General features: G+C 37.8%; 2 protein-coding genes across 2 annotated transcripts; both read right to left on the bottom strand.

Annotated features, from left to right (window-relative positions):
• Nucleotides 1-21,200: 21,200 nt before the first annotated feature.
• Nucleotides 21,201-82,951, bottom strand: LOC145980642 (sodium-coupled monocarboxylate transporter 1-like). Its single transcript, XM_083113677.1, has 15 exons — nt 82,878-82,951; nt 75,321-75,522; nt 73,259-73,418; nt 71,195-71,260; nt 70,176-70,227; nt 69,318-69,385; nt 68,232-68,386; nt 64,479-64,619; nt 62,584-62,692; nt 60,136-60,245; nt 58,961-59,138; nt 56,367-56,453; nt 49,868-50,034; nt 48,659-48,881; nt 21,201-21,599 (listed from the first exon to the last, which is right to left on the bottom strand). The coding sequence occupies exons 2-15, from the start codon at nt 75,518-75,520 to the stop codon at nt 21,510-21,512; spliced, it is 1,806 nt and encodes a 601-aa protein (XP_082969803.1). The 5' UTR covers nt 75,521-75,522; nt 82,878-82,951; the 3' UTR covers nt 21,201-21,509.
• On the bottom strand, nt 78,094-78,717 carry LOC145980586 (uncharacterized). Its single transcript, XM_083113622.1, has one exon. The coding sequence runs from the start codon at nt 78,715-78,717 to the stop codon at nt 78,094-78,096; it is 624 nt and encodes a 207-aa protein (XP_082969748.1).
• Nucleotides 82,952-101,158: the final 18,207 nt, after the last annotated feature.

Here is a 101,158-nt window from a genome sequence, read left to right as displayed (position 1 = left end):
TATATGTGTTTCAGACGGATATGAGTCACGGATGATTTATACAGCCGGGGTACTTGAAGTTAATGCGTTTTCAGGACACGTTTTGGCTATTCTACGCCATTTGATGGCGTCAGGCAAGGTTTCCAAGCGTCGATGACGTCATGTGGCGACGGTGCTGGATTATATTAGCTATAATTAAGGATCTGGATTTATCCGAATTCAACCGGTCCCGATACGATCGGAGGTAGAAGATATTATAACACAATATATGGCGTTATCCTATGTTCGCTTTAAAGGCGAAGAAATTGAACGATGTAGCCTATATGAAAACGAAGTATACGGACAGAATGCATGTTATTAATAATAATTGCTCTTAAAAAAAGAAGGGAAGAATACCGCAAGAACCTGTTACGAGGTTGCATTCATCGTCACCCCAAACAGCGAGCGATCATTGACGCGCGAGGGGAAGAAAGGCTCTCCATTGTTATGTTCCCCCTACGGGAGTTGAATGGAAGTCAGGTGCCGCCAATATTTTTACACGCGTGTATTGATTTTCTTTGAGGTTCCATTTTTATTTTGCAGAAGTAATTTACGCGTTTTTTTCTTCCGCCTTTCGTAACATTGCAAAGACTATTTGACCTAAAGCGTAAGGAATTTGGCTGAACTAGGAACAATCAGTTCCAGTATCTACAGGTTAAAGTGGATGCGATCCACTACTTGCCCTTATTTCTAGGTTGCGAACCACGGACCCTTTGATTATTGACTTATAAACATCAGGATTCACGTAAAATTGACGAGATTTTTTACTGTTAGGGCCAATATTTCGCATTTTTTTGTGTATTTTTACTCAGAAAACGCTATTTGAACGATTCAAGCAAGAGTTTGCATGGCAATTTAGACACACAATCTGTGTTTCTTCAAATTTAGCTGAAGTTTAGGTTTATTTTTTACTCTAATATCACAATTTCATCTATTCAGGCAACATTTTTTATTAAATTTTGGACTCGCAGACATTTTTCAACTTTTAACTTGCTATTTTAAAAGTTTATTTCCATTTTTTACTCAAATAACACAATTTCATCTATTCTGGCAGGTGTGTTTATTGCAGTTTAGACTTGCAAAGATAATTTTTTCAACTTCTTTTATTAATTTTTCTATTTATTGCCTTTTGTATCTTATATTTTTTAATTTTTAACTTTGAGTTTTGTTCTTTATTTAAAGATTTCTTTAATCACTAAGGAAGAAGTACTTTTAGGTAAAACTGTACCCACAAACTTTATTGTTACTATTTTTATTATTGTTGTTTTTGTTTGATGTAGTTCTTGAATCTTGTTGTTGTTGTTGTTAGGGTTTATTGACTTCCACTACGCTATTTTTGGTTTGCTTCGTAGGAAAGTTTGTTTATTTTAGAGTTTCCTCGGTATTTTCTTACTGTTAGGGTAGGTAAAGTTTCCTAAATATATGAGTAGGGTTCCCTATAGTCTTGTTCTTGCATGTTTTTCATATGATGTGATCACCACAACTCTCCAAGTGCTTTTACTGCATGTTTCCATTTTATTGAGGCTTAGTGATTCCTAGAGCCACTTTATGCATGAGAGAAAGCTTGAAAATTTAGATCTCAGATAACCGTCAACCTTATGTCAGAGTATTTTCGAGTATATTTTAGACTTATTATGGGCCGCTAGAATATCACGGCTTGCTTAATTTTTAAGTATGTTGGGCAGTTATTGTATTTTTGCTTTTGCTTTCTAGATAAACTGTACGAAATGTTTAATATTTGTACTTTTTTGCACTTATAAGAGGCCAAACTTTTACTGTAACTAAAATTATTATGTGCCTAAGGACTGAAACTCCTTAATAACTGAACGTTTATTAATATTCTTTCTTTCTTCCCTTAAATATAACAATTTAACAATATAATGACTAATCACAGGACAAGTCGATGTTAGCAGATGACTACGTGGCTCTTAAGTCCACCTGCCAAACTTTTCTTACCATGCTATTTACTCTTATAGTCTTTTATTCTGGGTACGTTTCAAGTATTACTGACTTTTTTTGAGTGTTTGATTAATACCAGTTTTTTTTGTATCTGTTATACTGTATTATTCGAGGATTTTTATTCTACAATCACTATATGTCCCTGAGGACTAAATTCCACTGACTGAAACTTAAAGCTTAGGCTCTACAGCATGTTGAATGGTTAATCACTGGTCAATATGAATTTTACAGAGCCTTGTAGCAGGCATAGGAACACACGCCAGAGAGCCTTATTAGCGTGCAAGAAGCACATTCAGGGAGTACTACGAGGAAACGAAGTTGATTTTTTTTTGAGTGCTTTACCAGTTACACAGCCAATATTTGCTATTTCAAGTAACTACATGTACCAGAACATTTTACAACCCAACACTAACTAGACTTCAATTTATACTATATTAGGTGCTAAATGTAGCAAGAACACTGATTGTACATACTTTTGAGAATCCAACTATATCAGGATTTTTCTATGCTAGTATATTTTTATTGATTACTAACTTTAACAGACCAATCAGGAAGACGACAAAATTCACTAAACATAATACTATAGTGTAGGTGATTGCATGAAAAGTAGAAATTATAACAACCACAAGATTTCGATTTTTGCTTTTGTGACTAATCGCGACGCTGAGAATGAATGGATGGCCAAAAATTTTAAGGACTGGATGTATTTTACCACTACAGACGCCTATGTAGAAACACTAGAGTACTGTTAGCTTTCAAAATTGAGGTTATACTGTACTGTTTCTTAAATATTTTGTGTTTGGCACGCTTAACAAGTTACACTTATATCCATTTCAGGACAAATATTGCTAAAACTCTCAAATTTACTGTGTACAAGTTGATATTTCTGCTATCAGAGGAATTAACAACACTATTTTACAAACAAAAGGTATTGTTTGCACTTTATTTACTTCAATCAGAGACTAATATTTTACAGTAATTGAATCATTCAGCCCTAGTCAGTACTTTACTGCATCAGAAAGTTTGTTATTAATCTAATAAGTATGCTATTTTGTGCTATTCTAAGGCAAACATTGTTTAATTTACTGGTTATAATGCAAAGTTTTACACAATTTTCGATATATTCACTACCTTGGAACCAAACAATTGTACTTATTTAGTGCATTTCATTTATATTTCTTGTAATTAACTTATGTTTCTTATATTTAACAAACTAAACTAATTACTTTGTCATGTTAAAAAACTTATTTTTTACTATTTTCTATCAGCTTCTATATTGCTGTTTTTATCAATTTATGTAAGACCACACTCTAGTAAATACACATATATTCTCTTTTATACACACACACACGCACACACATTTACACACTTATACGAACATGCAGCTGACGTTTTTCAATATTTTGCTATGAAGTTTGCACCGTCGCTATTCAAACAAGGGCAGGCAATGTAGTATTTATGAGTATTAGTAATCCCAAAGTGCTGTTTTTTGGTGTCCAAGTTCTGATGAGAGTCTGCTATGTGCCTTTTTCATGGGCTTGCATGTGAAGTGTATGCATATTGAGCATTATTGAGTGTGTATGCTTCCAAGTTTTGCTGTTATTTTCCTATAATTCTGCGAGACTGTAGAGAGTTCTCTCTTTTCAAGCAGTTTTCTTTCATTGATTGGATACTTTTTGGGAACTTAGCAGTTTTTTTATGTTATGAAGCAGATTGTTGTAAAATATTTTGCATGGTCTTTTGAGATATTGAGTGTCTGCTGTAATGGTAGTAAGTATCTTACCTTCTTGTGTTGTTGTTCTTGTGTAACTTTCCTATTTTCGGTCAAGTTGCAGTACTTAGAATAATCGCTATTGTCTTATTGATCTATGAAGCTCCTTTGAATAATCATTTGCATGATGCACTATACTCCACGCTGTACTTTGTTCTGAGAGCTTTCTTTATAAGCCTTAGTATTCTGGTAGTACAGTATTTTTATCGTAGAGGTAAATTAGTTCGTGAAAATATGTATTTTTCTGATTAACTATAGTCGCTTAGTTGTTCTAGAAGATATAAGTAGTTACTGCTGATGTTGTTAATTTCCTATTCGCAGGTGCTATGTATGATGTAGCTTATTTGGGTTGGCTGTCCCTTTTATTTCTATGTTGATGAGTTTCTCCATAAGCATGCCGTGTTTTACTCTATTCTATGCCTTGTTGCTGCTTGTTGTCTGAGGTATGTTGATGCTTGATATCTGAGTTAGCTTGTTTGACTTCCTATTATTTTTGCTATGGTTACGGCTATTGATGTCCCTTTCTGAATTCCATGTTGGTTTCTGTTCATCCTTGTTGCTGCTTATTATCTGAGTTAGCTTGTTTGACTACCTATTATTTTTGCTATGGCTGTGGCAATTGATGTCCCTTTCTGAATTCCATGTTGATTTCTGTTTATCCTTGTTGCTGCTTGTTATCTGAGTTAACTTGTTTGACTTCAGTGCTATTCTTTTTTAACTTTATTGTTGATTGCTTTTTTGTTTATTTCCTTATTTGTTTTTATTTGTTTACTGAATCTATTTGTTTTGTGTCTTGCAATATTATTTACTATAGTAACAGAATTATTTTTAAAAATTGATATTTATCAAGAAGCTTGTATATTTTTTGTTCAGTATTTGTCAAAGTTTAACTTATTTTGACTGCTATCTTAAGCTATTTTGAATTTTAATATATAAATTCATGAAAATTTACTGTAATTTTATATCAACTAACATATTTATTTTAACATCAATAACAAAATTGTACAAAAGTTCAAATAGCAGAAGAATTGTACTCTTAAATTATCAACTTTGAAAGAATTGTACTCTTAAAATATTAACTTTGAAAAAATTGCATTTTTAAAACTTTAACTTTGAAAAAATTGTACTTTTAAAACATTAACTTTGAAAAAATTGTACTATTAAATTATTAACTTTGAAAAAATTGTACTTTTAAAACATTAACTTTGAAAAAATTGTACTCTTAAATTATTAACTGAAAAAATAGTACTTTTAAAACATTTACTTAAAAGTAATCTTGTTACTATAGTAAATAATATTACAAGACACAAAACAAATAGATTCAGTAAACAAATAAAAACAAATAAGGAAATAAACAAAATAGCAAAATAATATACAAAAGGCAATAAATAGAAAAATTAATAAAAGAAGTTGAAAAAATTATCTTTGCAAGTCTAAACTGCAATAAACACACCTGCCAGAATAGATGAAATTGTGTTATTTGAGTAAAAAATGGAAATAAACTTTTAAAATAGCAAGTTAAAAGTTGAAAAATGTCTTTGCGAGTCCAAAATTTAATAAAAAATGTTGCCTGAATAGATGAAATTGTGATATTAGAGTAAAAAATAAACCTAAACTTCAGCTAAATTTGAAGAAACACAGATTGTGTGTCTAAATTGCCATGCAAACTCTTGCTTGAATCGTTCAAATAGCGTTTTCTGAGTAAAAATACACAAAAAAATGCGAAATATTGGCCCTAACAGTAAAAAATCTCGTCAATTTTACGTGAATCCTGATGTTTATAAGTCAATAATCAAAGGGTCCGTGGTTCGCAACCTAGAAATAAGGGCAAGTTGTGGATCGCATCCACTTTAACCTGTAGATACTGGAACTGATTGTTCCTAGTTCAGCCAAATTCCTTACGCTTTAGGTCAAATAGTCTTTGCAATGTTACGAAAGGCGGAAGAAAAAAACGCGTAAATTACTTCTGCAAAATAAAATTGGAACCTCAAAGAAAATCAATACACGCGTGTAAAAATATTGGCGGCACCTGACTTCCATTCAACTCCCGTAGGGGGAACATAACAATGGAGAGCCTTTCTTCCCCTCGCGCGTCAATGATCGCTCGCTGTTTGGGGTGACGATGAATGCAACCTCGTAACAGGTTCTTGCGGTATTCTTCCCTTCTTTTTTTAAGAGCAATTATTATTAATAACATGCATTCTGTCCGTATACTTCGTTTTCATATAGGCTACATCGTTCAATTTCTTCGCCTTTAAAGCGAACATAGGATAACGCCATATATTGTGTTATAATATCTTCTACCTCCGATCGTATCGGGACCGGTTGAATTCGGATAAATCCAGATTCTTAATTATAGCTAATATAATCCAGCACCGTCGCCACATGACGTCATCGGCGCCTGGAAACCTTGCCTGACGCCATCAAATGGCTTAGAATAGCCAAAACGTGTCCTGAAAACGCATTAACTTCAAGTACCTCGACTGTATAAATCATCCGTGACTCATATCCGTCTGAAACACATATATAAAGTACAACAATAGTGTTAGGTTAGGGTAAAAACGGAATACATTGTGACAGTCAGATTTACCGTCGACCTGCCTCGTTATTATTATTATTCAAATCCATAGCAGTGAAAAAATGTGCTTAATCAAGTTGTTGAGTGTCTTTAATTGTATGTATATATATATTTGATGCACCAAGCCAACGGGTGGAAGGAGAAATTAGCGTGTCTGAAAGGCGAACGCCAGAAAGGTCACGTTATGCGTCTAAAGCTTAGGAAATTCGACCGTAATGACAACCATTTAAATATCTCGGTTTCCAGCGGTCAGATTTATGTGAAACTTTTACCAGCGCAGCAGCATGTGTGCCAGGACGGATGTGTGGAGTTTCGTCGCGATCAAGCAAGAATTGCGGATGCCAGATGGAATTGGTTGTAATCGATCTGTTTATGGGCACAGATTGTAGTGGAGCTCTGGTCGCCGGCGAGGCGGAAGCTTAATCCGTAGGAACCAAACTTCGAGCACGACCCTGTCCAGGTTAGGAGACAATGGAGTGAAGTGGAATGACCTCTCCGGAAGCGTCCCTTCAACGACCACAGAGCGTCCTTTTTCGAAATCCGGATAAAACGAAGGACATGCTTTTTCGACTCACAGTTTTACCGCGATTCTTGTAGCGAGAGCACCTCCGTGCCACCTCTCCGTATACCGTGGACTTTGTTGTGTTTCGCGAACACCAGTGTGTGATAGGCAGTAAGTCTATACGAGTGCGCTTACCTCAACCGCTGGAGGAAGTTGATGCGAGACTGTGTTTCCGTGATAATCTTACGCCGTTTATAGTTTTTGTGAAACGAGGAACATCAAAAATTATGGCGGGCTAGAGGAAGAAGAGAGGAGAGGGCGTCACCCTCGATTCGCCCGATGCCAGACAAGACCAACACCCATGCCTACAACATGCCAAGAAACGACGAGCTAAGCCGCCTGATGCTTACCAGCCGCCACGGAGAGAGAGAGAGATTACGAACGCTGCCCTGTTGACGTCCCGACGCGCTGACGATGCCTACCAGCCGCCACGGAGAGAGAGAGAGAGAGATGTCGAACGCTGCCATGTTGACGTCCCGACGCTTGAGATCGTCCGACGGTGATGGAGAAGAAGGCCGACGAGCCAAGAACGACCGCCCACCGCCAAGATGCGACGTCCGAATCGCGTCTGACCGTGGAGATTAGAGGAAGAGACGCCGAGGAACCCGATGTAGGAACGCTCTTCGCATTTTCATCGTCGCGACCGAGGAAGAATAGGAAAACCTTTCGTGTGAATATTAAGTGATTTCAAACGCCCATGAAGACGCCAGGATGCACCGTGAAACCTGAGAGTTGGTAATGTATTCATCTGTATGAATGTCAACACGTACCGGCTCGATTGATATTGTAATGATGCGATCATTACTGGATCCTTTTTATGTTATAAATTGTGTATGGCTATGTATTCCTGTACTTTTGGGTTCTTGGCCGTTGGGGGAGCGGTAAGTTTCCAGTAACGGTTTAGGTCATTAGCGGGGCCTATAAATAGGAAGGGCAGAGGAGCAGTCGGCCTCAGATGTTTGGCGGAGTACAGCAATGTAAGAGGTATCTTGTTCTCTAAGGGGAGAGGCTGGGCGAACTTTCTTTCCTTACTATGTGAACCGACGGCGGGGATGTTAACTTTCTTTCTTTTAATACACACACTTGCTCTTTTCACATTATTCCAATAGTTTATTTCATGTGGGAAACCGGGTACACAGCACACATACCTTCAGCCACCTTTTTTGGTACTGAGGGTTATATTTTTTTTTACTCGTGGAGCCAGTGGCTACGCGAGTCTACACACTCTCTTCGGGAAGGGGGGACAGGGTACACAGAAATGTAGATTTTGCGAATAACGGCCAAGAATTAACTTCTGTAATTATATTATGAATAAACCTATATATATCTAAAAGGAAATGGGCGTTAAGCTATAATTTGAAGAAGTACGTGTCTATTGCCTAAACTAGCATCCACAGAACTTCAGGTACTGCAAGTTTTGAACCTCGGGACAAGGATTCAAAAATGTATGGTTGTGTATATTGTGTATGTTGCTGAGAATCAGCTTAAAAGCACAAACTATACCGTTACATACTGGGGGCTCAGAGTCAGGGATATTTTTTTGTGAGAAGTACTGAAGGCATATGTTATTGCGAAGTGGAAAGAAAGTAATAGAAGACAAAATGGCAATTCAAATAGACAGGGAGCTCATTAGCAAGTTGCTAGGCAATGCGAACTTGGAAGGAAGGCCTGAGGAAGATATTGTTGAGGAACTTGAGAGACTTTCTCTAAACCGTACGCAAGGAACTTCGGCAAGGACGGGCGAGGAGAAAATGAGCAAAATCTTGGAAAAAAGCAACATTAACATTCCGATCTTTAAGGGAAACGTCGGCGATGTAAGTCCACACGATTATTTGTATGAATTACGCAATTATCAGGAAATCATGGAAATTGGGGATACTTTTCTCTTAGATAGAATCTTGCCGCTTTCGTTGAAGGAAATCGCTGCAGATTGGTTCAGATTTTCGAGACCATTCGGCACGTTTAGGGAATTTGAGAAGGCGTTCTTGGAAGAATTCTTTAGTGTCGATTACGACTCGGAAATAGCAAGGATCATTCAGAACAATTACCAGTCACCAGACCAGTCTCTTCTTGCATTTATTCGACACACCAGGAAGCTTTTTGCAATGAGGGAGAAACGGGGGACAGAAGACGAGGTCATTCAGCACGTTTTGAAATTTTCCCATCCTAAATTCAGAACACACTTGTACGACAGAACATTCGCAACAATCAAAGATTTGGAAACCCATTCTATGGATATTCAAAAGAGATTGTATTCAGAAGCCCTGTACTATTGTCCAGAACTGAGGGACAACAGTTCGCCGCATCTGTCTGCCATGCCGACTTCAGCGAGTGGCACAAGGCAATCAGCAGCCGAGGGGACAATGAACACTTTCGGCCGCGTGGGAACAGAAGTATCAATGAGTGCCATAAATCCGGGTCTTTTCAACCGCTTGAGCCTTTCCGGGAATATTGGAACCCCGTCGAGAGCAGAAGAACCGGCGAGTAGAAGGGGGTATGATGGTCCGCAGAAAGGCGCCACCTGTGCCGTCTCTGAAGATACCGTTAGACCAGAACAGATAACTCCGGTTCTTGCACACGTAGAAGGAAAGCAAAACAGGGGGAGGAATAGGGAAATACGTAACTGCAGAAATTTCACTTCTGCGACAAAAAACCGTTAGTCACCTGTAAGGTTCAGGGAAAGGATTTCACGCTATATTTGGATTCTGGTGCGTCTGTGAGCACCGTGTCTGTTGAGATCGCAAGAGAACTGGAAAAACAAGGAAATAAGATTAACAATAAACGTATTAATATTTCTTTGGCAGTAGGCTCTGTACAATCATGTGGGGAAATGTATCTTACTGTACATTTGAATGGGATGAAATTTAAGCATAAATTCGTCGTTCTGCGCAATTGTTTCACGGGATTTATCGCAGGTCGTGGGTTCATAAGGAAGGCCGGCATATCGCTACATTTGAAGCAGGGAGGCTACAGTTTTGAGAACAGTAACGTCATTCATTTATTTTCTGCGGAGAAGAGGGAAGTGGGAAAGAGGCTTCCGTTCTCGCAGCAGGGGAGGACGTCGACTGTGGAAGCTGGAGCTGGGCTAACCGCGACGATGACTGCGACGATGGAAAGAAATGAAACTGTTACTGAAGCAACCGCGACGATGGGAAATTGCAAACCACACCCCGAAACTGAGGACATGATTGACCGTGTCGAATGTTCGACTGACACTGTGCAGAAATCAGTTGCAGATTTCAGCGCTTTGTGTACTGCAGAAAGTGCGAAGCAAATGAGGAAGAAACAGAGGGAAAATTTGCTTCGGAGCACAAAACTGCCCATGGTTCGTCTCTCTGGAAGTAAAGATATGGAAGATTCTTCATTGTTGCCATTCTCTGCCACTGAGGGAAATGAAGAATACAATTTTGAGGAGCCACGTAGGCTTCTGGACAGAGCCTCCCTCATTTCCGAGCAAATGAAAGACACGTTTCTTGTTGACGTAGCGAGGGCTACAAGAAATGAGGAGGTGGAAGGAACGAAGAAGTACAAGGAAAAGGTGAAGACCCAGGCCAAATCTTCGTATTTCGACAACGAGGGAATTCTTAGGAGAAATTTGCCTACGGAAAAGTACAAAGAGAAGGGAAAAGGGAAAATATGGGCACCTACTTCTCTACGTTCGCAAATTCTCGTGTCGTTGCATGATAATGCATTCGTTTGTCATCCTGGGAGATTGAAAACGTTAGCGAAGGTTAGGGAACAATACACTTGGATAGGCCTAACTAAAGATGTTATCCAGTATTGTAAGTCGTGCCAGCCATGCTGCGTATTAAAAGATGACAGGAATAAGCAAGATGTCATGTCAAGTAAGGAGGAAACGAAATTCAGGATGGAAGACGCCAAGAAGAAAGCTTGTGATAGGAAACGCCGCAAATGCACGTTTCAGGTGGGGGATAAAGCTTGCCTTAAGGAACATCCTATCTCTGGTAAGGCCCGCAGAGTAACCAGTAAATTCTCGGGGAAGTCCTCTGGATCACACGCAATTGTGGAGCAAACTTCGGCAAATACTTTCAAAATGAAACACAGCGGGGACGGAAGAATATTGAGAGCCAAGAGTGGCCAGTTAAAGCCTTATTTTTCGCCAGCTGACTTTGCAAGGAAAGTAGCCGAACCCAATTCAGCAAAGAGAGCGCACGTAACTTCGGCAGGAGGAGCAAGACGAAGATATATCCCGGATGCGTTACAAGCTGAGAAACAGATTCTAGTCTAATTTCAAAGGGGGATTTTTTGTAAATATTGTACATAGGGACTTATCTATCTTTTCTTTATTCTATCTTTCACTTATTTTCTCTACCTCATACCTCATACAGTACTCATACAAAAGTGTCGTTCCGCAGTCAATTTCATCGCGAAAGTAACGCAAAGTTAGTGCGCATTCTTTTACCGCGTAATTTCGTCGAGAAGTCGCAGTTCGGTGGCGAGTGAACGCAGTTCTAGCGCCGAGCATAGCAGTGACATCTTCGGATGTAGAGCCACTTCGATCCATTCATGTGGAAACCGGTAGAAGCGGTGTCTTCCGATCTCGGCAGGAGCGCAGACCAGTGGCGTTGCCGGGACTCGAACCAGCAGCCTTGATGACTTGGATGGATTTCCAGGAGACTGTCTCTCATTGGTCCAGGAGGAAGGATGGAAGAGATGCTGAGCGGGTAAGAATCGACGTGTGTTAACCAGCTCCAGTGCTGAGGGAAGATCACGGATCTCGGAGTACACTTGTGGACAAAATTAGAGTGAACATTGACTGTCAGTGTCGTGTTATCTAATGAAAGTGTGTTTGTAGTGAACAGAAACTGCGGACAAGTGTTTTGTGTATATTATTATTATTTTTTCTAGGTTACAGAACTTTGATTTTCCTCTCTTCAGGAAGGGGGGACTATGTAATGATGCGATCATTACTGGATCCTTTTTATGTTATAAATTGTGTATGGCTATGTTTTCCTGTACTTTTGGGTTCTTGGCCGTTGGGGGAGCGGTAAGTTTCCAGTAACGGTTTAGGTCATTAGCGGGGCCTATAAATAGGAAGGGCAGAGGAGCAGTCGGCCTCAGATGTTTGGCGGAGTACAGCAATGTAAGAGGTATCTTGTTCTCTAAGGGGAGAGGCTGGGCGAACTTTCTTTCCTTACTATGTGAACCGACGGCGGGGATGTTAACTTTCTTTCTTTTAATACACACACTTGCTCTTTTCACATTATTCCAATAGTTTATTTCATGTGGGAAACCGGGTACACAGCACACATACCTTCAGCCACCTTTTTTGGTACTGAGGGTTATATTTTTTTTTACTCGTGGAGCCAGTGGCTACGCGAGTCTACACACTCTCTTCGGGAAGGGGGGACAGGGTACACAGAAATGTAGATTTTGCGAATAACGGCCAAGAATTAACTTCTGTAATTATATTATGAATAAACCTATATATATCTAAAAGGAAATGGGCGTTAAGCTATAATTTGAAGAAGTACGTGTCTATTGCCTAAACTAGCATCCACAGAACTTCAGGTACTGCAAGTTTTGAACCTCGGGACAAGGATTCAAAAATGTATGGTTGTGTGTATATTGTGTATGTTGCTGAGAATCAGCTTAAAAGCACAAACTATACCGTTACAATATTTAGAGAACGCCCTAGAAATTCGTCAACATTTTGAAAACGCCAACACAACTCGAAACTTCATACCAAACTCCCGTTGCGCTTATCATTTGTAATTTATTTGTCTCAGGTCAATTTTACTTATTTCTTGTGATTTATTTTTAATGATCTTAAATTCGTTGTTGTTTGTGTTCCTTTTGTATTTGTTTAAAGTGCGTACTAATAGAGTAAAGCGCCGCCCGCTTAATTGTTTAATCTATTTGAGGTTTGTTCATTTTTATGTGTCAGCGCTGTGGCGCTGCTAGCTACGTCAAGTCGCGTATGTGATTATTTGTTAAAGTGTTTGCCTGGTAATATGAATTGCTCGTCGCGGCGAAGTGTTTAAGTCCCGCCTGCTAGAGAGTATATGTTTGCGTCACACAACGGAGGTTACTGTTATGTTTGGAACCACGTGAGGTCATGTAAAAGGAAAACGTCCGCCCACGTGAGCGTAATTGCTATTGAGACGCTTCTGTTTATGCTGGACAGATAATGTTATGTCACCGCACCGACCTAATTGTTTTTAAAGGTGAACTTATGTAAGGGCTGGCTAGTAAGTTGAAGTAGCACTGGAGCAAAAATCACAAATGACCTGATTAGACAAAAATTAATGTAAAATTAAATACGAACGCAATAATCAGGGCTTGTTGTCATAAAACCTGTACATTTATGTATCATTTTGTGTTGATGACCCCGTAATGATTGAATGTGTAAGTGAAAGTGTGAGCGAGAGAGGAAGAGATGTAGTAAATTGATTTTGTTGATTATGAATAGAATATACTTTTTATTTTTCATGTTAAGTTTGGGCTATATCATTTCGTACGCATGTCGCTACCCGTGATTTTCAGGTGTGCAGCTAGCCGCTTCCCGGCTACAGATAAAGAGGTGGTAAATTGAAAGTATATATGTTTTTGTTTTCTATTCGAGATGGCTAATCACTATGCGCTGTTAGTCACCGGTTCCTATACACGAACTCAACCTGGACCGTAACGCTATTTCACTTGTCCGAGGGAGATTTTGCCGCCTCTATCTAGGTAGTGGTAGCATTTGTTTTCCCGGGCAAGGGAGGGCGTTTCACAACATAATAGTATATTTTGTACATTAATGGAAAAACCATTAATTTCAAACTCCCACGTCTGTATAAATCATCTGTGACTCATGTCCGGCTGAAACACATATATAAAGTACAACAATAGTGTTAGGTTAGGGTAAAAAACGAACTCCATAACAGTGTCTTTTGTACATTAATGGAAAACCATTAATTCCAAACTCTCACGTGTGCATAAAGCACCCATGACTCATATTCGGCTGTAACACATATATAAAGTACAACAATAGGGTTAGGTTAGGGTAAAAACGGAATACATAATAGTATCTTTTGTGCACTAATGGAAAATCATTAATTTCAAACTCACACGTGTGCATGAGTCATCGATGACTCATCTCCTCCTCCACCTCCGACACGTGGCGCTTGATTAATTAACAATAGCGTCACCCCTCGATAAGGAATAAAAAGCCATTAATCATAATTAAAAATGACATATAATCGATGAAAAACGACGTAAAGTATAATCCCTACTACTAGAATGGAACTTTCGCGGAGGGGATTATTTAAAATACATAGTGTTATTTATATTAATCATGTATTGTCTCCAATTGCTAACAGAAAAAAAACTGATTTGCTTGAATTAACAGAACGAGTTTGATTAAGGTTTTTAGCAACTGTAAACAAAAACGTTGATAATCCTTACAACCTTTGGTAATTTTGACCAAATTATTTGGCTACTGAACAGTCCACGATTTCTAGAAGAATATATTCCTGGTTCTTGACGTAACCTTGCGTTTCACCACCCCTGCCCTCCTGGACATTTCTCTGCGAGCGATTTCGATATTTTTACAGCAGTTGAGTGAACTTATCAGATTGCGAGGTGGTTTCATTTCAATGTGCTTGTTCGCGTTTGATTGGAATGCTGCTTTACGTGCATAGTATGCAGTGGCGTCTCGTGGCCTCAAATTTGGCCGGGGCTTATTTTTTGAAGAATTTAAAATATAATCACAATTCACATGAATTACAAAAAATAGGTATTTTTTTCTTCTAGACTACAAAACTGGACTTACTTTTTTGAAACAATTTAAAATGTAATGACAAATTACATGAATTACAAAAAAAATGGTATTTATCTTTTTCTAAACTACAAAACTGGACTTATTTTTTTAAAGAATTTAAAATATAATGGCAATTCACATGATTACAAAAGAAACAGGTATTGTTGTGAAACATAACTTTCTACGAATGTTGACTCCTGTTCTTCTGCTCAGCAAATTTTGTTATTACTTTTTCGTTGAAGCCCTCTATGTTTGAAATGTATTCTTTCTCTATTGTAAGCAAGTGCCAAGGCATTTGATCTGTCTTGTCCCATTGCATTTCTTAAGCAGGTTTTAATACGCTTCAATGTGCTGAAACATCGTTCAGATTCAGCTGTTGCCACTGGAGTTATTAAAACTGTGTTTGTCATTTTTACTGTTTCTGAAAAGGTACCCTCTAAATAATTTTAAATAAAAAATGACAATCTACTGATAGAGGTTATGTTTTTCAACTCTACACTACAATAAAGATCACGAAGTTCCCTCTTTAGTTTTTCCTCTTCAATGAAGGGATAATAAATCTGGGAAGATGCATCTGTTTAAAGATTGTTCTCTTTCATTATGTCCTCGTAGAGCAAGTTCATGTCGACCACAGAATTTTAAACAATCGATAATTCTATTTAATATATGCCTATTTTTCCGGACAAATTCATTGTGTCTTGTAATTGACATTTTATGTCCTTCATCAATTTGTGTTCGAACATCAACCCTACCAAACTCACCCAAACATAGCGAATGAAAGCCACCACAACACTGCAGAACAACACGCGAGATCGAACGCGACGCGAAGGAATTAGCCCCGAATCAGCACTCAAATCCATTGCACTCTTCCCTCCTCTCTCTGCTAGCATGTGACCTTCACTGTAGCGTAGGTGGGTGTAGGCCACGCCTTCCTTTGCGACGTGCCCCGGAAAACGATAATTGACATCAATGCCGCTAGGAGCGCTGTCGTATCCATTGCAACAGACGATGAATTTACGTGGGTAAAAATCGCCTTTTAAAAGACTGTGTGATAGTTATGCGTTATGGTGATTGATAATTACGTCAAAACGTCCGTTTTTCTTTAGGGGCTAAACCCCGGAAGCCCCAAGGGACGAGACGCCACTGATAGTATGTGTATTTTAGTGGATTCTACACTTATGTTGTGTCCCAAGTTCAAAAGCGATTACTTTTCTAGTACTCCGCACAGTATTGTCAGTTTGACGCCTAAAACCGGAGAGGAAAATTATGTTAATCCTTCATTATGCCTTGAAGATTCAAGTACAGTAAGTATTTAGGATACATACCTTTAGCCTACAGCGTTACGTGTGTTACATTTCACACACAGAATGTAAGGTTGTAGACATGAGATTGGATTAAAATATTCATAATGAACTGATTTCATAGAATTATAACGTACTTTTTGGTGTCAAGAAAACTTGAGTATGACGACATAGCCTGAATGCATGAAAACCATTAACGAAAATGAGTTACGTGTGTGAAGCTTTAAAAATAGCCAAGTTTGATTTCATTTGTGAAGCATATAGACTACAGATACGGTACTAATAAGTTTTGTTGGTGAAATTTGCAAATTATATGTATTCACAAACATTTGAACGTGAATACAATTAAAAACATTAATACTTTTCAGATTAATTCATTTTGTTATGTACATGGAGTAGGATTACTTTTCGTGGAATGCCCTTATTTTAGTTTTTGTGAGTTATTTACTATGCACTTCTTTAGAGCGTCCTGCAAAATCAATTACAGCATTCAGATGGTTTTTAGAAGTTTCGTGTTCAACCAGACGTGCAGCAGCATTTTTTCAATCACAAATACCACCATGAGTAAACTGTGAGCGTGTTTCGAGAAAATAGTTTGCATACAGAGCAGTAGACATGTCCATTGCTAGGAGAAAAACAGAGCCATGAACGTTTTATGGTTTCACCGTTCCGTGTTTTCCGCATAAAAAATCTTGTTTGTCATTTTCTTGTAAAACTTTCATCAGAACTTCTATCACTTTGCTTGAAAGATTTACGATCAAATAGAGCACAGTCACAATTTTAAAGTGCTGTGGCGCTCATTTTTATGCAGTAATCTATATTACCTGGTGTCAGAAACTCCGGCCATAATTCAATGTCTTTTTCCAAGCAAACATTTTCACTTAAAGCAGGTCCCAAGAGAAACCGCTGGTGCTGGTGATGTCTCGGAAATCTCTGCTGGAATTTGTGGAACCTGAAAAAATATATGGTAACACTTTCATCTAGTCAAAACGGATTTCTTTATTTTTAGAGAAGAAACTACTTACGCAAATCACTTTCTATAGCATTGTTGAAGTTCCCGAATGTATTTTCTGTCATCGTTTCATCTTTTTTTAGCGATAATTCATGTTTATATGTATAAAAATATAGCAATTGCCGTTGCTTCCATGTACTTCCTCTACGAGAACCGGATGTTCCGGATGACGTAACCCCCTGTCACTGTTTCCAACCACTCCGCGTTTTTTCAAGAAGATGACGTGACCCCAACTTTTAGCTATGCTTGCCTAACCTAACCTTACCGTGAATGGTTCGTGGGGCTATCCGTGACTGGTTTGTGGGGCTACCCGTGCATGGTTCTACGACCCCAAATTTTAACTATGCTTGCCTAACCTAACCTAACCTAACCTTACCGTGAATGGTTCGAGTAGCTATCCGTCAATGGTTATGCAACCCCAAATTTTAGGTATTAGCATAATTTCAAACCCGGGAAAAAATTGAAAATTAATAACACGGAAGTAGGTATTTCTTGGTTTAGAAGGTTGGAAACACTGCATACCCCCACTCAAAATCGACAAAACACAAGCACGACGCGCGATGATCCAGAACGCTCGCGCCATATTGTGTGTCACGCAAGCGAAAAAAGTAACAATAATTACTAGTAATATGAAAAATTGAAATTATTTTCATGAGAAATTCATAATTACACCTTATAGAATGTTCCGCAATGCAGAATAAATAAGTAGCAATGTTAAACAGGACGAAATAAATAGGTGTTTTGACTAGATGAAAGTAGTAATAAATATATCAAAAATATTAATTTTTAATTTATAGTGAAAATAGAGGTGTTTTGACAATAATAATAATATTAAACTTTTTTTCAGAAAGTTCTATAAGCAATAAAGGGAAGCGATTTCGGCCTAGACGCTCGACAACTTTCATAATTATCCTTATTGAACTTACCACTTTCCCGTCTTCAAAGTTCTGAGGCTGACTCGGACTGGCAGGTGAACGTGTATCACCATCATTGTTATTTGGAACAGCAAATGAATTTGGCTTAAACTTCATATAAGCGGTCAGATTAGCTATAATTTCTTCGTTCTTCTTGTTTTTCTCTTTTGCAATCTTTCGTTTAGCACTTCCGCTTTTAAATACCTCTTTCTTTTTATGGCGATTAGTTTGTATTTTATGGTGGCACATAATACTAGATTACACGGGAAAATTTATAAAAAAATCATATTACAGTGATAGCCTTACTTTGTTATGAAAACGTTTTAATAACAATATGAAACAGTAGGCCTACAACCAAAACACGCAATTGAGAAAGGTTAAAAGCACAATACAAATTATTGCATGTCAACAGGAAGACAGCACAGCCACTGACTATTTTTAGACAGCGCCAGTGTTTCCACGCCACGCCAAGCGATCGAGATTCCTGAATGCTGACTCAACTCATATCAGCTGTCCACTGAAGAGTTTAGCTGAATTAGCCCACACAACACACAAAATAATTTTGCGTCGACGTCTTCTATGATTATAACAGTATTAAAACAATATATATATATTAGTCTATACAGAAGTAATTTTTTTTGTGGTGCGGGCCCATAGGCTGTAGCCTAGACAGTCTGCGCGTAAATGCGGCCCTGTCTCGTGCCTTCAAACAAATTTTATATTACATAAAACGTCGCAATCTATCGACGTAATTCTCGAGAGGGTTACATTTATTATATTTTCGGTATAAATTGACAATACCGGAAGTATCTCCGATTACTTTCAAATTCGGCATACTCATTAATTTTAACCTCGTAATCACGAATCTCCTTTAAAAATTGGCGGTCTCGTACAGGAATTGCAAAATAACCTTGTCAATTACCGCTATGATTCTCCATACCCTAACATGGAAACGATATGAAGACGTCTTCCTTTCCGCACAACGGTCTTGCTACCAACGTTGCTCAAGTGTTGTGCAATAAGTGAGAGCGTTGATTTGCATGTGAGAAAATGGCATCTTGCGTAAAGGTGGAAAACATGTTTGCCCCACGAACCATTCACGGTAAGGTTAGGTTAGGCGAGGCAAGCATAGTTAAAATTCAGGGTCATCATAAACATAGTTTTGAAACGCTAATCATTGCAAAAAATAGTTTTCTTCATAAATCAAGGGTGTTTACTCCGATCAAGGACCCACCTTTTTCGACTTATTTTTGCAATTTCTAGACGTGACCGCCAAAGATTCGTGATTACGAGGCCAAAATTAGTGAGTATGCCGAATGTGAAAGCAATCAGAGATACTTCCGGTATTGTACATTTGCTCCATATTTTCTTGCATTAACGTTGCGCAATGTTAATCGTGGTTTTGTGGTTATGCAACTCGATTTATACAGAATCCCTTATTTATTCAGTACACCAAAGGCAGTACCGCGGGCCCACTGGTTAGGCAAAGAGAATAATCCCATTCTCTTTGTGGTTAGGTTTCATACGCCACACCTAAACCTCGTCCAGAACGTAGCCACTTTCCCTTTCTGCCGCACTTCCCCTTGTCTTGGAAGAATGAGAGGGGAAGGGAAGTGCTTTCAAGCCACTACATAACCTTGACCTATCAGCTGATCGAACACTGACCTACCACAAAGTACGAAACTGACATCCTTCCCAGGCAGCGTTTGGATTCAAGACGATGTATAAGGAAGAAATTTCAGGTTCCATTTTCACATTTTGAGATTTTCACCGGACACGTAATGCACAGGAAGTCCAGGGTTTAGGCAGAAAATTTCGAAGGGGCTCAAGACATAGGCTTTATTTCCATTTCTCTGGATTAAAAAAAAAAGGGGGCCTCTCCGATGGCATATTGATTACGGCGTCGGCTGTAATCAAGGGGTTCCCGTGTTCGATATACGATAGAGGTTCATAGTGGTTCGAATCCCACTTTAAACTGTAAGCCACTAATACATCGTCATTGTAGGCTTTGTAGCACTAGTGACTTGCGCGTTGTGGATACTAGTAGTAGTGATAGTATTATACTTTTCTAATTTACCGCATGTTTTATGTATTAACTCCAAACTACGTGTTTACACAAAGAATTCGAAATCTTTATTTTGTCGCGAATGTCTAAAATATGTATATTTTGTTATTTCCATAGAAATATGTGTTTTGTATGCTAAAGGTAAAATTATGCATTTAAATGTGAAATGGACTCCCCGATGGCGTAGTGGTAACGTCGTCGCCTTGTAACCAAGGCAGGGGCGCCGACTTGTCAAAATTATTGGGGGGGGGGGCTCTGATCACTGAAATAAATTAATGAATGACTCACTCATTCCCTTTTTTAAGTTTTGATCGCAGTGTTCGGAATCACGTAAAAGCCCACGAATTCCTCAAAAATATCAAAATTTTTATTCACAGTTCTAATGCAGAATATTAATATTGTCCACGAATGGATATGTCACAAGTTTCGTCAACCATAATAGCAAAATATTCCCGACTTTTAATATCTGCTACCACGGAGCGCAAAACAGATCTCCCTAATATATCAATGATCTCGTTCTGAATGTCATGTTAGAGCCATTTGTAGCCCAAAAGTCTCATCCACTACCCTAGTTCATGCACATCGTCTTTTGAAACTCTTTTTAGTAAAAATTTTAAGAATACTCATAATTACATACTTAGTATATAGTAATAAGTCATGTGTTTTGCTGTCTCTGGTCATAGCCCCCCCCCCCCTAAGTTGATGGTTTAGCGGTCTCAGCCCCCCAATTGATGGTCTACAACATTTCAAATGTGTATTTAAAGTTAAGTTCATGTGGCACAATTCAGAGTAAACTTTACAAGAGAAGCAAAATAATACATTAGATCCTCTAAAGCAAAATTATTTGGGGGCTCTGTCCCCACATCGTTAACATTGGGGGGCTCGAGCCCCCCCAAGCCCCATAGAGTCGGCGCCTATGAAAGGGGTCCCGGGTTCGATACCCGGTGGAGGCACATGGCATAGTGGTTCGGATTCCACTTTAAACTGTAGGCCCAGTCCCGATTAGCCTTTCTGTGCATAAAGTGGACTTAAAACAACATTTCAATTCAAATGTGGAAATAAGAATTTACAAATTACTTTGCAGCCGTATGGTCGGCACTTCTACTTCCAAACAAACAAAAATAAATATAACCTAAAAATCAGCTCCCTAGCTAATTAATTTGTGCGAGAATGCCACATTCAGCGATATTCAGAACCACAAAAAAATGTAATAACGAGTTTATTTAAAGCACACCTTTATTTTTATTTAGGTCTACAGGAAAAGTAATAAATATAATTTAAATTTATTTAAAATATACCTTTATTTTCTTGAACTGAAGAATTTCCCATGAAGAAATCTTTTCTTTAGCATAACCCTACGAAAACATGTATCCAAATCACATTTGACAGTGCAAGTAACGCAAATTGTTTGCTTCGAGGCTGGAAGCATTGGATACGAATCCAGGTTATTTGTTGTTCTCTCACATTTACACTCAGTCGCTATTAAGTTAGCGGAGTATAAAATTGATCAGTCTGAGAGGTGAAAAGGAAATACTCCCTCCCCCCCACAAAAACAGACACAAAATCACGAATTATTCTCTTCTGAATTTTCTTTACTTCCATGACGTTGTCTCGTCTCAGATTCATTCCTATTGTCTTTGGAGTCGCTCGACTTCTGAAATGGTAAAGAAAATGGAAATAATACGTACTGTATATTTCATTGTTAGAAAAAAAAGTCAGATTATTTTCATAACAACTCCAGTTGACCGCGCGAGTCCAGTTAGTGAGCCTACCAACAGTCCAGAGCGCTAGCAACAGGAATAGCGATAGGTGCTGGGTAGAGATGACGCCAGCGGCTCGTTTGTTGATTGGCTGCTCCGGGACTTATGACTCGCTCCAAAGCTGCCAATGCAAAACAGCCAGAGATGTTACGAAAGTAATCTCACTCTACAAACTATTAACTTGTTAGTATATTACATTAGCTTCTTCATTAAGAGACACGAAATGTGTTTATTGTTGACCTTGTTGTATGTCAAGTCTATCCCGTTTAAGTGGAATACGTTTTGTTGTTATGGTTCTCACTGATGGAACTAACAAACGCTCTAGCCTTCTTAAACCCGAAGGTTTATGGTGCCGCAACACAAGCCTTCCATCTGTCCCTATCCTGGGCAAGATCAATTCAATCTTTTTCATCCTTACCGATTCCCTTTACGTTCATCTCAACGGAGTTCCGACATTTCCGACACCGTCATTTGCGACACTAAGGCAAAAACTGGATTTTTCCCGTCATAAGATACACTGCCCTACGATTTCTGATTTGTTTACCAGAATTAGCGACATATGCGTACGTGCAGCAGCAATAGCGTCTGTCCAGACAGTATTTCCCGAGGCTCAGATCAGTGTTTGCAGTTTTCACTTTAACCCATGTTTGTGGCGAAAGGTGCAGGAGTTGGGACTGACAAATTATTACAAAACAGATCCAGACGTGCGGCTGTGTATAAGAATGTGTTCAGCTCTGGCTTACCTCCCTGTGGCTGACGTCGATGATGGATGGTTGTGTGCGATGGAAGATGCGCCAAACCACGACATATTGAGAAAATGTTTGGATTATTTCGTTGAACAGTGGATGAACAACTCTGTTTTCGACATTTCCATGTGGAACTGCTCCCACAGCAGCACAGCACTAACAATGCAGTCCTAACAATGCTTTTGAGGAGAATGGCGTACGTTCAGAAATTAGAATGAAAATAGTAAAATGTTGGTTCAACTACAGCGCCTTGAATAATGTAGTGTGGAAAACGACCCAAGAAATTGGTTCCCCAGACGGATGAGAAACATAGATGGCAGTGCGATCTATGTCGGTCTTAATTTTCTTATGAAAGTAATGCGGCTTAGTTAGTTTTTGGAATATATTATGTAGATTTGTTTGTCTTGAAAGGCGGTACGTGAATTGAATATTTGTGGAGTGATTTGCAGTCACGAAATGGCATTAATTTGGAAAGAAAAGTAAAATAAAATTAATAAATAAATAGCATGCGTAACACAAGAAGAAACATCGCAAAGTGATTCCGGACGTCAGGTGTTGAATTCTGTACTAGAGTTTTATTTTTCTATGTTATTAGAATATAAATAGTATCCTGAGAGATATTTCATACCGAGGCGACAAAACACAAGTGTCGCTTGGAAGCGAGCAGTCCGTAATCAATGCAGCCTTTCGAACCGTAGGGACACAAGCTCTGACTGCACTTTCCTCAAGGAGATTTTACACCAAAGCGACACACGACAAACGATACGAGAATTTCACACCAAAGGGACACGGGTCCTTCGGTCCAAGGCAACTTTCACACCGAAGCGACACATGTTGCTTGGAAACGAGCCAATCAAGAGCAACATTTCACATCGTAGCGGCATGACGGGAAGCACAGGCTAGCGTTCGTTTGGTAAAATCCTCAAGCGACAAGTGTCGCGTGCCCCTTGTCGCTTTGGTGCGCAATCTCACTAAAGCAAGACACTCATTGCATCGCGCATGCGCGAGCAACAAACCACGGCAACATGTTGCAAGCTATTGAGAAAATGGCCCAGTTTGAGCGACGCACAAGCGACAAAGCGACACGTGTGACTTATCGTGTCGTCTAGATCTGTTGTTGTAATGTGCGGTTTTTCGTGTCGCCTATCTGTTGTTCGCACAATTAGCAGCGAACGCTTGCCAATAGACTGAAGGCACCATGTCGCTTGTCACTTAGTTGGGAACTCCCCCTGTAGCGCGTCTCTTCGGTCTCAGCACCCTTCCATTAAGGAACTTTCCGATCGAAGTAACAAGTAGCACGCGAATACGCTATATGAACGTGTCGTTTGCTGTTTGGACCCTCATGTGCAATGAATGCTATTTTACAGTCTGGAAGTGTGTGTCACTAGTGTGACAGTGTGAACATCCCGTGTCGCTTGTCCCATTGGTTTGAAAGATTCCTTACACTCATGTCGATGGCACTAAGAAAGTTTTGTGGGGTTCCCCTTGTCGTTTCATGGAATCATCATTATCATCATCGCCGCGATTAGTTTAAAGCGGAAGAAAAGAGACAGTAAATATCCAAAATACAAGTGCTTCAGTGTGTATATCTTTAAAAGAAATGATGATGATGAAGATAATAATGAACCTAATTCATACACAAAAATTTATTTGCCAAGTTATTAAATTATTAACGAAAGTATGACGATAACAGGACGTGGTCGACTGTCTAGAATGTTCGTTAATATCTTCGCGACCACTGTACCAAATATCATAGCAATTATCACATTCATAGAAATGCTTCATGTAAAAGAATCAGACGTTGCAGCGAAAACTCCATTTACTTCCATTATAAGCAGACGAATACCAAGCACCGGGTTCAACACCAGCGCCTCTAGCGGATCATTTTCGAGTGGAACCAGCCAGAGCGCCCAGAACTGTGCCGTTTTCCACACTACGTTATTCAAGGCGCTGTAGTTCAACTACAAGAGAAACTACACATTCTACATTTCTACATTGACAAGAGTAGAATTGGAATCAGTTCTGACCAAACAATAGACCCTTTAATTGACATTAATGGCTTTTTTATTCATTTTGAGGGGTGACGCTATTGTTAATTAATCTAGCGCCACGTGGCGACACGTGTCGGGGGTGGAGGAGGAGATGAGTCATCGATGACTCATGCACACGTGTGAGTTTGAAATTAATGGTTTTCCATTAGTGCACAAAAGATACTATTATGTATTCCGTTTTTGACCTAAGCTAACCTTTTGTTGTATATTATATATGCGTTTCTGCCGGATATGAGTCACAGATGATTTATACAGACGTTGGAGTTTGGAATTAATGGTTTTTCCATTAAGGTACAAAAGACACTATTGTGGAGTTCGTTTTCGGACTATTCTAACACTATTGTTGTATATTATATATGCGTTTCTGCCGGATATGAGTCAGGGGTGCTTTATGCACACGTGGGAACTTGGAATTAATGGTTTTTCCATTAATGTACAAAACACATTTTCGGCCTATTCTAAGGCGTCACGTCCGCCCATTTTGGCGTCGGTGGTGAGTCATATTTGGTATAATTAAGGATCCGGATTTACCCATATTCAACCGGTGCCGACGCGTTCGATCGGAGGTAGAAGATATTATAACACATGTTCGCTTTAAAGGCGAAGAAATTGAACGATGTATCCTATATGCAAACGAAGTATGCGAGCGGAATCCATGTTATTAATATTAACCTGTTACGGAAGAACCTGTTATGTGGTTGCATTCATCGGCACCCCCAAACCGCGCGCGTTCATGGACACGCGTGGGGGAAGAAAGGGTCGCCATTGTTACGGCCCCCTTCGCTTGGTCTTCTTCCGAAGTTGAATGGAAGTCAAGTGTCGCCAAATTTTTACACACGAGTATTGATTTTCTTTGAGGTTCCAATTTTATTTGGCAGAAGTAATCTACGCGTTATTTCTGCCGCCTTTCGTAACATTGCAAAGACTATTTGACCAAAACCGTAAGGAATTTGGCTGAACTAGGAACATTCAGTTCCAGTATCTACAAGTTAAAGTGGATGGCATCCACTATTTGCCCTTATTTCGGGGTTGCGAACCACAGACCATTTGATTATTGGGTTATAAACATCAGGATTCATGTAAAATTGACCAGATGTTTTTACTGTTAGAGACAATATTTCGCATTTTTTGTGTATTTTTACTCAGAAAACGCTATTTGAACGATTCAAGCAAGAGTTCGCATGGCAATTTAGACACACAAACTGTGTTTCTTCAACTTTAGTTGAAGTTTAGGTTTAGTTTTTACTCGAATATCACAATTTCTTCTATTCAGACAACATTTTTTATTAAATTTTGGACTCACAAAGACATTTTTCAACTTTTAACTTGTTATTTTAAAAGTTTATTTCCATTTTTTACTCTAATATCACAATTTCATCTATTCTGGCAGGAGTGTTTATTCCAGTTTAGACTTGCAAAGATAATTTTTTCAACTTCTTTTATTAATTTTTCTATTTATTGCCTTTTGTATCTTATATTTATTAATTCTTAACTTTGAGTTTTGTTCTTTATTTAAAGAATTTCTCTAATCACTAAGGAAGAAGTACTTTTAAGTAAAACTGTACCCACAAACTTTATTATTACTATTATTATTATTATTATTGTTGTTGTTTTTTGTTTTGATGTAGTTGTTGAATCTTGTTGTTGTTGTTAGGGTTTATTGACTTCCACTACGGTATTTTTGGTTTGCTTCGTAGGAAAGTTTGTTTATTTTAGAGTTTCCTCGGTATTTTCTTACTGTTAGGGTAGGTAAAGTTTCCTAAATATATGAGTAGGGTTCCATATATTCTTGTTCTTGCATGTTTTTCATATGATGTGATCACCACAACTCTCCAAGTGCTTTTACTGCATGTTTCCATTTTTATTGAGGCTTAGTGATTCCTAGAGCCACTTTATGCATGAGAGAAAGCTTGAAAATTTTGATCTCAGATAGCCGTCAACCTTATGTCAGAGTATTTTCGAGTATATTTTAGTCTTATTATGGCCCACTAGAATATCACGGCTTGCTTATTTTTTAAGTATGTTGCGCAGTTATTGTATTTTTGCTTTTGCTTTCTAGATAAACTGTATGAAATGTTTAATATTTGTACTTTTTTTTTTTTCACTTATAAGAGGCCAAACTTTTACTGTAACTAAAATTATTATGTCTCTAGGCACTGAAACCCCTTTACCAAGAGTACTATAACTGCATGTTTATTAATATTGTTTCTTTCATCCCTCAAATATAACAATTTAACAATATAATGACTAATCACAGGACAAGTCGATGTTAGCAGATGACTACGTGGCTCTTAAGTCCACCTGCCAAACTTTTCTTACCATGCTATTTACTCTTATAGTTTTTTATTCGGGGTACATTTCAAGTACTACTTGACTTTTTGAGTGTTTGATTAACACCAGTGGTTATTTGTATCTGTTATGCTGTATTATTTGAGGCTTCTAATTTTTATTCTACAATCACTATATGTCCATGAGAACTAAATTCCACTGACTGAAGCTTAAAGCTTAGGCTCTGCAGCATGTTGAATGGTTAAGCACTGGTCAATATGAATTTTACAGAGGCTAGTAGGAGGCATAGGAACACACGCCAGAGCATTATTAGCGTGCAAGAAACACTTTCAGGGAGTACCACGAGGAAACGAAGTTGATTTTTTTGAGGGCTTTACCAGTTACACAGCCAATATTTGCTATTTCAAGTAACTACATGTACCAGAACATTTTACAGCCCAACACTAACTAGACTTCAATTTATACTATATTAGGGGCTAAATGTAGCAAGAACACTGATTGTACATACTTTTGAGAATCCAACTATATCAGGATTTTTTCTATGTAAGTATATTTTTATTGATTACTAACTTTAACAGACCAATCAGGAAGACAACAAAATTCACTAAACTTAGTACTATAGTGTAGGTGATTGCATGAAAAGTAGAAATTATAACATCCACAAGATTTCGCTTTTTTTGCTTTTGTGACTAATCGTGACGCTGAGGATGAATGGATGGCCAAAAATCTTAAGGACTGGATGTATTTTACCACTACAGACGCCTATGTAGAAACACTAGAGTACTGTTAGCTTTCAAAATTGAGGATATACTGTACTGTTTCTTAAATATTTTGTACTTGGCACGTTACAGTTATATCCATTTCAGGACAAATATTGCTAAAACTCTCAAATTTACTGGTACAAGTTGATATTTCTGCTATCAGAGGAATTAACAACCCTATTTTACAAACAAATGGTATTGTTTACACTTTATTTACTTCAATCTGAGACTAATATTTTACAGTAATTGAATCATTCACCCCTAGTCAATACTTTACTGCATCAGAAAGTTTGTTATTAATCTAATAAGTATGCTATTTTGGGATATTCTAATGCAAACGTTGTTTAATTCACCGGTTATAATGCAAACTTTTGCACAAATTCGATATATTCACTACCTTCAAACCAAACAATTGTACTTATTTAGCGCATTTCATTTATATTTCTTGTAATTAACTTATGTTTCTTATAATTAACAAACTAAACTAATTACTTTGGCATGTTAAAAACCTTATATTTTACTATTTCCTATTCTATCAGGTTCTATATTGCTGTTTTTATCAATTATGTAAGACCACACTCTGGTAAATGCACATATATTCTCTTTTATACACACGCACGCACGCTACACACACACACACACACACACATTTACACACTTATACGAACATACATCTGACGTTTTTCAATATTTTGCTATGAAGTTTGCATCCACGCTATTCAAACAAGGGCAGGCAATGTAGTATTTATGAGTATTAGTAATCCCAAAGTGGTGTTTTTTGTGTCCAAGTTCAAATGAGAGTCTGCTATGTGCCTTTTGCAGGGGATTGCATGTGAAGTGTATGCATATTGAGCATTATTGAGTGTGTAGGCTTCCAAGTTTTGCTGTTATTTTCCTATAATTCTGCGAGACTGTAGAGAGTTCTCCCTTTTCAACCAGTTTTCTTTCATTGATTGGATACTTTTTGGGAACTTAGCAGTTTTTTATGTTATGAAGCAGATTGTTGTAGAATATTTTGCATGGTCTTTTGTGATATTGAGTGCCTGCTGTAACGGAAGTAAGTATCTTTCCTTCTTGTGTTGATGTTCTCCTGTAGGTTTCCTATTTTCGGTCAAGTTGCAGTAGGGAACTTAGCAGTTTTTTATGTTATGAAGCAGATTGTTGTAGAATATTTTGCATGGTCTTTTGTGATATTGAGTGGGTGCTGTAATGGTAGTAAGTATCTTTCCTTTTTGTGTTGATGTTCTTGTGTAGGTTTCCTATTTTCTGTCAAGTTGCAGTACTTAGAATAATCGCTATTGTCTTATTGATCTACGAAGCTCCTTTGAATAATCATTTGCATGTGACCCTATACTCCACGCTGTACTTTGTTCTGGGAGCTATCTTTTGAAGCCTTGGCATTCTGCTAGTACAGTATTATTATCGTAGAGGTAAATTAGTTCGTGAAAATATGTATTTTTCTGATTAACTATAGTCGCTTAGTTGTTCTAGCAGGTATAAGTAGTTACTGCTGATGTTGTTAATTTTCTATTCGCAGGGGCTATGTATGATGTAGCGTATTTGTGTTGGCTGTCCCTTTTATGCCTATGTTGTTGAGTTTCTCCATAAGCATGTCCTGTATTACTCTATTCTATGCCTTGTTGCTGCTAGATATCTGAGGTATGTTGCTGGTTCATATCTGATGTAGCTTGTTTGACTATCTATTATTTTTGCTATGGCTGTGGCTATTGATGTCCCTTTCTGAATTCCATGTTGGTTTCTGTTTATCCTTGTTGCTGCTTGTTATCTGAGTTAGGTTGTTTGACTTCAGGAATATCCTTTTTTAACTTTATTGTTGATTGCTGTTTTGTTTATTTCCTTATTTGTTTTTATTTGTTTACTGAATCTATTTGTTTTGTGTCTTGTAATATTATTTACTATAGTAACAAAATTATTTTCCTTCCATCCCACATTTATTATTCTGAGCAACAGAACTTCTCCTTCTTTCCCATATATTTGATTATTTCTGGTGTAAAAGTACAATTTTTACAAAGTTAATGTTTAAAAGTACAATTTTTTCAAAGTTAATGTTTTAAAAGTACAATTTTTTCAAAGTTAATAATTTAAGAGTACAATTCTTCTGCTATTTGAACATTTGTACAATTTTGTTATTGTTGTTAAAATAAATATGTTAGTTGATATAAAATTACAGTAAATTTTCATGAATTTATATATTAAATTTCAAAATGGTGTTACTTGCTAAAGATAGCGGACAAAATAAATTAAACTTTGACAAATACTGAACAAGAAATATACAAGTATGTTGATAAATATCAATTTTTAAAAATAATTTTGTTACTATAGTAAATAATATTACAAGACACAAAACAGCAATCAACAATAAAGTTAAGAAAGGATATTCCTGAAGTCAAACAACCTAACTCAGATAACAAGCAGCAACAAGGATAAACAGAAACCAACATGGAATTCAGAAAGTGACATTAATAGCCACAGCCATAGCAAAAATAATAGATAGTCAAACAAGCTACATCAGATATGAACCAGCAACATACCTCAGATATCTAGCAGCAACAAGGCATAGAATAGAGTAATACAGGACATGCTTATGGAGAAACTCAACAACATAGGCATAAAAGGGACAGCCAACACAAATACGCTACATCATACATAGCCCCTGCGAATAGAAAATTAACAACATCAGCAGTAACTACTTATACCTGCTAGAACAACTAAGCGACTATAGTTAATCAGAAAAATACATATTTTCACGAACTAATTTACCTCTACGATAATAATACTGTACTAGCAGAATGCCAAGGCTTCAAAAGATAGCTCCCAGAACAAAGTACAGCGTGGAGTATAGGGTCACATGCAAATGATTATTCAAAGGAGCTTCGTAGATCAATAAGACAATAGCGATTATTCTAAGTACTGCAACTTGACAGAAAATAGGAAACCTACACAAGAACATCAACACAAAAAGGAAAGATACTTACTACCATTACAGCACCCACTCAATATCACAAAAGACCATGCAAAATATTCTACAACAATCTGCTTCATAACATAAAAAACTGCTAAGTTCCCTACTGCAACTTGACCGAAAATAGGAAACCTACAGGAGAACATCAACACAAGAAGGAAAGATACTTACTTCCGTTACAGCAGGCACTCAATATCACAAAAGACCATGCAAAATATTCTACAACAATCTGCTTCATAACATAAAAAACTGCTAAGTTCCCAAAAAGTATCCAATCAATGAAAGAAAACTGGTTGAAAAGGGAGAACTCTCTACAGTCTCGCAGAATTATAGGAAAATAACAGCAAAACTTGGAAGCCTACACACTCAATAATGCTCAATATGCATACACTTCACATGCAATCCCCTGCAAAAGGCACATAGCAGACTCTCATTTGAACTTGGACACAAAAAACACCACTTTGGGATTACTAATACTCATAAATACTACATTGCCTGCCCTTGTTTGAATAGCGTGGATGCAAACTTCATAGCAAAATATTGAAAAACGTCAGATGTATGTTCGTATAAGTGTGTAAATGTGTGTGTGTGTGTGTGTGTGTAGCGTGCGTGCGTGTGTATAAAAGAGAATATATGTGCATTTACCAGAGTGTGGTCTTACATAATTGATAAAAACAGCAATATAGAACCTGATAGAATAGGAAATAGTAAAATATAAGGTTTTTAACATGCCAAAGTAATTAGTTTAGTTTGTTAATTATAAGAAACATAAGTTAATTACAAGAAATATAAATGAAATGCGCTAAATAAGTACAATTGTTTGGTTTGAAGGTAGTGAATATATCGAATTTGTGCAAAAGTTTGCATTATAACCGGTGAATTAAACAACGTTTGCATTAGAATATCCCAAAATAGCATACTTATTAGATTAATAACAAACTTTCTGATGCAGTAAAGTATTGACTAGGGGTGAATGATTCAATTACTGTAAAATATTAGTCTCAGATTGAAGTAAATAAAGTGTAAACAATACCATTTGTTTGTAAAATAGGGTTGTTAATTCCTCTGATAGCAGAAATATCAACTTGTACCAGTAAATTTGAGAGTTTTAGCAATATTTGTCCTGAAATGGATATAACTGTAACGTGCCAAGTACAAAATATTTAAGAAACAGTACAGTATATCCTCAATTTTGAAAGCTAACAGTACTCTAGTGTTTCTACATAGGCGTCTGTAGTGGTAAAATACATCCAGTCCTTAAGATTTTTGGCCATCCATTCATCCTCAGCGTCACGATTAGTCACAAAAGCAAAAAAAGCGAAATCTTGTGGATGTTATAATTTCTACTTTTCATGCAATCACCTACACTATAGTACTAAGTTTAGTGAATTTTGTTGTCTTCCTGATTGGTCTGTTAAAGTTAGTAATCAATAAAAATATACTTACATAGAAAAAATCCTGATATAGTTGGATTCTCAAAAGTATGTACAATCAGTGTTCTTGCTACATTTAGCCCCTAATATAGTATAAATTGAAGTCTAGTTAGTGTTGGGCTGTAAAATGTTCTGGTACATGTAGTTACTTGAAATAGCAAATATTGGCTGTGTAACTGGTAAAGCCCTCAAAAAAATCAACTTCGTTTCCTCGTGGTACTCCCTGAAAGTGTTTCTTGCAAGCTAATAATGCTCTGGCGTGTGTTCCTATGCCTCCTACTAGCCTCTGTAAAATTCATATTGACCAGTGCTTAACCATTCAACATGCTGCAGAGCCTAAGCTTTAAGCTTCAGTCAGTGGAATTTAGTTCTCATGGACATATAGTGATTGTAGAATAAAAATTAGAAGCCTCAAATAATACAGCATAACAGATACAAATAACCACTGGTGTTAATCAAACACTCAAAAAGTCAAGTAGTACTTGAAATGTACCCCGAATAAAAAACTATAAGAGTAAATAGCATGGTAAGAAAAGTTTGGCAGGTGGACTTAAGAGCCACGTAGTCATCTGCTAACATCGACTTGTCCTGTGATTAGTCATTATATTGTTAAATTGTTATATTTGAGGGATGAAAGAAACAATATTAATAAACATGCAGTTATAGTACTCTTGGTAAAGGGGTTTCAGTGCCTAGAGACATAATAATTTTAGTTACAGTAAAAGTTTGGCCTCTTATAAGTGCAAAAAAAAAAAGTACAAATATTAAACATTTCATACAGTTTATCTAGAAAGCAAAAGCAAAAATACAATAACTGCGCAACATACTTAAAAAATAAGCAAGCCGTGATATTCTAGTGGGCCATAATAAGACTAAAATATACTCGAAAATACTCTGACATAAGGTTGACGGCTATCTGAGATCAAAATTTTCAAGCTTTCTCTCATGCATAAAGTGGCTCTAGGAATCACTAAGCCTCAATAAAAATGGAAACATGCAGTAAAAGCACTTGGAGAGTTGTGGTGATCACATCATATGAAAAACATGCAAGAACAAGAATATATGGAACCCTACTCATATATTTAGGAAACTTTACCTACCCTAACAGTAAGAAAATACCGAGGAAACTCTAAAATAAACAAACTTTCCTACGAAGCAAACCAAAAATACCGTAGTGGAAGTCAATAAACCCTAACAACAACAACAAGATTCAACAACTACATCAAAACAAAAAACAACAACAATAATAATAATAATAATAGTAATAATAAAGTTTGTGGGTACAGTTTTACTTAAAAGTACTTCTTCCTTAGTGATTAGAGAAATTCTTTAAATAAAGAACAAAACTCAAAGTTAAGAATTAATAAATATAAGATACAAAAGGCAATAAATAGAAAAATTAATAAAAGAAGTTGAAAAAATTATCTTTGCAAGTCTAAACTGGAATAAACACTCCTGCCAGAATAGATGAAATTGTGATATTAGAGTAAAAAATGGAAATAAACTTTTAAAATAACAAGTTAAAAGTTGAAAAATGTCTTTGTGAGTCCAAAATTTAATAAAAAATGTTGTCTGAATAGAAGAAATTGTGATATTAGAGTAAAAAATAAACCTAAACTTCAACTAAAGTTGAAGAAACACAGTTTGTGTGTCTAAATTGCCATGCGAACTCTTGCTTGAATCGTTCAAATAGCGTTTTCTGAGTAAAAATACACAAAAAATGCGAAATATTGTCTCTAACAGTAAAAACATCTGGTCAATTTTACATGAATCCTGATGTTTATAACCCAATAATCAAATGGTCTGTGGTTCGCAACCCCGAAATAAGGGCAAATAGTGGATGCCATCCACTTTAACTTGTAGATACTGGAACTGAATGTTCCTAGTTCAGCCAAATTCCTTACGGTTTTGGTCAAATAGTCTTTGCAATGTTACGAAAGGCGGCAGAAATAACGCGTAGATTACTTCTGCCAAATAAAATTGGAACCTCAAAGAAAATCAATACTCGTGTGTAAAAATTTGGCGACACTTGACTTCCATTCAACTTCGGAAGAAGACCAAGCGAAGGGGGCCGTAACAATGGCGACCCTTTCTTCCCCCACGCGTGTCCATGAACGCGCGCGTTTTGGGGGTGCCGATGAATGCAACCACATAACAGGTTCTTCCGTAACAGGTTAATATTAATAACATGGATTCCGCTCGCATACTTCGTTTGCATATAGGATACATCGTTCAATTTCTTCGCCTTTAAAGCGAACATGTGTTATAATATCTTCTACCTCCGATCGAACGCGTCGGCACCGGTTGAATATGGGTAAATCCGGATCCTTAATTATACCAAATATGACTCACCACCGACGCCAAAATGGGCGGACGTGACGCCTTAGAATAGGCCGAAAATGTGTTTTGTACATTAATGGAAAAACCATTAATTCCAAGTTCCCACGTGTGCATAAAGCACCCCTGACTCATATCCGGCAGAAACGCATATATAATATACAACAATAGTGTTAGAATAGTCCGAAAACGAACTCCACAATAGTGTCTTTTGTACCTTAATGGAAAAACCATTAATTCCAAACTCCAACGTCTGTATAAATCATCTGTGACTCATATCCGGCAGAAACGCATATATAATATACAACAAAAGGTTAGCTTAGGTCAAAAACGGAATACATAATAGTATCTTTTGTGCACTAATGGAAAACCATTAATTTCAAACTCACACGTGTGCATGAGTCATCGATGACTCATCTCCTCCTCCACCCCCGACACGTGTCGCCACGTGGCGCTAGATTAATTAACAATAGCGTCACCCCTCAAAATGAATAAAAAAGCCATTAATGTCAATTAAAGGGTCTATTGTTTGGTCAGAACTGATTCCAATTCTACTGACAAGAGATTGCAGTCTGCTCCTGTACTGACAAGGGATCTAAAAAATCCGTCATTGACAAAGGATAAATAAATCCAGCTTTTGAACACCCAGCTTCCATAATGCCAGTGTGAAGGAAAATTAATAAAGGTTTTAAAAATCACGCAAGCTTCCATGATGCTGCCAGTCCTAAGCCTGGATAAAGTGTGACGGGAAGCTATTTACATTTTGTGTCGCAGATTATAACAGATTATTTTGAGGACTGATTATTTCTTCCGAGAAGAAAGAGGTTAGAGAGATTAACACCCCTCGGGGAAAATGAACTGTCCTTACTATGCATTGTGTAAAGGGACAAAGAAAAACGCGGTGAAGTTTTTCGAGCCGTGTTTGTAGAGCCTTTGAGTGAAAGGCCGCGTTGCTTCGCGCGTAGGCAGCAGAAGTTTACATGCAGCAGTTGGCGTCGAGATCTCTGGGTATGGAGAATTCGCGAATTTGATAGTGCTATCGGCAGCAAGTTGCAGTTAGATATTCGTGGACTGTTTTTGTAGATGTCGATTGCCTAGTGAACAGTTAACAGTGACCTGTGTTCCGGACATTTGAACGTTCGCGTGATTGGGAAAAGAGCGCGCGGAATTTTATTCAAATACAAACTGTTTTCTCGTGGCAACTTTTATAGCGCGAGAAGTGAAAAGAACACTGCAAGTGTGTAGTTGTGAATTGAGAATTGCTAATCGAGGTGACGACGTTGATACCAAGTTCGACCTTTGAACTATGAATGCGGCGGTGAATTACTTCGAGGGATAGACGTCGAAGATCTTCGAGGGAAAGAAGAAGCGGCGAAAAGAAGACATCAAGGAGCTTCTGCCAATAGTGTTCCCCCCTTAGTGTCGAGAGCTCTCGAGATGTGTACTTTTATATCGGAAGTATTGATTGCAGTAAAAGTGAAAACGCAGCGCTGAGTAAATTTCGTAAGTAGGTCGACCATATTCTTTTAATTGAGGTTAAAGTGTTAATTTTCTGTTTATTAATCCATGTTACTAACCTAAGATTAATCTAAGGCAACTGGAGGTAATTTTTGTATTAGTTTTAACTATGTAAAACAAAGCCCTCCAGCTTTCCAGGGCAAATTAAAAATGTATTAACCGCTAGTTTATTTGAGAAGTTTGTAATAAAAAAAAAACAGTAAAGAAACCTTGGGTTTTCTTAAGCAGTTTTAAAGTGTAAATTAGAAATGTAAAACCAAAAATATGTTCTAGCGTAAACGAAACTGCGACACAAAAAGCCCAAAAACAACTTTTATCGTTATATGGTGCCCGAAACTCCCGGGAGTTGCCTTAGATTGTCTTGGTTAAAGAAAAAAAATGAAAGGGGTAACAGGCATTGTGTTGCGTCGTTGTCAATGTTTATGTAAACATTGAGTGTTGCAACCTGCGTTCGTGTTTGTCGGCAGCATGGCTCGTACAATACGGAAAGCTCCTTGTTGCGGCAGATTGTTGATTTCAGACGCTGCTGTACAATGTTCAGACTGTAAACAATGGGTGCATAAAGACTGCGTTGAGAAAGATTTTTCCTGCAAGCAGTGCAAGAACGGAGCTGAAAATGAAGTTCATGATAATGAAAAAATAGACGAAAAAGAACAGGGTGTTTCGAAAGGAAGTGACGAATTTGGTGGGGGAAAGAAAAATGATGTCTTGAATTCAATTTTGGCATTTATGGAACAGAGTAGGCTAGCGCAGGAGAACTTATGCCTAAAATGGGAAGAAAATAAGGAACAAGATAAGCTAAAATGGGAGAGATTATACGAAACAATGGAACAAGATAGGTTAGAACGAAGACAGGAAGAGGAAAAAGATAGGCTCCTGCAGGAAGACTTATACAAAAAATTGGAGCAGAAAGAGGAACAGAATAAATTGGAACTCAAGGAAATAATAAATGCTTCCATGCAAAAAATAAATGACAAGATGGAGGGAAGACTAGGCGTTTTGAAAGTGGAAGTCACTATGATAGAAAAAATGAAGGATGTTATGAAGGAAAATAAAGTATCATGTCAAATTCAGGGTGGAATTGATGAAGTAAAAGATGATTGTAATGAGGTCCGTGACAGCAGTGAAAAGATAGAAGATAATTCTGATCAAGTACAAGTGGCTATAGAAAATAAACAAAGAGAGACAGATTGCGAAGTACAGGTTCTAGAGAGACGAGTGTGCGTGTTGGAAATGAAAAAGCAACAAGTTGAAGATGAGTCACTCGGAATACAGCAATCTCAGGAAGTGATAAGTAATGAAGGAAGTTTTCACGAAAAACCTGAGAAAAATGATATGTTTTCTAAACTGAAAGAATGTGTAACTTTAGACATGACGATACCAGAAATGACTCTGATCAGTAAAAGGAAGAAAATAAGAATGAGACCTAGATATAGTTCAGTAAAGAAATTGAAGAAAATGAAGAGAAATAAATTGAAAGCTGCAGAGAAAGTTGAGAAAGCGTCAGTGAAAGTGAAGAAGAAAGTGCGTAAAAGATCTAAGAATGTCAGCGCAGAAAGATCAGACACAAGTATGAAAAAGATGAAACCAGAAAAGAGAGCAATGCATTCATCTGATGAGCATGAAAGAAAGTCCCAAAAGAAACGAGACAAGAAGAATCAGAAGAAAGTAGGGAAGAAAGTTGCTTGTGGTGATTCTCATAGTGAGAAAATTGAACCTATGGAAAATCGGAAACAAAATGAAAAGACTTTAAAGATGAGAGAAAGTTCAAATAGTGTTGACAGATTGTTAGTTTCCCTACTTGAAGAAAGTTGGAAGAGGAGGAAGAAGAAAATTTGAAAAGCAGAGAAAAGAGAAGAGGGAAAAGAAGAGGAATGCGGAAAAGATACATGATAGTGACGACAAACAGGAATATTCAGAAACTGAAGAAACAACAAGGACTGATAAATTTAAAGATGCGAGACATTCTAATTTGTTGGGTAATATAATAAAATGTAATTATTAAGTTAGTAAATTTTAGAGGAAGATCTAATTTTCCATTTCTCTTGATGAACATTTTGAAAATTACTAGTTTATGTAAATTTTGATAAAATGATGGAAATTGTTTAAATGTAAATAAGCTGTTTAAAAAAATGTGTGTATGTTATGAGCCAAGTATATTGAAAATTGAGAAAATGAAAAGAAAAAGTTATTTAATGTCAATTGTTTTGTATAAATTATGTGAAAACTAGTTGTGGTTCGATGAAAAAAAATAATGATGGTTTTAATAAAAGCGCTGGTAACTATTATTGTCAATGAGCAGGTAGATAATGAAAATTTGAATTTGAAAATAACTTTGTAATAAGAGAAAAATGCTAAAGAGTAAGAGAAAAAAAATGGAAGTAAGCCTCAAAATCGTTAAGAACAATGAAGAACAAATGAGAAAGAAGATAGAACATTCATGCTCATAAGAAAGTTATTTGAGGAAATTCTTTGGAAAGCAAGGTTAAATAGCATTAATAGAATGATGAAGTGATGAGAGTTCTTGGACATAGCTATATGAGATAAAAGTCAGTGTGTAGTAAGATATAGTGCGAGGGAGGCACATAAATATAAGGTCGAAGGCGGACCGGAAATGTTGAAAAATATAAGGTCGAAGGCGGACCAGAAATGAAAAATAGTAGGTCGAAGGCGAACCGAAAATTATTGTAGTTACGTAATAAAGAACATGCTGATATTTAAGTGAAAGATTATGTCCAGAATTCTGTTGCAAGTTAAGAAATAGTTTGTTAAAAAGATAAGCGACGTATGGTAAGATGTAATTTCCTAAAATTAGTAATTTGAGCATGCTGATACCTTAAAGAAGAAAAGAAAAGAAAGGTAAAGATCATGACAAGAGAAAGGAGGTTTACTGTTTAAATTTAATGAGTATGATGATATTTTGTAAAGATAGAAATCAAAATACTTTTGTAATATTCTTCACTTACCCGCCTGTACCTGCTCTAGTAAATAATTGAATCACAACATGAAGAAAATTTAAAATTATGGAATTGCAGAAACAGTAAAAGGAGAATTTATGTAAATCAGTTAAAACAATTAGAAAACTTGCAAGACAATTTGTGATTCATTGAAGTTACTTGTAGTAGATTGATAAATTATGTAGTAATGGTTCAAAGTTGATTTTATGTAATGTATGAAGGTATATATGTAATGAAAGGAAATTGAAAAATATGTTTATTATGCTTCAATGTATATAAATTGTGATTGTGTATACTTTCTCGAGAATATTCTTACCATGTGGTTGCAAGAAACGATTGAACAGAATTATTATGTGAAATTGAAGGAAAATCTATGTGCGTATACTGTGTTAAAAGATATTTTGAAATTGTAACCTAAATTTTGAAAGGAAAATTGTATATACGAGGGTTGTACAAATATTCAAGGAGAGGAAAAGACTCTAAAAGACATTAGCTCTCCTTGATCAGTCCATCTAATGTCTCTTCAGGGGAGGGGGCATCTATAACAGATTATTTTGAGGACTGATTATTTCTTCCGAGAAGAAAGAGGTTAGAGAGATTAACACCCCTCGGGGAAAATGAACTGTCCTTACTATGCATTGTGTAAAGGGACAAAGAAAAACGCGGTGAAGTTTTTCGAGCCGTGTTTGTAGAGCCTTTGAGTGAAAGGCCGCGTTGCTTCGCGCGTAGGCAGCAGAAGTTTACATGCAGCAGTTGGCGTCGAGATCTCTGGGTATGGAGAATTCGCGAATTTGATAGTGCTATCGGCAGCAAGTTGCAGTTAGATATTCGTGGACTGTTTTTGTAGATGTCGATTGCCTAGTGAACAGTTGACAGTGACCTGTGTTCCGGACATTTGAACGTTCGCGTGATTGGGAAAAGAGCGCGCGGAATTTTATTCAAATACAAACTGTTTTCTCGTGGCAACTTTTATAGCGCGAGAAGTGAAAAGAACACTGCAAGTGTGTAGTTGTGAATTGAGAATTGCTAATCGAGGTGACGACGTTGATACCAAGTTCGACCTTTGAACTATGAATGCGGCGGTGAATTACTTCGAGGGATAGACGTCGAAGATCTTCGAGGGAAAGAAGAAGCGGCGAAAAGAAGACATCAAGGAGCTTCTGCCAATAGTGTTCCCCCCTTAGTGTCGAGAGCTCTCGAGATGTGTACTTTTATATCGGAAGTATTGATTGCAGTAAAAGTGAAAACGCAGCGCTGAGTAAATTTCGTAAGTAGGTCGACCATATTCTTTTAATTGAGGTTAAAGTGTTAATTTTCTGTTTATTAATCCATGTTACTAACCTAAGATTAATCTAAGGCAACTGGAGGTAATTTTTGTATTAGTTTTAACTATGTAAAACAAAGCCCTCCAGCTTTCCAGGGCAAATTAAAAATGTATTAACCGCTAGTTTATTTGAGAAGTTTGTAATAAAAAAAAACAGTAAAGAAACCTTGGGTTTTCTTAAGCAGTTTTAAAGTGTAAATTAGAAATGTAAAACCAAAAATATGTTCTAGCGTAAACGAAACTGCGACACAAAAAGCCCAAAAACAACTTTTATCGTTATATGGTGCCCGAAACTCCCGGGAGTTGCCTTAGATTGTCTTGGTTAAAGAAAAAAAATGAAAGGGGTAACAGGCATTGTGTTGCGTCGTTGTCAATGTTTATGTAAACATTGAGTGTTGCAACCTGCGTTCGTGTTTGTCGGCAGCATGGCTCGTACAATACGGAAAGCTCCTTGTTGCGGCAGATTGTTGATTTCAGACGCTGCTGTACAATGTTCAGACTGTAAACAATGGGTGCATAAAGACTGCGTTGAGAAAGATTTTTCCTGCAAGCAGTGCAAGAACGGAGCTGAAAATGAAGTTCATGATAATGAAAAAATAGACGAAAAAGAACAGGGTGTTTCGAAAGGAAGTGACGAATTTGGTGGGGGAAAGAAAAATGATGTCTTGAATTCAATTTTGGCATTTATGGAACAGAGTAGGCTAGCGCAGGAGAACTTATGCCTAAAATGGGAAGAAAATAAGGAACAAGATAAGCTAAAATGGGAGAGATTATACGAAACAATGGAACAAGATAGGTTAGAACGAAGACAGGAAGAGGAAAAAGATAGGCTCCTGCAGGAAGACTTATACAAAAAATTGGAGCAGAAAGAGGAACAGAATAAATTGGAACTCAAGGAAATAATAAATGCTTCCATGCAAAAAATAAATGACAAGATGGAGGGAAGACTAGGCGTTTTGAAAGTGGAAGTCACTATGATAGAAAAAATGAAGGATGTTATGAAGGAAAATAAAGTATCATGTCAAATTCAGGGTGGAATTGATGAAGTAAAAGATGATTGTAATGAGGTCCGTGACAGCAGTGAAAAGATAGAAGATAATTCTGATCAAGTACAAGTGGCTATAGAAAATAAACAAAGAGAGACAGATTGCGAAGTACAGGTTCTAGAGAGACGAGTGTGCGTGTTGGAAATGAAAAAGCAACAAGTTGAAGATGAGTCACTCGGAATACAGCAATCTCAGGAAGTGATAAGTAATGAAGGAAGTTTTCACGAAAAACCTGAGAAAAATGATATGTTTTCTAAACTGAAAGAATGTGTAACTTTAGACATGACGATACCAGAAATGACTCTGATCAGTAAAAGGAAGAAAATAAGAATGAGACCTAGATATAGTTCAGTAAAGAAATTGAAGAAAATGAAGAGAAATAAATTGAAAGCTGCAGAGAAAGTTGAGAAAGCGTCAGTGAAAGTGAAGAAGAAAGTGCGTAAAAGATCTAAGAATGTCAGCGCAGAAAGATCAGACACAAGTATGAAAAAGATGAAACCAGAAAAGAGAGCAATGCATTCATCTGATGAGCATGAAAGAAAGTCCCAAAAGAAACGAGACAAGAAGAATCAGAAGAAAGTAGGGAAGAAAGTTGCTTGTGGTGATTCTCATAGTGAGAAAATTGAACCTATGGAAAATCGGAAACAAAATGAAAAGACTTTAAAGATGAGAGAAAGTTCAAATAGTGTTGACAGATTGTTAGTTTCCCTACTTGAAGAAAGTTGGAAGAGGAGGAAGAAGAAAATTTGAAAAGCAGAGAAAAGAGAAGAGGGAAAAGAAGAGGAATGCGGAAAAGATACATGATAGTGACGACAAACAGGAATATTCAGAAACTGAAGAAACAACAAGGACTGATAAATTTAAAGATGCGAGACATTCTAATTTGTTGGGTAATATAATAAAATGTAATTATTAAGTTAGTAAATTTTAGAGGAAGATCTAATTTTCCATTTCTCTTGATGAACATTTTGAAAATTACTAGTTTATGTAAATTTTGATAAACTGATGGAAATTGTTTAAATGTAAATAAGCTGTTTAAAAAAATGTGTGTATGTTATGAGCCAAGTATATTGAAAATTGAGAAAATGAAAAGAAAAAGTTATTTAATGTCAATTGTTTTGTATAAATTATGTGAAAACTAGTTGTGGTTCGATGAAAAAAAATAATGATGGTTTTAATAAAAGCGCTGGTAACTATTATTGTCAATGAGCAGGTAGATAATGAAAATTTGAATTTGAAAATAACTTTGTAATAAGAGAAAAATGCTAAAGAGTAAGAGAAAAAAATGGAAGTAAGCCTCAAAATCGTTAAGAACAATGAAGAACAAATGAGAAAGAAGATAGAACATTCATGCTCATAAGAAAGTTATTTGAGGAAATTCTTTGGAAAGCAAGGTTAAATAGCATTAATAGAATGATGAAGTGATGAGAGTTCTTGGACATAGCTATATGAGATAAAAGTCAGTGTGTAGTAAGATATAGTGCGAGGGAGGCACATAAATATAAGGTCGAAGGCGGACCGGAAATGTTGAAAAATATAAGGTCGAAGGCGGACCAGAAATGAAAAATAGTAGGTCGAAGGCGAACCGAAAATTATTGTAGTTACGTAATAAAGAACATGCTGATATTTAAGTGAAAGATTATGTCCAGAATTCTGTTGCAAGTTAAGAAATAGTTTGTTAAAAAGATAAGCGACGTATGGTAAGATGTAATTTCCTAAAATTAGTAATTTGAGCATGCTGATACCTTAAAGAAGAAAAGAAAAGAAAGGTAAAGATCATGACAAGAGAAAGGAGGTTTACTGTTTAAATTTAATGAGTATGATGATATTTTGTAAAGATAGAAATCAAAATACTTTTGTAATATTCTTCACTTACCCGCCTGTACCTGCTCTAGTAAATAATTGAATCACAACATGAAGAAAATTTAAAATTATGGAATTGCAGAAACAGTAAAAGGAGAATTTATGTAAATCAGTTAAAACAATTAGAAAACTTGCAAGACAATTTGTGATTCATTGAAGTTACTTGTAGTAGATTGATAAATTATGTAGTAATGGTTCAAAGTTGATTTTATGTAATGTATGAAGGTATATATGTAATGAAAGGAAATTGAAAAATATGTTTATTATGCTTCAATGTATATAAATTGTGATTGTGTATACTTTCTCGAGAATATTCTTACCATGTGGTTGCAAGAAACGATTGAACAGAATTATTATGTGAAATTGAAGGAAAATCTATGTGCGTATACTGTGTTAAAAGATATTTTGAAATTGTAACCTAAATTTTGAAAGGAAAATTGTATATACGAGGGTTGTACAAATATTCAAGGAGAGGAAAAGACTCTAAAAGACATTAGCTCTCCTTGATCAGTCCATCTAATGTCTCTTCAGGGGAGGGGGCATCTATAACAGATTATTTTGAGGACTGATTATTTCTTCCGAGAAGAAAGAGGTTAGAGAGATTAACACCCCTCGGGGAAAATGAACTGTCCTTACTATGCATTGTGTAAAGGGACAAAGAAAAACGCGGTGAAGTTTTTCGAGCCGTGTTTGTAGAGCCTTTGAGTGAAAGGCCGCGTTGCTTCGCGCGTAGGCAGCAGAAGTTTACATGCAGCAGTTGGCGTCGAGATCTCTGGGTATGGAGAATTCGCGAATTTGATAGTGCTATCGGCAGCAAGTTGCAGTTAGATATTCGTGGACTGTTTTTGTAGATGTCGATTGCCTAGTGAACAGTTAACAGTGACCTGTGTTCCGGACATTTGAACGTTCGCGTGATTGGGAAAAGAGCGCGCGGAATTTTATTCAAATACAAACTGTTTTCTCGTGGCAACTTTTATAGCGCGAGAAGTGAAAAGAACACTGCAAGTGTGTAGTTGTGAATTGAGAATTGCTAATCGAGGTGACGACGTTGATACCAAGTTCGACCTTTGAACTATGAATGCGGCGGTGAATTACTTCGAGGGATAGACGTCGAAGATCTTCGAGGGAAAGAAGAAGCGGCGAAAAGAAGACATCAAGGAGCTTCTGCCAATAGTGTTCCCCCCTTAGTGTCGAGAGCTCTCGAGATGTGTACTTTTATATCGGAAGTATTGATTGCAGTAAAAGTGAAAACGCAGCGCTGAGTAAATTTCGTAAGTAGGTCGACCATATTCTTTTAATTGAGGTTAAAGTGTTAATTTTCTGTTTATTAATCCATGTTACTAACCTAAGATTAATCTAAGGCAACTGGAGGTAATTTTTGTATTAGTTTTAACTATGTAAAACAAAGCCCTCCAGCTTTCCAGGGCAAATTAAAAATGTATTAACCGCTAGTTTATTTGAGAAGTTTGTAATAAAAAAAACAGTAAAGAAACCTTGGGTTTTCTTAAGCAGTTTTAAAGTGTAAATTAGAAATGTAAAACCAAAAATATGTTCTAGCGTAAACGAAACTGCGACACAAAAAGCCCAAAAACAACTTTTATCGTTATAAGATGACGGTGTCGCAACTGTCATGGAATATATTTTCCATACAGTGTCGCATATGACGGCAGAAATGCTAGTGTCGCTAAAGTTGTGGATTCCATCTCAACGTTATCCCTCCATCTTGGCCTTCCTACTGGTCTGTTACCATCAGAAGCGTAGCAAGGGTTGGGCGAGGTGTGCGAGGCGGGCCTCGCTCCTGAAAGGGCTTCTCGCTACCAGGTTTATACGAAAAAAATATATAATAATTAGAATTGAGAAAAAATATGTAAAAAAAGTTATATTGTTCGCCCGGCAATAAAAGTAATACTGAATACGTTACATGTTTAGCATTTGAGAAGCCACGTCTCTATAAACAAACTAAGAACACAATAATTTTCCGTTTTATCAATTCTCTGTTTATCATTCATTCGTTTTATGCGCTTGGAAGCAATGTTGGAAACCTTTGAACATAAAACGGGCCGGTTTCTGTCTCCGACGGTATGATTCGTTTAAGCTTGACGACAGAATTTGAAACACACACACACACATAGGGTTACTAAAAATTTAAATTCACGAAAGATTTTACTGCAGTATGTTATACGTATATTTATCTGAATTCTGATATCATGAAAGTCAAACGAAAGAATAGTCTTACTTATTGTTACAAACTTGCAGGCCACAGCGGTAGATGTCGCAATGCATTGAAATCCAAACCTTACGCGGCACGGCGACAACGAAACACGGAAAAAATCCAACAATTTTTCTTTGTTCTGGAGTTCAGTTAAACACAAGCGTTATTGCGATTGTTGTAACTGTAAGATCTTCACTGCTGACATATTTTGAAGCCTTGAAGCCAGACACAGCAACGCACACAGAATGTTGTGCACGGCAACAAGCGGTTCTTAGCGTTGCTCGCTTTATTAACTCTCCACCGTGTTTAGTGTTCGGTATTGATATTACAGTAATGTCGGGTAGAGATGGCGATGTGGGAAGAAAATTCCCCTCCGGTGCGTCTAAGAGAAAAAGAAACGTTGAAATAACAAAACAGAATAAAAGTTCATGTAGTTCACTGATGAAATATCTGAAAACAAATGCAGGGAAAGTGTTGCAAGTGATGTTAATGAAATACATGAAGATGAGTGTCAACCGATACATTCAGAGGATGGTGGATGTGTAGATCATGGTGTAAGTGAATTACATTGTGTTACTGCCATAGAAGATAATTCGAGTTCCTGTTCGTCAGTAAGCAAAGACTTAGCGGATCCAAGTTTCAAAGATCCAGGGAAGTGGATATTACCTGTAAGTGATCAACAGCGCTGCGAAATAGTAGGAACGGTCCATTGCGCCCTTTGCTGAGTGACGAACAGTACCCAAAGGATGATCAAAGTAGACATTTTAGCAATTTTAACTATCACAGAATAATGAAAAATGGCGAGAACTTGAACAGACGTTGGTTACTATATTCCGTCTCTAACACTTGCGTTTATTGTTTTTCATGTAGATTATTATCTGTAACACAGACCTCCCTAGTGCTAAGCGGATGTCATGACTGGAAACATATGAGCAGTGTGTTACAGAAACATGAAAACTGGAAGTCACATCAACTCCATGTTAAAGTAGCTTGAATTAGAACAGCGTTTGTTAGAAGGGAGTTTTATTGACCATGTGACATAGTCACATATTCAGGAAGCTAAAAAAACTCGCCATGCTATCGATAGAGAACGATATAGCCTCAACTCTGGACTATTCAGAAATTGTGAGCGAATTCAGCTCCAGGAAGAGCAGAAAACGACATTTTTAGGGTGAGTAAAATAAAATAATATTTTTACTTTCACAAGTTTATTATTATTATTATTATTACTATTGTTGTTAAAATTTTGCTAACATATGACTGGAGATTTTGTATCGAACAACACTGTGTTTCAAATTTAGAAAACGGAAGGGGGCCTCAATTTTAATCTCGCCCAGGGCCTCGCGATATGTTGCCGCCACTGGTTGCCATCAGGTTTCCCAACAAGAATCCAGTAAACTCCTCTTTCCTCTCCCAATCATGCCACATGGCCTGCCCACCTAAGTCGTCTTGATGTAATTATTCTAATAATATCTGTACATGAATACAAACTAAGCATTTCTAAATTACGTAACCTTCCCCACTCATATGTCTCCTCATTCCTTTTTCGCCCAAATATTTTTCTAAGGATTTTTATTTTCAATGATAGAACTCAATCTATTTGTAATAGTAGTTGTACAACATCAACATTTTTCTTATGAAGAGAATTACACGTAGTACTCTTCGAGATACAACTTAATTGAAATAGAACTGGGGTCATTCTGTAATCAAAAACGTTCCTGCCCCACTTTCAGAGATTATATTGAGCAACTCTACCACTGCACGGACCCGTTACTGTAAATTAGGAAAGTGTCTAAGCATCACATGGCTTCAGGCCGGCGTAGATATCCCCTAGAAGTATAGTTGTAGTTGTAGAGCAGTGGTTCTCAGCCTCTGTCGGTAAATTCGTTTTCCACAACTCGATGCCCCAGTACCAATAATACCAACGGTTTTACTCGTAAATAGCTTACCATTTTTTTAACTTTATACATTAATTAATATGTATCATTAAAATTTAATATTAATAAATAAATTATGGAGTGCATTAGTTTGATTATTTCAAGACTTGTTGACAAATTTACTGATTCCTAAGACACCTAAAACTCAGAAATATAAGAGCAGTCCATTATGTAGAATGTGTGATTTGTATAATAAACTTTCAATTAATAACCAGAACTTAGATTTCTCATTGCCTTTCAAAAATTACAAAAAAATGATTGAATCAAAAGTATAATAACAAATATATTGTAATTATTTGGTAGAACTATCTTATCTTCTAGTTTATTCTACAATGATATACAAATACTATATTCAATATATGTAATTATACTAATTTGTACTTGTATGGTGAAATTCAACTGAAAGATACCGATTGTTAAGTTGATTATTTGCGATTATGTAATTGATTACTTGTACTATCGGTCTATGTATGTTTGTATGTATGCTAATTGTATTTGTTCTGTTTAGGTTTTTTTGTGTGTATGTGTTTATATTATAAACTTATCTTTTGTAAGATTGTTTATCTGCCTTCTGTAATTGGAGGATTTACCTCTGTTGAGGCAGTAATTGAATAAATAAATAAATAAATATAAAATTTGATTTAAATTAATTGACTGGATCTAATTAAACCTTTTAGTTTCCTCTGGCCAGTATCATTAAATTAATTTGGTAAGTGATGAATTTCATTGGTATGTTCCATTTCGGACACAAAAAATTCCAAATACAGTAAAACCTCGTCAATCCAGACTAAGTTGACCGGTTTAACGAAAGTCCGGATTAATTGAAATAACCTAAAAGAACAGTAGAAAGTGCATTAAAACTCCGTTTATACCAACAAAACACGTTTATTATGGTGTATTTAAAGGGCATAGGGCCAAATACACTATACAGTACAGTACAAAGTCTGCGGAAAACAGAATTTCATCAGTGATTGACTGCCCTTTTTCTTTGGGAAGTTCTCTTGTTGACTTCTAGCCACATTTAAAACCTTGCATTTTGCTTTTTTTTTTTTGGTGCGGGGGCTCTTGATAGTCCGGCTTATCGGGATCCGGATTAACGAGGTTTTACTGTATTTTCAATTCAATGTATTTGAATGTTTAATGAAAATTGCTGCGCAAACTAAATTGACTGTGGCGTGGCGTCCGTCCGTCAACCTCCAAACCTGGAGGCGGTTAGATATTTTGATCGCTCACCGCCACTGTGACGAAAGCGTTTCATGTTATCATAGTCGAATTCGAAACGTGAACGTGAGGTCATCTTCTCAGGTCGTTGCCAGCTCGGACTGCAAGATGCTTCACCCTTTCGGCCCCAACTCGAGAACGGTCACACAATTGTAATTCAAATTTGGAGGCTGAACGGGTGACAGTCCCTTCTCAGCAGCTTTGATTTGTTGTCAGCTCGGGCTGCAAGTCTCAAACTTTAGGAGAACCTAAAGAAACACTGTTTTAGAGCTTACCTTGCACTCGACGACCAGCGCCGAGAGTCCTAGCTTCTCCCTGAGTGACGAGGGCAGGCAGCCGAAGAACCACTTGGCCACCGGCGACAAAAGGTCAGGGTTTACATCACCTGGGTCTTGAGGTTTCGTGAAGAAGCTCACAACGAGACCGATGACGACAGTGGTCACCAGCCCCAGCGGCGTGTAGTACAAGTAAGAGAGGTTGTAGATTGGCAATGCGTCCCTAGGAAAATAAGACATAGTCTTGTTATCATTGTAACCATTTCATTCACGTTTACAATTACCTTGCTCAAAAAGTAACTCGTTTACAGTTATTATTCTTAAAAAAATAACTGAAACTGAGTTATTTTTAACTTTTAAGTAGGTAGATGTCCAAATTGTACACAAGTGGGTAGTGGGGTGTAATATATGTAATTTTACATTATTTGTAGGGTTGTAAGATTGCGAATAATGAAAATATCTAAATTTGAAACTTTTTAAGGACATTTTTATAATTTTCCTTTTTCCTTCTATTTTTTAGGGACAATTCCTTATTTTTTATATTTTTTTACTTTTCCTTCCAAACAGAATACACAATAGTTACTGAAAAGTAGCATATGTATTAAACAAATGTACGAGATTTATATTTAATCATTACTAATTAAATGGTAACACATGAACATGAATTTGAGGCTACAAAAAAATATAGAAAACAGATACAGGGCTATAATTTGTGAATATCACTACAGTTCACCTTAAGAAAACTTGTCAGATAAGGACAAGAGCATTTACACTACTAACCACGTCCAATAACTCTAATAGCTTTTTGACACGTTCCTGTTCTTTCTTGTATTCCATTTCGAAGAAATGTCTTACGACATAAATCTCCGTTAATATCAGACATTTTCTTCCGAATTGTGTCTTTAAATCACTAATGGTTCCGGGTTTGTTGAGATACACAAGATCTTTAAGAACAACCCACCCAAAAGGAAATAGGACAGCGTTAGGTCCGGCGATCGATGTGGCCACTTAACTATACGGGCCATTTTACTTCAGGGCATGTGGAAAACAAAGCTTACTGACTCAGTACGTCAGTTACAATTGGAGAATTTCTAACATATTCACTTTATAATTCACTGGTAAGAAAATGGCGTTATTTCTATTGGCAGTGTTGGCAATATCTTGAAAATGAGAGTTACTATTGCAAATTAAGGTGAACATGTCACGTACTCGCTTGTAGCAGGCGCTGGCGTCACGTACGACGCGTTGCAGAGGCAGCCCTCGACAGAAACAGGCTTCTGGGGGTAGACGATGAGTCCCGTTGACGTGGCTACCTGAGTCCCAACTCCGATCCAGAAGACGAACACCAACCCCACAACCCCTCCTGCAACGGCTCCCTGGAAAGCAATGTTAAAGTACGTTAAGTACAAAAAATACTGCATTATGTTATTTTACTACATCCTTCTCATATAAAAATTATTATTTACATACTGAGTAAGTGAAATGAAATGCATGGTATTTTGTTATTGTTATAATGATAATAATAATAATAATTACTAGTAGTACTACTTTACAAATCATAAAATTCAAATCGAATTGAACATACTTTGGCGTTGTACATAAGTTCAGACTCGTCTACTATTTAGACAGAAATTAGATTCTCGTTGCTTCCTTTAAATAAACATATATCACTTTGTTGATGAACAGTTCTCTGCCTTTTTGTACTTTTTCACGATGGCACAGATGTCAATCGGAGTCAAAGACCACTTAATTCACTGTCCTTCTTGGAACCTCTGATCCATGTATTTACGTGCCGAAGGGTATTGTAAAATAATAATAATAATATTAATAATAATAATAGTTGCTGTAACTTACGGCCTGCAAGTCACAGAAAACAATATTTTTCATTATAAAATATCTCTACAATTTCACCATTCAAATTATATTAACTCTTTCCAAAAATATCACGAGGGGGACGAGGGCGCCCTTGCATGGACGTATACTCTGTCCCAAGGAGTCTGCGGAGCAAGCGAACGAAAACAAGTCTTTTGCGCAGGTAGTGACTCGAGAGGGCTCGGCCAATGGACACGTGAGAGGTAAAGGAATTTCACGGAGGGCTGCAGGTACCAGCCGTTTGCAGCAGCGCACACTGTTTTGCTCCAGGCGCGGCGTTGCTCCACAGACTCCTGGGGCATAGTAAAATAAAAAAATATTGAGCCCTCTGCTTACGTGCTTGTAAAATTGTATTCCGTAGGTGGAGAAAGGCAAATATACCTCATTGGAAAGCTTCAAGTGTCTATTTTTTAATAAGCGTCATCTGAAAATTATTCTTCATTGCATTTTCTTATTATAATGAAAAATTTACTAAAAAGTGTAGGTTTTCTTCCATTTTGCAAGAACGGGGAACTTAACATCATACAGTTCATAATCAACTATTGATATAAAATTGAGATTTTTTGTACTTAAAGACTGATTATTTTGGCACCTCTATCGAAAAAGTCAAATGAAGATCTTCACTAGATTCTTCAAAAATTGAAATTTTAGGGAAACGTGCAATTTTGAAATGCATAATTGCAAATTCAATGAAATTGTAAATAGCCGTTCATGTGACATATTTGACGTATGTATCTCAAGTGTGACCACAGATATAAATTATTATTGACTACTCCTAATATGGAAAACGCGCGGATGACGTATGGCGAAATGCGGCCAATCTCAGACTCCACGGCTACAGGTGATTTACACAGCGTTGCCGCCTCGCTACACAGCCTGCGGGAATATTGGAAGTGCGTTCCGTTGGTCCTATCCAAAGCATTGTAGCAGTGTTAAATAATGAATAGACAATTCGTCATATTATGAATGAAATACATTTTCTTTGTATACTTTAGTTTTTGTTACATTTTCTAGCTTTTTTCCAATCTTTATTCGAACGTCATTTCCTCCGTATATGTATCATTTTAAGTCGCTCATTTCAACAGAGTAAGTGCACCGAAGAGCACGATTTGATGAAGGCGATAAAAGATCTTAACAAATATTCGAACCCGTGACTTCTGGCTACGCAGTCTCCTCTGTATTAAAAAAATAACGTGCCTGCGATGTAAAGCAACTTCATAACAAAGGAAAACAGGAAAGGAAAAGTGCATGTAAGGGATCTTATGTATGTGTGCGAGCAGGGGCGCCGACTTGTCAAAATTATTGGGGGGGCTCTGATCACTGAAATAAATTAATGAATGACTCACTCTCTCCCTTTTTTAAGTTTTGATCTCAGTGTTCGGAATGTCATAAAAGCCTATGAATTCCTCAAAAATATCAAAATTCTTATTCACAGTTCTAATGCAGAATATTACGAGGGGCGTATCATAAAGAATAACACTTTATTGTATTCGATACATACAGACATAGATACATTTAATCGGCTATATGCACTTTCTCAACATAGTCCCCCTGGAGCTGTAGACACTTACGCCAGCGGTGTGGAAGTCGTTCGAGACCATTTTGAAACCAGTTCTTTGGAGTTGTTTGCACCCATCGCTGGACAGCCTCATGGAGTTGAAATGGTGACCACGCAGGAGCTTCTTCATGGCGCCAAACAAGTGAAAATCGGAAGGTGCCAAATCGGGAGAGTATGCTGGATGTGGTAACACCTTGAAACCCAGTCGGTCAATAGCAGCTGTTGTTTCACGACTGGTGTGCGGCCGGGCATTGTCATGTTGGAGAAGCACACCTTTGCCCCATTTGCCTTGCCTCTTCTCTTGAATTGCACGACGCAACCGCGTCAGTGTTGCCACGTAGACTGCACTGTTAATGGTGGTTCCCCTCGGTAGCCAATCAATGAGGATGATGCCATCACTATCCCAAAACACAGTGGCCATTTGTTTCCCAGCCGTGGGCCCTTATGTTTCCACTGCATGGATTGGGATTTGGTTTCCGGTTCGTGGTAATGCAGCCACACTTCATCACCTGTCACAAGCTTCCCCATGAAATCAGCTGGATTCTGGTCGTAAAGTTCCAAAAGCTCCCTGGAAATGTCTACGCGTTGTTGTTTGTGGCATGCGTTAAGACATTTCGGTGCCCACCGAGCTGACACTTTACCCATTTTCAAGTCACTGAGCACAATGCGTTGCAGGGTTCGTCTGCTTAATCCCGTAATCCTCTCCAGTTCCGTAAACGTCACACGCCTGTTCTCCAGTATGACATTTTCCACACGCGCGATGTTTGCGTCTGTTTTCACACTCACATGTCGCCCTGGACTCTTTCCCTTCTCCGTCGACGTTTGACCGTTTTTCCAGCCAGTTACCCAATTATACACCGTTTTCCGTGACACTGCATAGTCGCCACACACAGCCACTAACCGTCTATGGATACGTGCCGTTGTTTCCCCTTCCTTCCACAAAAACCAACTCGTCCATCGTTGACCACGTTCATCTTGTTCCATGTTGTCCGCAACAGCACTCGTGACGTTGTGCTTCGACGGCTGCACAGGCCACAGACTACGCACTGTCACACGGTGCTGCCACCTGGCGGTAGACAAGGTACCTATGCGCCCATCCTGCGCAGTGCGTGGAATTACGCCATTTCATTTTGCATTAAAACAATAAAGTGTAATTCTTTATGATACGCCCCTCGTAATATTGTCCACGAATGGATATTTCACAAGTTTCGTCAACCATAATAGCAAAATATTCCCGACTTTTAATATCTGCTACCACGGAGCGCAAAGCAGATCTCCCTAATATATCAATGATCTCCATCTGAATGTCATGTTAGAGCCATTTGTAGCCCAAAAGTCTCATCCACTACCCTAGTTCATGCACATCGTCTTTTGAAACTCTTTTTAGTAAAAAAATTAACAATACTCATAATTATATACTTAGTATATAGTAATAAGTCATGTGTTTTCCTGTCTCTGGTCATAGCCCCCCCCCCCAAAGTTGATGGTTTAGCGGTCTCAGCCCCCCAAATTGATGGTCTAGAACATTTCAAATGTGTATTTAAAGTTAAGTTCATGTGGCACAATTCTGAGTAAACTTTTAATAGAAGCAAAATAATACATTAGATCCTCTAAAGCAAAATTATTTGGGGGCTCTGCCCCCACATCGTTAACATTGGGGGGGGGGGGGGCTCGAGCTCCCCCCCCAAGCCCCATGGAGTCGGCGCCTATGTGTGCGAGTTCAGGCAATAATTCATGGTAGGAACACAAGAGTGATAAAAGAAAATTTGCATTCGTCAATTACAGTATCTGAACAATGCTTCCCTGTGCACAACAATTCGCTTTGTAACCAAAACTTTTGGCTTACTTTCCGTGTCAAAGCTGCTGGCTGAACGGCTGAACACAAGAGTTTAAAGAGCTGCCGACGACGTGTGGCAACAAAGCGCACTTCGTCGTAGCAACGAGAAGAAAAACGCGCGAGAAAAACAATTCTGTCTGTCGTTTTCAATTCGCAGAATATGAAAAGATAAGGCATGGAAATTTGATATTTATTCCATGCTCATCATTTGGATATGCTTTGCATCGCCATTGGGCTAACCCGTTATCGAGATTTCAACACTGTTATTAAACATTAATTGTGGCTGTTCCACAAATGATAGCAACATTATATATGGCTGAGATATTTCCACATAAACAAGCTTCAATCACAAGAAATGTCATATTTTTACGACTGGTTTACAAGAAGCTACACACAATTGAATTCGACTTACATAAAAAAACACACGAGAAAACTACACTTTTATGAACATTTTTGTTTGAATAGAGAACAGACAGAGCTAAAATCAATTTGTCTTGCTTTTGTCTAAAAGCAGACACTTCTGGCTTGTCAACTAGATATATTTGACTTCTTTCCTCCCACGGAGTACAATTTTACAAGCACGTAAACAGAGGAGTCAATATTTTTGTCACGGATAGTAGGCAGATAGGAAGGAGGATTTAACCTAATAGTTTTCTATACAGGCACGTAGCCAGCGGGCTGAAGCCCTCTCCTAAATACTACAGATATCTAATTTAAATAGTGTATAGTGGTAATTAATTTTACTTCCTTATCAGTATTAAACATCTTGTATAATAATTTGTAATATACTGATAAATATATCTGCTCCACTTTTTCGCCTTTAGATGGCGGCTGGTGATAAGGGATGAGCCCCGCCCCCGAAATAAAATTCTGGCTACGAGCCTATTTATGTCATAATAATAACAAGTTTTTTAATAATAATATAATATATAATAATTATAATAAACATTAATTTTAAATTTAGTATATATCCCAACGGATACAACAACCGGTTGTGATCTACAAGCAAAGTTTTTAAAAACCTAATTTGAAGGTTTTTAAAATTTTAAAGTAAAACTTTCTCGAAGCCACGCAAAATTTCCGCGGGGGAGTCATGTAGTAGTTAATTGGGGCCAGTGCTCGCTGGGCCCTCCTTAACGACGACACTAATAAATTGAACGGGATCATGTCCGCGGACTAAACACGAGAGAATATTATTGAAATTTTCAATGCTTACATTGAGTTTTAATTGCTGAAGGATCGTTCGTGGCGTAAGGGGCAAGACCTTCGGAGGCATCCAAATGTGAATCTCACTTCCACCTGGACTAAATTTTTGTAAACTAATAAGGTTCTAGCTTCTGAACAGTATAAACCTGTGTGGCTTTTGTTGGTGTCCTGGCCATTCGTGCTGTCCATTTCATATTATCACCATTCATCCTCGTCGTCGCGATTAGCGAAAAGTGGCAGAAATGTGACATAAAATAATTTAATCAAGCAATCAAACATTTATTTATTTATTTATTTAATTATTCGTTTGCTTCCTACAGAGAGAATCTCCAATTACAGGAAAGCTTACATAATTCAAATAATAACCATATAAGAGTGTAGATTACATATAAACACACACGCAAGATAATAAGTGAATTACTACAGGAAAGAACCATATATATATCCAACCATATACATAAATATTCATTGTTCAAAACATAGCCTTTACATAGTATTGAACGAAAATAATAATAATAATAAAAATAGCATAGAAGGTAAAATAATTTCAGAACAATGGAAAAATGCACAGTAGAATGGATTCACATACATATGTATATCTAGTCTTTTTCAAAAATTGGTTTTAGTGTTTTTAGATACAAGGAAAGTGGCAGATTAAAATCCAGATTTTCGTGATTTGTAGAAATATTATTATATGCAGAACAACATGGAAGCCCTTTCAAAACCAGGAGTTGATGATGGACAATGTGAGAAAAAGCACCATGCCACCAAATTTTAGACTACATTAAATGTCCGTGAAAGTAGACCTTAACAAAGAAAAATCAGATGTTATTGATACCATGTGCGAAAACAGGGGAAACTAAGAAAATAAAGGCCTTTGGATACGTAGCATACCCTAGTTATCATCTGCACAATATGAAAGTTATACTTAAGACAGTTTCAAGATGCTGTATTTACCGCTTGCATTTGAAAATTTTGATTTTCTCAAAATTTCTGGAGGGTATGTAGCCCCATTAGCTCCCCCTGCGTACGCCAGTGATATATATGTAAGTATAACATATATAGTGTATGTATAACATATTTATGTTTCACTTTCCTTTATACTGTAATTGCAGAAAATTTTTCTGTTGATGGCAAATAAATAACATATACTTAGGTATAGAATTGTATACATTCAGCAACATTATTTTATGCAAATATGTTGATGTAGATATATGTATAGTGTCAATACTTACAATAGAGTTGCACCATGGATAGAACATCCCCAAAGTAAACATTCCCATGGCCGAGCCGCTGACCATTCCATTTAAACTTATTGACAACTGCAAAAAGTACAATTGATAAATAGATTATTAGGTATAGTACGAATAGAAAAAAAATGTAAGTCAGAAAAAGTAATGGAATGTTGTATAACTTGTGCATTTCCACAGTAATGGGAGACACTGAGAATAGATAGTAAACATTATGTGCATTCCAATATTTGTTATAGACTTCGGTGCGAAAACTGCGTGTCGCTTCGATCTGAAATCTAAGCAGGAGAAATAAACAAGAAAATACGATATTGCGTGTTCTTTACATTAATAGGGTCTCCCCGATGGCGCAGTGGTATCGTGGTCGCCTTGTAATCAAAGAGTCCCGGGTTCGATTCTCGGTGGAGACACATAGTGGTTTGGATCCCACTTTAAAAACTGTAGGTCCAGTCCCAATTAGCCTTACTGTGCATAAAGTGGACTTAAAGACCAACTCAATCAATCAACTCTTTACATTATTAAAATTAAAAAGTTTCATTCCAGTTTGAAAGTTAACAATTTGGAAGTTCTGAAAGCTTGAGAATTACAACAATGATCAAATGAAATTCGTACACTCATATGGATATGAAAAACTCAATATGCTGACCAAGGCAGTAATTTATTTTATTATAAAACATAAACTAAACGTAACGTTTCAACCTTCAAATAGTCTGGAGGGGAGTAATGTTTGTGTATATATATCGTCCTGTTTTTGTACCTTGTTACATTTGTACTTGGTGCAGAGTCTGAAGAAGACCTTGCTAGAAGGTTGAAACGTTACGTTTAGTTTATTTATTTATTTATTTATTTATTCCTTGTTTTGGATGGCGAAGTTAAGGCACAAGCCTTTTCTTCCACTTAACCATCTCTACATTACATTTTATAAATTGATTTTTATAGCTAACTGTATGTTAAATATATAAAAAAACTAAATATTTAAGATACCAAGAAATGAAATCTATAAAAAACTAAGAACATTGAGATACAAAAAAAAAGAAAAACACAAAAAAAATAAAAGAGAAAGACGCAAAAAACATAAAAAATAAAGACAAAAATACATACACACTAAGTAAAAAAAATACACGTAAAACATAAACACACACGCAACAAACATAGTCAAAGTACAGAAAAAGTCGGTGGGTGTTGGTCCTACCAGTTTACACGAAGGTTTAATTTTATTTATAAAATAAATTACTGCCTTGGTCAGCATATTGAGTTTTTCATATCATGGAAACAATGCTTAATGGTGTTACATATGGATATAATTTTATTTTTGTTTATTGAAGTCAACAAGTAGGCTAAATGTTGGCTCGTTAAGGGATCTTTCAGAACGAAGCGACAACCGACACGGGCCACTTCAGTATTTAAGCAAGGCAAGCAAGCATTCACCGTGCATGCGCGAACAACAGACCGAGGCAGCACGATGCACGCCATTGAGAAAACGAACCAGTCAAAGCGACACGTGCAGATTGTTGTGTCGTTCAGAAAGTTACATTTATTTCTGAGGATTTGTTTCCCAGAGACACTTGTTGCTTTTTGCTTCGATCTGAAAGCTCCTTAATATGAGTAAGTGGTTGCTGATATTGATGGCATAATTATCAGAATATCGAATGTCAAAGGTTTATACGTAAACTCCTGAGATATTTTGGTACGTACTATACATTGCACTTTATCACTGTTTTCTTGATCGAAGAAGTGTAGTAATATTGTGGCAGCACTACTCTATTACTCCATGTGTTACTAATACAGAGCATTCCCTGACATTCGCTACGAGACTCGGCGGCAAACGGCCCGACGTCAGCGATTGTCTTTCCCGGTGAACGGGTCCGCGACAGTCGCACGCTACAGTCTGTTTTTTTCGAGCTCCCATCCTTCGCTCTCTTTCCCTTTCTGTTGACGTTGCAGACTGACGCCAGTATAATCTTGTCGAGTGTTACTTCGGAAAGAGGAATTGTGGAGAAGTGCGACGACGTTTTGCAACGAAATTTCCTGGTGTTCCCGTTCAATATAGGACCATTATATTAAACCTCGTAAAAAAGTTTAGAGTAACAGGGTCAGTTCTGAATAAAAGTGGAAAGAAAAACCCACGTGCACTTACTGAGGAAAACCTCGATGAGATAGGACAAAGGTTAGAACAGTCTCCTCGGAAATCTATCCGCCGCCTCTCACAAAAAACGGGTGTTTCAAAAACCCTCTAGGTCCCCCGATTTGTCAGCCTGCGATTTTTATTTATGACAAAATCTAAAAAAAATAAAGTATACAAAGACAATCCGCACACCATCCGTGAGTAAAAAGAGAGTATTGTACGAGAAATCGGAAGAATTACAGTAGACGAACATGCACGTGTAAATGCCAATTTCCTTCGGAGATGTTCAACACCTTCTGTAGTCAAGGTTAGTACACAAATGAAAACTGTAATTTTAATAGCCGACTCTAGCGACTGTCGCGGACCCTGTTTACCGGGAAAGACAAGCGGTGATGCCGGGCCGCTTGCCGCCGAGTCTCGTAGCGAATGTAAGGGAATACTCTGTAGTACGCACCTGCAGGACAGCTCCTAACTGTTCAACGACGAAAACCAAAGCAAACCCTATGATCCCATAAGCAACCGACAGCCACTTGGCCAGTGTTACAACTTTCTCATCCGTCAGCTTCTTCTTCTGCGAGATGAAGTCCTTAATTGTTATGGTTGCCAGCGAATTGAGGCCTGTGGATACGGTGCTGCGGAAAGCATACAAGGTGTATTACTCCAAAAGTCAGGCTATCGAAAGAGATGGTCTTTCGTTTGCCTTAGATAAAACTGACTTATCTTATACTTATATGTAGTCTTGCGAATAGCAGAATTATTTCACACATTACAATTTCTAGATTAAGTTGACTATCTGATACAATCACTGATTCTGTATTTACCGTATAAATACATGTTGCGATAATGAACTAGCTAATACCTACACAAAGTACATGTACGGAACATGCATGTACGTACAATTTACACAACTTAAAATTATGTTCTTTGCAGCTGATCAATGGTGATTCACTGATGTTGAGTTTTTGAACTTTTAATCACTGTTTTTATGCGACATAGACAACACACCAACTTGCACATACTCTCGAGAGTTATATCAGTTAATTCTTGTTATATACAAAAGTGACGTTTATGTACACAGATGAAACTACTGTTAGATTCTCTGTTCGTAACAGCCAGTATGCATAATGTCGAGGTTGCGTAAATTTCTGACGAGCTTGTGCAGGAATTTAGAAAGAGAATTTGATTGAAACTAGTCATTTCCACACTGAGTGATGTGTAAGAACAATACGCATTATTATTTTGAGGAAGGGTAAATTTTAATTATAATTTACCGGTAGTAGATTAACTTTTCTATAATTGATTTTATTGAGAAGTATTTCAAACAGTTTTGGAGCAACATCTATTTCCATGATCTTCTGTCAAGTAATCAAAACTATTTTTGCCCTGTAGAAAATCCAGCACATTCTTCAATACCATATGTATGAGTGTAATTATTATTATTATTATTATTATTTTAAATAAGAAACATTTGGACTCAAACCGCACGTTTATTTGAAGGATTTTCAAAATTATCAATCAATAAATTTCAAAATACTGTACTTTTATTGAACAATTTACGTCTTTAGTTGTTCTTATACCAAGCTATGAAGCTATAATAAATTCTATCTTATTAAATTTAACTAGAATTACCTTAAAGAAGCGCTGAATGCACCAGCCACGAAGAGTCCAGCAAATCCTGGTAGATCGGACATTGTGTCCATCACAAACATCGGCAGAAGCTGATCAGTTGTACTTATTTTCTGCAAAGAGAGATAATTGTGATTAAAATACCACAATATTATTAATTCTTAGATTCCTCCCACGAATGTATCTTGCGGGAACATGAGTAAGACAAAAAATATAGTAGAAGCAGGTTTCTTTACAGCAAAAAATATATAAATATATTCTTTATTTGCATATTTTTGGTCGAAACTCTTAAGAAGTGAGCTTGATTGACTAAATTAGGTTATTTGACTTTACTTTTCTGCTACTTTTCAGGTGACCCTTTCTCAAGACCCTGAAATGTCAACCTCACTTCCACGTAGAACACTCCGGTAATTGCTACGTTCCACTAACGAGGTTCTGGCGCCTGGACGTGCAGCCAGTATAATCCTTCATGGGACTTGTGTTGTGTGCTGTCGATATCTGTCTGTCATTGTCCATTCATGTATTTCACCTTATCAGCATTCATCATTATCAGCAACTGCTGTGGCGTCTCGTGGCCTCAAATTTGGCCGGGGCTTATTTTTTAAAGAATTTAAAATATAATGACAATTCACATGAATTACAAAAAAAGGTATTTTTTTCTTCAAGACTACAAAACTGGACTTACTTTTTTGAAAGAATTTAAAATGTAATGACAAATTACATGAATTACAAAAAAACGGGTATTTATCTTCTTCTAAACTACAAAACTGGACTTATTTTTTTTAAAGAATTTAAAATATAATGACAATTCGCATGATTACAAAAGAAACAGGTATTGTTGTGAAACATACCTTTCTACGAACGTTGACTCCTGTTCTTCTGCTCAGTAAATTTTGTTTTTACTTTTTCGTTGAAGCCCTCTATATTTGAAATGTATTCTATCTCTATTGTAAGCAAGTGCCAAGGCATTTGGTCTGTCTTGTCCCATTGCATTTCTTAAGCAGGTTTTAATACGCTTCAATGTGCTGAAACATCGTTCAGATTCAGCTGTTGCCACTGGAGTTATTAAAACTATGTTTGTCATTTTAACTGTTTCTGAAAAGGTACCCTCTAAATAATTTTAAATAAAAAATGAATGCAATCTACTGATAGAGTTTATGTTTTTCAACTCTTCACTACAATAAAGAACACGAAGTTCCCTCTTTAGTTTTCCCTCTTCTATGAAGGGATAATAAATCTGGGAAGATGCCTCTGTTTAAAGATTGTTCTCTTTCATTATGTCCTCGTAGAGCAAGTTCATGTCGACCACAGAATTTTAAGCAATCGATAATTCTATTTAATATATGCCTATTTTTCCGGACAAATTCATTGTGTCTTGCAATTGACAGCCTATGTCCTTCATCAATTTGTGTTCGAACATCAACCCTGCCAAACTCACTCAAACATAGCGAATGAAAGCCATCAAAACACTACAGAACAACACGCGAGATCGAACGCGACGCGAAGGAATTAGCCCCGAATCAGCACTCAAATCCATTGCACTCTTCCCTCCTCTCTCTGCTAGCATGTGACCTTCACTGTAGCGTAGGTGGGTGTAGGCCACGCCTTCCTTTGCGACGTGCCCCGGAAAACGATAATTGACATCAATGCCGCTAGGAGCGCTGTCGTATCCATTGCAACAGACGATGAATTTACGTGGGTAAAAATCGCCTTTTAAAAGACTGTGTGATAGTTATGCGTTATAGTGATTGATAATTACGTAAATACGTCCGTTTTTCTTTAGGGGCTAAGCCCCGGTAGCCCCAAAGGGACGAGACGCCACTGAGCAACTGCATAATTTGTGTTCCTGTCCAGATATTATTAGAATAATTAAATCAAGAAGGCTTAAGTTGGCAGGCCATGTGGACGAATGGGAGAGGAAGGAAAGAGTTTACAGGATTCTTGTTGAGAAACCTGATGGTAAGAGACCTGTAGGAAGGCCAAGACGAAGGTGGAGGGATAACGTTGAGATGGATCTAAGGGAAATCGGTAGGGATAGAAAAGATTGGATTGGACTTGCCAAGGATAGGGACAGATGGAAGGCCTGTGTTGCTGCAACCATAAACCTTTTAGTTTAAGAAGGCTATAGAGTTAGTTAGTTAGTAGCATTCATCCTCATCTTCACAATTAGCCAAAATTAACAGAAACGCGAAGTCAAAATAGACCAATTCATTCATTCACCCACTTATCGCGATGATAAGGATGAGTGATGACATGAAATTGATGAAACCCATGTCCAGGCCGGGATTCGAACCTGGTACCTCTCGTGTTGTAGCGCCCTGTGATAATACTATATAAATTCAAATATGGAAACATAAATAATTTTCCCAGGTACTTGTTCTAAATTTTCATGCATTGAACATCTTATACTTGTTTCTTGCATTGCACCTTCCCGCTTATCCGAGTACTTACATTGGCAGTCAGAGGGTCGCAGTCATGGTACTTGGCGTAGATGATCATCCCTTGGTAACAAGACAGAGCCACTATAATGACTAGACCAACTCCGTTAATCCATATTGCTCTGCAGAAAAGAGGCTAATTAATTTATTTTATTGAAATTGATTGAATTGATATAACCGAAACTTAATTCTTCATAGTTCTTCGTGACAGTTGCCAATCTAGTTGGATTATTGAATCACAGAAAGCCATCACTGGCGAACGCAGATGAGGGCTGATTTGGCCGAAATTATGAGAGAATCAAAAATTTCAAATGAAAACAGTGAAGAACTCGAGAAAAACTAAAGTTGTGAATGCAAACCCCTTTAAAATAAGCCCAGATTGCCATTTTTGCCCTTGCACAACTTTGAAAACTAAGTTTGATAACTGAAATTGCAAAATATTTTTATAGCATCCCTCCCAAAACGTAGGTATGTAATATCCACCTTTAAATCCCAGCCCCCTTCGAAAAAAAACCTGCGTACGCCAGTGAAAGCCATATCTGATTAAAGAAAACAGAGAATATACTATTATAAAAGTCTGGATGGAGGAATTACGTGGAAAATTGAAAGAGAGAGAAAAAGAGAGAATACATGCAAATATTAATAAATTGTATGATGTTCTTTATGCGCTTGTAAATGCATGCATTCACTAAACTAAAATTAGGCTTACCATACGTCCGGGATTAGCCCGGACAGTCCTGGTTTTTTAGTGCTGTTAGGGGTGATGTCCGGGATTGCAAAATGTCCAGGGTTTTGAGAATCCGAACATGAAAATAGCTACCGGTATTGAATATTCACGACCAGAATTTAAAACAAACAAGCCATTTCTGAAAAAAGTCATGTCTAGTAAAAAGTGCAACTGAGTCAACTAACAGATAATGCTACGTAGAACAGAGAGGCTTCCTAAACATCAGAAAATGTATTATTCAATTAAACATTTAAAAATTAATTGATTGATTTTAGAAAATAATGTTAATATTTATCTTGTACAATTTATAGTTTAATGTTCGAATAAAATATTAAGGTTTTAAGTAATTTCAATTTATTTTTGTAAAAAAAAAATGAAATTCAGCAGTAACGAGTTGATCGCCAATATGTCCTGGGTTGGACCCAAAAAAATATGGTAAGTCTACTAAAATACGATGTGAGAAATTTAAAGAATTATATATTCAAAGAGAGAATATAAAACACTATTCATGAAATTTTCCCCCCACATATTTGATGCATGGTTTACATGCAAATAATATTTGGAACAAGATAGTCATATTTGAAAGAACAACGAAGACAGAAAGTAAGTTTTAAGGTTTTTTGTCCATAACTCAACTTCTAAGAGACTATCAAGTTAGTGGTGAGAAACTGGAAATTTCCAGAAATTGTGTCACTGAATAATTTTAACACTAAATATACGTTTAGTACTATAATTTATGTTAATGTTAAATAATTGTGAACTGTGTTTGTTTAACGGAAAACTACAATTAAAAATTAATTTGAAGTGCAACATTTTCATGTGTTCTTTTCCTAGAACTCCTGTAATAAGGAATATGATAGATATATACATTACTTACTTTTCAAGAGGACCTTTTTTCACTGTGGGATGCACAAATATTGCTCGCTAAGTTGTCAACGACTATTTTCATTAATCTTTCAGTGATTTTAGGAAATAGAATTGTACGTGTGCTGGTGCAAAGTTGTGAGTAGCTTGATTGGTGTCTTGCTTAAATTCTTGAAGCCCTCCTTGCGTAAACAAGGCAATAAGCATGATGGTCGGTAATTTGCTTGGAAATAGTTAGCCATCTCACTCTACTAGCTGTAATTTAATTTTAATTTCAACTCATATTTTTACTCTATATTCATAAATTCATAACATACTTTCGTGCGTCTTCCAGGGTAGGGACCGTGAGGTATCTCTGAACTTGTGCCTGATTGGCCACCTGCATCGACAACCAGAAAATGGTGCCCCCAACCACCACAGTCCAGAAGGTGTGCCTAACGGTTGGATCAGGATTCATGCTACAACGAAAGATTTCCTGTTTTTATGCAGGTAAAATTTATATGCTATGCTATAATATATATGTATACAATATGCTTTCTACAATTTAATTTCTATCCTAGACACCAACAAGAAGTATAGATTTTATACATGTTACAAGGAAGAAGGAGGTTTTATATTTCCTCGAAACTTAATATAAAGGCAATGCTTCTGTACCAAATGTTCAAATGATCCACTACCACGTGTACATACTCTTTTTTAATTGCTCCAAAGTAGCAACTTTGCAAGAAAAAGATAATAAATGCCATCAGTGATCTAATATAATGGTATACTAATTTAATCAAGAGATTGTTTAAAGCTGAGAAACGTTAGAACCACGAAACGAACAAATGTAAGATTTTTCTGCTTATTAAGTAAATTGGCAATTTCTGTACACTAAAAATGATCAAATTAATGCAAATATGTCGTAAAAATCTAAAAATATGCACAAGCAAAATAAAAATGAATATGAACAGCAAATGCAACGCTGTAAGATGACAAACCCTATCGAGATACATGGCAAGAGGTGTTATTAAATATTTCAATTGTGCATGAAGAATATGTCATGAATAGAACCACGAATATGCTATTGCGTTCAATACTATATAGATTTTATAATTTATTACTAACAAAATTAATTACTTTAATCTTAGTATAGTGACGTTGAGACAGACCATGTCTGCAGTTGTGTACCGGATTAGAGACCGGATTTTAAAGGGAAAAATTTTCCTCTAAAAAGGACAGAAGAAGGGAAAATTATTGCCAAAAAAGGGGGAAAGAGGACAATAGTTTATTTTTGCACTCCACTAAAATACTATTTTAAATGAAAGCGCAATGTATACCGTTCATATATATATAAAGAAGGGATACATTAATACGAAAATTAATGTATCTCTTTTTTATATATGAATGCGTATACATTGTGCTTTCATTTAAAATAATATTTTTAGTGTAGTGCAAAAATAAACTATAGTCCTTTTTCATTTCCTTTTTTTTAATGTAAGAAAAGGGAAGTCAAAACTATGTAATCTTGTTGGTGGAAGATAATTATCAACACTGTTGTTATTTATTCCATGATCCTTGTTGAAAAATACAAAAGGACTTCCCTTTAAAATCCGGTCTCTAATAATCATCCTGAGATGCCCCTGCCATTGTCAAAGCGTGAAAGATGTAAATTTTACGCGCGCGCACACAGACTCACACATACAGGGGCGTAGGAACTGACGGTAAATGGGTAAATTGTACCCTTCAAAATTTTTGGGAGGGGCTACAGTACTCCCTGAATACTTTCATCCCAATTATACCCCTTGTACCGCCCTCAATGAATTTGGTAGACCAAAGATGCTACCGTTCAAAGAATCTAGTTTTTACTAGTTAAACACAAAAAGTTATTAGAACCTGTAATACCACATTGTGTGGTACTAGTTACCTTACTAAATCTGTGTTTTCGAAAACTTTATAAGGAAGTAAAAACTATAACACCATTAAGCCTTGTTTCCATATGCAAAACTCAATATTCTGACCAAGACAGAAATTTATTTTATTATAAAACATAAACTAAACGTAACGTGTACATAGGAGAAACGAAAAAGAGGCTGAAAGACAGGTTGAAACAACATAGGGATGATGTACGACTTAAGAGAGAGAGAAATGCAATATTTAAACACACGAGAGAAACAGGACATGACATAGAGTGGGATGAGGCTAAGCAGATAGGAAGGGAGAAGAGAATGCTAGTGAGAAAATGGAAGGAGGCCAAGGAAATAGAGAAGAAAGGTGAAGAAGACACAATGAACTGGAATGGGGGACTGAAGTTAAACAAAGAATGGAAGAAGATGTTAGAAAGAGTGGAAAGGACAAGTGAGAAAGAGGAGAGAAGAATGAAGGAAAAAGACGTGAGATAAAGAGTCCAACAACATTCTAGATGGAAGTGAATATGTTTAGTCTTTTAGGTGAAAGTACAGTTGCAAAGGGAAAGCCACCTGCTAGAATGTTCCAGAACAACTTTCTAATAGTCTGGAGGGGAGTAATACTTGTGTATATATATCGTCCTGTTTTTGTACCTTGTTACATTTGTACTTGGTGCAGAGTCTGAAGAAGACCTTGCCAGAAGGTTGAAACGTTACGTTTAGTTTATGTTTTATAATAAAATAAATTTCTGCCTTGGTCAGCATATTGAGTTTTTCATAAGTAAACACTGTTTAAAAAAGAGATCATGAAATGAGGCCCAGGGTTTGATTGATTTGGCTTATTTTACTTCGCTTTTCTGCCAGTTTTGGCTAATCGCGAAGATGAGGATGAGTGATGATACGATCAAAGAGAAGGGATACTCACAAAGAACATCCTGTTTGATTCCCACACCACCTCTCGGAAATGTACTGGTTTGTAAACGAAGAGCAAACTTCGGAACGGGCAAGGAGTAAAGAAAGCACTCGGTATTTACAAAATGCAATCAGTGACGGCTTCTAACCACACATTCGCACACATTATTAGCATTTTACAAACGAGGAAGACGTTTAAAAACAATGAAGTCGGTGGCGGCTTGTAACAACACATTCGCAATTATCTCTAAAACTGCTCGTTTGCAGACCCATGTTTACTGAGCTTTTTTTGCTTCTATTATCGTGTACTTTTACCTGTGTCAGTTTGCGCTATTACTTATGAGACACCCTGTATATATATATAGCACACACACACACACACACACACACACACACACACACACACACACACCCACACACACACACACACACATATACACATAATCATAGGCGTAGCTAGAACTTTATATTTGGGTGTGCACAAAGAAAAAAATGAGGTCTTGTACCTTTTTCATAGCATATTTTGCAAAATCAATCACTTGGCTCTTTAACTGCACTGATTTTTGTAAAGGAATATAAATTCACTAAATGACAGTGTTGAAAATTTCTGATTATATGTAGTAGAAAAAATCAAATTGCATTAAATTACACACGCACAAAATGTTCATAAATGTTACAAACATATTCATCAAGATACACGTCATCCATAACAAGAGACGTCTGTCAAAAGGTAAAATGTTCTTAAATTCACCAATAACTTCATTTACATCCATAGACTAAGCTTTTTCCTGTTCCACAAATAGAAAGAGCAGGGCTTCCAATCTATCCTCCTCCTGAGTTGCTCTTAATTTAGTTTTAACTTGGGTAAGCTTGGAGAAAGCTCTCTCACACGTGCAGCTTGTGACAGGTATAGAAGAAAAGCGATGTAGTACAGAGTAGAATGCAGTAAATATCTTCTTTTTCCAATGACATACAAAAAATCGAAAAACTATGGACACTCGTTTCAATAGCGATAATGCACACGTTTGTACCAAGTAATGACATTGTCAACTTCTTACAAACTGCCGCTCATTTTCTCTCTTATTGAAATATCTATCTTTAATTCTCTTTGATAAAGCAGCCCATTAGGGTGTGCCTAGGCACACCCGGCACACCCCGTACCTACGCCTATGCACATAATATAACACACAACAACTGATCTTTCTATATGCCAAAGTTAGAGAAAACTGCAGGCATAACTTGTTAGTATTCTTATGAAAAAATGACACTAACTTGAAGAACTCTGTCCTCCCCGACTGTTCGTTGAGCTCCCACACCGAGGCGCCACCTCCGACGTCCATAGAGCCTCTGATGATCACAGCTATCTGCGAGGAGTACATCACCAGCGTCTGCAGGGTGTCTGTCCAGATGACTGCTTTTATGCCACCCTAAGTGAATGATAATAATAATTTTAGCTTCTATGCGCAACCGAAAGTCGCCAAAATACAGCATAATATCTCTCGAGCAATATTTTGGTACGGTGCACGTATACTAAAGTATGGCGGATTCTTTAAATTAATGATATTGTCGATATGATATCCTAAAGAAAATCGGTAAGGATGGAAAATATTGGATTGGTCTTACCCACGATAGAAACAAATGGAAGGCTTGTGTTGCTGCAACCATAAACCTTCGGATATAAGAAGACTAGAGAGTTAGTTAGTTAGAAGATATGGAATTTTAAAAGTTTTACATAATTGAGAATTTATATATTACTTATCGACACTTTATTAAACTCAACAGTTTGTATATTAATCTTCCTTTACGTTCTATATGTTGTTTATGATGTGTTTCATGCGTTTGCACTTTAAAGCTGATGTAGTTAAAAAATGTATACATCAGTATCATCATTCAAATACTTACTACAAATCAAAGAGTAGCGTAATGTTATTATTTAAAAGCTTATCTTAAATCTTTGTCAAAGCACAATAAAATTGGAAGTAAAGCAAATGAAATATATCACAAAAAGCTTTGTCGTCTCCTCGACTTCTTTCATGTGAGTTTGACTGGCCAAAACGATATTACACTGCCATATTCTAAAATTGTTTCCTCAACTACTTTATTATAAATCAGTTTCTGCGTTAATAAACTGTTTTCAGTTATACAGTAAATACTAAATAACCAATTACATGTCCGCATTTCCACCACGTCGCCTTCCAAAATAATAATAATACATAAGATGGACTGCGAGAGGTTAATTAGGTTCCTTTAATGGGAAGTTTAATACTTTTATTGCTATATTTACATGCTGTCATGAAAAGAAAATGCAATTAAGTTATTCAGTTTTTAAGAATAATTTGAACATACACGAATACTCACCAATGACGTGTAGAAGATGCAAACCGCAAACATAATCGTTACAGCTACATAAGTATCCATTCCAGTAACTGTAAAATGTAATAATGGGCATGTATAAGTACTGTAGTACTCACAAATTCCATATCATCTTGTTTATTTGGTGTATAATATATTAAGTTATAAAGGTAATGTGTCATTTAGAATATAGTTTTTGATAATACGTGTAGTGTACCTAATCAAAATGGTACAATACTTTTGTGTAACTTGTAATTTGAGAGATATTTCAATCTGATTTGTTAGTATTTTGTAAATTATAGTGACCAGTGTTTTAGAACTTCAGTAACCAAGACTTTTAATAGTCTTAGTCTGCTGTAGTGTATGTATATCATGCACTTATGAATTTGAGATAATACTACAACTTTTATTTACCGTTTACAACAATATATCCTGTACACAAATTCGACTGAAGAAACATTGGGATTCTCGTGCAACGGGGGCCTAAATGAATTCAAATGTGACGGATATCAAACTGCCTCTTATTTTGTGATAAAATGATTACTGTTCAACGTACAGACACGGAATCAGTAGCAATCGACAAAGAAAATTTCTTACAGCATAACCTATGGCTGTTCTGCATTTGCAGCTTGGTAGCGAGTCATAACTCCCGAAGCGTCCATTGAACAAGCGAGTCAATGACGACATCTCATCCCAGCACCTATCGCTAAGCCTCTTGCTCACGCTCTACCCTGTTTGTCGGCTCGTTAAATAGATTCGCTCAGTCAGCTGGACATGTTTCGAATGAAATCGGACTCTATCTCTGCTTACGACACCAGTATTTCATACTTGATAAACCTAACTAATGTGAACTGTTGAAATTACCTTGATTGAGTGCTAATGCTGGAGCATATACCGCCACTGCCATGTACAAAATCTGAAATAGATAATATGATACCAGTTAGTATCTACAGAGCATTCCTTGACATTCGCTACGAGACTCGGCGGCAAGCGGCCCGGCAGCAGCGCTTGTCTTTCCCTTGAAACGGGGCCCGCGACAGTCGCTAGAGTCGGCTATTAAAATTACAGTTTTCATATTGTGTACTAACCTTGACTACAGAAGGTGTTGAAAATGATGTCCCTCTGCTGCAACACATTCCTGGCATCTCCAAAGGAAATTGGCATTTACACGTGCAAGTTCGTCTACTGTAATTCTCCTGATTTCTCTCTTTTGACTCACGGATGGTGTGCGGATTGTCTTTGTATACTTTATTTGTTAGATTTCCCCATTTTCTTTCCACTTTTATTCAGAACTGACCCTGTTACTCTAAACTTTTTTACGAGGTTTAATATAGTGGTCCTATGTGGAACGGGAACAACAGGAAATTTGGTTGCAAAATGTCATCGCACTTCTTCACAATTCCTCTTTCCGAAGTAAAACTCAACAAGATAAATCCTTTGTTGTAATGTAAACTTTTGTGGTGCCATAATAAGCTACAATCTTCAACACACGGACACGACACAACACAACTTCCGAGGGAGGATTATACTGGCTTCAGTCTGCAACGTCAACAGAAAGGGAAAGAGAGCGAAAGAAATAGTCTGTAGCGTGCGACTGTTCACCGTTCACCGGGAAAGACAATCTCTGACGCCGGGCCGCTTTCCGCCGAGTCTCGTAGCGAATGTCAGGCAATGCTGTGTATATACCACGGGCGACTTGACCGTGAAAAGTACTGTATTATCTTTTATTTACGGAAAAAAAATATGTAAGGCATTTTTGGTTAATCCAGAGATGTCTTCAATTACTTGCTTCTGATGTAATAGATTATGAATTCACATAGGTTGTCTCCAGCAGAGCAACATTCGAGTATGCAGTTGACAAATGTAAAATTGCAGACACTTACCGTTTGTAGAAGGAACATGGCGGATGCCAGAAGACGAGCTGTCCTGTTGAACCTTATCTCCAGGTACTGAAATGAGAAATGCAACTGAGTAAATTATTGTTTCAATCTCTTACAAAATCACCTTGTGTTACACCGATGCATGGCGTGTTGGTAACGTTGTTGCCTTGTAATCAAGGGTTCCCGGGTTCGATACCCGGTGGAGGCACATTGTACAGTGGTTCGGATCCTACTTTAAACTGTAGGTCTAGTCCCGATTAGCCTATCTGTGCATAAAATGGACTTAAAACTCAAATAAAATCAACTTGTGTTAAATAAACAACAAGAATATAAGCGTCCAATTAATTAAAATGGGATGTCACTGTTATTACCATATATCACTCTTCATGCAAATTGTAATATAAAGAATGTAAATGGGTGACTAGTATAAATGAAATTCAATACTACATTACTTCAATATTACAATTCAAATTGTAGTATTATTTCGATTTTAGCATTGTTGCCAAACCAAAGTGTAAATCGCGATATTTTCCGTCGTGTCTTCCCAGCCTTTCGAATGCACTGAGCTATATTATAAGGTCTTCACATCAGCATTGGGCCAAATATAGATTTGTAATGAATTACTAATGAGGATAATTTATATCATCATTAATTAGCACAAAATTGGAATTAATTATCCAAGTTTTATCTCTGTAGCACACATCGTTTCATAAATAGCCAAGCCAATACAAGCAATACCTTATTAAAATTATTACATCATCGGAATTTTACGTACAAAATATATTTCTATACTCTATTTAGGAGCCTGTGAAGCAACAAACAAAAACAAGTACCTATTATGCGCAGGTAGTGATTCGAAGCTGCTCGACCAATCAGCACGTGAGAGGGATTGCATGGAGGGGGTTCCGCGGCTGCAGCTAACAGCCGCACTGCTTAGCTTCGCCCACTAGCTTTCTTTCCGTCTCTAACGATATGCGCAGCGTTTCTCCACAGACTCCTTGGACGTAGTATACTTCTATTAGTTACACACAGGTAGCCATAAAGTGACATTGACAGATAGACGGACAAAATTGGTTGGGATAATAAATATCCCACCTTACCAGGAACTAATATTAAGATCACGAAATTATATCTTGGTAATTGTAATAGCTTCCGAACAAGGATATTGCACAGACAGGTCCGTAGCCAGGATTTTATTTCGGGGGTGGCTCATCCCTCATCAGCACAGGCGTCGCCAGAAATATTTGTAAAGGGGGGGCAGGCCTCTGATAAAACTTGATTATTAGAAATAATAATGACAATAATAATTATTACCACGTCTATAATTGTAATTTTACAATAATAACTATAAGTTATTAAAAGAAACCAATTTTAATCCAAATTTATTGTTATTATTATAAAAGTGTAGAGACTTTGCTATTGATTGATTGATTTAGTTTATTTTACTTCGCTTTTTGTGCCCCTTTCGTCTAATTTGCGAAGATGGGGATGAGTTATGACATGATGAAATTGATGAATGGACACTCTCAAACATCCATGCCCAAGCCGAGATTCGAACTCAGGACCCCTGGCGTCATAGCGCGATGTGCTAACCACTCCGCCACGGAGGCCATCGAGACTTTGCTTTTCGATCTACTGTATGAGTTAATATCCAACACACGTGTTGTCCATTATTTTTCTTACATTTTGTACAGTTAGTGTACTCAAATTCGTAGTTATTGCATTTTGTTATTAACTTTTACACATTCCGTTAAAAAAAGACTAAAAGTTAGGTCCAAATTTCACTCATAAAGTTTATATTGCGTGACCTCTCACAAAGAGAACTATAAGTTTTGGAACCTGTGGATCAATTTATTCTTTGGATTAAATGTAGAATATAAAAATATAGCCTAGTCCCTCTATTATAGTGTATTTTTTTATCGATCTAATGTTCAATCCTGCTAAGGAAGTAAAATTAATAACCACTTCACACTAGTTAAATTAGATATTTGTAGGATTTCGGGGAAGGCTACGTGCCTGTGCACAGATATTAATGAAAGTCATTTGAGAAAATATCGATTACAATACCTCGAAAGCCGAAGTGAGCATGAGCTTTCTGTAGACTGGCAGGTAGAAGTAAGCAGTGAACGGAGTGAAGAGGATCACCGCAAGCATGTATAGTGAGAACTGCGTCCCGTACACATACATCTCAGCTGGGTAGCCCAGCAACGCTATGGCGGACATGAAACTATAAGAAATGGAACAAGATATTATGCAAGGAAGAAATATAAAAGTCAACGTATAAGGAGAAAATATGATGGATCAATATAAAATTAAACAGTTGCACAGTATTCGGATCTTCTTAAACTATATTCATTATTGAAATATAGATAAAAATTAAACAGAGTGTCTCAATCTATCAGGTGATTCCCTCGCTAGAGGCCACAAACGTTTGTCAATAAAACTGCCATTCACTTAAAGTTTGTCTTGACATTTTGTATGCAGATACCTTCAACAATGTAAAACAGGATGTAACCCCTCGCAATAGGTTTGGACTCTTCCAGTGACCTTCATTTCTTTCTGTGATACATTTTTTTAAAATGCTAAGGACATGGATCTTTCTGTTTATACAAAAAGATTAATTAGTTTATGTCGAACTTTGTGTAATTCTTAAATTTTCATTTTGAGACCCACATCGCTGATGATGAACGCGCAAGAAGTGCCAATTTAATCAACAAAATTCTGTTCAGTGATGAAGCGACCGCTTAGTTGGCAGTAAGTTACAATAATTCACATAATTTTGGTTCGTAACGCAATATCCTGTAACGTAGTCTAGTGTTTACCTGCTTTGCATGAAGATGGCAACATTGAAATGTGTATATATTTGTTTTACTGTGCATATTGAATCCTTCGTATGCACCTTTGCATGCGATTCATTGATTGATTTTGATAGTATGAACATATCAGCACATAGGCTATTTTTGCCAGTTACATAATACTGGGATAAGCCTGTTAACTAAAACAAACTTGACGACAGGCCCTTAATAACAAAATAGAAAATGTCCTACCCTTCGAGTACCAAGGTAAAACGTTACTTAAAGTACCAAGACTGGGTCATTTTGACCCAGGCACTATTTTTTAAAAAATACATTTAGTTGGATGCAGTGAGTTATACAGGACAATGTGCCTGATTGTATCATGTATTACAATACATGTTATAATACAATAATATGTATTGTCTATATGAAAGTAAATAAGCACATACACATTTAGTGTGGACACAAGTGATGCAATTTTTAATGTACTCTATTAATAGCAGTTTTCTTTCAAACAATACTTGAAATATAATAATTCGAAGTTAAAAATATAAACATACAAATAAGATGTCTCTTTTAGAAGAAACTGACATCACATATTCCATTCTGATTACACTTGACAGTCCTTGCAGAGCGGTTCGCTGATATAGTGTTCATTGCATACAAACTTGAGGCAGATTGCATACTTATTGGTATTTTATATACCAACTTTAGTGAAATTATGCTCAAAAGTAAAAACGCATGTTGAATGAGGAATACCTATACGGCTCTTTAAAATAGTGAATTTACTCTTTGTAGCTGATCAGTGGCGATTTATTCATTCTTAGTTTTGGACTTTTAACCAACGTTTCTGAGGTTGATTCTGCCTCCGTTTTCAGGGTAGTGTGTGATCTACTAAATCACATTGCAATCCCTGGACACGTGATGTGTTTGGGGATGGTGTCTATATAGAGAATAAATGGTTGCCTTCTCGGTGGCCAAGGCTCCAGTCCAGCCAAATTGACCCAGTCTTTGTACTCGAAAAGTTAAAATTACCTCACTCAATTTTTAAAACTCATTGTTAACAACACCTAAAGCTATATTGTCTCTGAGGATAAAATTTCCATACCACAGTTAAAAGCTGAGTCTGTAAAGGGGCACTTAGTACACACAAGGACAAACACACAGCTCTACAGATTATTACACTGGCAGTAGGTGCAGATGCCAGAGCCTCGTTGGCCTGCGAGAAGCCGGGGTGAACTACGGGGAAGTGAGGTGTGCTTTGCCAGAAGGTCACCCTCTGCACCCTGTACATTCAAGGATCTATTTGAATTTATGGAGAAGAGAAATCTTACCTGGAGACGAGGGACATGGCCATCGGAAAGATGGGCATCTTGTTTCCTCCAACCAGGAACTCGCTGGTGCTCTGGCCTTTCCGGAAGACACCGTAGAATAGTCCAATGGCCGCCGAGAGGACCAGCATGCAGGCGAACACCGTGTAGTCTGCCCATCCGAACCTGGCGACGAAGCTGGAATCACAAGGTTCCTCCTCCATTGCTGCAAAAGCATCGTGTCTTTATAAGCTCCCGAATATCAAGATCTGATGAAGGATTTTAATAATCTCCCTCTCTAACACTCATTTCTTGTTACTGCGTCTCTTGCTCTCTCTCTATGTAAGGGGGTTTTTAGACCGAAGCGACACGTGTCTCTTGGAAAGGAGCGTGGTGCCGATCACATCACCTCCAAAATAGCCGGGGTCGAGAATGTGTCATGCACGGAAAACTTTACCTTTACATGATGGTGTTCTAGTAAAGACACAAATTATAATTTAAACTGAATAACAAAAATAAAAATGTAAAGATATTTAGTATAATGGTGAAAGAGTTAAAGAAGAATCCACAATCTAGTCTAATTACTCCTCAGTACGACAATAAATCAATAAATTTTGTGTTTCTAACTTGGAAACATAACAATCTTTTCTCCTAAATTTTCAGGTAGCATACTGATTGGGATTGTTTGGGAAGGCAAACAAGGCCCTTAAAATAACTTTTCCAAATCAGATGGTTTGTGTCGTAACATTATTTTGTAATATCACTAGGAAATGTGCATATAATTCGGTCAGTAATAAATTTCACGGAAATCTATTATGCAGTTTGGCAACAGTTAAGCAATACTATCTGCAACGACAGATAACGTCAATAATACTAACCTTGGACTTCAAATATCTTGTTGAAGGCAGTTCATTCACACTTTATCTTTTCACTTGTCGATTTTGTTGTAACTTTTGCATATCTATGATGATTTTTTAATCACGCTGTACATATCTTGAACAACAATGCATAATCTTTGAAAATACTGAACAATAGAAAAAAATTGTTAGAATTCCTCAGACCGTGCTTTTCAAACCTGTCAAGTCACTTCATGAAATGAGTATTTTATCATCAATTACTTACTTATTTTATAAGGCTGAAAGGTGAGCAGTGTGCAAAGGTGGTCAGTTGCCAACAGTGTGATCATGATGTTGTTCAATGCTGAGTTGTTTATTGTGTCAGATGAAAACCCTTGCTAATTATGGGTCAACGTGCAACATGAGACACTGCCGAACTGAGAAATTTTAGGATGATGGAAAATAATTTATTGATTTGTTCAAATTACATGGTTCATGTCCATGGACGTCAGCAGGATTTTTGCCAAGGAGGGGCAAGCATGATAATTTTCTGCAGGGGGGCAAACGAGGCATATTGCCCCCTCAAAAAACACTTCTTCAGATTGAAGTTATCAGGTTCCTGCAACACTCTTCCAATAATCATCATAAATTACTGTGACTGAAATGAAATAATATGTGTGATATATATATATATAAATTTATTGAATTCAATTCAATTGTTGTTTTAAAACCTTTAGACTTTCGAACGGGTTTTCGAAAGTAACCTCTCTCTCTGGCCGCCGCCTTTGCGCGTGATTTTTAAATTATACACTTATTTCAGAAAAACGTTATATCTCGGAGACTATTTGAGCAATCTACTTCGGGTAACTTTTATTTTGCAGCTAGAACATTAGGACATGCAACCGTGCAGAAATCAAAACGCCAAATCCAATAAGAGGGTTTGGGTGGGCCGCGGCCCCCAACTTTCAATGAAAAAAATCATAAAAATGGGGAGTTTTTTCACATATTCTATAATGTAATGCACCCAGGAACATGAAATGACTTTCATTCCGTTGACACCATTCTTTGAAAATAAGGCTAAAGTTTTCCCACCTTCCGAAAATAGCAGAGGAAGAGGGGGCAAACTCCCCATTTTTATGATTTTTTCATTGAAAGTTGGGGACCGCGGCCCACCCAACCCCTCTTATTGGCTTTGGCGTTTTCATTCCTGCACGGTTACATGCCCTGATGTTTTAGCGGAAAAACAAAAGTTACCCGAAGTAGATTGGTCAAATAGTCTAAGAGTTATAACATTTTGTGTCAAATAAGTGTACAAATTTAAAATTCGCGCCAGCTTCCATACGTAACTTTGAGAAAGGGGGTGGGGTTTCTTCCACATGACATTTCAAAGTTTTATCTCAACATCTGTCAGCGTTTACAACCTCACATACAAGTATGAAGGCCCTAAAAGCACATGAATTGTTTAATTAGCACGATGGTCCATGAGTGTGCCATCCGGCGACTCGGGCTATATTGCGGATGGAACACTCATAGACCATTGGGAAAGTAAAGGTTAGTATAGATCCACCAACTTATTTGAAACCCTGGCCAGAAACAAGTGGCGCTAGTGTCGAATGTTTAGGAGGGGAGCTCGGGAACTATGGGGCAAGGGAAGGGATGGCAGAAACACGTGTTTTCCCCCTGTGTTGCCAAATCTAGAAGTGGGCGTGTGCCGTGAAAGTAAACAAATATGCAGGCCGAATATTAAGTTTCGTTTCTAGATGTGGTAATTCAAATAACATAGCATAAGAGAGAGGAGGGAGGGGGACACTAAAGTTAAAAACGCCAGCCGTCTCGCAGAAGGATATCAACAATTTAAACACATAACATTAATATTCTAAATTATGTAAACTATAAAAAAAAATATGTAAAAAAAAGCAACTTACTTTTGGGTTCTTGCCTCCGGTTGGCCTGGAGGCAGATTATAAGGTGTCTATGCCGGAGAGGTCCGAATTCGAACTTTCGCTGTCACTGTCGCTATTTACATCGCTACTTTCGGAACCCGATTCCAGGTTTATAATCAAAGTTTGAACTTCATCTTCGAGAATTCCATCATTCTTCTGGTATTCTTTTTCCAAACGGATGGCATGTTGGCACATACATTCCCATTCCTGCACTGTGACACTGTCAATTGCACTTTCGGTAAGAGCCCTTATTTCTCTCAAATTTGAACTTACGTTTCGTGAGGCAACTCTTCGCTTTATGGTGCTCCATATGTACTCGATCGGGTTCAAGTCGCAGTGATATGGTGGAAGTCGAAGGACGTGGTGGCCGTGGGTTTTCAAAATTGTGTCAGCTCGATATACCGGATCGGGAAGATTATTTTTTACTTTCAGCAACAATTCTGGCTTTGTTTGTTCGATATCGAAAGTGATGTTATTTTTTAATAGCCATTCTTGAATCTCTAGTTTCTTACTTTTTGTGTTCGGGGCTTTATTGGTTTGAATTGAGTGGTAGGAGGCATTATCCATAACAATGACAGATCTAGGTGGGAGATTCGGAATAAGTTTCTCTTCCAACCACTTCTCGAAGTTCTCGGAATTCATTTCGTTATGGTAATCGCCAGAAGTTGTTTTGGCCTGAAATATATTAAGGGCGTTTGGAACAAACCCCATGGAACCCCCGGCGTGACTTATGATAAGTCTCTGCCCCGGACTGTCGTTTGTGAAGACACCCGACACATCTTCACTCTGCCAACATTTTTTTACTTTGTAATTAGGATGAATCCAAGTTTCATCAATGTAAACAACAGGCCTCTCTTCGTTGCGGAATCTGTTGATCGCACGAAGATATCTTGCTCTCCAAACCACAATGTTGCTTCGTTCAACCAGAGCTAAGCGAGAGTTTTTACATTTTTTAAATTTAAAGCCTATCTGTTTCATAATTTTCCGTAATGTTTCTCGCCCCCCCTGATAAATAATTTCTTCCTTAGCAATAGCTAAAAGTTTCAATATTGTAGGAACTTCTCTTTTCACTACGTACATTTCATGGATTTTCCTTCGCAGTATACACTTATCCATGTCGTCAATGACAATCTTATTATGTGAAGCACGTCTCCGTTTACCAGGAGTTGACAATTTCTGGTTAGGGGTTTGAAAATTTTTTTTCTCTCTTTTCAGTTTTTTAAGCAATGACTCCGACCGTCCCGTTAGATATACTGCTCTCTTTAGGGGTTGATCGCGAGGATAATTCCACCCGTCTCTTTTCTCTTCTTCACACTTCTCGATGATTCGTAGTAGCAAATTTCGCTCACTGCTGTGCACAACTTTCGACATTTTACACTTACTCAAAAACACGTCTACGCACATCAACAACACTCTCGAATTCTTGAAGAGAGTAAAATTAGCAACACTGTGTCAGCGGAAGTGGGAAGGTCCTTGCCCGACCAGCGCCAGACCAAACACCGGGGTGAGAGAAGGGGTGGGGGAGGCCGGTTAGTTCGCATATTTTCCGAGGTTTCAGAAAGCTTGGTGGATCTATACACTTTATGCACAGAAAGGCTAATCGGGACTGGACCTACAGTTTAAAGTAGGATCTGAACCACTATGTGCCTCCACCGGGTATCGAACCCGGAACCCCTTGATTACAAATCGACGACGCTACCACTGCGCCATCGGGAGGCCCCATTTTAAGTTTATGGTAACATCCATTTTCCAGGGGGGGGGGACACAGACGCCCATGTTCATGTCACGAAGATGAATGTACAATCAGAAGAGCGACAATAAAGTAGGCCTTCGTTAGACACTCTCCCAGCATTCGTCCAAATTGACCGACGAAATTTAGGGGAAAATCAGCCACGATAGGCGGCCACAATAGCTGAAGGTGCCACTTCGCTACCCTTAAGGTGTCACTCTATAGTACATATCCCTGGTGATATAATTTACAAGGGAAGGTTTCAAACCTCCCGATTAAAGAATCACCACGAAACGTTCAGAAAAGGGTGATAAGGAAACCAAGCGTGGCGGCAACTAGGGATGGACGATATCGGAAATTTGATATCACGATATATCGTCACAGACAATACGATATTTTTCCGTATCGTGATATCGACGATATATCGTCTCCATGATATATATCGCCAAATATCGTGATGATATATCGTCGACACGATATGTATCGCCAAAATATCGTGACGATATATCGTCTAGTTGATATCGCCTGGACGATATTTTTTCAATATCGCGATATATCGCCTGGATGAAATATCGCCCAACACTCGCCACAACCCTTTGAACTTTAGAGGTGCGCCTACAATGTTTGCAACGACATATAGGCAAAGAAAGACAATTACTAGACAAAGTATGCAACCAAATATCTACAGAGATCAATTGCGGAAAAGTAAAGATATAATTACGTACACGAGGACGGTTGTTAGAGGTCCCGGAATTTTAAATAAATTAAATTCCGGTCCAAGAGAGAAAATCAGCAAGCGTAAATGGGTTCTGGACCTTTTTATCTGTATAGTATTTCAATTCGGTCCAGGAACCTTTTTTTCCGGATCAATTTAAGGTCCAGGTACCTTTTTTTCCAGACGAATTTGATTACGGTCCAGGATTTTTTTTCCGGATCAATTTAAATATGGTCCAGAAACCTTTTCCGGATCAAAATACCGTCCAGAAACTTCGTTCAACTTGGACCGAATTTAAATTGTGCGAGAAAAGACCTGTTGCGGACCTGTTTCTGGACCTTTAACAACCCTGAGGATATGTCTGTGTGCCATTTTTCACGTTGCTTGAAAATTTCAAAGATGCTATGTACTTACGTCATTCTACTTCATGGTAATGTGTAGTTAGAATTTGGTGCTGCAAGCATAGCTGATTCTTGTACCAGGAACAGATCATGACAACACTTGCATTATAGTCAGCAACACTGCAGACGTCACACTGCGTAAAATTTATTTTCAACACATTACGAAATGGCGGCAGTATATCCTATCCTGACTAAGCATAACGCAGCATAGATTGATAATGTCGTGCATTCAACTGACTTTATATGAATGCATATAACTGTCAATTCGTGCATAAGCCGCCTGGTCAGGTTATACTGAACGCAACTCCATCTGGCGGCTGGGAAACCAAATCAGCGAGCAGTTGAATTTTCTTCGACTGAGATCGGGCATTTTCGAGTCGCAATGTACCGAACGTTGTTCACGGGACGAAACAAATGAGTGTTGGGTCCACCACATGTTGCCAAACGTACTGTAAAGCGAGAAAGAGTCTTCTCGGGCAACGAGAAGCTACAGAAATCGTCGGGGATTGATGGTAGAACTGCGCACGCGGTCCTGGACGATGAAGTTTCCGGAAGGACCACCCACAGGTCGGAATGCAGGCGGACACACAGTCTTATAAAGACAACTGGCAAAAAGAGAAGTACGCTTGGCAACGTTGCTTCGGGAGAGCGATGTGATTCCTTCCGTTCTTACTTCGCAACTGAGTTTGTTGACACCGATCGGACCCCCCCCCCCCAAGAAAATGATTGGGGGATACGGGATAGAAAGGACTAGAAATAGCTTTCAAGGTCAGCCGCCAGATGGAGTTATGATCAGTACAATCACGTGCCATTTCATGCATTAATATCTGTACAACTGCATGTGAGTTTCACGGCATGGGTCCCAAAATACAAAACACTGATTCCGTCGACACCAGAGGGGGCGCGCCCCCTTCAGCACTCCCTTTTTTTTAAACCTATTTTCAACCGAAAACACTATTAACTCTTGCAGTGTCATATTGCCATATAATAGCCCCTTCGTAAGTTGTGTCTGAATGTTTACATTCCATGACCACTTTCTTGGAGTCTAACACACAGTATATATCATTGGACTGCCTTCAACAAGCTGTTGCTTTCAAATTTCCAAACTGACAGAAAAATGGCGTCTTAAGGCAATTAATCAAATTTCCAATCATGTAGTTGTGGTAAAATCAAGCCAAAATGTAAAAAGTCACTAGTATTCTCCAGATTCATTGGCTACATAGCATAGATTAAAAGTTGATTTATTTTTTATGTAGTGGCCAAAGGTTGCATGCATGTTTCATTTTCCTTTATTTGCAGCATCGCACCCCCTAGATTTCATTCCGCACCCCTCAGCACCCCTAGATGATTAATTCTGGCGCCGCCGCTGGTAGACACCCTTCGTTCACAGCAACTCATTTATTCAACTCTCTCTTTTCTGCGCTTTCTGTATATAATGCGCGCGGACCGCAGAGAGAGCTGTGGTTCTGCCGAATAGGTTTTGTTGAAGATTGTGTTTTCTATCGCGGGTTTTGCTACGTTATCTTGGGAACTATTTGGGGCTGCAATGATTATATTATACCATTTTATAGCTCTCGTTCTGGTCTACAAAATAAGACTGTAGGATTCTATGTAGCTGCTCAAGAAGAGTGAAAATCATTTATTTTTCTGTCCAATTTTTTTTAAACAAAACATGAAAGAAAGGGAAGGAAAAAGTTCTGAAGCATCAAAGGGGATAAATATGCTAATCTCACAAAAAGGTGCAACACAGTGTGTTTATTTTACTTGATTTCATGTCCTAAAATACATATCTCAAACGACCGGTATGAAAAGAGCTATATTTTTGGAAAGGTGCTGCAACTTAAAATCCGTTCCACTCATAACTATTTTACCCTTCGATATCTCTCAGATTTTGCTCTGAAAAGCACACCCATCCAAAAACACCTACAAACTACATAATATATAATACAAAATGTACCTTAATATATATTAGAAGCGACGGCAGAATCAAACGTAACCTGTTAACCACATCGGAGGCTGCCTAACTACAACTGAAACTTCCATGAGACTTCGGACGCAACAGTGAGATTGACTGTCAAAATCGGATTGTTGTCTTATGTCACTAGATTGATTACAGAAGCTCTACGTAAGTAAATTCAGATAAGATAGCACAATGTAAGTCTTTCCTGAGTCTTCTGCCTGCGGGATCGGTCACATGGCCACTCGGTGCTCCTTGTAGAAGTCAGGTTGTTGATTATCTTCTGTATCGACAACTCTTCTCTCTCGGCTTTCCCCAACACTTGTCGAGAGGGTGTTTTGCATTGTGTTCATTGTTGTTTGTAGTATCGTGACTAGTTGATCTGTATCTTCCTTTTCACTTTCATTTATCTTTTGTCGTAGTTCTCAAGCGTAGGTAAAGGTAAAGTTCCTCGTGTACATACATGGCACCGTGCCATGAAGGCACATTAGAGGATGTGGCGATAGGGCCCCATATATTCTCGATCTTGGCCATTTTGGACGTGATGTGATCACCACGCTCCGGCCGCCTTTTCGAAAGAACTTGGTGGAGGCACATAGTGGTTCGGAGCGGACGGAAACAAGTTGGTGGAGCAAAGCAGTGCGCTCTGGCATTCACTTCCCCTCTAACGAGTTCTTTGGTCGAGCCATCACCCCCTGGTCGAGCCCTCTCCAGCCACTACTTGCGGAGACTTGTTAAGGACCCCGCGTGCGGCAACAGAACGAAACAGTTTCGCTTCCGGTGTCTCAGTGGGCCATAATCCTCAAGACAACCTGCAGACTTCTAGCCGGAAATTCCGTGCTTCGGTTCCGCATGTTCCTCTGTAGTAAGCGTTAGGCCGGCTTTAGACGAAAGCATTTCCTTTAGCATTTTTGCTATCATAAATGCTATGTAAATACTTCCAAAAATCTTATAGCAGGTAGTACTTTACACGCAAGCACTTCATGTAACTTTTCGTCTAGCTTTTGCGATTACAATGCATAACATATACAGCATGAAAGGCACGTCGAGTTACATCATATATGGCGAATACGTGGTGCTTACAATTGAAAAAACTAAAATATTATTCCATACGTGCACAGTAAACATTGTAAAGTATATATTTAATCAGTGCCATGCTTCTCTACCTAAAACCATTTAATACGAAGCGTAATTCCTCTCGGTTGAATTATTATCGTGCTTTAAAAATGTGAAGTGATACGTCGTTTACATCTCACGAGGCCGCCATTACAACTGCACTCGTGACCATGAGGTCGCTTCTGATTGGTTACGCTACGAAAAATGCTACGGACCGAGCCTATCCTTGAGAAATGCCATGAAATATGCCATGAAATATGCCAACGGGCATTTATTATGATGTAAATATAGATTTGCCAATCAAAGATTATCCATGTTTGATGAATTAACCTAATTGTAATTAAATAATGGCGGAACATTTAAATTTGTATATTTCCAAAATGTAAGATTTTATCAACGTTAAAGAAATAATTGTTAACTCAAATGAATATGTAGACTTTCTTTGTAAATTATTAATTGCCAAACTATGTATTTTTCAAATATCTTTCTGTTGTAATTTAGAGAATTGTAATAAGAAATTACCTAAAGACAGGTGTTCGAGGCTGGAACTTTGGGTATAAATACGAAGGAGTTTGGTCCGTAAGGAGGTCTGTTCTGGTGTCAGTCTAGGAAGAAGTGAATAGGTGCAAGCCGCTCTTCTGTAAAACCTAGACTGGCCAAATAGGAACGGTCTAATCTAGGAAGAAGTGAATAGGTGTATGCCGCTCTTCTGTAAAACCTAGGTTTGGGCCACCCTAGTTTGACCTTTCTAGTAAGTTTGAAATTATCTATTAACAATTGATCTCCAAGTTCCAGTTATGAATTACCTAACCACTGGCTGTAAGTACTCAAGCAGTAAATAAACATTTCCTTAAAACTTCACGACGTTGGTTGGATTTGTTCTGCACCTACCCTGAAGATAGGTTTCAGTGTAGACCCTTAGAGCTTCAATGCTCCCGGCTATAGGAGTAAAGGGTGAGGAAAGTTGCTAGGAACGTAACAAGGAAAAGCTTGTGTTACACTATTTGATTTCAATAGAAGCAGACGACAGACGTTCTGTTACCGAATTTTTCCGTGTTTCCCCGCGTCTCAGTGTGCGGGGTCTGCAAGACTAGAGCAACCTTCGTGTTATGACGTCAGTGCGGAATGCTTTTATTGTTAGGCTAAATGCCTAAGTTGTTAGGTTAGACTAGTTAAATTTAGTTCTCTTAGCATAAATAATAAGTTTGAAAAAGTTATCGCAGAAAAACGTGATGTTGATAAACGTTTGCACGGCACTGTAGGCATACCTCGTCTGACGTCAGAACACAAGGTTGTCCTCGCGTTGTGCGACAAGGGAGACCTTCGCTGAAGGCACCCACAAGTCAACCTCACTTCCACGCAGCTGTAATGTTAGCAGGCCAACGAGACTGTGCCGCCTGGACTCACAGCCAGCATATTCTCTGTGGAACTTGTGTGCTGCCCACTAGGGATGGCCAAACGGATCCGGATCCGAAAAATCCGGATCCGTTCGGATCCGGATCCGGATCCAAAAGTTACGGATCTGGATCCGGATCCGAAAGTTCCGGATCTGGATCCGGATCCGAAAATTCCGGATCTGGATCCGGATCCGATAGTTCCGGATCTGGATCCGGATCCAATAGTTCCGGATCTGGATCCGGATCCGAGAGTTTCGTATCTCAATTCCATTATAATATTACCACACCTTAAAAGGTATTATGATCTTCGATTACAAAGAAATTTTTCATTAGTTAGTCCTACAATAATTTTTTTCAAGTGTTGTTCCTAAAATATTTTGCTACGCATCGGCTAACACACACGTGCACAAAAATAATCTTACTTGTTTAACATAAAATGTCAGAGGTGATTTTGTAAATGCCATTGAAACGAATATGTATTCATTCGAATGTACTGGAAATGGAAACACACATAAATGTGAGACATTCCATTCCAGGATGAAACCTTTAACGCATATAACAAGATAGAAATGTTATACAAAAATTATACAATTTTTCTACAGTTACAGTTTTACAAATTTATATATGCAGGGTTATATAATTACAAAGTATAAGACTAACAAGGGAGGTGTTCTAAGTGTCCCCCTCTGATTTCCATAAAAATTGGCAGGTTCATAGTGGAGCCCAATGGAAGAAATACGTATTTTTTGTTTCAGCTAAAATACTGTCTTAGGGGCAAAACCGACTCAAATGTCAAGATGAGGACAAATTGAAGTGAGGATCTGACCCCTGTGTCCCCCTCCGATTTCCATGATACTTGGCAGGTGTGTGAATAAACGGGCCCAAAGGAAGAAATACGTGTTTTTTTCGGCTAAAAACTGTTTTAGGGGGCAACCCCCCCTCAAATGTCAATATGAGGACAAATTGAAGTAGGCATTTGACCTCCGTGTCCCCCTCTGATTTCCATGAAAATTGGCAGGTTTATAGTGGGGCCCAAAGGAAGAAATACGTGTTTTTTTTTGTTTCAGCTTAAAAACGGTTTTAGGGGGCAAAACCCACTCAAATATCAAGATGAGGACACATTTAAGTGGGCATATGACCCCTGTGTCCCCCTCCGATTTCCATGAAACTTGGCAGGTCTATAGTCGGGCCCAAAGGAAGAAATACGTGTTTTTTTTTGTTTCAGCTTAAAAACGGTTTTAGGGGGCAAAACCCACTCAAATGTCAAGATGAGGACAAATTTAAGTGGGCATTTGACCCCTGTGTCCCCCTCCGATCTCCATGAAACTTGGCAGGTGTGTGTATAAACGGACCCAAATGAAGAAATACGTGTTTTTTTTTGTTTCGGCTAAAAAACTGTTTTAGGGGGTAACCCCTCAAATGTCAAGATGAGGACAAATTGAAGTGGGGATCTGACCCCTGTGTCCCCCTCCGATTTCCATGAAACTTGGCAGGTGTGTGTATAGAGGGTCCCAAAGGAAGAAATACGTGTTTTTTGTTTCGGCTAAAAAACTGTTTTAGGGGGCAACCTCCTCAAATGTCAAGATGAGGACAAATTGAAGTGGGCATTTGACCCCTGTGTCCCCCTCCGATATCCATGAAATTTGGCAGGTGTATAGAGAGGCTCTATGCCCCCTGTTTCTTCCTATGCATATATTTACGTAGTTTCGCGGTCAGATCCCCACTTCAATTTCTCCTCATCTTGACATTTGAGGGGGGTTGCCCCCTAAAACAGTTTTTTAGCTGAAACACAAAAACACGTATTTCTTCCTTTGGGCCCCTCTATACACCTGCCAAGTTTCATGGAAATCGGAGGGGGAGACTTAGACCTCCCTTGTAAGTGTATTAATTAATTACATATCGCGCACGCGCACACACACACTATATATATATATATATATATGTGTGTGTGTGTGTGTGTGTGTGTGTGTGTGTGTATATATATATATATATATATATATATATATATATATTAGCAGGTAAAGGGCCTCCCCGATGGCGCAGTGGTAGCGTCGTTGCCTTGTAATCAAGGGGTCCTGGGTTCGATACCCGCTGGAGGCACATAGTGGTTCGGATCCCACTTTAAACTGTAGGTCCAGTCCCGATTAGCCTTACTGTGCATAAAGTGGACTTAAAACACCAAATCAAATCAAAATATTAGCAGGTAACAATATGTTATAAACACAATCTTACTTTCCAAAGAAGCGCATGTGGGATGGCAAAAGGGATCCGGATCCAGAAGTACCAGATCCGGATCCGAAAGTTCTGGATCCGGATCCGAAAGTTCTGGATCCGGATCCGAAAGTACCGGATCCGGATCTTAAATTTCCGGATCCGAAAAATTTTTGGATCCGGATCCTTAGGATCCGCGAGGATCCGGATCTGGCCATCCCTACTGCCCACATGTGTTTGTGATTGAACTTTCGTCAATTTCATCTTATCATATTTCTTCCTCATTTTTCGTGATTAGCCAAAAGTGGCAGAAAAGCGAAGATAAACAAAATCAATGAATCATCATGTTGCAAATATTTAACGCTGGAGTGGGGGAAGATATTTGATGGTATAACAAAGAAACATGGATAGAAATATTTTCATTCGTTTATGGATCGTTTTTCTATTATTGCATAAAATTTATAAACTTCAGCAACCGACCTCAGCGAAGGAGTGGTTAGCACAGCGGGTCCCGGGTTCGAATCTCGATCTGGGCGTTTCTTGCGATTGTCCCTTCAATTTCATCACATCATCATTCATCCTCCTCGTCGCGATTAGCCAAGAGTGGCAAGAAGCGACGTAAAATAATCAGTCAATCAAGAATTTGAGCAGTACATTTTGTCAATATCATTAAAACTTGCAAAATCTTGTGATTATTTTTCAAGCTATGTGAATAAAATATCTTTCAAAGTAGGGGAATTGCCTATGCACTGAAATATCGTAAATTAGTAAATTATAATCCAAATTCGGATGATTTTAGAAAATGATGAAAATATTGATTACAGAGAGGTTACAATGTTTGTTTTGCGTTGGTGTGCGCAGAAAGTGAATGAATGTTCAAAGCTCCGTCTTTAAATGCAGCACGCACGCGATAGTGAAACTGCCGCAAATAAACGTGAAAGTTGCTACTACCATATCTTTCACCACATTCGTGACAAACTAATTCGTCTCTATGTTTCCTTTGGGTCCAAAGTCATGTTTTTGTGAGAATTCTTTGAGTGTATAATAATGAAACTTTATTTTTTAAGCGCGGGGACTTTATTTGTACATAAAATATAACAAGGTAAATAATTTGTGAGCTTCAACCCCACGGGCTCATATAAGTTTACGCCACTGCTAAAAAAAACCCAGACGTATTCAGTTTTCTTCAGAAGTTATTGACTTAAGGTTTGACCTGACAACACTTTTATGCATAGCAGAAGCTTCAAATTGCCCCTTTTCGGAATCCCTTCATTTCTACGCACACACTACACTGCAGCTTGCTATCACCAAAACAGGAGTCGCGTTACTAAACCCTAATCCACAAGCATTCGACTTCCCCTTTGTCCAGAACATTCGAACTTGCAACATCGATGAGACAATGGTCGGCAACTCACAGAAGCTACATTGTTAAAAGCGTTTTTAGTCTTTGTTGTGATAGCTGTAGAGTTTTGAATGTTTTTAATAATAAGCTTTACCCAACTTGAGCTGATAACACACTGCATTCAGTTGTTTGGGTTACGAGTGTGTCGCATCGTAGTTCATTGTCAGACAACGTCGGATTTGGTCAGAAGCAGTTGGTGGTAAGTACATTGCTGCTTCTATCAATTGCGTTTGTACAGTGCACATGTATCAATTGCTATTACGTTAAATGTTTTTTTAAGGATCGCGGTGTCAACGGAATTGAGCCAAATGCACGTTCGTGGCTTTCACGCTACAAATCTTCGCGATTAACTTCCGGGTAAAAACACCGCTCAAAATTTGCCCTAATCCCGTCCCAGGCTTGTCAGCGCTCTCGGATTGGCTGGAAAGCTCCCTGAATCGAACACACACTGTCGGTCTCCTAGACAAGCTTTGTTATCTCCCAGAGTGACGAGCAGGGAACAGATTTACATGTAAATACATATCTTCATATTATGCTAAAATCAAAGTTACTTTGTATTATCTTTGCGAACTGTAACATGTTAGCTCAAAAAATGATATTTTCGTTTTCCATATATTTACATATACACATTACATATTTTGGTTATTTTTACACGCAACTTCAATATTTTCAGACATTTTCTGACATAGCCTATAGTCCATATTCATGCAATTTTTGTGGTTTTCCTCCTTGTATTAAAATGCCTTGTAATCAAGGGGTCCAGGGTTCGATACCGGTGGAGGCACAAGTGGTTGGGATCCCACTTTAAACTAGGTCCAGTCCCGATTAGCTTTCATGTGCATAAAGTGGACTAAAAACGAACAAACTCCTTGTATTAAGTAGATACCAAAGATTTTCCGTTCATTTTGTACTCCCAGTTTATTTTAAATCTTGATATTAAACAATGGATCTAACATTATTGTTAACAGAGACTGCAAGCTTAAGCTTTCATGGTCAAATACATTGCATATTTTAAATATACGTACTTCCATTACTTCACACGATATTGAATGCACTTTCAGTGAATGTAAATCTGTCGTTAGGGACAACAGGAGCAAATTCATGTTTCATCATTTAAGAGAAAGTTTGGAAATCCATTATTTAGGCAACAAGAATTAAAGCACATTCTGTATTTGAATTTTGCATTACAATTAATGTCATGTAAGCTTAATGTATTTTATTTAACTAAGTAAGCTGCTTGTTTAATGAAAATTGCAAATTTTCACAATTGTATGTCCATATTTAATTCCATATTTTGATTAAAATAACTGAATGTATCTAACACATTTTTGGTACATATAAATCTGTTCCCTGATTATTATATATGTTTTTCTTTTGGTATGAATTTGCGAAGAAATATCTTATTGCACACCAATCAATTGAACCTCACAATGCAAAATTGCAGGCTCATGAAAGATGAGTCATTGTTTAAGTAAGCCGTAGGAGGGAGAAATAGATAGTTTATATACAGGGTGTACCAAAAGTCCCATTACCCCCCTTTGAATTGTAGACAAACCTTCAAAATGTTATTTTAACACCATGCGTATGATGAGAGGATGGTATACCAATAAATCAGACAAATTACCACCATCTACTCTAGAGTATCTGTGTGCACACCGCCATTTTCATGGCACAGTATTATTCGCTTCCAGGTGCGATGTGAAATCCTCCGTAACATGGCTGGCGTGAGGGAAACAAACGTACTGCGAACAACTTCTTGAAGTTCCTCAGTTGTCTGATAGCGATTATGGGCGACAGGCTATAAATAGGATAATAGGGACTGTATCTACTTGATATTTACAGGTCGATAATATTAATACACGATTAATATGTACCAACAGCTTTGGGCCTCTCTGCCGAACTGATTACGGGTGCCCTTTATAAATCATGCTTCATAATGATTCCCTCTATTTTCCAGTATGCAGGATTTTTTCGCACAAAGGAATCTAACGAGAATCCAACAACGCCATTGTGTTGTGTTATGCAAGAAAAATCGAATTAATTAAATAATAATGATTACAAATTATCGACACTTTGATGAATTGTGTAAAAATTTGTAATACATTTTTTTGTACATGCTAAAACATTAAAACATGGGTCCTTAGTCCACCACGGACTCCATTTCCTTCAAAGGGAAGACTCTTGCATCACTACAGACAATGTTTGCCTACTGGTTACGTTACGAACAAATAGGAATCCCTTGATTGATGAATGACTTTTTGGATTACAATGTCATCATTAATATTTCATATTAAGTTTCATAGAAAGAATTTGTTTTAATAGGGCGCAAATAATTTTACGGGGCGCCATGGCATTCTCTTTAACATTTTTTCTTCATATAGAACGTTAGGCTCCCAAGGCCGACTCCCGCCGCCCCATAGCTATGGCTCTGAACTTGAACTATAAGAATAGTAGATATTCCGAGCGAAGCGAGCAAGAAAATTTTACGAAATGTATTTTTATTTGTATAAAATTTGAAACCGAGGGGGGGGGGGTAGGCGTTTGCCCCTCTGTGCTCCTTGCAAGTGCCCTTGGCCGTCTGGAAGAAAAATACAAGGAACACGTAAAAATTAATTCTCCTAGTCTTGTTTTTTTTTTTTACTTTAATGTTTGCTTCCCCTAGAATGGACTTACGTCCAAGGTCGGAGGGGGATTCCCCTTGCCCCTCTGTGGTTGTGGCACTGCTTATGAGTGTCCCTTCATCAATTTCACGTCATAACTCATTGTTGCGATTAGCTAGAAATGGCAAAAAAACAACGCTAAGTAACAAAAATCAAATATCCACTCCCTCTCTCTACTACATGAATCACTATTACCAAAAGGCCGACCCTGTGGCCGATTGGTTAGCTCATCGCGCTGCGACGCCAAGGGTCCCGGGTTCGAATCTCGGTCGGGCTTGGTTGTTTGTGAATGTCCATTCATCAATTTCATCATTTCATCACTCATCCCCATCTTCGCAAATTAGCCAAGAGGCACAAAACGCGAAGTAAAATAAACTAAATCAATCAATCACTATTACCAAAAGGTAGACTTGGGAAACAAAAATTTAAGCAGTTCCAAGTTCATAGCAACACATCCAAGAAAAACATCCCAACACATTAGGCACCTTTAATACAAGACTACTCAAAATATCACAACTTTTTTCAGTATCTAGAACTGCTCTAGATAATGAAAATTGCGAAATCATTTCCCGAACTCTGAATCTGGAAGGAAATCCCCCCCCCCCCAAATCCTGATACGACATTATACGGAATCCCATACACCCTAATAAATCACAAAATCAATATTTCTTAGTTATGTTGCTACAGTAACACATGATATAATTGTAAAGATTAGTGTTCTGTATTTTTCACAAGGGGGCAAAGCAGCCTCTCATCTCCCATCTAGCTACGGGCCTGGTCGATAGAATTTTTTATTTTTTATTTAGCGTCGCTTTTCTGCCAATTTTGGCTAATCGCGACGATGAGGATGAATCGTGACATTACTAAATTGATGATGGGACACTCCCAAAGAATACCCATGTCCAGTCTCCGATTTAAACCCTAGACACCTTGGGTTGTAGCGCAGTGTGCTAACCACTTCGCCGAAAGTATTACTTGTTTGTTTACTTTGAAATTGTAGTTGCTGGCTTCGTTTGATCAAGTTGATTGAAATTTGTATTCACAGTAGCGGAAGCCTGTAAAGAAATCTCGCGAAATGTTATTCTTGAGAGTTGGCAACCCCTCCTATATCTTTTCGCTTAATTTCGATCCATTATAATTTTATTATAGCTTCTATTACTTCGGCGTTTTCTCAAGTAGTGAGAACTTAATGTTTTAGCGGCCGACATCCGTGGCGGAGTTGTTACGACGCCACGGATCCCGGGTTCGAAACACGGCCTCGACATAATTGTTGTTTGTGAATGTCCCTTACTCAACAGCATATTACTCATTGCCATCGTCGCGATTAGTCACAAGTGGCATAAAGCGACAATAAATAACAAAAATCAAATTAACTTTTTATCGCTTGCCTAACAGATAACGTCATGGCTAACACTATCGTCATATCCTTGTTCTATTCACGGTTGGACACACTAGCTGTAGACCTTGATATGTAGATCACTGCCTCCGCGTGTGGTTTTCTTCTGAGTTGCTGCTTCAAGTCCATTCTGTGCACAGATAGGCTAATCGGGACTGGACCTACAGATCAAAGTAGAATCCGATTCTCTATGAGCCTCCACCGAATAACGAACCCGGGACTCCTTGATTACAAGACGACGGGCCTACGTGCGTGTGAAGGCAGTAAAACTTCTAAAGTTTACATTAATGTGTACTTCCTATGGTGTAGTGGTAATGTAGTGGTTCGGATCCCACTTTAAACTGTAGGTCCAGTCCTGATTAGCCTATCTGGGCATGAAGTGAACTTAAAACAGCTACTCAACAATAACAATTATCTTCACGTGTGCATGTATTATTTTACTAAAAGGTCGGTATTCGCGATTAAAATTACCACCTGAGCGCTAGTGTCGCTTCCAATATGGCCGCTCTACGTAGGATAGATCTTTGTTTACATTCAGTAGTAGTACGTAATAGCAGCGTGTTGTCATTGCTGGTATGAAAGGAACGTTAAAATTACGCGTTATATTTAAATATTGCGAATGCGATGTGAATTCCAGGAACTATAACAAAGGTGAAGCTATGCTGAGAGCGAAGCATTTAATTATGATAATAAAAAATAACACGGAAAATGCACACGAAACTAATGTTTACGCACTGGTTTTTCAAAGCGGTGCTGTTTCATAAATGATTTGAAAATAAAGAAATTCACCTGTATTGCAAAGCTTGGGAGGAAATAAATGAAAACATACTGTTGCAGTTTTTTTTTCCAAAGAGGCAGGCTGGTTTAAGAACAACACCGAATAATGATAATAACAATAACAATAACAACAATTTCATTGAGGCTATTTTCAGTCTTCACTGAAAATTAACATACTGAATGAAACAGCAACATTAGCATGTCAATTATGTTTTTCTGACTTACCTTTATGATTACGGACATTAATTAATTCTCAAACTATTTTCATCTTTGCACTTAATCGACTTGCACCTGTTCCAAATTACATACATAATACATTGTTGTCGAAAAAAATGTTATATTCATAAAGAACAATTTAAAACTTACTTTTATGGCAATAAAATCATCTTTCCGAAAGATTATTTCGGAAATAGAGTGAACTGACTCGTACATTCTCCGTAATTTCCTTGCCGCATTTCAGTTATGCCAATCTTGTTTTCCCTGATTTATTTAAACATTTCATTTTGTTCATTCCACTGGGTGGAAAACACATGTAAGCTTTTCACTTATATTGAACCACAAAACGATTTAGAGCAAAAAACAGAACAGTATACGTTACTTTTTCGCATGTTCCCCATGCTTTGAACGGCTTCAACACGGCAAAGTGCAGCGAGATGTCCTACGTGGAGTGCTTCCTTAAAATCTCACCAGATGGCATATCGGGTAATTTTAATCGCGAATTGCTGCTGCAACCATTTTCGTCTCCTTTTTCTTCTAAGAGAACCAAACCCAACTAGCCTAATCTAACCATCACAGATTATTTACCACCCCAAAAAGCTACCAGCCAATGGGAATGCTTGAAAAGGTTGTAGCTACCTGGATAATACTCCAGTGCTGCGAACAATTTATACCTTTTCGTGTTAATTGTGGCGTTTATTCAGGTATGTGAATGCGATGTTGGTACATACCTTCCTTTGTAGATAATGACGTGTCCGTAGTCCAATAACCAGCATAGCTGAATAAGTGGTACAGTCACAAACACTTCTGGGTTGTAACGATACTATTGACTTTCAATAGAATCGTTACAACCCAGAAGTGTCCGTGACTGTACAAGCTCAGCCTTTAACCCATTTGATTGTACCCAAGTCATTCCGTGTTGTCACTTCGTTGTCAAAATCTTCAATACAGTTGAATCTGAGTTATACTTACGTAATCAGATTTAGATATCATGTCATCATTATTAAAATACTGTAGATTGATTGATTGATTTGGTATTTTAAGTCCACTTTATGCACAGTAAGGCTATTTGGGACTGGACCTATGGTTTAGAGTGGGATCCGAACCACTATGTGCCTCCACTGGGTATCGAACCCGGGACCCCTTGATTACAAGGCGACGACGCTACCACTGCGCCATCAGGAAAGCGGAAAATAAATGAATCTAAAAGTTTGATTCTTAAATACATTACTTTTAAGAATACACTTTCCGTATAAATTTTGCTTTCTCGTCAAGCGTGTCTCCATGGCCGACCAGTATCAACTGAAAATGTTCACTAAAGGAACCGCTGTTCTGTTATTATTATGAGACACTGCAAACGTCATCTATTGGTATCTTTTTAAATTGTGTACTTTCGTATCGCGATTGCGTACAAAAGAAAATGAGTCAGTCTCATGTTCTAAATACTGCGGAAAATCTTTCTCTGATTTCATGCCGCGCGCCGCCTCTCCATGCCTTCTCTGTGACACCGCCGTTCCACACACGTCTTCCTTGCAACCCATCGCCGCCATGCCCGTCTATCCTGTTTTGTTCTTGAAACTGGCCTTGTGTTTTTGTAACAAGAAATGTAATACTTTTGTGATATTGTTGTAGCTTGGTTACGTACAAATCAACTGTATTTCATGAAAATTAGTACGTATAACACCGAATTACGTATAAATGCATTACACAGTGCAGAGGCGCAACCACGAATTTTTGTCTGGGGGGGGGTCAAGCACCAGGATAAATGTACCAATAATAATAATAATAACGTTATTATTATTATTATTATTATTATTATTATTATTAGTGGTAGTATTAGTATCAGACGTTATTATCCTCATAAATTACTCCAAAAGGGGTAGAAATCGGTGCTAAAGCATTTGTGTTCGAACTATTTGAATTATTTTTTCAACGCGTTCAATTTCACATTAATCATGGAAAACAATCACACAAACTATTTTTGAAAGGCAGAAAATGCTTGATAAATGCATTCCGAATATACCGTAATTCTTATATTACATTAACATGTATAACTTTCATGCACGATCGGTTTCACACATTTGCAACATGGAGCACCGTTAAATATTCAACGTACCAACACTAAATTATGTACGTATTCAAAGTTTCTTTAATACATATATAAACATTATATTATTTAAATACATCACACAATCAATTCATCCACTTCATAATAAACCAATAGCAAAAATTATATAAATTGTCCCCGCAATGTGCACGCTCATTTTCCTCAAAACAAATTGTTTATGCATTTAAGACAAAATCGATTAAGATAAGTCTTACTTCTCTCTCTGGTAATTTACAATGCATTACAGAAAACAATCACACATTGCGAGCGAAGCGAGGAAGAAAATTTTTCGATCCAATTTTTTTTGCAGACTGAAGTCAATATTGATTTAATAGGAAGCAAATAATTTCACGGGTTGCCATGGCATTCTCTCTTTTCGAACTATTTTTATCGGATCCCATGGCCGACTCCCGCCGCCCCCTAGGTATATCTCTGAACTTGATAGACTAAGAAAAGCAGGCAATGGAGCGAAGCGAGCAAGACAATTTTACGAAAAGTACAAGGGTTGGATAAAAAGTAATGGCAACACTGCTGTCCCGTGAAAGGGGCGAGTCACAGCGCCACAACCGTTTCGTGGTTGATAAAGGAATGTCAGACGAGGAAGTATAGTGAGTGGGGTGCAATTGTATGTTATTCAGTCAAAAACAGCAGTGCTCTGAAGCAGAGGACGAGAGTGCAAGCGCCCTAACAATATGTTTAGGCAAGAAGAACAACGTCTCTTAGGCAGACGGTCAACGCAGCCTATTTCTGCACCTTCTTGCAACACCACCTTCGTCTCGCATTAAGAAGGAAGCGACGGCACGTTCTGGCACGGTGTCCCATCATCCTGCTTGACAATGCAAAGTGTCACACTGCGAACACTGTGACGGCGCTCCTGCATAACTGGTAGTGGGAGGTACTGGAACTTCCGCCGTATTCACCGGTATGAGACCGTGTGATTACGACCTTTTTGCCGAAATGAAGGAACCACTGGGCGGGAAGCACTACGACACGCGCGAAGCCATCATACGTGCTATAGGGCGGTCACTGCGGGACATCGACAGAGATGGACGCGCTGACGGTGTACGACGCCTTCCATACGTGTGGCAGAAGGTCGTAGAGATGGGGGGGGGGGGCGATTACATTGAAGGAATGTAACACGTGCTCCTCTGCCAATACAGTCAAGTAGCAATTATGCCAGTGTTGCCATTACTTTTTATCCAACCCTTGTATTCTTATTTTGCATAAAATTTGAAACTGGGGGCCCCTGCAGATACCCTTGGCTGTCAATGTTTGCCCACCCTAGAACTCATTTCCGTCCAAGGTTGGGGGGGAGGGGGCAAAGCCCCCTGCCCCCCTGTGGTTGCGTCACTGGTACAGTGGGATAAATGAGTATTACCATGCAAATTGTCCATGACTATTTTTATTTTGTCTGGGGGTGGGGGGGGGGGAGAAGAGGGCCAGGGCAAGTACCTAGGTTCATTGGTATCGCCAAAATTATGCAGGCCAGGGTAACAATAAAACTTTAATTGTAATAACAACAATAATTAGTAATAACATGCTTATGATTATTATTATAAAATGGTACCCTCTCATCAAAAAGTGGAAACATTTTTTTTCTGTAAGAAAGAAACCCATTCAATTCCATACGTACTAATTTCGAACTCTGTTTTCTTACAATTCTCCCATTCAGCAACTGGTAACGTGATATCTTGCAGAGGTTTCACAGTAGCTTTCATAGTAGTAGAGGTTTCAAGCCTAGACTTTTTGTCTCCAGATGGGTTTGCACTGCAAAACGCAGTGTTGCGAAACGACTGATTTTTGCTCAGACGTAAATGACACCTGCTGTCAGCATGCACCCTATGCTTGCAGTTCAGGGGTGAGTGTGAGGGGGGGAATTGGAGACCGATCCGTTTGCTACCCCAGAGACCGTGACTTAGCCGCGCCTTGGCGTTGCTGGAAATGCCTTTGCGACCTGTTTTGCTATCAGGCATAAGTTTGCAAAGCACAATACTTGGGTGAATCAAATGTAAACGGGAATTTATTTTTCATAATTTATTGAAACAAAATACAAATACAAAACAAAGTAATTACTTTTCTACATAGCTCCCTTGACCTGAAATGCACTTTTGCCAGCGGATAGCGAGTTTGGCAATCCCTTTGTACCAGAAAGTTCTCGGTCGTGGGTGCAGCCAGTTGCACACGAACTCTTTCACTTCTGCGTCATCCTGAAAACGATTACCTCCGAGTGCTTCTTTCAGTGGCCCAAACAAGTGATAATCACAAGGGGATAAGTCTGGACTGTATGGAGGATTCACCCACGTACATCAAGAATTTCCCCTCCCCATGGCGACTAGACCAAGCCGATTGGTTCAAGGGTTCATGTGACCCTTCCTGCCTTTGGACGGAAAAGGCAGAAATAGAATTCGAAGTTGGATCTTTGGCTGGACGGGGAATAGGTGCTTTCCGTTTTCTAGGCACTGCAGAATTCCATCTTGAATATTCTATTTCGTCATACTTCTTAGATATTGTTAGCCTCACATCCTTGTTTAGTGTTTTCCACCCTATAATTAATTTCGTCCATGATTGGTCTCAGGCAAACGGTCTGCGAGCAATGCTGAGAAAACGAAATGTACTTTAATTGGCTCACGTTAGCTCATTTCCACAACAGAGAAGTCCTCCATCCCTGACATTCTTTTTATTTATTTATTTGACAAATCCTGAATACAGAGAGAATCCATTTTATATCAGGATATCAACAGAGAGAAAAATAGAAATTAACAAATGAGAAGCACGCACACATATGTAACAATAATAAAATAATAATAATAATAATAAAACAATAACTAGGGTATAACAAATATTAATTTCTCTTCAGCTGCTTGATGCACGCATTTCTGAAAGCCTGCTTAGATAGATGGAAGCCTGGAGGATCATTTAGTGTATTGTACCTTGTTTGTAGCCTACAGAGAAATGACCTTTGTTCTAGGGATAGCCTTGAGGCTTTTGTGTAAAAGAAGTTGTTGCATTTGCTGTTGGTACGTGGGATCCGGATGTGAAAATGTGGCAAGAGTTCGTTAGTGAAGAGTTGTCCATTCATGATTTTGAAAAGAAATGTTAGATCTGAAACTTGACGGCGAAGGGAAGGATCGTGAATTTGAAGAGTGGATAGAATTTCATGTTTGAAAAAGTTTGCAAGGGCTGGACATCTGTGTTTGACAATTCTGATAAAGAAATTTACCACTTTGTTTGTTCTTTTTATATTGCTATCACAGGCCATTGACCAAATACACCATTTCATTGTCGCTTTCGGTCAAAGACCTGGGAGTCGTTGTAGACGAAAGCCTCACTTGGAGTGACCATGTGAAAGCCATATGCAAAAAATCCTACGCAGCATTACTCTCTCTGCATCGCCTTAATAACATTTTACCACAAGAGGTAAAGAAAACACTCGTGGAGTCGTTAGTTCTGTCTCAACTGTGAACTAGCAAAACGTCTACAGAGAGTACAAAATGCATGTGTGAGCTATATTTATAATATCAAATATTTTGACCACCTTACCCCGGCTTTCAAGGACCTAGGCTGGTTCGACCTTTCCACTCGCCGCCGCTTCCACGCTCTTACAGCGCTCTACAAAATAGTAAACTTACGAGAGCCGTCCTACCTACTTTCTCGATTTCAACCCCTAAGTGAAGCACACACCTTTGCCACCCGTTCGAGAGACAACTCTCTGCTGGTCATCCCCTCCCACAAAACAACGTTTTATGGAAATTCCTTAACGGCCACTGCTACCAGAGCGTGGGAACGACCTCCCCAATGACATAAGAAACTCTTCTTCTCTCGGCCAATTAAAATCAAAATTAAGAAATCATCTTCTGGAGTCAACTTACCATTACTGTAAGCAGGGAAATAAAATTAAACCTTCGTGTAAACTTGTAGGACCAACACCCACCGACTTTTTCTGTAATTTGAGTATGTTTTTATGTGTGTGTTTATCTTTGACGTTTTTTTACTTTTGTTTTTATTTTTTATGTTTTTTTGCGTGTTTTTATTTTTATTTTTTCTTGTGTTTTTCTTCTTTTTGGTACCTTATTGTTCTTAGTTCTTATATATTTATTTTTTTGTTATCTTAATGTTTTTAGTTTTTATATATTTCAAGATGGTTAAGCGGAAGAAAAGGCTTGTGTCTTAACTTCGCCATCCAAAACGAGGAATAAATAAATATATAAATAAATTGACGGGGCACTCCCGTTGTGGTTGTGTGTGTGACAGAGAGAGAGAAAGAGAGAGAGAGAGTTTTGATGTTTATGGTACTAAGAGAACATTATTAAAACGTTAAAATCCCTTTGCATTAATTTTAAGAATGATGCACATGAATGTATTTTGTACTTTTATTTTTCACTAATTGAGACAATGGGGATGAGTTATGATTCAAGGAAATTGATGAAGGGGAAACTCACAAAGAATGTCCATGTCGAGGCCGTGATTCGAACCCAGGAACTTCAGTGGTGAGATAGAAAGTCGGCCACCGAAGCGACTACATCCACTCCTCCGACAAATTTTGTATTTGTTTGTAGTATTTTTGTTGTTTAACGTCGCTTTTGTACCGATTTTGGCTGATCGCGACGACGAGGATAAGTGATGATATGAAATTGATGTAGGATCACTCACAAAGAACATCCAAGTCCAACCGGGATTCGAACCCGGGACCTCTGTTGTCGTAGCGCGTTGCTACGACCATGGAAGTCAACTCTCCCACACAAATAAAATTCATGCAATTGTTCGAGAAATAATAAATATCGTGATGACTCTTTTCAACGACTCATTTGAACGACTCTTCTCAGTGAGCGAGTGGAGTCGACTCTCACAAACGAACAAACAGGACTCAGTCATGGCTATGCCTATGCAGAACACTTTCTGTATCTGTTATGCTTAATCGGAAATCGAAAATGTTCATGAAGTTGAGAAAAACACTATTTTTTTTCTTTATTTATCTCTTAAACCTAATGTCATGAACTTC

Source organism: Lepisma saccharinum, chromosome 28, assembly GCF_977018435.1.
Source record: "Lepisma saccharinum chromosome 28, izLepSacc3.1, whole genome shotgun sequence".
NCBI classification, from domain to species: domain Eukaryota; kingdom Metazoa; phylum Arthropoda; class Insecta; order Zygentoma; family Lepismatidae; genus Lepisma; species Lepisma saccharinum.
Note: the sequence above shows the minus strand (reverse complement) of the source record. Positions and strands in the feature narration are given on the sequence as shown.

Excerpts from the sequence above, each read along its gene's own strand:
- LOC145980586 (XM_083113622.1), bottom strand. The coding sequence starts at position 78,717 with ATGAATTCCGAGAACTTCGAGAAGTGGTTGGAAGAGAAACTTATTCCG.
- LOC145980642 (XM_083113677.1), bottom strand. The coding sequence starts at position 75,520 with ATGGAGGAGGAACCTTGTGATTCCAGCTTCGTCGCCAGGTTCGGATGG. Across the intron at positions 69,386-70,175 it reads AGCATTAGCACTCAATCAAG|TTACTGGAATGGATACTTAT; the intron begins GTAATTTCAACA and ends TACATTTTACAG. Across the intron at positions 60,246-62,583 it reads GCGACCCTCTGACTGCCAAT|AAAATAAGTACAACTGATCA; the intron begins GTAAGTACTCGG and ends CTCTCTTTGCAG.